Below are 113,801 nucleotides of genomic sequence, written 5' to 3'. Positions count from 1 at the left end.
GGTTAGGGGTAGGCTTTATTCAGAGTGGGAGAAATGAACACCAGAGAGAGCTGGACAGCCCCCAGGAAGGCAGGAATGGACTTGTCCTAAGTGACTGGAGTCACTAGGAGGTCAAAAAAGGATGCTTGAAGCAGCTTGGTAAATAGGCCACAGCACCACAGCGGAATGCAGTGAGTCCCAGACAGGGAGGGGTTGTGGATCTCTGGCAATTTTTTTTTTTTTAAATAATAAAAACTTGCTATGAGGAAAGAAAAGAGGAGTCTACGTTTTGGCTAGCAAGAACAAACCTTTTAAATGTTGTGGGGGCATGAAACAGAGGTGCAACTTTCACAGATCAAACCCAAGGTAGGAAAAAACCAAACAAAAGATGAGAAGGACAAGGGGCACCAGCACTGGCAGCAGCAAACTGCCCAGACCCAGAGTGCCTGAGAAGGGAAAAAAAAAAAAAAACCCAAAGGTGGGAAGGGAGGAGCAGAAGGATTCTGTACAAACCCCACTGCTTCTCAGTGTTTGCAGGAGGGGAAGGTTACAAATATCCCCAAGAAAAAGCTCCTGAGGTAGCTGTAGCATGTGTGCCCAGTTGCTGGAATTTTTCTATCTTGGCTAACTATGAAAACTAGAGAAGCAAAGCAGGTCCATGAAGTGGCAGCTGTGATGATGGGGAAGGGGAATACACACCTGACATGGAGGATGTGACATTCACTGGTGAGTGAGGACACAAACACTGTGAGTCACGTTCGGTTTTCCAACTTTATTTCAAATTACCCATGGTTTCCTTGGATATTATCAACGTGCTAGAAGTTCACACTACTGGCAGAATGCAGGCAATTTAAAATAAAGTCTACAATATTCAGACACATTAATATTATGTCACAGACTCAGCAATGCTGGAATGTATTTACAGGTACAGCACAGGATGAAGCTTTAAACCCCTTTCCTCTATTAATTACACGTTTACACTGTTTTCAGAAATAACAAAATTAGATTGCTTTGTAAAACATCACAATATCTACACAAAAGGTTTTTTTAGATGTCCAAATTCACCTTAGAAATCCTCTGTTTCTAAAACATTTCTTTCAAAGAACCATTTAATAGTCAATAAAAGAGCAAAAACACCACTTGCCATCGTGTCACTACCCAGAACAACAGAGGTGTTCTGGAAGCTGTAAAAAGCTGTCTCTGATTTATTTTCAGCAGGGCCTTTAGGAAAGCCTCCTCCTTCAGAAGGGGAAGGCTCAAACCCCAGCTGTTTTGCCCCAGCCACCACAATGCCACCAGAGACTGCTGAGTGCCTAAGCTGCTCAACCTGGAGTGTGTGACCTCACTGAGCCTCAAACTCTGCTCAGTGTGGTTTGAAGGCAATGGAGTTGGTGTAAACACCAGCAAGCACGAAACACTCAGATGGATTCCTCCCACATCCTCCAACACAAATGCCCCAGAAAGACAACTGTCTCTTCAACACATAAAATAGACTTTTATACATGTTTTTTTTAAAATATTCTTTTCATGGGATACCACAACAATTGCACATAAATAAACCCCAAAATCCCAACCCGGTTTGCAAACCAGAACTGAAGTTGTTCTTGCTATAATACATTAAATAAACCATATGATGAAACTTCAGGTTTGGAATTCTGTCCTAAACATCTGGTTAAGATTTAATGTTTGCCAGCATGAAAACACAGGATTATAAAAGTCAGACTAACACAACCACATACACTGAAACTGCCAGAGCGAGCTGCTGTTAGAACAAAGTGATACTGGGGACAGGCCATCTGCCCAGCCATGCACCCACTGCTCCTCACAGGAGCAGCTCTGGGGAGCAGGCATCATTTCTTGCAGTTTTGGCTCAACTCCCCACCCTGTTAATCCCTAAAAACCAGTATTAATGAAATGTCAACCTTCCACCAACCTGAATACTGTTAAGGTTTGCTTTCCCCAAGTGCTAGGAGCTGGACTGGAGGAACCCCCAGGTCCCTAACTCCATGAAGGGAATGGTATTCTTAAAATGGGAATATTAAAACAGTCCACCAAGGGTGTGCTATTAAAGTTACCATGCCCCTGTAACAATACAAGAGACATCATCTTGGAAATAACATGAAGTCAGGGCCCCTCTCTTTCAAATTACGTGTGGAGACAAACACACAACAAACCCTCGTGGTCTGCACTGTTAGCTGCGAGTGGCAGAATCTTCCACTCAAACTACAGCAGAGCCTTCAAACACATTTATTACCAGCACTCCTTGCAAGTGAAACAGAGTGGAACTCAAGACCCACTTCAGGAGGAAAGTACATCTATATGGAGCTGCTCTCTTCCTGTGTGTATTGCAGCTTATTGGTATTTTAATTCCTTGCAGGGCTCAGGGCAACGCAGTCACCCTGTGTAAAAAGGTTTGTTTCTCAGCTGTGAAGTTTTAAATGCCCTTCAGGTGTTTATCTCCACTTGCAATGGGACCAGCCAGTGCCAGTGAGGAGCAACTGGAATAATTATGTGAGATATGGGATTCAGCAGTCACCACAATGGACCTTGAAAGAAATACATGAAGCAAAACAAAACTGCAAATCAGAAAGGGAGAAGTCCAGCTACACCAGCCCCTGCCAGTGTTCCCATACCAGGTTTACTTCTGCAGCAAGGACTTTTAGCTAGCCTGTTCCCATACCTTCTTCCTTTGTCCCCCTTTTGCAGTATTCTGCTTCAAATATGGCCCCAGATGGAGTACCTCTGATGCCCACAGTTGGTCTCGGCCCAAGTGCACCATGTATTAGTAGCATTAACATTCTAGGATGCCTTCAATTGGCCAAAACCTAACAAAGGAACTGCATGGGTGGAAAACTGCATTTTGCAAGTTTGTTTTTTTTTTTTGGAGGAGGGCAAACAAAAGAAAAAAGAAAGTAAATACTGTAACTGATCTGGCAGTGACCTTGGCCTCATCACTACACCAGAGCACACAGAGCAAGTCTTTGATTTGCAGGTCAACTTTCCAGCAAAATGCAAAACTTGTTGGTTGCCTCTCCCATTCCTGTACATTGTACTCCCACTTTTAGGTTAAGGAAAGAGGAAGGAAGCACTGGTAGTTCTGTAACACCAGTGCATCACTACAGAAAACCCAACTTGTTAAACAACAAATGTAAGCTACATTTTTGCATCAGATGGCTGCTTTGGCAGTGTGCAGCCCACCTGTGGGAATTCAGTAACTGTGCTTTTGAAATTATGAATTTCCTAGTGACTGGGATGCTCAGTGCTGGCAGGGCCTGGGTGGGATGCTTCAGCCCCTAAGAAACATATTATTGGGAATGGGTTTCTAATGATTAGCATGGCAGGCTGCAATCCTTCACACTGCACTGAAAATACACACATGGTTCTTGACATCAGGTCACCATTTGATAAAAGCTACTGAGCAACCAAACACATCCCAACATGACCAGGTGGGGAGGTCACCAGAAGGATGCAGATTTCCCTCCACTTGTGTTGGAAAAATTTTCAGATCAAGAAAAGTTAAAACCCAAACAGAAAGTGAACCTAGCAAGAATGCTAATGTGATTGATATGATTTGAACAGTTCTGGTTTAGTATCTTCCATTAAGATTTTTTTTTTTTTGGTGGAAAAAACATGGAGTACTTTTTCCCCTTGGGAAAAAAAGGAAAAAAAAAAAAAGAAGTCAGGTTCTTTTCCTTCAAATTTTCAGTAATGAGGACATGCCAACACAAGTTACAGCTGCATAAAGTTCAACCCCGTTATCAAACCCTGCAGGTTAAGATTGTGTGCTGCTATTTTTTGAATAGATAACAAAGAGCTGTTCTTTGGAGGCAAAGAAATTCCCTTTCTTTGAGCCCTGCTGGGAAGGAGAGAAATTTCAATCCCCATGTGCCCACTACTGCAGCAACAGCCTTTTTTTTCCTTCTTCTTTAAAAAAAAAAAAAAAAAAAACAAACAGCAAATTAATTCCCCGAGGAATTGCTTTCCAAACTCTATACCCATGTCTTCAGTCTGCAAGGTCAGTTTCTACAGCTGGCTCCAACAGCCACTGGAATTCCCTGCCCTCTTCCCAATTAACTCTCTATTTTATTTTTTTTAAATAAGGGGCAAAAATATTGATAATAAAAATGTTATTGGATACTGTTGGAGTCTCCAAAAAAAATGGAGAAATGAAGTAAAACATTCCTGTCAGGAATCACGGGAACTCATTTCCTTAGAACAGAGCTCTGTGTGTTTGGATGCACTGCATGGGCAGTAAGTCTTCAGGTCCTTCTGCTTAGCCAAGGTAAACCAAAAGGTCTTGGAGGTCTTTACACAGCAGACAAGTGGTGAAGTTGCTGCTGCTTTGGGGGTGCCAGCTCCAGGAGCGCCTGGACAGTCACAGCTACCTGTGTCAAACCCTTCTCTTCTAAAATATGTAGAGGCAAACATAATTGCTCCTGAATGGGGAACAAAACAAAGACAAAAACAAAATGGATGAAAAACACTCAACTGAAAACAAAACAAAAAAAATTAAGCAAAAGGTGACTGAAATATGAAATGTTATGGACAGCCAGCACACACACAGGTATGAAATGAAACTCCTGCTTGTGACTAAAGAACCCTGAACATGACTACTCAAAGGAGGAGGCCTTGGGGTAATCCTCCTGCTGCTCTGTTAGAAAGTCATACAAGAATTTGAAAAAGGATTGTGGGAGAAGTGGGAAAAGAGCAAATTGTCCTCTGCCCACGCTGAAATGGCAGCAGTTTGTGAAAGCACAAGCAGACGAACTTAGGGAAGGGGAAAGCTTTGCTTCAAATTGATGAACCTGCTTGAATACTGAGAAGGAGAGGAACCAAGGCTTCCTTTCCCAAACACAGCTGTGTTTTTGAGGGAGTCCTCACACAGCAAGCTTGCTTTACTATCTAATGTGAGGCAAGACCTGCTTTAAAGCAAAGAATGTGATACTAGTGTGTAAGAAGCCTAAGAGAAAACAAAATGCTTCAAAGCAATTCTCATCTCAGGAGACTCACTGCCCACCTGAAGTCCTTCTGTCTGTGCATATGTGCTGATGTCTATTCATTACAAAAACTCCTTGGAAGGCACAATAAAGCAGAAAGCTCTTTTATGGAAGAAAAAGGACAAAAAAAATCCCCAAGTCTTGCTTCTATGTATGGCTGAAATAACCTGGATCAGACATGTAGGAAATGTTGTTTCTGCTGTCCGAGGCAATGAGAAATCGACAGCGTGTTTGCAGGCAAGTGTCCACCCTGTGTGATGTGTGAGTCCTTGCTGCCTCTTTTCCTTCCAGAAGCACACCTGCTTAGCAGGCTACCTCAAAACCAGTCTAAGGAGTAAGAGTAACACGCAAAATGCAAAAAGAGGTTTCAAAGTGTTTATTAATAATTGTGCTATTCTCAGACTAAGATGGATTTAAAGCCTCATCCTACGTAAGTCCTTGGCACATCCTGGCCATCCTCACTCCACATCAGCCAGGATACACGTCCAACAGTTCCCTGTGTCTGTACAAAATAACTCGTCTGTCCCTCCTACAGAGTTACATGTTTTTCACATATTATTTCCACAGCAACCTATATTTGTCCACTCTTTGAACCTTTACTGATTTCTGATGTTAAGGAACTCCTTCAGCATAAGCAGTGGCAGCCAACGCTCCTCCCACAAAGCTCAGAAGCAGGGAGAAAACAAACGAACCCAGAATGAAAATTCTCACAGCAAGCCATCTGGTCAGGCTGAGCTATACATTATTCTTCCAGCAAGTTTGTTCCTTTGAAAGAAGTGTGCTTTTGGATAAAATCCTTGTAAACTTGAGCAAATATGCCTTATCTTTTTTCTTGGGTATGCATACAGATAAGGGGCAAAGCTTTGGAATGACTCCATACCACAGTCATGACAAACAACATTGAAAAACTGGAAGGCACTGTTAGTGTAAAACCCCTTGCAGCTTTTATCACAGTGTTCATTAGAAGAGATTAAGAAACATAGGAACCGAGTTCATTTTAGTCCATATCAGTAAGCAGTGCAAAAAGAAGAGCTTATTTAAAAATAAAGCCATTTCCCCTTGGCAAAGGTCCCCTCTTTCCTCAATGATGTTTTGCCTGTGTGTGATTTGGAAAGAAAACATCAACTCCTCTACTTGCCCCTTTGTTAAATACTCACTTTCAGTTACAAGAGCTTGTGAGATCCATGTACATGTAACACATTTTTACTGGTAGTGACCACATTTGCAACTAAACTCCTGTGTGTCTTAAACTGTGCTTCAGAGTTGTGGCCAGGTTAAGGCTGGAATGCTAACACCACTCAAACCTGTCTCCCAAGCCACATACTGTATTTTCAGCTATAACAGAAAGATATTGAAAACACATTTGCAACAGATGTTTGACTTAACACTTACCTGCAACTGGTCTCTGAGCAGAGTTCCTGAACTGATCTACACTCTGAGGAGACATGGTCTTTTGCACATCTTATGGCAAGTGTCCTGAAGTTCAGAGGTGTCCCTGAGACATTAAAGCATTAAAGCACCAGGATGCTTTTCCTGGGGAGGGAAAAGCTTTGAAGTTTATGGAAGACTACCTGAGTTTTGTAAAACAGTGAGGAGTGATCATGCAGCCAGGACTTAGGCTCTGACATTCTTTAGCATCTGACAGAATCCTTAAGATTTTTTCTTCTGTGCAGAAAACTTCTTTCAAAGCTGTTGAAGTGCTCAATTTCTCAGAAAATTTCCTGCTTTACCTGTTACGAAGCTCAAGTATCTCAGGATTCACTGACAGTGATTTTACAAAGCCTGACTCAAAGTCAGACCAGACCAGAGTCTACAAACAGGAGAAATCAAATACTCTCAGAAGCAGGGCAAGGGACTGAGGGTAAGAAAGTAAGTACCAGTTATGAAGTCCTGGGGACAAAACTTACCAGACCATGTCTCCTAAGACTGTGAGATCTCATCAAGAACACTGACAATGAAAAAAAATACTCTGCATTCTTTAACATTTTTCATCCGAGAATCCTTAAGCGTTTTACCAATGTGGGTGCCATTCCCACTATACAGAAGAGGAAACTGAGGCACAAACTGACAAGGCAGTTTTCCCAGTACTGTATTCATGCACCCATGTGTCCTAATCCCAGTCCCTTGCTCTAGCCGACGGTCAGCACTTCCTCCCTTATAGAAGCAGGATAGTTGCTACATATGACACAGCAAATACAAATCATGCCACAGATGGTCGTGTGGCTGCACCAATGTGTTTACTCATTGTACTGTCACCTCTGTTCCATCAGTGGGAAAGAAATCACTTCATACAGTCTTGAAAGAAAACCCAAAATCCTTTCCCAAGCACCAGAGTGATGGAAGGAGGAAGTGGCACCACTATCCTTCTGCTAGAGGAAAAAGACCCAGCGATAGAACATACAGAGCGTTAGCATTAGAGTACAGTAAAACACCACAAAGCCCCAGAGCTGAATGGAAAGGGAGACAAGACTGGATTCTTCTGAATCTGTCCCCAGGGAAAGAAGAGTCTCAACTGTTCTTTTAACGCTGAGGTTTAGCTGAAGAATGTCAGAAGGGGAACAAAGATTGTCCTGTCCAGAATGTGTGAGCAGGAAGGGAAAACAGACAGAAAAAAAAAGGTCAGTCAGTTAGCCATAGCAACATCCATGAAGCAGTCAGTCATCAGACATCTCAGATAAAACCTACATGTTCCAGAAGTGTTATCTCACAAGCTGGTTAATTCTCACAGAGGAATCTGCAAGACTCCCATTGCACAGAACTCACTTACTGCAAATATTTAGTGTTCAGTGAGGTGCCTGTCACCTGTACAGCTTAAACATGTAACGATCTTTGTTGTGAAAAACACAGCAGTTTACACATGCCTTAGTGAAAACCATTTTTCTCCAGGGGAAACAAAGAGGCTAGAGGTTTCTGAGATGCTGCTGGCACTGAGTACTCACCAAAGCTAAGTCTCCACATGTATCTTAGTTAAGGAAAACAGTAGACAAAGGATTATTTACGTGTAACCGATGCTTAAATGCAGTATCCTGCAGAAATACCTGCTACTAATTATGAGTTTAAATGTTCTGTAACTATTCCCACTGTGCATATTTTCTCTCCCTTTCACACAGGTAACCATAAATCAGTGTAATCTAGATGCACATATCAGTCTGTCCAACTGTTGGGTTCTTTTGATCCAAGGGCTTTAACTAACCAAGCCCTACAGAAATAGCTGTTCCATTGTGGTGCCTATAACTGGCATTTTCTAAAAGTAGCCTTCCTCTTAAGCAGGTTCTTCTACATAGATCCATACTTTCAGAAAGCCTTCTATTTCTGTACTTAGAATTTAAAGGAAATATCTGCAGACATCTTTTCAAGAAAAATAAACTAGGCTGCCATTCCATTCTTGCCTGCAGGTATCTTACACTCACATCTCAATAGGTATGTAATGGAGACATGTGAGAGCAACTTCAGAGGTCAGGTGGGGTTATTCCACTAAGTTTTCCCAGAGCCACTCTCCTTGAACTCTTTCACATTAAAGTAAGAAAAGAAATATGAGAAAACCAGGAATGTCCTGGACAGTAGGTGTAGTAAATGCAGCAGAGTGGGGCTACATGGGACTTGATCTTGAGTAGCTTTTTTGTCTGAATGCTTTTAAACATGGATCCTTGCAGGTTTCTGGCTCTGTACTGCAGTCCCATAACAATCACATCTTCATATTTGAGGGAGCTACAAATAGGAAAGCTGGGATGGAATGAACAATTTTGCCCCAGACAAAATTATACTGTGCAGTTCTGCTGGGAGGTTAAAGTGTGAAAAAACAAAGCAATGCAGGATCTCAGAGCATTAATGACTTACAACTCCCTACCACCTCCTAACACAATTCACTGCTGAGTCACATGAAACTGGCAGGCAGCTCAACAACTCTGCTACCCTAAAATCCCAGTGGTTCAAATGCCTGCAAGTGAAATTACCTAAACCACCAGAAAATACTGCATGACTGACTCAGGAACACTGCTTTTAGACATAGCTGGGAAAGGAGTCAGCAGGTCTACCCTTCCCTTTCACAACAGAAAAGAAAGAAAACAGCACCTACAACAGAAACACTGATGCTTAGCAGTGTGAGAAACCAAATCAATTAATGCACTAGAAGAAAAATTAAGAAAAATGTGACATATATCAAAACTATTTGTACTGACACAGCTGCTGAATAAGACAAAGTAGAAAGGACAGGACAGCATAAAACAGTGGAACTGGACTCAGATGGACTATTTTTTATGTTCCCACTTCCTGGCTCTTCTGCAGGTTTCGTAAGAGGACAAGGAATGCCAGAAAAAGATAGACTCTACCACTGGTACATAACAAAGGAATTAGGATCTATGCAAAGATAGCTATCATCAGAGAAAGGCCAAAAGTACTGGGAATTGTTGGTACGACAGTAAAGACATTCATGTAAGAGAATTATTCTGGAAGGACATGAAAAGCTTTGGGATAAAAATAACACACGCAAAACACCATCCAAATCTTAACCACTTTTTAGCTGTCAAATATCCAATATTGAGAAAATTTAATTGTTTTGTAGAGAATACCTTGTAATTATAAAGGCAAGATCAAATTGCATGAGCTGTTATGGATTTGAGGCTCCACAGTAAGTGAATCAGACCTCTGATAAACTACCTCTGACTTCATTTTCCTCTGGAAGACAGTGCAAGGTTATCAGCAAGATACAGCTTATACCTGAACCTTCTAAACACTTAATCATCTGGTTTTCATCCAATCTTTCAAAGAGGGTTTTATTTTTTGAAGCATCATACAAAACTGCACCTGAAATGTGGTATCAGGGTAGCTGAAATACATACCTGAGGCACTCCAATCCTTCTGCAAGCTTCCAAGAAATTCTCCACGTTTCGTCTGCACTTTGCCATTGTAAGCTTAGGCTGCAAGGAAGCAAAGGAGGCAAGCAGAGTGTTCTTAACTGGCAGGATTTTAGAAGATCTTTATTTTTTTATTTAAACAAAACTTTTAATAAATCTCTTTGCCAAAAAACATATTACACTGACACAAGCTTGTCTAACTGAAAGCAGACTCTGGTAAAGTTTGCTCTTTCTAAATGCAAGCCCAAATTTCAAAGCTATGTTATGAAAAGCTGAATGTTTTCAAGGAAAGACAGTACTAAGCTGGGTGATATTTATCTACAAGCTATTATATAAAACTAGCTAGCACTTTAGTGACTACAGTATGACAACTAAAAAAAAAAAAACCCAAAACCCAAAAATACATATTTTGAACAAAACACACATGCATGGCTGCCATGCTGTGATTGCAGAGCAATTCTGTGATATGCTCTGTGCAGCCTGTTCTGGATTACTACAGTACAAAAATGTGTAAACATCAAACCATATTTCCATTAACAAAAGAAAGAAAGGTTAGATGAAACCAGAAAATAATGGAAGAAAACTGAAGCTTGCTGCTCTTAAGCCTCTTGTAGATGTGTTTGATGTAGCTGTTTGAATTGCACTCAGTGGCATTTTTTTCAAGCAAGCTTTTTTCCTACAGTTAGCTTTCACACCTCTACACAGACATACACCATGGCACAGCCTCTGTCTTGGTCCTGTCCTAAAGGCTGAGAGAACTGGGGCTGTTTAGTCCTCAGACGGTTGAGAGGGGATCTTATTAACGTCTATAAATATCTGAGGGGTGGGTGTCAAGTCTCCTTCTGGTGGTGCCCAGTAATAGGACAAGGAACAACAGGTACAGGCTGGAACACAGGAAGTTCCACCTCAACATGAGGAGAAACTTTACTGTAACAGGCTCTCCAGAGATTGTGGATGCACCCACCCGGATACATTCCTGTGTGGCCTGCCCTAAGTGATCCTGCTGTGGCAGCAGGCTGGACTAGATGATCTCTAGAGATTCCATTCAACCCCTAATACTCCATGAATCTTGAGGCTTATTCTTTTCTGGTTAGAGACACAAGTTTCGACTCCTCTGAACAAGCTATGCACAGCCTATATAGCAGTGGGTGGCAGTTTCTATGGGTTCAGTACTTTTCTGTAAGCTTTGAGGCTTCTTCTGCTCTGTCCCCACAATGTGCTGTATTTCCTCACCAAGAAAGCAGGCTGAAAAGACTAGTACTGACTTCTTTCTCCCAAAGGACAAAGAGTATGAAGATGATATTGTGACTGAGGGATGACATGATGACTCTTCTGCTCCTGGAGCTGTGCAGCTAAGGGCTGCCTCTTCCTTGGGATTTATGACAAAGTCATGATTTAATTCCTAACATGGAACATTCAACAACACATAGAACCAAGCCACTGAAAGGACATTCTCAATGATGTAAGTCTGCTGAATAGTGGCTGTGTGTCTTTTCCCTTCACTGTTCTACAGTCTGCCCGAAATGCTGGCACAGCCAGTTCAGCTCTTCTCAAAATCTGCCAGTTCACAGCAAGCCCAAGGGAGAGGAGCCCACAATGATGCAGTAGGCAGCCCTCTAAGTGCCAGCTGAAATTCCAACCAACACACAGACTGCTTTCAAAATAAGGCAAAGAAAACTCAACATCAACATTATACTATTTAAAACTGCATCAAAAGCAACCTGCCTGTTGATAAGACTTTAAGGAGATGATGCTAAATATTTTTGCTGAACTTTCTGACTTTCACAAATACAAATTAGATCTTTCAGATTTCACAGTTCTTGAGCTTTTTCTAATTCTGTGCTTTCCCTACACGATACACAGTAATGCACCCTGAACCAGACCACCTTCATTGCTTTCCAGAAACACTTCAGTTAGGCAGGGTCAGAGAAGCAACTTAAGACATTTTCAAAATTCTCTGGGGATTTCCTTCCTCGCTCTGAACAGTCCCCAGATACAACAGCCCTTGTTCCTGTTATCACAAAGGTGTGACTGGATATGTTTTGTTCCACCAGGTGCTGTTCTCCAAGTAGTTCAAGTGTGCTTTCCTACAATTGCTAAGCAGAAGAATTTGCAGTGCTGTGAAGCGGAAGCAGGAATTAACTTGGCTTCCCTGACTGCTTTCACTGTCTTGTGTAGTGGCATCCTAAATGTTGTAGAGAATGTTGTATTTCACTACTATCTGTTTTCCTGAACTTCTGAGCTATTTTGATCTTTTGAAGTGTGCTATTTAATCTTTCATGATGAACTGTCTTCTTTCCCTAGTTTTCAAGTTAACACAGCTAAGACTAGAAAACAATCTGTGTTATAAATAGCTTCATTTAAACAAAACAAACCCAAGCATCGCTTCTTTTCATGACATTATAGACCGTTTGCAGACAGAACAGACAGCTATCTTTTGTCATGTACCTCCACAGGAGAGAATACTGAACTGAGCATTTGTCTGGACTGCAGGACTTTGTTGGATGTAAATGTGGACACCTATAAAATGCTATCATTATTGCATACTTACAACAGCAGGTGAGGGGACATGGATGCTGGGAACAGACCGAGGACGTACATGATTAGCTAAATGGCACAGAACAACACCGTCGGTGAGAGCTGCTCCCAGATCACTGGGCAGGGACACTTTCAACCGTGACTCGATGTTCTGTAGGCAAAGGAACATGGACACACCAAACGTAAGAGCTGGTTTCCAACAGCTGTTCCATTCTGTAGAACATTTTGTAAGAGGCAGAGTGCTTGTATCACAACTCCCTGATCAACCTCATGGCATCGCCAAACAGCTTTTTGAGTTATGTCAAGGAAAGCTCTGTGCAGTACTGTGGGCCAAAGCTGACCACAATCCAGAAGCAGCTGAGTTCAGCAAGGAACAGTTTGCACCGTACAGCACAGGGGACTAGGAACAGTATTCCTAATCCTACATATTCTCAGAGAATGGCTCAGACAAGGCAAGTGAAAATAATTATCTTTGTGGGTTGGAGGACAACACAGTTAACAGAAAACAAGACAACATTTTTGCCTGCAAAGAAAAACCTGAACTACTTGGCATAGTTTTTAAAAAATGAGATAGTTGGCCTTCATGCAAGAGAATGAAATTTGAATTCAGGCTTTTAGTCTTATTTCAAACATCAAGTTCTTATGCTGAATCTAAATTGTTTCTCTTGGTAATTAAAAAAAAAAGATTTAAGCTTACCTGGGAAACAGAACAAGAGAGACTACATACAAAGCATTCTGAGATAACAGAAGAGAGGCTACTTAAAACAGCACTGAGTTTTGATTTGGTTTATGATAACTTTCTCCTTTTACAAGGAGGGTAACTTTCTCCTTTTACAAGATTTAAAAAGAGAAGGAATTCTCTCTATCAATCTGAGATAGTTATGGCTTTTAAAATCAGTTTTAACAAGTAGGAGTTCTTATTTCTTGGTAAAGTTCAAACAATTAATTAGAGCACCTCAAGGAAACCCTTCATACTCTCCAGAAACAAGTCTGGAGCAAAGTAGTGCAGTACCTTAATGTCATGTGGCATTTTCAATATTCATTACTGTCATTGTACCTGGGGCACAAACCAGGAGTGTGGTAGCCCTGACCAGACAAAAAGTACAAGCATAAGGAGCATTTGTGCCTTAGATGTTCTGCACTTAACTAAGTATAAGGCAAGAAACAATAGATGGATCCAGAGCACACAAGGAAACCATGCTGTCAGCATGACTGGCAGTAGTCTCTGTACTCCCTCTGCTTTTCTGTGGGCTTTACAGCAAAGAGAAGTTTTTAAACAGAGGTTAAAAGGAAGACAGGGAGGCAACTTGCCAGGGAGCCCCTTACAAGTGTGGAGGCTGATAAGAAAAAAGGAAGCACAAATTCATTTTAGAAGCAGGTATCACCAGTCACTCGGAAGCGAGAGCCAGCACATTTCATTTTACAGAACTAGAAGCTGATTTTATCCACTATAAAACCCAAAGTGAACACTACTGCAGCCACCTGAAAGAAAGAACCACTTAGACTCTGCAACGTTTGGTCAATGTTTCAGTGAAACTGACCCAAAACACAAGGAGAGACTTAGCAGGGTGCATACAATGCATTTACTAAGATGTCCAGGTGCTGGCTCTTGGCAGCACTTACCTTACGTAGCTGCTCTATTAGCTCCAGCTCCTCCTCTCGCTGTTTGGAGTTCTGTCTTACTCTAGGGTCTGCAGAATCATTAGCAGGAGACAAGGCACGGGTAGAAGATGAAGTAACAGCTGAAAAAGGAGCAGGAAGGAAGGAGAATCACTAAGCATGGTTTGGCTGATTGTCCTTCACTGCTAACTACACAAGCACACACAGGTACAGTGCATGCCTTTTCACTAATCTGGTTCATTCATTTGATTTTTAATCAAATCAATGATCTACTAATCTAAGTGAGGCATTCTGTAACACATTTTCCTTCCTGCTTGGATTCTCTTCTTTTGTGACTGATTAGTATCCAACAAAGAGGACTATCTTTTGACAGAAGAGTACCTTAGAGCAGTTCAGTCTTCTCACTGAAACTGCAATTTTATCTGCTCCTGTGCAAGGCAGAACGTATCAAGCTGCCCTCATTAGCTGTTGGAGACTTTTGTAGCATTTCCTTGCTATCTTTTTAGGTTTTCTTCAGAAAGAGCAAATTTCCACATTTCCACAAGTAAGACAAAAGAAGAGCTGACAGCTCTAAATAAAAAAATGTGTATTCTCAAATTACTTAATGCCACTTGCCTACAAATGGAACTCTGAAAGTAATCTGACGATAATGACCTGAAGTAACAGAACAGTGCAAAACCTAGGAATGCAGAGGTTAATATAACACAGAAAAACTAGCTGATGACTGAGCTATAAAACCTACCTTTCTTTGCTTCATCCCTGACAGCTGCTGCTCGGAAAAGGAAACTCTCAGGTCGCTGGGAAGGGTTTCTATAGGAAGGCGGGGCTGCATGGCCAGGATATGGAGGGGAAAGGTGGACTAAACAAATGTGGAAAAGCACAGGAAGGGAAAGGAGGAAGGAAATGGTTAGAGTTTAAATAGGAAATGGGTTCAGCAATGTGGTAATTAAAAGGAACAAACCAAAAATTTTAACATAATAATGACAAAATAAATTACAGCCATGCATGATAAAAGCGCAGAGCAGGAACAGGCACTTCCAAGGACACTTGCATGCAAAGCACATTCCACATACCAATTCCAGCAACTGTTCTGACTGTTGCTGAATGCATCTGTGTGCCTAAGTCTGTAGGGAAGGCCTAAGCCAGCTAAACCCTAGCTCTGCCTGAAGACATGCTTCACTCCTGTTGTCGCTTGCCTCATGTGTTTCTACGGGGCCCCAAACAACTGGGTAAATTCTCAAACACACGGAGATGGGAACATGTGCTCCCATCTCTTCATTGTACAAAATAAGCAAGCAGGCATTTTGATCTTAGTTTTTAGAAACTTCTTCCTTGCCCTGTTACCTGTCTGAGTGGTAGGTGAGCCGGGGGAGATGGCAGATCTGTCATCACTCTGTGGACAAAGAAAGCAGAAAAGTATAAATGGTCCCAATCTGGAAAAGCTGTGACTATGTTTTAATTTGCTGTGTTTTAGAGAAAGGCTTCATCCATCTAAATGTGTTTCAGAAAAAACCAGAAACGTGAAGAAAGACAGAATGTTGATCCCCAAGCCTCATCTCTGCAGAAAGTGTGTTTTTCTTCTGCAGAAATGACAAAATTGGTGGGATTTTTTTTTTTTTTGAAGAAAAAAAAATTATAAACCTGCACTGACTGTGCAGTGATAGATCTCTGCTTACTCTGCCTTCCAACCATAACTTTCAAAGTATTCTTTGCAAAGGAGACAGAAAAACAGACATTGAAATAACATGCAGGACTTGCATTACAGCAGCATTGGTAAGGATACACCTCTTTGATACCTGCACTAATGCAATGCTGCTGTTCACTGAATGTCACTGTCCCCAGTGAAACCCACTATGGATTTATGACAGTGCTTACACAGAGTAATAACTCCTTGTAATGAACACACTCAGTATAGCAGTTTCCACAGAGGAGGAAGAAATATAGGATATCTGTATTCAAAAGGAAGCTGGTAAAGAATACAACAAGAGCACTTTTGATGAACTTGGTGAAGAGTAAATGATCTTGTATGGAGAAAGCAACATCAAAGACAACCAAGAAACCCTCAGAGCAGAGCCTGGTTACCAATTTTTCATAGCTTAGGCCACCTGCAGACATGGCCTAAAGCTAAGATGAGGTAATATCTACTACAGTTTAATCAGGTAAATTGGATTCATACCCTACCTGAACTTTTGCTTAGAAGCTGACAGACTAACACCTGTTAAAACAGATGTGTGGATCCAAGAGTTTTTTGTTGCTTTACTGGTGAATGATAATAGCAAGAGATACCTTGACAGGACTGAAGGTAGAGGCATTAGGCAGGGTAGTAGCAGAGCTTTCTTGATTCAACCCTGAGAGTGACTAAATGCAGAAAGAAAAAAAGAAAGGGAAAAGAAGGCAGTAGCAGTATTAGCAAACAGCTGACAGGTCATGCACAAAGGTGGAACGCAATAGACAAAAAGGAAGAGGTGATCATGATCACATCCTCAGAAATAGTCAACAGCTGAATTACAGCTAAAGCCTTCCTGTCCTCCTGAACTTTCCAGCTAATGAGCTTGAGAGGTGCAATGTTTCCTTCTACACACAACACAGTGACACCAAAAGCAGAACTAAGAACAAAGTGAAGTAGAAGCTTCTTTAGTAACAACTAATGTAACACCCAATGTAACAACTACACCATCAAGACAAAAGGAAATTTTACCCAACAACAGTTCATTCCGAGCCACTATTCAGAAAAAAATAACTTTTGTCTTACTGTTTCACCTATCTTGTGCATTTTTTGTAAGTTATTTTCCTATCAACTTTGTGAAATCAGAGAAACCCACAGATAATGGACTTTGTATCTGCCACAAATACCTAATGCTGGTCCTTGTGCATTATGCACCAAGAACGGGTGGAATCCAGTTCTTGGGGTAGGTGTCAGTGTGAAGATTTACAGTGCTGTCACAAATAAAATGCAGCCAAATGTCAATTATAACCAATATCAAACCCACCCAAATAAATTTTCATGCCCACAGGAGCTTCAGCATGCCTGTTGCTGACAGGTGGATCTAGAAGGCCAAACCAAAACACTAACATCTGAGGACTGAGTGGCTCAAGAATGAAACTATTACTTTCTGAAACAACATTCAAACAGCCAAGTGACAGTTCAGCACAGGAAAAGAACACCAAATGACACCTAGAAAGGTAAGCCTTAAATACAAGTATCTTCAGGTGTTACACAGATGTACCAGCTGATTCTCAAGACACCCTATTTCTCCACAGCAAGGTAGAGCAAAAAGGGAGTTTCTTTTTTGTTTGTTTTAAAGAGTTTAAAAATATCACTTAATCAAAACATTAGCTAGTATATGAGCACAGTAAAATAAATCAGAAGTAGGTGGTCTGTAAAATTAGCATAACTGTTTATTCCTGTATCAAAGGAGCAAGACAGCCTTGACACAGACTAACAAGAAGTCGTCACAATGCACGTACCCAGCAGGGGGCGAAGGGAGGGGGAACACGGCACACCACAGGGTAGGACAATCACAACAGCAGCACACTGCATGCTCTTCACCTGTTTGCGAGTCCCTGGCCTTCTCTTAATGGTATTGGTGTTACTGTCAATCTCAAACACAAACAGAGGCTCAAAGCCATTCTGTCAGGGACAGCAAGGAGAGAGAGGGAAGAAAGGAAGAAGTAAGGCAAAGAACAGCTGTAAGAAAAGGTAGCCACGATAAAAAAAGGAGACAGGATTCTGCAATTCAGACTTACAAACACCCTACTGCACGTGCTGCCCTTGGCCTCTGGGTCTAGCACTAAAGTCCGAGATATATCCCTGTGCCAGAAGCAGGGACTGCCAAAACAGAGTCCAGCCAGAACTCTGCACAAACCAAATAAGGATATTTTAAGCAAATACGATTATTAAATGTTTGAACACACAGATGTATGCCAGCAGTCTGGGAGAAAACTTCTGGGTACAAGATAGCATAATTCAAGTCCTGCTTACTTTACCCATACCAGTATTATTTGCAACACACTGGAGCCTCAAAGCCTTAACTCTAAATATTTCAGAGATCCCTTGTGCTAAAACTAACAAGATGGCCTCAGGCCACGTTTGAGAACAGAACAAGAGAACACGAGGCAATGAAAGGAGCACAAGGCAACAATGACACAGAGGTTATGAGAGGAAGAGATCACACCAGCTGCCTGATGCTTATCAAATATGTCACAGGCTTTACAACAGGGAAAGTAAGCAGCAGCTTGGAGGAATTTTTTTTCCTTTTTTTTCCATTCCATAGTACTCACTTCATAAGGGACAGCATAGGAGAAAACAGTAATATATCTGGGGAAAAATGTGATTCATAAGCAATCACATCTGAAATCATTAGCCAAATATGAAGCCTTGACACTATCTCAACAAGTAATCTGAATTTTAATGAACAGCATTACCCTTCTGAGAATAGCAAGTAGGATATGACTAATATCCAACTTTGAGATATACAGCACATCTTCTCAGAAGGGCCACTGATTACATTTCTTCAGCAATGTTTTAGTCTGGATGTTACAAGTCAACACAAAACGCACCACAGCCAGCAATGAAATACTACAGGCAGACTCCACTTCGCTTCTAATCACGGAAATGTAGTAGAAACTAAATGGAACTATTAACATTCATGGAAAGAATAGGCAGTTATTTTGTTAGACTGTCCTGAAACTGAATGCAAACAAAAGGAAGCAGAGCACCCTGTGCAATGTGAATACATTTTAAACAGTGGGAAAAGACAACAAGGGGAAGACCAAAAGAAACATGGAGATTAACAATGCAGGTTTTTTTGTTAATGCAGTAACAATACTACAAGAAAGTAGTACAATAAAAGAAAGTTCACTTGCTGTCTAACTATGCATTACATTTACAACTTTTAAAAATATTTCGCTAGATCCAAGTGAGAAAACATTGTTTGGAGCAAAATAAAAGCAATTGCTCTGTTTACAGAGCTCTGATCTAATGAGGAAAATGCTGAACGAAAGAGTTTTTATACTCTACCTTTTTACCTCTATATGATATTCTCCTCTCTTGTCACAAGTGTTACTCTCAGGCCATAAAGCTAGAATTATCAGTGGAAAAACTAATAGAACTTTTCCCCCCCCCCCCCAAACTAACCTATTTGCAAGTTCCAGTGTACCAAAGCTTTGTAAGGTACAATGTACAGTACTGTATGTAGTCTTTAAGCAGAGATACAAAGAGAGGAAACTATGTAAATGGAAACTGTGTATTAAAAACTGCTATTAATGAAAAGGAAGACAGAGAGGAAACTATGTAAATGGAAGCTGTGTACTAAAAACTGCTATTAATGAAAAGAATTTTGACACGAAATGCCTCTGTACCTTGGTGGATGAAAAAAGTCACCTGCAGAAATTACAGATTTGACATTTAGCTAGGTCTAAGGAGAAGGAAAATGTCACATGAAATGCAACAGGATCTAAAAAGGTAGAAGTAATTTCAACTCATATGATAGACCTTTCTTTTCTTTCAAAGCAAACTAACAAACATCTCCTTATTGTTGAGCAAGTTTTTACTGTACAAAACATGTTTGTGGAAACAAAAGTGCTACAAATGCATGAGCCTAATGTTTCAGTTGGAATAATTGCCAGAAACAGCTGTTCTGGCATATGTCATCATTAGACACAGTGTGTATTTCTACTACAACGTAGTGCTGCAAATCATCCTTCAGCAGTTTGAAAAAAAAAAAACCCAACAACACAGTATTTCCTATACTATAGTTTAGTGTTGCTGAAAATAGCAAGGAATCCAAAGAAAAATGATGAGAAAAATGATTGCTTTCAAATCTAGTTCAGTCCTTCTCTACCAAACTGGTCACGTTTTTGTGAAGTGCAAAGATGCAACATGGTTAAGGACACAAAGGAAACCAACAGTGATGGAAGCCAGTTTCAAAATAGTTTCTGAACATTCTGTCATGTAAGGCAAAATTCTATGTATTGATTTACAACACAAGTCATGGGATCACAGAACCAAACAGAAGAGGAGGAGTGCTTAAAGGTATCTTCAAAATACATTCCAAAGATGAAATCACTGAGTATCAGAGCTTAACCCAAATCACTGCTATTCTCCTGTTTCTTATTATCTAAATATGAAAGCACATTTCAATATGCTAATTGATTGTGATTTCTCTAAACGAGCACATGCATGATCACTAAATCTGTCTCTAGTATTACAAGCTTTCCTTCTCTTCCACATAGTGCTACTCATGTGAAAGCAGGAAAACCAAGAGGTCTGCATAAAGAGACAGTTGATATCTTGACCAACATGTTCTGGAGAGAGACATTCTAACACAGAGCACTGCCTAAATAAATTTTAAGCAGCTGTGGAAGCACATACATTAAGAAAATACATCCCAGGCATGCAATCATGCAACAGCAGGCAAACCAAGTGTGTTTTTCTTTATAAACATAGATTATTGCATTAATTATATTACTTAATTATGCTACATGGCTAGGATGCCATAAGGGAAGAAATAGCATAAAACATGAATGAAGTAAGAATGTAACCAGTTTTATTTTTGCCAAGTGTTCAAAATAATTATTTTTAAGACATCTTCATCAATGAACACTAAAAAGGCATGAGGAGTATTTAATGAATTGCAATATTCATATGTAGAGTAATTTCTGCCTGAGCCATGATACAGTTATGAAGATACAAAGCATTTCTAACCGCCATGTGCAGGACACAGACAAGTTAATGCAGAAGGTTGTACTCAATATATGAAATTGCTTTACTTGACACTGAAGAGCACATCAATTAGGAAGCAAGCTGAAGAGAGAAGAAACCAAAGCAGAACAACTAGAGGTGAAAGTTTAATTTTAGAAGCTGTTCTTTACTGTCAGTAATTTTCTTCTGCTCTCAGCAAAAGCTAAGTTTTGATTGTTTTGTGGAAAGCCATCACTATAATATTAACAAATGGCTGACAGTGCAACTATGAACACACTCACATTGCTAAAGTTCACAGCTAAGGCTCTTTTCAAAGAAGGTGGTCATGTTTTATGCTATTTAGATTAGCTCTAGAAGAGTTGGACTAATCTGAGACAATCATAACACGTTGTTATTTCTGTGCTCTAGAGTCTGCCACACAAAAAGGCTGTTGCGTGCAGGGTCTTACCACTAACAAGGCACTATCATCAGTATGCTGAGACCTTCTGGATGGAAAGGGACACTGGGAGGTGGGAGAGATGGAGTAATGTCAGAAACACACAGAATGTCAGAAACACTCAGTATGTGAACAGACAGACATTTTGGAACATGTACTGCTTGTTTATAGCATTGTGAGGCTTTTGTGTTTTAAAACCCATAATGCAACTGTAGGAATATATAGTCATATGACCCAGGGATTATAGTGCATTTGTATCACTTAAGGAATCAATTACTCTGCTTTCTGCTCTGTCTCAAGCAAATAGAGACAACTATGTATTCACTTTTCTTACTGTGGTAGAACAAAGGATCCTTTAAAAGAATAAATTAAGAACAGAAGGACATTAAGAAAGAAAAGGAGCTAAAACTATTTAAATTACCCCATCTTTCAGTAATTTTCTAACAAAAAATAGCTAGCTGGAAAATGCTGCTAAAGAACTATTTATATTCATTATATTATTAAAAGTTTTGATCTGATTAACACTGCCAAGTAAATTATCTTTCCCTGGAGGAAAGTGGGGATGGGCATGCAGTGGAAGAGCTATTACTATGCAGAAATCTGATGCAGAGAGTGAACAGATGTCACTGGTTCAGCTCTGTATATTGTAGAAGACTAAGCCTTCTAATGATTTGTGCTCCCTACTGACTTACTGGTTTTGATTATAAAAACTACACTGCAATAAAACTGTTAAAAATTACTTTTCTGATGGCCCTCACAATTCTCATGCTTAACCTTTCTGGGATCTAACAGTAGGAAAGTTGGAGAAAACCGACCAGTGAAGGATGACTACAACACAGTACCTTGTCTGAATACTCCTGTTTGAAAGTAAACTGTATTGCTCACAAGGAGCATCTTAAAAACAGAATATGAAATGTATCCTCTGTATAGAACATAGAAAACATACAACAGACAATACAACACCAAACTCAGGCAGGCTACATGAACAGAAGGAAATATTAGACTGGTCCCAGAAGCATAAAAATCCCACACCAAGCCTTAATAATTCAGTGTAGAAAATCTATGTAATAACCCAGACCTGAAATATTCTCCACAGCCAGGAAAGTATCTCTGGTGGAGAGAGCTAAGTATTCAGATGCTGTCATCTCTAGACATACTCCTATTAGACTCATACCTCACTATCCAGAGGACTTTGCTTCTGAGGACTTAAGGATGCTTTTTGCTATGGGAAAGAAAGAAAAAGGAAAGATCAGTTTAAAAAAATGTGACAGAGAAACAAAAGCTCCAAACACAACTGGATTATTTAGAAGTGTTTTAAAACACAAGTAGTATTATTTTTTAAATAAAGAATGAACTGGGGAAATGGCAAATTTCCACTGAGGTGAAACTTCATTGATATGATTAGTAAAAAACCCCAGCCTTTATTCCATACAGAAAAAAAAAGACTAAAATTGGTTTTGCATATTAAAGACACACAATAAACCCAAAATATAACCCAAGGGAGGAATTTAACTGCTGAGAGTAAAGTGCTTATGAATAACAAAGGCAACAGAAGACAAAACAACACCACAGCCAAAAACAAACCCCGAAAGGTTCATTAGTGAACAAAATGCATCCTAAATATCTGAAATCTTTAACTAAAGTCTTGAGTTGAATCTTTAATACAAACATATTTTCTATAAAATGTAGTCAGGGGCCTGAGATCAGGCTTTTCATCAGCACCAACCAATTTCAGGCAGCTAAAAATCTTTTTCTAAGTTAACTATATACATTACAAAACTAAATTCAACAAAGCACTCTCTTCCTCTATGTAGACCATCCTAATCCTGAAATATTAACTGCAGCATTTCTTAAATTTGTGCAGGTCACTAGAGCAGTGAACAGTTAAATAAATTTAAGTCAACTGGCACATAAACAAGATTGCACACTGAGCAGACTACTTCACAGTTAGTATTTTGTTTATATGCAGTGAAAGAGAAAGCAGAGACACAGTGTCCACAGAGTATGTGATGTACTATAAATCTGCACTTGTGCTTCATCTGGAAGTAAATTTATGCACCATAAAAATACCAAAATAGATCAAGCAACAATATCTCATGTATCTCATGGTTACTCCAACCATCTCAATATCATGGTTGCTGTCTTCTCTGCTGAATCTATCTTCAAAGTTAAATTGCCTCTATGCCATCTCAAATAAAGACCCCTTCTTTTTTATACCAGTCCTGTCACGTTGGTGCAAATAAAAAGTTGAGACAACAAGGTGGACTATTTAAAAACAGAGTTCTTTGAAACAATCATATTTTGGGTAAATCTCTTCCATCTTTCTCCCCATTTCTAGTTTTGCCTGTTAAGCTACAGCACCAACTTAAATGTTATTTCTCTATTTCCTCTGTAAAGTGCCATGCATGCCCAAGACTGTAATGCACAAGTATTAGTGATCTTGGCAATTAATTTCTTCCAGGGATTCAGAAAATAAAAGGTACCAAGTAGGCACTAAAAGGAGGTACCTTCACAAAGTCAAGGACAGCTTCTCTCTGAATCTGTTTTGTCCTCATCCTCTCCTCCTCGTACTGAAGTGCTGCTAGCTGGGCTTCCCGACGGGTACGCTCGATGTGCCTGCGGTGCAGCTCGGGATCTGTATTAGGCACCTGGAACAAAGAGTGCACCAGGCTGTGAAGGCAGAGCTACACAGGGTAAGCCAGATGGATTCTGAGAAACAGTCCATGTCTTACAGCTAACATTAGTTTGGTTTTACATCAAACTCATCCAAAAGAATAAAATAGTAGAGTTCAATGTATTACCTGACTGGGGTGACTTGATAGAGAGAGAAAGTAAGGTGAATCGGCCAGGGGTCTGACAAATGCGAAAACAGAGATTTGGTTATATTTAAAATCCAAAGTATACTTAAAGGTTCATACATGACTTGTTAGCGACGTACAAATCTCATCAAATCAGAAGAGAAACTGTTTAGCAAGCAAAGCTGTTAAACCAACTGCTGTGATAACACTGTGACTCATTTTGCTTGATAGATTCCATGCATTTTTATCTCTTCTGAACTGTGATAACATTTTTCTACAGCTCAGGATGCACCAATTGGATTGTATGTTTGGCCTATTACACTGACATACTCAGTACTTCATACTTAGTCTCTAAGAGCTAGTTAAGTAATCAATACAAGAACTTTTCAGATGATCCCCATTTAGAGGAACAATTGGCTACTATGGTTATTTGGGGGAGGAATAAATAAAATGTATCAGTAGAAACTATAAATTTCTTTTCCCTACCTCTCTGTCCTGTCCACATAACTCCTTAGTACTTGGTGATGCTCTCTGTCCTGCACCAAATTTAGAGTTTCAGGTCTTCGTAATTCCTCAGTATCCCTGTGGGTAAACACCAGGTGGAAGGGGAATTGGCCACTGACACTACTGTCAGATGAATCAATCTCTAGATTACAACTGCTTCTTCTAAGAATAAATGCCTAGACAGTTAGCTTCTGTTAACCACAAAGGCAAAATTTAGGATGACTGAAGAAATCATGTTGTGATGATACCAAGTCAGATCATAACTACTGCAGTTCTTAATTAAATAAATATAACTTGCTTAATTAGCAGTGATTTCAAAATACACAAAGATGTAATCTCTCTTGGAAGACTGTATTCTGATCACTGTAGGGCTTAATTCTGCTCTGGAAAGAAAACAATTATTTCTAAACATTAGCACCCTCTGACATATTCAGAACAAATCTGCTCATTTCGCCCATCAAGTAATGGCCTCCTACGCATCAGTGACACAAGCCCGTTACACAAAGTCACAAGGTAAATGTCCATCATATCACCAACAGAAACTCTGCAGTCAGTTCTTTGCTAGAAGACAGCTGCTAGCAGTGAAACAATTCCCAAGGCCCACAGTTTACTGCACGTTCCCTGCCATGCTACTGCCTAGAAAGGAAGTTGATGGAAATCGAGTAGCTGATTCTTGACAGCCTAAACTTTGCAACCTTTGCTCTTGGGACACCTACTGAATAGAGACACATTATGGCCCAGTCTTGTTGCCTGTGGGTAGACTTATTACCTATTCTGCACACAGAAGCTTAAGAGATGTGGAGGACCTCCACACTTACACTACAGGTCTCTTTGGTTACTTAAAAGAGCACTGATGCACACGACAAAACCATTACTGTGCATTATGGACACAACTGGGCTCATCTGAGAGTGCCAAGAAGCATATTCAGACCAGAGGACACACAGCTTTGCAACATCAGGAATGCACCACGGTCTGCCCAGAGGCACAAACTGTATTCAGAGAATTGAATCAACTAATCTAAGTACTCTGGAGATGAAGTCTGCATTATGTCCAGCTCTAAGAGTTTTAATGGTTTCAGCATGCTGCAGAAAAAACAAAGAGGCTGCCTGCCAAGGCATTTGCACAGGATTATTGTGGAAGCAGTTTACGGCTTGTGGTTGCCACAAATGAAATATTTGACTAATACAAGCCTAAAATACAAAAAAACCTACTCATTGTCATATGGCTGTTTTTACAAAATTTTGAAGGCAGTAAGACTATGACCTGGTTTTAGTGCCTCGTTAAGAAGTGCATTCTGTAGCAGCGTAACATGAACAAGCTACAATTAATTTAGATTATTGATTAACTACCTCCACATGAAGATCCACTGCCATCCTTAAGTTCAATTTTGAAAGCACTGGATACCTTGCTGAAATACAATTTCCTTTATCACTAAAATCTGTCTATATAAATAGCAACTTTCTCCTGGCTAATGAGCATTCTCTTATTTCCTTCAGACATGTCATGGAATCTGGTGTTTGGAAAGTCTAATTATTTCCATGTTGCCCACAAATGTTCAAATAGAAAAACAAAACCAAATAATAGCTCTTTCAAACCAAGAGCACCCTCTTTATGTGGGGAAAATACGTCAGACTGCTGTATTATTTTATGCTTCACCTATAGATGCCACAGGATAAGGAATGCTGATATATGCTGAAGGAATTACCCTCCTGATATATATATATATATCAGTAGAGCTACTGTATCTGCATGTTCACTGCACATTTCAAAATACCTGTTAAAAGTGTGCTGTAACTCTTGAAAAATATTTGATATTTAATTTTCGTTTCAGAATGTCATCAGAAATGACTTTCTACTGACAGTACAAGTAATGACATACAACAGCTAGCAGCTGTGTTTTGTTTTTTTTAAACATTCCTAGTACAAGAGAGCTGGTTTTCTGCTGAGTCCCTGCACATTCCCTTTCACTCCACAGAACACTGAAATGCTTCAGTGGCATACTAAGGGTGAGTGTTGGGAGGACAGAGCCAGGCTCTTCTCAGTGATGCCCAGCGATAGGACAAGGGGCAACGGGTGCAAGCTGGAACATAGGAGGTTCCATGTGAACATAAGGAATTTTTTTTTTCACTGTGAGGGTGACAAAACACTGGAGCAGGCTGCCCAGAGAGGTTGTGGAGTCTCCTTCTCTGAAGACATCCAAAACCTGCCTGGATGTGTTTCTGTGTAACCTGCTCTAGGTGATCCTGCTCTGGCAGGCAGGGTTGGACTGGATGATCTTTTGAGGTCTCTTCCAAGCTCTAACATTCTGTGATTCTGTATTTTTGATTTTAATTCCATTAACAAGAAGTTATACATGTACTTATCTTCCAACCTTTTAACTTGACACCCAGAAGTCTTTTCTCAAACCTAACCACCTCATTTATATTCTGTCCAACTCCAACTCCTATTTTAGGGATAAACATTCCCTCCAATAAGCCACCACAGAGTACAGACACAACTCCAAAAGTCTACTTTGCTAAGCTAAGCAACCTGTTTTCATCATTGACTTCCATTATTTCCCTTCTCCCCCTGATGTAAACTTATGGTTATGGTAAAGAAAAGGACATATTAAATTAAACTAAACCCTCAGAGAAGTACAGCCACCAAGAATGTGACCACATAGCACATCAGACACTCCATAATAACTCTCTTCATACTTCTAAACCTGCACTACACTTACCCCTTCTGCCCATTGTGTAATACACCTTAAGTCAGCTATTTAATGAATACACAAATTAAACAGTGAAATGCAGATACTAAATCCATTTAAAAACCTTCACTTTGGCAGATTTCGTCAAACAACCAGTTGAAAGCTGAGCACTGGCCTAGAACAGCCATGTCTTTTTGTCACTGTCATTATTAGAACACAAATTGCTAATCTACAGCAGCAATTTATTTATAAAGTGCCATGCCCATTTCTGGTGAAGCTACAGAAAATGTCATTTTCTAAATACATCCAGTGAACATAAACTCTGCATTCATCATGAAACTGGATAAAATGACCATAACTGCAAATTCTTACCTGTTTTGATGCAAGTATCGTCTTGTATCCTCTGTTCTCTGAGATTCTCTATTGGACACAGGCTTTACTGGTGAGCTCTAAGCAAAATAACAGAGAAAATTAATTTATTAACTTATTCAGAAAACTGTACACTAATGTCAAAGAATCTCTCTGTAGAGCAACATTTGTAATGGCTGGTATTCAAAATACCTGACAGAGAACCAAAGAACACAACTCAAGGACGTCCATCTCCAACTAGGCAAGCACACTTTCATTTTTACCTCCAATTTAAACAAACTTTAGTTTCAAGATTAAATATGCCTACTCATATACTGTTAAGAAGTGTGCAGAGAAGTCCATGTAGGCAGAAAACAATTAATGTCACTTAGAAGACATGTAGAGTTAAGCTCCAAAGAATGTTTACACAAGTGTACAGCAACGTAGTCTGGATTCTCAGGAATACAAGATACAGTAGCTGATGGATTTTTGTGATGCCCTAAAGACAGGTGAGAAAGGACTAAGAAAGCAAGACATGGGATGAATGAGAACAGCTTAGACTTAATTTGAGCTAAGAAATCATTTATCCCATTGAGATATATTGCTCTTGGCATTATTTAAAATTTACTGACACCCATCAATGTAAGAAAATGGAAACCTTTTAAGATTAACTTGCCAATTTTCACTCGTGCCTGCATGCATGTTGCTATATTCCATACATTTAGTCTTCCTTAGTAGTACACACTGTGTCTGGGATTATCTTTTTAAAGAAACTGCTGCTCCAGTTAAAAGCAAACAGTTTAATTGCTATGACTAGATAGCTTTTTTGATGTTGATCCATGAGTCCTTGGGTTCCATTGCCAACAGCTGTCTTTTCTGAGCTTTGTTTTTGTATCTATGCTTCAGGCAGCATCAGCTTTTATAATGTGATATTGAATTTATGGGGTCTGCGAAATGAATGCACCTCTTGGGTATCTGTGGCACTGATTTTAAACACAGTAGAAAGTAATATAAAGTGGACAAAATAAGGACCAGGCTCCTACACAAATGGTAATGATCCACTTTCAAAATTAAAATTTCTTCAAGAAAAATTACAGTAACGTTACTGGAGTCATTGCCCTTCTGTGCCTGGGCATCATTTGGATATACTAAGCATTTAATAAAAGCCACTATTATTAACCTGTCTAGCAGTAATTTTACCTGTTGTTCATGCAATTGTATACTTTTCACGCCACGTATATCTGAAACTATAGATGGCAGGTTTTGCTCACAGCACTGACTATATACATATACAAGCCTGTACCTATATAGCTCAAAAGGAAGAAAGAAATCATTCTCTGCAAAGAGCAGGCTTCCTGAGAAGTCTGAATATTTAAGTTAACTCAAACTTGAAATGGATGCTTGAGACATTGAGTTTAATGGCAAATAACTTATGAACAACATGAATAACCAAATTAGTCGAGTTGCAAAACTTCTGTACTAAATCTTTATGCTGGTGGCAATTAACATTTTTCCCTTGAGAAAGGCAGTATTCATTCAGTACTATCAAATCAATGTTAACAAATTTCTAGACATCACCAATTACCAGCTGAAAGCACCAACTTTCATGTTTTTTTTTTTTGAAGACAGCATTCCTCTGGAAAAAAAAAAAGAAAAACTTGACATATGCCTAAAGCACAAGTGTGCAAGAACCCATGACAGGAAAAGAGTCACAGCCTTATTCCACATATCCTAAAGGGCAGTTGGGAGCAATTTAACCCTCCAGCTCTGACAAAGCAAAACACTGTGCTCTTCCTCTTCAGATCTGACCACCTTCTTCTTCTTTTTTTTAATAAATAAAAAAAATCCCAACAACAAAGAAGCATTAATATCATCACAAACACTTTCCTGGGATGCATGAATGTAACTAATTTAAGTAAAAGCACCACCTCATTAGAGATTCGCCGCTGGTCAATATATGCCATGAACTGTGAGCTGAGGCTGTCTGAGTCCATGCACTTGGGTTGCCTCACCTCTTCCTCCTCCTCTTCTGTGGCACAGCTATCAATATAGTCAATCTGATCGAGATCATGTTCCACTTGACATACATACACAAAGAGAAAACCCATAATTAGATAACCTACAGGAGCGGAAAAAACTCAACAAAAAAAAGTAATGTCAGGAACTAAGGCTCGATTGCTCTTCTTCCATCTGGGAAAGCTCAAGACTAAAAGCTCTTGAATTTTGCCAGGCCCACTGACATTGATCAAAAATTAGATTTCTAAATGATGATGCAAATTTATGCTTTTTTAAAAACAATGAGAAACATGTATCAAGCATGTAGTTTTATATTGCTGGCTGCAGATACTTCTTCAGTGTCTGAAAAAGTACAGTGAATATTTTACTTTTTTTTCCCCCCAACACCAAAAGCTATCAAAATCTGTCAGCTACAAAGACTGTACAATGATTTGTGTACTTTGAGCAATTTCTTTTGGTTCTAGAGTTCATCTGTCAGAAAAATTAGAATGGATATGACAAGATACTCCTACTATTTTTACTACTGCAACAAAACAGGGCAGGATGTCTAAATTATCTGGATTTAAATGCAATAAATATAAGAAGTGTATGTGAAAATCATGAAGGACAGAACAGAAAACAACTAAATCCCTCTAAGACAATATAAAAACATCTGCAATTTTCTTTTTAAAAGAGGAATGAGAAAAAGATATGAGAGCAAGAAATGGCACAGTTTGGATAGTATTGATTTTCCCTTGTGTGGGTGATATTATGTAGGGCAATTCTTCCACTTGTCACTGCTCTGCCCAGGGATTCCAAGTGTCATGACATTGAGCAAACTACCCTGGTGAAAAATGCTCTGCTGGGCATGCAAGGGAAAGCATAAGCTCCCTTTTTGAGCCCTAGAGCTTTCATTTTCTCTCCCCAAACTTGCTCCAGACTCTCTTGCAGACATTCTTTTTCTACTCCCCCACCCCTTTCCTGCTTGTCTAAAACAGAGCTCTCTTTGCTTCACCACACAATCTAGCAACTGTTACTGGCAAAGCCACCTCCTCTGCTACCACAACCATCCAAAACAGCATTCCTATATACTTTGGCTTCATTAAATCTTCATCTTAGTTTCCAATCTTAAAAAAACCCTCACAAACCAACCAAAACAAAATCCCCTCCTTCTTTCCAGTCTTGCTTATTAAACTTAAATAATACTAATAATACAGTATAGGGTGAAAGACATTAGTATCACTGTTAAGGCCACAAAATTGGAAAGGGTCTCCTGGATCACTGACAGCCACATACTATGGCTTTTGTCCCTCTCAGATACTCCCACTCATGAACTGACTGTGCTCCATCTTAAAATGGTGGGGCATTTTGAAATCTCTAGTGTACAAAACCCAAAGAACAATATAAAGTTAGTCTTGGAGGAGGAGCTGGCAGCACTACCTGTTATTAAGGCTTCCCAGAGCTTACCATGACACAGTGTCTTCAATTCTTCTAACTTTGCCTGAATGTAACTGTTTAAACTGACTTTTTTGTCCAGTAACGTGTAAAAGAGTGTGAGTCAATCAAAAAATTTCAGATACTTGTAGATGGTAGAATGAAGCAAAATATTGTGGCACAGAAGAATAAGACCAAGAAAAGAACATAGCAAAAGATGAAGAGAGGGAGAAGGAGGGAAAAGAGAAGAAAAAGTAAAAGTTGGGCATGGAAGATTAAAAGTAGCTGGAAAGAATACTGCTCAAATAGGTAATATGAACTGTAGACAACAGGGGAAACAGAAAACAGGGAGCAGCTGAGAAAAAAAGTAAAAATTAAAGTATATGGGGATGAGATCTAATAACAACTAGGGAATGACTGAAAAGAAAACAAACCTGGAACAATGCTAAAACTGGGACATAAAAACAAAAGAGACAGTAGCAGCAGCAAATTATTGTAAATTAAATAGACAAGGACTGTAGACAGATCATGGAAAGTGCTATCACCTCTTGACCAAATATGAGGGTGCTACCGGAAGACTGCAGGACACTCAATGGAGAAATTGCAAAAAAGCAATGTCACTGAAAAATACCAGTGCTTCCTAGATGGTTTGCACATTTAGATTAAAATCCAAGAGTGCTGAAAAAGGCACATTTGCTACTTGGAAACGTGATAGAATCGCTCGTCCTGTTCCAATGGCAGTCGGCACAGAGCACTGAGTTTATTACTGCTATAAATTTCCCCAGCAGCTCAAATACCAAAATTCCGTGCACCAATATTCAAGATTCCAAAATACCTTCTAAAGCAGTTGAACTTTAACAGAGCACATACACAGAGGCTGACATCCTAAATAATCCTATTTCAAATGCTATCTGATTTTGCCTTGTAACATCCTTAACACAACAGTGCTTTTACACTGTTTTCACAACGGTGGGTTTGTGCAGTTTGACTCAGATCTTTCTCTTTACACAATCTACTTCTTACAGCAAATATTCTGGAAATGTAATACTGATGACAACAAATGTTGTTAGCCAGAGATCACTACCTACCTCCCCCATTAGGTACAATTGTGCTCCCTCGGTTTTCCTGATACTGGCTTTCTCTTCGCAGTCTCTGTTCTTTAGTGATCTCTGCCACACGTAAAGGAAGATCTGAGAACTCATCTGTTGGCTTTCAAAAACAAACAGTAAAGTTGAGAAACACTTGTCTTCAAAACATCATCTTGTGAGCTACTACTTCTTGATTTGTATTTTTACTTCAGTTGTCCTGGTTTGCACCTACAGAACATGAACTTAAAGCAAAATACAGCTATAGTGTGTTGTTTTAAAAACACACATATTTAAGCTTTCTTACAAAAAACAACAGCTTGCCTACAGTTCTCTTTGCAGTATAGAATCATAGAATCAAGAAGGCTGGAAGAGACCTCAAAGATCATCGAGTCCAACCTGTCACCCTAAACCTCATGACTATCTAAACCATGGCACCAAGTGCCACGTCCAATCCCCTCTTGAACACCTCCAGGGATGGTGACTCCACCACCTCCCTGGGCAGCACATTCCAACGTCTAACAACTCTCTCCATGAAGACCTTTCTCCTCACCTCCAGCCTAAACCTCCCCTGGCACAGCTTGAGACTGTGTCCTCTTGTTCTGGTGCTGGTTGCCTGGGAGAAGAGACCAAACCCCTCCTGGCTACAACCTCCCTTCAGGTAGTTGTAGACAGCAATGAGGTCACCCCTGAGCCTCCTCTTCTCCAGGCTAAACAGTCCCAGCTCCCTCAGCCTCTCCTCATAGGGCTTGTGCTCAAGGCCTCTCACCAGCCTCGTTGCCCTTCTCTGGACATGCTCCAGCAATTCAACATCTTTCCTAAACTGAGGGGCCCAGAACTGGACACAGTACTCAAGGTGTGGCCTAACCAGTGCTGTGTACAGGGGTACAATGACCTCCCTGCTCCTGCTGGCCACACTATTCCTGATGGAGGCCAGGATGCCATTGGCTCTCTTGGCCACCTGGGCACACTGCTGGCTCATGTTCAGGCAGCTGTCAACCAGTACCCCCAGGTCCCTTTCTGCCTGGCTGCTCTCCAGCCACTGTGACCCCAGCCTGTAGCTCTGCATGGGGTTGTTGTGGCCAAAGTGCAGCACCCGGCACTTGGACTTGTTGAATGCCATCCTGTTGGACTCTGCCCATCTGTCCAGCCTGTCAAGGTCCCTCTGCAGAGCCCTTCTACCCTCTAACAGATCAACACCTGCTCCCAGCTTGGTGTCATCTGCAAATTTACTGATGATGGACTCAATCCCCTCATCCAGATCATCAATAAAGACATTGAACAGGATGGGGCCCAGCACTGATCCCTGGGGGACACCACTAGTGACAGGCTGCCAGCTGGCAGTGGCACCATTCACCACCACTCTCTGGGCTCGGCCCTCCAGCCAGTTCCTAACCCAGCACAGTGCTGCTGTCCAAGCCACAGGCTGCCAGCTTGGCCAGGAGTTTGCTGTGGGGGACAGTGTCAAAGGCCTTGCTGAAGTCCAGGTAGCCCTAGTATTTGCAAGGGCTTAAAACCATTCCAGAATGGAAGCTCCTAGGACTTTCACAAAACCAAGCTAGGAATGCAAATGGCCATACAGACCATAGTTCACTGAAACACTTCAGGTTTTGGCTACTGCCTTGTCCCAAGAGGGAAAAGGAGTTTCTTCCCAGGAAGAGCAAGTGACAGTCTCCTTGCTGAGAGAGCCCATTTTCCTGCTTCTAAATGGCAAACAGATTTTAACATTTGAAACAAGTCACAAGGAAAGATGACAAAAACTTCCATCTCGTTTTGTGAAGCTTAATTTTCATCTTCAGGTTTACTGTACTTAAACAAGTACTCATGAGTAATTGTAGTTGACTCAACACTCCAATAAGATACAGCTAGAAGCTTTTTAAAAAATGAGGAACCTCATCTTTCTCATCTTTGATGCTCTGGCAAATTAAAGTCATGCACTGTTTTATACTTCTCACTATTCCCAGCTTTCCATCCCATATAAAATTAAGCTTTTCTCCAATAAAACAGTAAATAGTTTTGGCACAAGGCAACCTGCACACTAGCTTATACATTGAATATGTCACCTACTGAGTATGCTTCCAGATATACACTTATTAGTTCTGTTTCCTGTGCAATACTGCACCCCACAAAAATAAAGCTGCAACACTTACTTCGTTCCCTGACCACCTTTTGTCTCCGCTGTCCACGCTATTGAAGCCAGAATCAAGTGCTCCATAGGGACGGCCAGAATAGAGTTCCTCATGGCTGTCAAGCACAAGAATTTTAGTTACTGTAACATAAACACCACCAAAAGCTTCCTAGAATAAAAGCTACCAAGCACAGTTGCAGCACGTTCACAAGGTCAGCATATCAGAAAGCATCATACTGCATTTGCCACATAGAACAAGAGGCAGGTGCTTACAACCACACTTGCCAGTCAGCTGCCCACCTGCCACCACCCAGTGTTGAGAGCTAACCTGCTCCAAAGTATATCTCCATGCTTCAAATATTTCCCAAGCAGATATGATGACAAAAAAAAAAAAACCTGCAAAGTGGTCTCTTTGCTCTTTAACAAGTCAAACTTTCATTTTATACTGCTCGTTTGTTTTGGTTCGAAGACCCTGCCCCACGAACTTTTTTTAAGTACAAACCTACACAAAATTACTACAAACATAGAAAACAGTTCCACACAAAAGTAAGCAGAATGCATTACACAACCATCTTCTGCATCACAACTACCTAAGAAACTGTGCAGTCAGGTGGACAGTATTTCAATTGCTTCATAATATCATAAATATAGAGGCAGAGTTTTCATCCTCAGAGCCTGATTTTGTTAATGACATGTCTAGACAAAGGCTTACAACACACACAACCAAACAGCCACACAGTTCTAACTTTCTGGGCTTAGAATGTACGTAATTCAGCAGTACAGCCATCACAGATGTCAAGCCTGGCAACTGTTGCAGATAGCTACAGTAAAAGAGACAATGGGACTTGTCTGATCCACTGCAGATGGCATTTCACAATGGCTCAACTGTCCTACTGGCACTCGATGCCCCAGGGAGAACTGCAGTAGTAATTACTACATAATACACAAGGAAGAATGAGTTTCAGGAAGCTAATTGCTTCACCCCATCACAACTGCATTGCAGGTCATTTTCTTGCTAGTACTGTGCTCTGAAGTTGTTGGTTTGTCTGAAATCCCTCTTTTAGGAAATATTTATTTCCAAATTACTCATTATTATAATCATTACTGATTCAGCACCATGTGTGTGCATGGGACTTTGTAGAAGAGTGACAGGTTATTATCCTGGGCTGTTTTGTTTTTCAGATATACATAAAACAGCAAAAAAAAAAAAAAAGAGGAAGGATGGAGGGCTACAATGAGAAACGTAAGGCTATACAGCTGCTTCTATGCAGATATACAATAGAAGATAAGCTCTTGTATTCATATGGAGTTTTGATTAACTCAGAAGAATTCCATCTTTATGACCCTGTATTTGAACAGCAGGATCATCTGCATAATAAACCCCCAGAAAGAAAAAAAGAGGAAAGAAAACCCAACTCTGTTCTTTTGGGTGGGGAAGAAAAGAGAATCACCATGAAATTGTCCAGTGTAGTTAGCTAGCTATTAACATCAATCAGTGACAACAAAACTATACTTACACTAACAGCTCACAGGACTTAAATACTGGATTTAAAACACAGGTCAGAGAAAAGAAGAATCTACAGTGTAATTCCACTGTAAATGTATCAATGGTTTTGGAATCTCCTGAGAAAGCTGGAGACATTCAGTGCTGATGAAAAATCACTTTGTCAGTCCCTCATGCAAATTCTTCATAACTCTGATTCATGGCTGTGAGGCCCTTTGATTTGTGTTTTATTGCTTCTAAGACAGCACTACATCCCTGAGCAATTTACTCCTCCACACCATATTACCACCTTCTAAGCTGACTGAAGTAATTTTTACATATATGTAGTTTCATACTTCTCTGACTCCCTTTTTTCTGTATCATATAACAGAAATAAATCTTAACTCCTGCTTTTCTCTAGAATCATAATTTAGCAGCTGATAGGGCTGCCTGTTCCAATATTTGTTACAAAACTAAGTGATAGTGCCAAGTGAAAGCTTGCCAAAAATAACAGTTTATTAATGGGGTGGAGAGAGCATTTACACCTGTGGTCTGAACACAGCAGTCATAAAATTATGTACAACAGGTTCAAAAAGACAGCAAGGATATACTTCAGTAAGTGTGTGGAAAATATTAAGAGATGTTATAAACTGAATATCTGTTAACAACATGAGAGTTTGCCCCTGTATTACAAAGATACCAACACTTTCTTCTTACTGCACATCAACTAACCCTGGCTGCCTTTAATATGATACTGCCCAAGTTTTCTTCTGAACTGCTCCTTGCTTCTTATGTAGTGGAACCTTGTTAGAATGCACCATGAGATAACACAAAGAATATTCTTCAAAGCCACCTCCATCAATGCACTGACCAAAGAACAATCTTAGGATCTACTTTTTTTAGAAGACTCAGACGACTAATGAAATTTTCATGAATGTCACCAAAACTGTGCCAAACTTACCAAGATCCAAATCCCATGGGTCTCCTATCATAGTCAGGTAAGTCTGGAGCTATCTTGCATGCTTCTATGTTCAGGTATTTAAATATATGAATTTTTCCTTTTATACATATCTTTAAAAAAAAAATAGCCAGTATAATTTGACAATACATTTTCAAAGTACTCTACAGATATTTACATTGAGAATAATAAATGAGCACATTTATGTTAACTAACATGTTTTTTCTTCTAATCTCATTGCATTTTATAGAAACAGCTACAGTGGAACATCACAGGATGCCTGTGACAGACAGATGGAAGCTGTCCTCCCAGTACATCTGGTCTGCATGCAACTTTGTCAGCTGGATGCTGAAATTTCCTCATGCAAACAAGACATAAGCATTTACAAGTGCTAGAATTTATACCCTTGGCATCAGAACTGATGCATCCCACCCATGCCCAGCTCTGAATGGCAGTGGCAGACTGCCAGAGCAAGCTCAAATTTGAAGTGAATGAAGCCAGTAACAGCTGCCTTTGCTTTCAAAAGGGAGGCAAAACTGTATTGAAACTCCAGGTCTTGACAAGTGCCACTCTTGAATGAGAAGCAGCTCACAGTACAACCTGTAAAACTCAAGGGCTTATACACCCAGGTTCAGAATCAAATTAGTCACTAACCATACTGCAGTTTCTAGCCCAAAGGCCAATCTGAGCACTCTGCTGCGAAGTAAACCAACCCACAGCACCAAAGAGACCTCAGTCAAAATTATGACATTGAAGAGGCACAGAATCAGTCTTGCCTAACAGCTTCTTCTCTCCAACACCGAGACAACTGTTCAGCTAACATTAGTACAATGCTAATGGTGGAATTTTTAGTAACACACCATAGGCAAGATCACTAATACAGTAAATTAAGAGAAAAACTTTTTTTTTTTCCCCTGGCTATGCTGTATATTTAACACTTTTAGACAATACAATTAAAGTTCTTTCATTCTTAAATAGAGTTTGCAATATAATCCTATAGCTTCTAACCTCATTCTGCTCTCTTTAGGTGAACTGGTCTCCCAAAATTCCTAGCTGCATTTACCTGTGCAGGGGGTGACTGGAGAGGGTTGTTCTCTAACATGATGGTCTGCAGATGTCTGAGGTTCCTATAACAAACTGGTATTGTTGTTATTTTATTGCAGGAGAAATCTAATCGAATCAAAGGCAACTCAGCAAGCTCTGCAAATAAACACAATTTAGAAGATTAAAAGAGCGTAAAACAAAGGGCAAGAGTATAAAAATACATACTTTACAAAATAATTAGGCACACTGCTTCTAGTTCTCAGGTGAGGAAAAAAGGCATTGGAAATAAAGAAGTGCTTGAAGGTTGTGCTGTTATAATTGACAGCCTTTATCTCACCTTCAGGTAAACGCACCAAATTATTTCTTCTGACATTAAGGTCTCGCAAGGATTCCAAATTGCCAATCTGTGGAGGTATTGTCTGTATTTCATTACAGCTCACATCCTATAAGGCAAGAGTTAAAGAATGAATTATCACTAACTGGTAAACCTCTGTTTAACTAAAATATATAGCACATCATTTAGGAACTAAAAGTAAAAGACAACTATTTACATAACACCTCAGATCCCTGCATTCATTAAATCTCATTGCTGATGTGAAGCATAATTCTCAGTTTAGATATATGAGCAAACAAAACCTTTAAAAGATTAAGTATTCAGATACAGAAGTTTATTTCATGTTATCTCCATCAAACTATTCCATGTTATTTAAGGCAGCACAACTTGTTACACAAAAGTTTTTTGAGAGAAACAAACACACCAATCCCACCCAGCCTTCTTTTCAAAAATAGGTAAGGCTCTTAGCTAAATTGACATGGATCATTTGCTCTCCCATGTAAGGCATCTTTCCCTCATACAAACTTTTAAAAAAATCTGGTATTTCAAACTCTTTTCTAGCATCTACACACAAAGTCAAAACCTAGTTTGGTGAGATATTATGGCAGATAGTCCTCCTTAAGCTAAGAGATTTAAAGAACATGCCATTGCATGCAAGTGACTGGTTTACAATCACAAAGTTCTTAGAAGCATGAAAAACAGGATGTTCATCTTGCACATGCCCAGATAGCATCCTAATTGCTGCATTATTTTGACCAAATAAAAAAATGAACTGTTGCTTCTTCAGAAGCACCTCCAAACCTATTAAACATATCAGTTAAACATTAAAGACTGAATAGTAATAGTTAAGAAGTAACTGTATACTCACAAGCTCTGTCAGCTGTCTGAGCTGTCCGATTTCTTCAGGTATTGAAACCAACTTGTTATTACTGGCTATCAACACTTTCAGTGGTAGACTACAGAGGTGTACTGGCAATGTTGAAAGCTGGTTTCGACTTTTTGGAAAGAAAAATACCCCAACATCATCAGAACTCTAGCGAGAAATCATCTCACATTTTAACACAACAAAAGATGTACAAAAAGCACTCTCCATTTAGATGATCAACTCAGTTTCACATAATTTCTGCAAAAGTACTTGCATGGAGTCACTCTTCATTACTTGCTTTACCTACTTGTGTGTGAACACACTCTGAATATCAAGTACCAAGCTTCATCAGATACTTTGGAAGTCAGTGCTGGGGAGTGTGGAATTTTCATGTTCTTTCAGGTGCTTCTGATAACTGGCCACTCTGTCACCATGACTATGCCTAACAGAGAGCAAAAGCCTTTCTGACAGCTAGTAGTGCAGGTCAGCACAGACAAAATCCCATAAGTTATTACTTACTGAAAATTTAAAGTATATTTATAAGTGAAGTCATGAGGATCAAGAATCTTGGCATGATGGATCTTATTATTCCAAAATTCAGTCTTGGACATTTCATAATTAACTACCACTAAAGCAAAAATGAGGTCCTATGACTGGACTGTAATCTCACATGAGAATCAGGCAGGATGAAGATGGATTGTAAATCAGTAAGATTCCCTTTAGGAATAAAACATAGGAAGGAGCAGTCAGTAGATAATTAGAAAGCTCTTAGGATCTTTAAAAAGCCTTAATCAAATGTTGACATTTAGCAAAATATGCTGCTGTAGTGTTTCATGACTGATATCCACATTTCCCTGCTATTAAAGCAAGAGGAAAAAAAAAAAAAAAGAGTTCTGAACCAACAGAGCAGGTTTTAAAGGATAATAATTGGACTGCACCCACTAGAGATCATAGCAATAGGAAACTCATACCTGATTCATATCCTATTCCTGCAATTCTCACCAGCAGTACAAAAAGAAAATAAAGAAACACAACCATACTAAATTGGCAAAAGTATAACAGCAGAAGGAAACAGCCTTAAGTTTCTCTTGATTAATATCTCTGCTAATCCACAGTGAGGAACTTTCCACACCTCTTCAAAGCCCTTCTACAAATGGAGGATGCTGTTCACAGTTAAATTTCAACAACAGGCTCAATTGCAGCCATTAGCTGGCAGAGCAATGTTAATGCCTGAGAAAGATATTTAAAAGCCACCAGTACACTGAAGGTACAGAGAAATTCTGTAAGCCTTATTCAGCTGCTGAGAGCTGAATTGAAAAGACTGTACAGAAACTCCATCATCTGTTTCAGTCTGTATGCCTGCATTTCACATGAGAACTACTGGAATTTATTTTAGGATTCCTTTAAGATGGTATTAGCTTTCTTCTCCATACTTTACTTCTGGAAGCTGCCTCTTAATCTTTCCTTGATCCACCTAAGTGAGTAAGACTGGTTCAGGTTGCTTTGATTCTATGTCATAGAACATAACAGCACGATAATGACACGCCATGTTAGAATTACTCATGTATCAAAATTTATAAACCTAGACTACTGATGCCAAAGCAAAAGTTCTGAGACAATCATTACCTGATATTTAGAAATGTTAAAGACTGCAAGTTCAAAATTGCCTCTGGGATATATCGAATGCAGTTCTGGTACAAATTAAGACTCTCAAGGGAGACGAAGTGACATGCTTCTGCTGGAAGCTCTGACAGTCTGTTCCGTGACAAATCTGAAGGGATGGAAAAAAGAAACACTCAGTAAAGCTATCTTAAAACTTCACAAGGACAAGTATTGTCTGTGTATTTGCTGTCACACAGTGGGAACAACTGGATAGGAATCAAGGTTCATGATTTTCAAAGTGACAAAAAATAAATCAACATTCTGAAATCTTACAGCCACGATGAGAAAAAGAGAGCTAGATGCTACACTCCTTTCAGAGTCACAGTTTCATATTCCCAACTGCTTTCTGCTTAGAGAAAACTAGTTTGTGATGCTGAAAGCCCAGCTTCAAATCTGTGTTCTAAGACCATCTTTAGATTATGGATTTGGTACTGGGTGGGCAGTGCTGTAATGAAAAGAAATGAGAAGCACTTTTCTCCCAGCCCCTAAGGAAATCCCAGCTCCTAATTTCTGTGTAAAACATACATACACATTTATAGCTAATGTTTCCAAGAGGGGAAACATGAGGCACACACCTTTGACAAGCCTTCCTATACTCTAGCCAAAGCATTCCTTCCTGCAGAGAGATTCCAGATCAAGCCTGTAACCTCAACCAGGCAATGGAAGGATTTTCAATAGTCTTCCCAGCTGCAGACAAATGCTCTGCCTGTTGCTAGCAGTACGTTTTACTGTTTCTTTGTGATCCTGCATTTCTTGCAAGAAAAAGTTTAACCAAAACTACTACCAAATGTTTATACTTGAAGAATCAATATTTTCCTTAGCCAGTTCCAACTATCAGTACAAAACATCCATCAGTATTATGCTCCTTCAAGAGTAAAAGTTGCCTTGTGATAGATAATGCAGTTGCAAAGGGTTCTTTTTTCTTTAAAGGTCAAGGAAAGCTCTTGCTTATAAATGCCAAGGGATGGTTCTCACAAACACACACTAACAGCTCCTTCTCCCTAACAGACTCAGCTCTCACTTCTGGCAGGAGTTATGCTCACATCAGGAGCACTTTGTGTCAGCAGGGAGTTCCTATAGAGACACTGCCTGTTTAATAAACTGAAGCTTTCACATGAAGAGAGGGCAGTCATTAACTGTAAAAACCCATCTGACCTGAATTGGTGTCAGGAATTACTAAAAAAAAAAAAAGAAAAAAGTTTAATTGCTATCTTGTTCTGAATTTCAATTTCTCCTCATCAGTTTAAGAGGATAAAAGCCCCCACTAAATAGCATATATAATAAATTGGCATAGTAATTTCTGTATCTTTATTTCATGAAGGAGCTATCCAATACAGATTACATTTTAAAGCTGCCAATGCAGTCAGGTTTTGTCTCTCGACTTTCTTGTTTTTTTCTTTTCTTTTCTTTCTCGTTGTTTTGTTTTTTTAAAAGGGAAGCTTTTCCAGAGCAGAGCTTTCCTTCACAGAGATACCCTGCTTACCACTGTTCCAATGCATGCTGGAGCTGACTCTGGGTCTACCTCAACACTTAGAACATGGCACAAGCTACTATAGAAACGGCACCAGTAATTAAAAATCTCAGTTCAAGGAATTCCTATGAAAAACTTTGCAGAGAAAAATCACAGAATCACAGAATGTTAAAGGCGGGAAGGGACCTTGAAAGATCATCCAGACCACCCCCTCTGCCAGAGAAGGATCACCTATACCAGATCACACAGGAATGCATCCAGGTGGGTTCTGAGTATCTCCAGAGAGGGAGACTCCGCAGCCCCTTAGGCAGCCTCCAGATGTATTTTAATGTACAAGTGGGAAGGAACTGCATTATGCAATTTACAGGCATGACTGAAGCTAACTATAGCAGAGGCTACACTGGGCATTATAATGTTCATCAGATACTCAAGGTGCACACAGCTAAAAAAAGCCCCATGAAAATCATGGGAACTTCTAATCCACTGATACAAAAAAGAAACAAGGAACGTAACAAAATTCCTTCTCTGTTCAGTAATAAGTATTTAAAAAAAATAATAATTAAGAATTAATAATAAACAAATGGCACACTAAGTGCTTTTTTTCCAGGTTGCATCAGGCTCAAACATGAGCTCAGCTTAAACTTGACCAAACTGGATTTTGAAAAACCAACACTCCAAATGTTTCTTATCAGCTCTAACAGTGAGAGCTAAACCTACAAAAGAATAAAAGTTGTCAGCATTGTCTGCATCGAGTATCTACAATTGTTTCATTGCCTTATGACAGAAAGCAGTTCCAGATCTCTGCCTCCTTTCCTATTTTTTGTGAGACCTTCCCCCACACATACTTTTTTTTCTTTTCTCCAAAGTAAAACCTGCACTTACAGATTGCTAAAGGCAATTTTCATAAATAATGTGATGTTACCACACACTAATCCATGTAAAACATAAGACAAATGTATGAAATGAGAAGAATCCATCCATTGTGATGGATCCCACTTTCTGTTACTGCCAATCCCGGAGTTTTCTTACCTCTGTTGCTTGTCCCAGGCCCTTTGTATTGTCAGTTTGTGGGAAATTAATCAGAATACATCTGTTCTGATCCCTTCACCACACAGTCCCACAAACCCTATGCCAGCAATAGGGAAAACTGAGGATGCAGGCAGCAGTCCCTTGTTCTGATGACAGGGATTAATTTTGCTGACTTAAAGCACTAAGCGGAAATACCTAATGATTGGGACTGATCAGAACCTGCTTAAGAAACTGTAGATAGTAAAGGAGTCAAAGTCTTTGTGTATGTCCTGCAGGGTCACAGAATGCACTTTCAAAGGAATTTATGCAATGGACACAGTTTGCAGAAGCCATAAAACACCATTTTCTCTACTGCAGTAGAATTAAAGCACAGTAATAGTGCTAGAACTATGCAACAATACCATGTCTAAAACTGCAACATGCCCAATGGGATGCTTTTTTTGCCAACATTGTTGTAAAATGTCACAGGAGAAGAGCTTTTTTCCAAACAAGCATATGCTGCCACAATACAAACAAAAACGAGGTATCCCACAAATCTCTAACAACCTCAGGCAATTAAAATATTTGTAATCACTGAAGTGATCTGTGATACAGTTTGCCATAAGGTTTCACACTACAGTAGCATGTTAACATGGGAAAGGGAGAAGAATGCAAATTATGACAAGAGACAAGCCAAGAGTAATTTAGATAAAATTAGCTTCCACACTGACTAGACTTTGAAGCATTTATTTATTTTAAGGCACTATTACAACATTGGTTCACGTATAAGGTGTGTTTTTCCTTGGGAACGCTGAAAGATGGAACTGAATTCCACCCCTTATCTCACCACATGCTAGCATCCTACAACATACAACTTTACTCCTCCTTCACACACCTGTGCTGGCAAAGCCTCTTTGAATGCTACCCATTTTAAGAAACAAATAGGCTTCCCAAGTAAAGATACATTTTACTGGCAGAAGAGTCACAAAGTTTCTTTCAAATCTGTTTTTGGAAAGGCTTTAAGCACCAACCTGAGAAATCTCAATTGCTTTTTGTTTCACTTTATCTTACCAAAGAACACTTAAAAACCTGGGATTTGCATACTGTGCAGACCATAAGGCATGAAATAGTCAAAAACTTCACATATTCTGAGCAATGATTTAGTGTTTCTAAAAACTAATTTCCTGCAAAATAACATTAAAATGCAAATACACTTTTTTAAACAACAAATGAGCTCACAGCATGATAGAAAAGAAACACTGAAGATGGTTAGCAGCAACTACTAATTTTTTTCAGACTTTCCTCAATCTACAGTGATTTTAGAAACTTGGCATTTCTGTTCAGCAGTAGAAATTCAGTGGAAAGCAGATTAAATCAGAGTTGTGATGCTGCAGTATAGTTTCTTGAATTATTCAAAGTGGATCTAACTAATTCAAAGTTTGGTTATTAAGTGTGCAGCATTTTTACTCACATGATGGCCATGAGAATGCCATCCTAGAGACAGCATCCATGAATCCATGTGTTTGAATGTAAAGCTAGGAGGGAGGGCCTGCCAGATCCATAACAAACCAAGTGCTACAAAAAAAGAAAAAAAAAGACTAAACTACACTGTAAAGCAAGAACACCTTAAGATGAAGACAGAAGCAATATATGATAAAACATAATGTAAATTCTGAACTTGCAAATGAGCTTCTTTGGGTTACTTGCAAGCCCTACATCACTCCTCTGCAAACCTCCAACAAGTGTTTCAATTTTCAGCATCCCCAAGAGTTGGTGACATTTTTGATTCTGCCCAAATTCTTGGGAACCCTCCCCTACTCCAGACAGTGGACCTTGAACGAGACCAGAACAGGGGCAGAGAGTACAGCAGTCATTGTGTGAAACAATACAACTCCATCCTCCCCCCCACATTCTTCCCAAAAACATCTGACTGAAAGGAACAGCTCTAAAAAAAAAACACAAGGAAAGAAAAGAGCACTACAGTGACTGATTCTGTATTCACACAGATGCCACTCCAGACTTTGGTGCTTTTCCAAAATCAGAGTGAGGTAAAGGAATGAAAATGAAAATATTTTATTGAAAATATCTTGTCAGTGAAGACTTTAGTGATATTCTGCTACCACGTGCACTTTACCAACCAGAAAAAGGTGTTGCAGTACAGATTATTGTGCAAACTAAAATTTGTGCAAACTGAAATTTGCACGAAGTCTTCTGTGTCTCAGAAAAAAATGATAAAATGTTGTAATGAGATATTAAACTTTCTTTTTTAAACAACTATTATAGCATTAACTAAGAAGCAATTGATAACTGTTAAGCCAAGCAAAAAGTAATCAACATGATGCAATTAGTGCTTTAATATGTATGTGCATACCCTTGCTGCTTGACATACCATTAACTGCAAAGAGGAAACAACTAATTCTCCCCCAAAACACAGTGAATTTTCTCTATGAATAAGAAGTGTGAAATACAGCTATAATAATCTGAACTAAGACTGACTTGTTTGTATTCATATTTCTGGGGTTAAAATGACTGTTAACAGAAACCTGCTTTAAAAAAAGGCTCTCTCAGCCTGCTAAAAATGGATGTGTTTCCTTGAAGGCAAGATCATGTGGAATTTTGGCAAAGGGGAAGAGTCTCTGGAATTAAGCTCTTTGTGAAAGATATAAAACAGTACAAATACAAAATGAAATCTTAGAGTGGAGTCAGCTCACTGACCTTTTCCAGCTTAATTGGGATTCTGCTCAGAGAGCCAGCAAACCCAACGTTAAATGCGACTCGAGAACACTCTGCATCCTTTGGCATTAAACGTAACCCCCTCCTGCTCAAAGAGGAATGTTCCTCTAACATCAAACATTAGCAGGGCTGCATTCACACATCTTTAAACTTCAGCTGGTACATAAATTTTGTCTCCAAAGGGAAATCCGTGATGCATGAAGATGCACCCATTTAAGGTATGGGGTACTTGAACCCACCACATACTCTATAAAGAGAGGGAGCTGCAGCTCAACTGTTGCTTGTACTCCGAGCAGCTGCACAGCAGTGAATTCCCATTCATCATGAGACCATAATGTGATCAGTCCCCTAATCCTGTTGCGATGGGGATATGGCTTCTGCTCTCATTCCAATCAACTATGACAATGAAAGGCCAGCTCTAAGCCTGGACTGTGCTACAAAATTTTGTTGATAAAAATCTGCTTTTTTTTCCCCCACCAGAGATCTGCATGTGTTCACCACACACTTTTAATTAATTTTTGTTTCTTTTTAAATCAAACCCAGCAAAGCCTAGATTTCTGGCTGCCTATTCAAAACCAAATGTCAGCAACCACCATAATACCCGCTGGCAAAACACTCATGCAAGAGAGACTGTGGCATTATGTCAGCAGCTGTGAACTGTGGGCTCCCACCCATGATGTCTGCTATAACAATCCAGTTGCAGCTGTGTGACATCAGCCACCAACGTACTGCAGTGATGCAACAGTACTGGTGTCTCTGAACTGATGTGAATTCTGATGGTGACAATGACTGCTGTATACTGTCCCCAACCAGTGCAATAGAACATTCTGTTTTCCCTAAAACTCTGAAGCAGGCAGTATCATATAAAAGCATATTCACTATTTTCTGCTTATATCTGACAAATCTAAGATACATTAGCTTGCAGCTTACAAGCAAAAGCATATTTTCATTTAAATAATTCAATAAGATACTCGGTGTCCAGGAGGCTGACAGCCAGTATAGTGACAGAAGGCAAAAGACAGCATGAACTGCTGCTGAAAGAGGACAAGTGCAGCTGGTCAAGGAGAAATACGTTAAATATCTGGAACTGTGTAAATATACTTTTATTTTTTTCATATACACATCTTAAAGATCAGAAGCAAGCTCCACAGTTTCACAGTGATAAGAACAAAACCTCAATTACACTGGAGGTTATCCTTGAAATAGCTGATGTAATCTGGCAGATATGGGAAGTGGCTTACCTGAGCAACTCATTTGTAACTCCTGCTCTGGGAGAGTAAGGCTGCTCTCTGGAAATTATTTGTTACAGGTACCCTGCAGATAACATCACTAAACAGATCTTTAGAGGAACTTGATGCCATTGGATTGCTCAGTTATGACATTTAGCACCAACTTTATTGGAACAATTACTCACATTTCCATGTGTATTTGAAGCACATTGTTATAAACCTTAACTGTGTTTTTTGTTAGCTGTTCATTCTATTAACCAAATAAATTCATACTCATTGATCCCACTTTTAAGAAGCAGTTTGTTTCACTTCCCAAAAACTTCAGAACTTGAAACAAAAATTTGAGAAGAGCAATGCTTGCGGTCCTGCTGATTTTTACGAAACATGCCCATAAAGCTACTAAAAAAAAAAAAATGAGTAAAATGAAAGCATGGCACTAAGCAGATGTGCTAATGGTATCGTTGTAATTACTTTTCTTGTACCAGAATATGTCATAAAAGATTGCCTCAGTGATTAATTCTGATGCTATTGGTCTCTGTACTCAGTACCTGGGAATGTTTCATTTCCAAGCACTGAAAACAATGGCATCCTCAGAGCTTCATTTCACACCTGGAGGACATCCTGACATAGAAGGGGTGATTGGGTGATTTTACCTCTTCCTGCTTGCTGTGATAGAACACCACCACTTTTGTCATACTCTAATTTAAAACAAACCTCAGAAACGTCATCTCCTGACTCATCTTCTACTTGCTAGTCCTGTCTAACCTCTACTTTTCCCAACTATTTCCCACATATCTTAGATAAGTTAATAGGTTCATAAGAAGTGTAAGGTGAAAGAGGTGGCATTTACTGACCTGAGATAAGGCTTCTCCTTTTCTTCACCTAGGTAATGCACTCTGCTGCCCAAGCCAGCACACTTGACTAATAGGCATAATGAAGGCTGTTTTTGCCTACATTACTTTTGTAGCCCTGTAATGAAATACATCCCCCAATTTCTAGTTCCAATTTCCAATATTTCGTGGAGGAAAATTAGAATCTGCCATGTGCTCTGACCTTGACACACTTATGGCATTTCAATTCTCAGCACATCCACTCTTGACATGTACAATCACATTCCTCCTTAGCAGCAGTACTAGCAGCATCAAATTGTCTTTTAACCATTTCCATGGACTAACATTCTGTAACCAAGAATCTCCAACCTGCTGGTTTTGCAACATGAACGGGCTGTGGTTTCTGCAGTTACAGAAGAAGAGGCAAAGATCAGTGGTTTCTTTCAAATGTCAGCTTGGTGGTGGTGTGCCTGGAACGCAGACCTGCTTACTGCCAACACCTGCCTCACAACCTGAGACTGTAGCTGCACAGCACGCAAAACAAAAAGATCACACTGCACTGAAATCAGCCCTCTAGACTTCCTGCCTTGTGTGCTGAAGACAAGGTTTGTAGTATGCTTTTCACCAAAACTACTGAAGGCTGTCCCTTGTAAAACCTGTTTCAAACCGTTCTCAAGTCATTGTCAGATTTCAGATGCGTGGATCACAGGTTCACACACACTATTTCTTCTGGCTACATTCAATACAAAGTTTCCTGCCAAAGATTTTTAAAATCAAGAAAATCCCCCACTTCTCTGAAGAAATCTCACAAACTCCTTGCCTGAAGCAATTTTAATGAGTGAGAACTATGTCCAAAGCATTTACCTTTTCCTTCAACATGCAGACTATCAAATGAAGCCTGGTGAGTCACAGATGGGAGTTTTGCAGAATCTGCCTTCCAAATTACTTGAATGACACTAAGTTTTTTCAGCAGGCAGTTGTCACTTCAGCTCTTCTCCATTAACACATCATGTAAACTCGAGAAATTAATCAACCCAAACACTCTTACTGAGTGTTTTACTTGGTCTCTGCAACATTTATTCTTCTCTGTTAAGACTAGAAAAATCTATGTATAAAGACCTGCAAGAACTTTAATTACACTATATAATAAAACTCAGTCAGACCTGAGATCAAAGAGGAAAACAGAAGATTCTAAGCACCAACTCCCATTCCCCTCCCTTTTCTTCTCTCCACATGATTTTAATGCATATTTGCTGTGGTTTAGCTTTCTCTTTTACACACGACTGAACACCTCACAGGTGCCACCATAAACTAAACACAGATGTATTTTACAGTCCTGCACTTAATGTCAGCTGCTGTACATTCCCTGGCAAAAAAGAACATTCCCAACAAAAGCACAATTTTCTCACAGGAGCAGATCATATGGGTACTACAAGGAGAGGATAAATATTCTAATCAGACTAATAATTTGGAATACAATGACACTTCCTCTGAAAAAATAATTTCATTTTTCTTTTGCAAGGAATAATATTGCTTGTCTAACAAAATTTAAAACCAACCCCAAAACAGTGGAAACTGTAAAAACACCACTATACAGTTTGTTCTGTGTAGTAAGTGGAGAATAGGCAAGAGTGACAAGCTCCAGTCGTTGCAAGGAACTGAGAACTCCTAATATTCTGTTTCCTCCCATTGCTTTTCCTCTAGTTGACTCTATAGTAGGAAAAGCCTAAATGAATCAAGCTTATGCTAAGTGTCATTTATTAATTTTTCAGTGTAGACCCTGACTTCACAGTCAGCCACCCTAAGGCAGTGAAGTGAACAACTCTTACTGGCCATGTGTTATCTCCTTCTCTTGCACCAGCACCCCTGACTGCGCAGCCACACACAGCCAGTAAGGCCTCATTACTAAGAACAAATCCTGCAAAAAAACCCCAACAAAGCCACAAATAGTTTTCAGCCCTTCTGAAGCATGATCTGGTTCATGCTGTAGTTGTGTAATCTCTAACATCAATATAAGGGAGAGGATGAGAATGTGTGACTGCTTGTGCAAAGAAGTGGACCATGACTTTTAGCAGCAGCTGGGGCTTGGACTATCTGGTTAATAGTAACCATGAAACTGCACTTTTTTTGGTTCCTTAACACACACACACACACTTGTAATAAAACACCAAGTTCTTTTCAGTGAAGCAAATACAGATTTGCCATCAGGGATCTATTCCCAAATTTTGCTCATTACAGGTATGTACCTGTGTATAAAGCATGAACACTGTAAGGATGGTACCCAGTGATGCAAAACAAATGCTTCAGGAATGAGATGATACCACCCTTCAGATGAGCAGAGAGCAACATTCAGCAGCTTGCAGCCAAAGGAAGTCAGATGACCTACCAGCTGGGCCTTATGACCTGTCAGTAAGCAACCAGACAGGCTACAGACAGAATACAAACTTCAACTCATGTACTGCTACAGCAGACATGATGCAGACTGGAACTGTTTATCTATGTTTGAAAATAAGGATTCATTCTAACCCCTTCCTTTTAACCTTTGGGGTTAAAGAAATTTTTAAGTATGCTCTGCTTCCAATTTCTGGTAGATGCCACCACACACCCTCCAGCCCCCTCCCCAATCTCATCTCATCCAGCAATTTCATTCCCTTTCCTCATTAAACTTGGGCATCCAGCCAAAAGCATAAACATGATTCTTTTTCAAACAGCTCTAAAACATAAAGCCAAACAAACTGAAGTAAGTGAAAGCTGGATAAGCAAAGCTGCAAGAGAATCTAACACTGAGGAAATGAACCAGAGTCTCCAGCTCACCATATCCGGTTAAATTGGGGAAGTTCAGTTCCTCACTGACAAGCTGCATTGCAGATTCTTCTGGGTTTTTTGCAAAACATACATATCTCCAGGGAAAGCAGCCTTTGGACTACACCTACAAAGCCAGTAAGGCAACATACACCCCTTCATTGATAAAACTGGTTAAAGAAGACTATTTTGATTTGAATTAAACCTACTTCTTGTTGACTTAAGGGAAAAAAAACAAAACAACAAAAAACCAAGGAGTCAAATCGTATCAGAGCATGAAACCTCTACTTGTAGTCTTTTATATTAGTTTAACCAAGACAGTTTAAAATTACATCTGAAAGCTTTGGAGATACATCCCCTGGGATCCAACTACACTGGTGTAAAGTTATCCCCTCTATTGGATACTCCTCAACTGTAAGCTACTGATTTTGCAACGCTTTTGTGAGCATTTCCCAACTCACATCAGGCAAAAAAAACAGTCAAGTTAGATCACATGATTTTTAAAGTTGTTTAAACTACTCTTGCAAGTTTTGCCTGAAGCTAACTTGAGGAGGATTTATATGAGCTGCATCTCTAGCAGATATAAGGGCAGGGACTTCCTTTGACAGCTCCGTCCTCCTGAAGTAGCTGCTATCTACACATTGACAAACAAGTTGCAGCCCTGGCTTTAAAAAAAGTTCAGAAAAAGACAGGGAGGAAGAAAGAAAACAACCTCTGAAAGGAAATAATCAGGATTTTCCAAGCAGACATTACTTCTAATTGAATCAGAGCAAAGTCCTCATGACTTGAGCATTCTCTTTTCTTCTTGCATTAAGCTACCACTTCAACTAAAGTAACAGAGATGAAGCTCATCCCAGCATACACAACATAAAATTTACTTTTTTAATCTATTTTTATTTCTAAAACCTCTGCTTTTCTCAGTTCTCATGCTCAGGATCATGGAGAATGAATACTGGTATATATGGAGATACTGCCACCAAAAGCATCCGTACTTTACGATATTTTTGCTTCCCACAGGCCTGAGCTTGTCTTGTTCTGTATTATTCAGGAAAGATCTGTCTCCCTTCCATGGACTCTTCCTCAATCAGGAAACAATTTCTCATTTTCTTTTATATCTCCTCAATTTCTCATGAATACTTCCAGACAACTGATAACTTAAGACTTGAGTGCAACTTCTCACTTGCACAGGGGCACAATTAACCTGGTTGTCACTTCATAACACACAGCAACTTGTTCTTAGTGACCTGGATCAGCGCAGAGAGATGAACTGCTGCACAGAAATAGGAATGAATGTGGTGAAGGGCTGCAACTTCTTCAACCTACTGTGACAAGTGTCTCCTGAAAATATACTCAAGCTTCATTAGACTTCAGTTGAAGACATTCCTTTGCAGGCTCAAGATGGAATACTGAATCCAAAAGTCAATTCACTTAATATTACATGCCTTTTCATCTTGATTTTGATTGAAAATCTTGCTATTGTCATTATAAAACTTGTCCTCACAAAATGGTCAGCTATATTAAAGAATATACTTCAGGCCACGACGCAAGCTGCCACCTCTAGAAGAGGGCTGAGCTAGTGTTGCACTGTGAAGACAAAGAAGGCTCCATGTGCTATGTGGCAACTTTTCCTTAATTCTACAAGTTTAAAGAAACATCCTTTTCTCATGGTCCAGAGACTGGCCAGTAAACACTAAGAGGGCTTTGAAGTCTTCAAACCCATTATCAACACCTTCAATTCAATTTCTCTCACCTTTTCATTTTTACATGGAAAACTTGTAGGACATACAACTTACCTCACAACAAAAGGTAAGAAAAGGAAACTATGATAAAAACCAGTTCCTTCATTTCATGATTTGGGTCTAAGATGCTGTGCTAGATACCACAATCTATAGTTTAACATCCATAGTCAACTTTGAGTTATTCAGAAAAGGAGGAGGAAAGTCAGATAACGTAGATAAAGCAATACCACAGGTTAATATAAAGCACAGTGCAGACAGTGTACAACAAAGAATGACACTGCTGACAGAGTTTCAAGACCTGCTAGGTAGTGCTGAGCCAGGTTAGAAAACCTCCATAAGGCAGCACAGTGACTCTTGAATAAACTTATGCTGTCCAAGCTGGTGCTCCCACAACCAGCTTAAGCACTCTACATACACCTACTACATTGTTAAACCACCCTCAACAATCTGTTCATAGCTATCAAGAGTTCTGCCTGAAGAAACTATCAGTGAGGAAGACTGCACGTTGTTGTCACTTTGCTAAATGCTCTCCTCTGGCTTTCATCTGCACCAGTGAAACATCTGATATATTGCTGATACATTCAGCAATTCCAATGGCTCTGTGACCAAACCATTACTTGGGGAAGGAGACCTGGCACAGAATAAAGGCAGGAATAGATCAAGTCAGGAGGGTTGGAAATGTAAAGTGGAACCAACAAAGACTTTGTGTTTTCATCATTCATCTACTTATTTTACTAAAAGCTAGCAATGACTCAATCCATCTTAATATTGTACATAAAATTCTCCAAGTCTTTTCACATATAAATATGTCAGCTTATGTAACAGCTGCCATTTACCTGGTATCACATTAGTCTTACATATTCCCCCTTGTTTATTTCACTGCTCAAAATATATTACCTCACTCCCTTTTTCTTCCACAGACCGTTTAAGTAGAATGATATATTAAAGGCAGCTATAGATGGACAGACCAGCTCAAACCAGAACTGAAAATTGAAAGCTCCCAAAAAGCAAAGTGCGTAATTTCTCATAAAAAGCTAATGCAAGCACCTCTAGAAAATTTTATGCCTGTTATTACTGCATTTCTCCGAAGCTCTTAACAGAGTGCCTCCATATTTACAGCACTTAGATACAGCTTCATCAGACTACACAGTAAGGTCACCAAGTATGTGTCATACCATTGCAGACAGTAATCTGTCTTCAGCAGAATGGTACTTTATTGAAAAGTCAATAAAGTCTGACACTCAAATGTCCTATGTTCTTTTAACAACTCCTTGAGGCCATCTCTCATGCTGACATCATCCCTAACAAAAAAACTCTGTTACCCTTTACACAAGCAGCACTGCAATTTTCAATAGGATGATTATTGCCAGAATTTAAGAAAAAGAGCTGGAGTCTTACCAAGTCATCTGAGCAGGACAAGCCATTTCAGTATAGAGTATGTATGGAAAATATCCTGTATCAAACACGGGCAACAGCCAAATGGGAAGATAAATGACAGCAATAGCCAAAACACATGTTCATAATATGTAATAAATTTTGAATCTGGAAACCATAAAACTTACCTTCAGTCAAAAATACACCATGCAGACATTAGCAGGGATCAAGGACTACAGAGCAGGAGGTCACAATACCATACATCTTCACGTTTTTAAAATCTAAGCTTGAAAAACCTAGTAGCAAAGCTATCAAAATGATTGTTACATTCTCAAATTAGTATTTGAGACTAATTGCTTACATCTTAAAACAAACCAAAACAACCCCAAAACATTATGAAACCCCAGCAGCAAATACACAAAAGAAAATCCAAACTGACTACAACTGAGAATAGATTTTTTCCAAAACCAAACCAAGCCCATCCCTGTTCAGAAAAATGCTTAAGTCAAGGTTTAACAGTACATACTGCTCTTAAGAGGCCATGATTGAAACCTAGCTCAATACACAGTAGTCACTTTGAAAGTCTTTGGCTGGTTGGCTCTATGCCTCCTGCTCCTTCTGAAAAACATTAGTTTTGTGCATGTAACAACTCTATCTATACCACATGAAACAGGAGAAAGGAGAATGAAAGCTTTTTTTGCCTTACTGGAATAATTGACAAACACTGAACTACAAAAGAAAAGCTGTGTGGCGACTGCCCACACTGCACAACGATGAGAAGTCTACTTCCAGAGATCTCCATTATTCCATCTCTTGATGACTATTTTAACTGCTAGTAGTTTTAGAGCTCTTCATATACATTAAACCATATTAAAAAAAAAAAAAAAAGTTCATTTGCAGATGTGCAAAATACCCAAATGGAATAATCTCAAAGTTGCAGAGAAACTGCTTCACACATGGACACAAACACGACACTTGAAACGTATGAAAGCCCACCAAGCTCCCCAGCAACATGACACCCGGCCTTCTGCCCACTCCTTATGAAATACTTGACTGTGATCCAGCAGAGCAGGGTTTCATTTTACAGGACTGCTTCACCAAGTCAGCAGAGAGGGGAAGTGTGCAGTAAATGAACTCATCCCCCCAAACCTTCCAGATGAAGTTTCTTCACATACAAAAGCAATTACCCAACTAAACAAGTTAACTTCATGTCTAAATCAAAGTCATGGCTTCATTTGAAAACAAAAGACATTAAAAAAGCTTTGAAAATGGAGCTAGAACTATTACCAGATTGTAAGTCCATGTGCAAACCTTCGGGTTGTTATTTTTTCCCATTAAAAATTATGAGCTTTGTTAAAAACAGACATTTAGTATTTGTTGAAACCATTTATCATTCCCAAAGCCTTACTAGGATAACAAGCTTGGTTACAAAAAAGGGACAACAGTCTTCAATTTCAGTGAAAGGGCACATTCCAACCTAAGCCACTCTATGATTCTATGATAAAGTAGTAGTTCCTAGAACTTCCAGAAGTCTGCACAGAGGAGGGAGGAGTTTATGAGAGAAGGGCCTTGATGCAGCAAGGGTACTGGATTGCTCAAGAGTCCAGAAATTACAAATTTGATATTCACTGAACAGCAAAGAATAAGCCAATGAATCACATACAGTAAAATGGAAGCTTTATACGTTGAACATAATTGGGCCTGATCTGCAAATTTTTAAAGATGTTATAAAAATGGTAGAACATTACAAGATTAATTTAGCTTCAGTATAAATACGCAGCTGGTAAAAAAGAAGCAGTAAGGATAGGAAAACGTGAGTCAAACAGGATATTTAAAGTTTATATAAAAAGAAAAGTAATGATAAAGCTCTATCATGATAGTACTCAACAGTTCTCTTGCCTTCAAATTAAGGTTGATCTCATTACTCTAAGTACAAAATAATGAAGAAAATCTTTCCTGAGATCACTAGAAGCACAGAAACGTGTCTCTACTTCTAACATAAGTAAAATACAACTATTCAGGCTACTATAAAGCAAGAAAGAGAAATTTGAGAAGTCTCACCATAAAATTTATTTGAAAATAAAACCCCTTTAGTTTATATTTCACCTGATAATATTTAACATTCTTTCCAAACAAGAATTTCCACATTTCTATTAAACTACAACTACAGCCAAATAAGGACCAGACAGTAGAACTGTGACGTAAAAGAAACGCAGAGTAAGACAGCAAGAGTAGCAGCAATTGTAAGACAGGATGCCATAAACTGATTACAAATTGGGTAAATGAGAATTTGTCACTGGAGTTTTGACATTCCCTGAAAAAGTCAACACCAACAATACAGCACCACCAACACTCCTCTTTCACAAGAGCTACATGAAAGACTGCCACTTGGAAAGTAACATGAAGAAAAACACTTGAATAGCTGGAGTGAAATAAAGTTTATTACAGTGAAATTATACAAATGCTATAAATGGGAAGCAAAATTCCAGTTATGTTTACAATTTAACACACACACACACGTTTGTATTAGACTTGTGTTCATTAATTTTCTTTCTATTCATGGAAGATGCTACCTCCCAGAGTCAAGCTGACTCTGGTTTATGAATCAAGCTCTCCAGTACACCAAACTAGTTTTGCTTATCAAAAAGGATGTCACCAGCTTTCTAATTGTTGACAACCCCAGTTCCCCCTAAGTAAGTCATCTGCAATTTTATGAGATTAAATAATGTAGTGACATAATTTCAAATCAACCGGCATGGAAATAAAATACAAAAGTATATGAGAAAAAACTCTTTCAACAAATTTTGCCTATAAAAAAACCCCTCCTTCCAACAACTCTCCTTGTTGTCCTTATGCAAGATAAAACTTGAAATGACATTAAACTCAAGTCTTCCAAGTAAGGTGGGTGGCTTCTGATTTCTTTTTTTGTTCCTCTCTTTGTAGAGAACGAACTGCCTTTTCTTGCTTCAAAATTATAGGAGTTTTCCTGAGAAGTAAAATAGTATATTCTATAAATGCCTCTGACACAAGCATGTATTACTGTGCAAATAGCAAGGAAGTAGGATGTACCACACAAATTAGAGAAAGTAAGATGTGAAGTGATGGGAAACTCAGTAGTAAAAGGATTTAAGGTCAAACCCAGAGAATCAAATGGAAATAGAATAGGCAAATCTAAAAAGCATGATTTAGGTATGAACATTTTTTCTTCTCATATGATCAAAAAACAGATACCAGTGTTCAGCAGACTGAAACATCCCTAGCTGCAAAAAAACAAAAGCATAAACTGCTTCTCCAGGAGCGAAGAGGCAGCTATGTCAGCACGCAGACAGATCCCCTCTGCTTCTGATACTGCATCACATCAGTGCCATGCAGGAGAAATCCTCATGATTCTAACTCAGGTCTTTTTGTTTGGCTGGTTTTGTAATCCCCAACAATTGTCAACTATCAGATAAGTTTCTCTTTACTATACTGAGAAAGCCTCAGAGACGTATTGTTGCCATTTTTGAGAGGAGAAAACCCCTTCCCCAAAACAGATGGGACAACACCTCATTCAAGTTATCCCAGAATCTGCTCTTACAGCTTGCAATGCTGCTTCTACAAACCCTCTGTATTTCCATTCATTACATATTCAACATGGTATAAGAGATGAAGATGCATCATATGGAAAGGACACAGTCAGGTTTAAAAAAAAAACAAAAACAAACCAAAACAAACAAACAAAAAAAACCCCTCTTATTTCTGTCTGTAAATCTAGTTAGATAGAAATAATAACAGCACATATTAAAACTGTCAAGCTATTGTTTTCCATTGAAAAACTGTGAACTTGGAAGGCACAGTGCATTACTGGTGGAGACAGGTATTTTTGCCCTTTTTTTTTTGTTTTTTTTTACATAACCAAAGAGGAAAAATCTAATTTAAGAAAAATGAAATATTTTAGTTTTATTTAAATGTGAAAAGTTATTTAAATAGTTGTTGTGGGTCGAGTTGAGAATCTGCTGCTCTTATTATTCAAAACCATCCTGCCTCAAGCCAGCTTCAAAACAAAAGTGCTGGCTGGGACAAAGCATTATGAGGCTTGAAGTTCAGATTGTAACACAGGAGGTTTGCTGTCCCAGTTGGTGCTTCTGGGTTCCAGATTTCGGGCGTTGGCGTCTTTTCCATTGGGATGGTGGCACAACAGGTGGGAGTTGGTTAGTTCACTGGTTGTCTGCCTTATGCTGCTGCTTTTCTGCATTTTGCTGGGCTTTTTCTGCAAATAGGCTAAGCCAATTGTGCATTACATCATCTCATTGATAGTAAACTTGTTTTGTCTCAACCCAGAGCAGTTCTTTTTGGTGTGTTACTTTACCGTCACTTCTGTGTAGAATGGAAACAGGAGGGTTAACCCATTACAATTGGCTAGTTTCAAAATAACATGTTATTGAAATGGAACTTCCAGAGACTTATTTCTTAAACACTTTTTGAAGCAGCACTACAGGGACTGTGAATAGAAGCTTTATTGCAGGAACATGGACACAAAGAACATTAAAAGACACAGTTCTCATTTTAGCATGTATTTGTGAAAGCAGAGATGGCAGATGTTTAAAAGATTACATCTGTATCACTCAGTTACATAATTCACACCAAACTCATGTGCACTAGAAATATGTGGAGGGGAAAAACCACCCCTTCTCTTGCACATTCCCTCTTCCAAGTGCTGTGTACTCTCTAACTACCCAACAGTGAACGCAACTCTCCTATTCCCTAATACTAACTTGAAGAGAATGTTATGGTGCAGAAAAAAGTTAAATTCAAGAAAAACATATGAAGCATGTAATTTCATAAGGCAGAGAGGTTTCTGGCAAGGAAATCTCAATTCAAAGATTTATTTTGTTAGTACTTGAATACTTTGGTCTAGAAGAAAGTCTATGAACTGGAAGAGATTCCTGCAGGCATTCCTGTGTTTTGAAAAAAGCAAGCCGAGCAATCAAGCAACCTGTAATACAGTACTGCCAAGGTTTGTCAATATCTGAAAGAATGGATTTTTAGAAAACATGGTATGCAGAGGTGTTTATAGCCACAAAAGTAACCTCAAAACAAAAATACATATTTCAGATCTAGAATACAAGCAGTTAGCATTGCATTCTTTATTCATATTTGTCACTTTTCATATTTAATCAACCATCTGAATGTTTGAACTTGTGATGAATGCAACGATACAGAAAGTATTTAAAGTTAAATCTGTAAAAGATATAGCATATCACAATCAATGAAGTTCTCTAAAGAATTACAGTGTAGGTGTTTTTGCTATCCCTCACATCCTTAAGTATAGCCCTGGGGGGAAAAAAAAGTTAATTCTTCAAATTATAATAAGCTAAGTCATACAGAAACTATGGCTTTATCTCAAAGTCTGGGGGGAGATGGTGGTGGTATGGGTTTTGGTAGGAGTTTGTTGTGGGGTTGTTTGTTTTGTTTTAATAAGCACATTACTACTTATAAAAGCATATCTTGGGTAGCATAAATAAACCTTCAGATAAACAGCATCAGACTGCAAAAAGAACGTTTTTGAATAGAAAATAATCCCCCTTCTTACTCTACATGGAGAGAGAATAAATCTCTTACTAAACAGCTTTTTTTTTAACATTCACCATATCAGTTAGCCAATAGAAAGAAGGATACAGTACTTCAGGAAGATTTTTAGTTCCTGTGCATTTGAGCAGTAACAAAATAAACAACCCAAAATCTTCTACCACTTATTTCAAATTCCAAGTTAATGTTCAGGGAAGATTAAAAACCAGCAGGAATAAAACTGTATCGTAAAACAAAACATAAATAAAATAAAAAAGAAAAAATACATTAAGTTGACCACAGCAATAAATTTACAGTTAAATATTGTCTCACGATAGCTGATACAAAAGCATCTTTTAAATGAAAAATTAAAAAGCTAGTTCTTACAAGAAAGTGTTTTCAAGGATAAAAGAAACTACAGAACAGACTGAACAGTATCAGGGGTGAGGGGTAGTCCCCATGAAAATTACTCTGACCATGCTCAAAATGAAAAGTTCATATTAAATCACCAGTGGAGGGTACTGACAATGAAGCTTCCAGGCTTTCCTTCTTATACTGTAACTTCTAATGGTAATTGTAACAAATTTCTGACACACAGGCAGCCCTGAATGATGGGAACATGATTTGCACAGAACTGAGCCATGGTGTGTATGATACCTGAATACTCTGACACATTTACAGCTCAAACCATCAGTCTGCTGTTTTAGCAGAACTGGGTGCCAAAGATAATTTTTTTTTTTCACCCTGCTAAGCACAAATCTACCCATCCCCTGGCAAGTCAGCAGAATGAAGGGAAGTGGCAGATATTTTATGGCTCATAACCACATTCAGCTGTGTCCCTCTATAAAAACATTCATTCCATAGCTGAACTTGGAGCCAATGTAATGGCAAGCACCTAATAGTCCTCCTATTATTGCGCTCAATGACCCTCTCACTCCTAGAGAACAGTGTGTAAGACACCAACTCAAAAACCAGCAAGAGTCTTGGTCTATGACTGATCCTAGAGGTTATACATAGGGCCATAAATAATAGTAATAATGAATTTTAAGGCAGTTTAAATTACTACCTGTCTTACTATCACCCTAAAATTAACGCTCTACTAGGATTTAAAAGGAATTTTCTACCAAACACTGATATCCATTATTCCTCCTTGTAATCATGCTACCAACTTGGATGAGGTGACTGGACATGGCACTGAAAGAGGCATTTGAGACAGAGGGCAAGATTAACAAGGAAAGAAGAAAAGGTCAAGACATGGAGCTGGGATGAAGGAGATAAAAAAAATACTTGGGGAGACAACATATTGCTGCAGAAAAGATATGTGATGTGAACACAGGAAGGAACCCCAACCTTGTAATCACAACCCCCTCAAGAATACCAAGCACAGAAACCAAGACCTGCATGTCTCATATTCCCTCTGCCCTCAAACATCTGTACAACTCAGAGGCAGAGCATCCCACTCTACAAACAGGTCCCAGGGAATGACAGCCTACTGCTATCTTAGTAGCTCAAGTGAGAGACCTGATGGACATAAAGACTCGAACTGTGCTAATGAGTCATATGGATATCAACATGATTCTACTTAACTGAACCTAGAAATTCACCCTGAATTTAGAATTCTGTGTTAGGAAAGTCATCTGAAAAAGGCACTGATCATCTGTGCAGAGAAAACTCAGTTAAAAGCTAACACTTAAATCAAGCACATGGACAGCAGTCTCTAATCAAAGATGCCCATGTAACTTTGTTTCTTGTAGATATCTACTGGCCACAGGTCTTTAATCAACAGCCACACACTACTTTTCATTCCTCTTCAAGATTTTTCTGTTTAGATTTTTCAGAAAAGATGAAATTACTTTAAGAATCAGAACTGATCACAGTTACAACCTTATGCAAGAAACTGTTGCTGAAAAAACATTAGGCAAACAACAGAGAATTACAGAAAGAAAAAGAGATGGGCAACCTGAAAGCTGGTGAACTATGCTTTGGAAAAAGACTTTGCTGCCTGTCAGTGATACATATTTCCTTTGTAATACTAAGCAAAACTTTCTAAAATAATTTTCCCAAAGGTAGTAATTAGTCACATACTAAATTTTTTCTAGATGTTGACCTTGATTTCCAGTACTCCTGAGGAGTCACCAAGGAAACTGAAATTATTAAGAACTGCATTTAAAATGATGAAATAAATTCAATGTGTAATGTCTTGGCTGCCTAGAATTTCAGACTCTAATTGTTTTGGTACCCCAAAGTAACAAATGCTTTCAAACTTCGTATGACTCTAAACTTCATATACATAAAATGCAGTAACATTACCTTGCTTCACTTCAGAGATTACATGAAAAATGGTGTTTGAAACCTTTCCAATAGTAAGGAGCAATATTCAAAAGCCCAAGGCAACAATAACCCATTTCTGTATTCAGAGCTAAGTTGCAACAATAAGCAGAATAAAGAGACTAAAATTCACATGGGTCATTGAACAACTTTTTTTTTTGGGGGGGGGGAGAGATAGTGAATAGATGCTTCCTAACCCCACTGCCCTCTGCACAGAGCAGACTATGGTTAAACCCCAGCAGTCAACACCTGGGGTGCACAGCAAGTTGGATTTTTCAGGCATATCCTCATTTTGGAGTGCTTGAACCACATTTAGAGAAGACTATGACTGTAAATAATTCAAACTTTCAAATCAGCAACATAAACAGATAGAAAACAACAAAGATTCTCCTTACTCTAAATATTTCTGAGCTCTGTCAGTGAAAGCAGCAGTTTACAGTGTAGAATTTTAAGTAAGGCTAAAGTATAAGACTACTGGGGCAGTTCTGGGGACTTCCAAGTGAAAACCAAAGCCCTCTTCCTGCATATATAGAAAAGTACTAACTTAAACAAAACAATTCTATAAAGAAAAGACCACAAGTTATTACCCTTTGTGTCTACTCTATTATAGAGAACCAAAGCAGCATTTTAGACTTTATCAGTGCATTGCAGTTAACTGCCAAGACACTTTTAACATGAATGGGTTTTCACCCCTCCAGTTTGCAGAGGGGGGCACAGCAGCTAAAGAAAAAAAGCATAGCACATAGCCCATTACTTCAGCTAAAGACACAACTACAATCCGTTCAACTAACATTGCTACCATCCAATGTTTGACTAACATCATGAAATCCAAGCCTCATTAGTTATTAAAGAGAAGAATCCTTGAATGGAGTTACACCCTTTTTGTTAGCTACTCTGTAATTTAATTTTTAACACATGCTATGTAATTTGTAGTGTTTGTTGTAACCAATTCTTTATTGCTGCTGCTTCTGCTGAAGAAACTAATCATGCCTGCTACATGCTAAAGCTAAACTGAAACCATCAGCTTAAAATCACTTGCATAAAATGATATATTTTGCCAAACTAAAGCACAAGATCCAAATGTGTTGGCAGTAAAGTTTCACTGAATGCAATTCAGCTCTACAAGACATACTTGGGAAAAAAACCCAACTCCTAGGCTCACTGACTCAAAGCCTACAACATAGTTTCACAGAAAACAATTAGGAAATTCACAGGTCAGTGGTACAAGGTTACAAAACAGAGTTAAGGTAGGATTTCACAATTGATGCAAGTCAATTTAAGCTTATATTATCTGCCAAAACAGACCCTCTCATTCTCATCACCCCAGTCTTTCTACCCTTTCTGTGTGCTGGCATTCACACACACATGAAAACATGGCAAGCTGTCCAAGGATTTGATCCAGCTAATTGCTGGCTGTTTTCAGACAGATAAGTACGAAACGGCTTGCTGGAAGGCAGTATGACTGTTGGTGTTTACTGCGCAGCAGGAGATGAAGACAGAACTTCCCCTTTTGTCATCAGCATACAACTCAGATTGCATTAGGCTATGTATTTAACAACTGGCTTCAGGGAGTGCTTAACCAGTAACAAATTGGCTACCTCCAAGCGCAGGTACAGCCACAGAAGAAGAGGCCTGGAAACAGCATGAGAGAAACAAAGACATTTCTTTTTTTTCCTACAACCTACTTTGTCCTTTATGTGACTGCATGACTCAATATATTCAGCTATCAATCCCTCTCCTCTTCACTTTTTATGTAGTTACAGTTATGTCCAAAAATATAACTAAGACTGTGCATGTAGTCAGGACAGTGTTGAAAAAACAGTCTGGTCATGTTGATGGAGGCAGGGAAGTGGAAGACTGCTAGGGAAATAACTAGAAACATGTGCAATCCTAAGCAACACACAGGAGAATTTACTGGTAGTAGAACTTTGATTGTGGAACCGTTTTTTAGTTGTTTTAAAAGATTAACTTGCTAAACAAAGGCATCTTAAATGTCACGTAATACTTTTACTGCAGCATGGATTAGAAACTACAAGCTCAGTCTCCACTTTCTCAGCTGTTATAAAACATTAGGCAAAAAGACTTTGTGCGAGGAGCTGATTAGCGTTACTACAGACCTCAGTCTCCATCAAAACCCAACCCAACACATTCAACAAAAACTATAAACTATGACAGTTTACAGTTCTCCACATTTTGAGGGTAACAAAAAAAAGCAAGACAACTGATCTCTATTCACCCACTTGCCAAAGCATCACTCTCAGATAATACCATTAGCCTCAATTAAGAATTGCCAGTATTTATGCTAGTAACCAAAACATAACAAGAAAGAACAAGAGGGAGCAACAGTCAAATTATAGAGGGACTGACACAAGTAGGAGGTCAGACCAAAAAAATGCCATTGAATGGAAAAAGCTACATTACCATCTAGAATTTGGGGAAAGATTGTCATCTTCCCTTCTCCTCATCCCTACAGCAACCAGAAACTCTGGACAGGGGCTTTCTGTTTGGGTTTTGATAAGTGTACTGGCAAGTATATAAATGTGAGCACAAGACTGAACTACCCTAAACAAAATGTTGGGGTTTAACACTGAAGCTTTAGATAATCTAAGCATCAACACCACAAACTCTTCTGACATACAGTCTGTGACTTGAACAAAGAACAATCCTATTTCCTTCCAAATTATCTTAAGGATCATAACAAAATTACTTTTAAGACAGGGTAGCACAAAGGGTTTTTTTCCAACAATTATTTAATTTTAGGTTGACTTGAATTCTGCTGTTGTGGTTTTCATTACAAATGTTTGGGATACATGGCCACTGCTGTATGAGCCATAGTGTACTTCTCAAGCTCTTTACATTTCATCAGGTAATATTAACTAAACTTCTGGCAGAAAAGAAAAATGCCAGTGAGAGCTCTTACTGCAGAACACTCATTGTCACTGTAGTCCTTCTAAATGCATGCAAGGCCTTAGCACATAGAAATTTTATTGACAGATTTTACCATTTCTGTGAAGAGCTGCTACAAACAAAACCACAGAAATACCTTACTGGCAAAGTCCTTCAGAAGAAGGTAATAGGCGTTTTTTCCCTTCATTTTCAGAGTGTTGTTATCCTTTCTCACTATTAATATATTCAAGAAACAAGACATAGTACAGAGCATGTAATTATCTTAACAGCTGATTTCCATACAACAACGATTTATTTTATTGCACAAATCCACACAGTCCCATTTTCTCCTTTAAAAAGAGTCAGTGAGTAGTTTCGGTAGTTATAGCTGTCACAGAGGGTTTGGCAAATAACTTTTCTGCTCAGTGAATGCTTAAGGCCACTGGGAAGGCTGTCGAATAATGACATCAGAGTCTACATTAAAGCTGGCAAAATGCAGCTATGATTCCTTTCATACTGAACTAATTTCTTAGACTTTCCTTTTCCTATTCCCTGGTCGAGAACAAGATTGGAATGAACAAACTGGTTGTAATTCAGCCATGAAAAAACAGGGATAGATAATGCAGGTTAAATGAATGAGTATGAAAACAAGAAAAGGTGAAGCACATCCTTTCTTTGCTAACGCAGAAACTTGCTCATTCATTATCAATGAACTTAGTAAGCTTGAGTCACTTCCTAAAATTCCATTAAGTTCTAAGGGATGAGCATAAAGAACAGCTGCTTTCCCCCCTTTCAGTATCTAAGTTGTTATGACACTCCATTTCTTGTATGTGAGCCATCCCACACACACAACATCGTTACATGGACTACTGCATCACGCACCGTGGGGAGCAGTTTTCCTGCTAATCCATTCCAAAGCTCTCAAGCATAGGCTGTTCACATCCTCAATTTGATTTTATATTACATGATCTTAACTCCATTCAAAGTACAAAATAACCAGAAACTTGTTTTTACTTCAATGCCTGCTGAAGTTAGTTGCTCAGTTCTAAGAATAACTTTGATCTTGGTTTAAAAAGCTACCTGTGGGTCGTCACCAGCCAGAAGGCAGCAGTGCTCAGAAGCCACTGACATTACCAAAGAATTCCCTTCACAGTGAAAAGTTTTAATTACTGAGGCATATGATCAATGAGGAACTTAATTTTTTCCAATAATGCCTAACAGAAAGGTATTAGCATCCAAAATAAAAATGCAGCAAATCTGACCTGAAGTCATGGTTTGGTTTTAGGTCATCCTGTGAAAAGCAGGGAGTTGACTCAGTGATCCTTATGGGTACTCTTCAAACTGAGATATTCTATGACCCGTTTATCAAATGTTTTTCCAAAAGATACACTTGACAGAAACTTGGCTCTGATGGTTATTTAGTGAGTCGTTAAGAATAGTACCTAGAAGCTGTAACAGCTTGAGCACAAGGGTTAGTATTACTGTCAACTGTGAACCCATAAAAGAACCAAAGAAATGTAATCTTCCCATTGATGTAATGCTTGAAAACGTACTTATGGCTGACATCTACTTAAAGGGATTCTCCACTCACCCATCATCAACCTCAAAATGGGCACAGAGCACCTGACTAAACTTGATTAAGGATCTAATCTCTGCCACCCTGATCCTACTGACCTGCTTAGCTGGCTCACCTGTGTTAACCACAGCTTCCAGGCAAGGCCAGTGACTCTGTTAAGGCTTAAGGCTACACTAAGTGCTGGGTGTCTAGCAATGTAGCTACATTAACAAAGAATGTGATTCATTCCCACCTCTTTAGTATTGATGCAGTTACAGTGACACACTATTTTTATTACTGTAAGAATAAGAATGAGCTATACCAGTATAACATGATTCACACTAGAAAAGTGTCTATTCTGGTACATGAAAAGGAGTAAGAGCTGCACATGCTTTTTTTTTTTTTTTTTTTTTTGTCTTCAGTCGCATAGTTTGGGAGTAATTCCAAAAGCTTTTTAATGAAACTCCACACATGCATGCCCCACCTGATGTGCTTTGAGTCTCTGCAGCACAGCATGCATGAAGGCACTTGAAGTTTACAGTCAAGCAGGTTTATTTAAGATGTTTATTTTAAATGTTCATAACACCTAACATATGTATATGTTATACCATATTACTTGTGGCTACCCCACACAAAAGAATTGGAAGCTTCACAAGAAAAGAAACTTATGTAGGGAAAGAAATGGTCTAAATTAGTAGTTGAGCACTTAGCTGAAAACTAGGGGTCAGAAATGTTCACATAGGTTTGGGTTTTTTTTTTTCCACTGCCCAGCCTTATTCAAAACAGAAAGTCATAGAAAAGATCACCCTAAAAGAAGGTAAAAGATGAAGTTATTCACAGCAGCCTTTGAAACAGAGGATTTAAACAGAATGTGTGGGTGTCCCAAATAAGCTTTGCTTCTTACAAATGAAGAACAGTTCTATCTTTTTTCTAAGGTTCATTGTGATGATAAATGCACAAAAGTGTATGGCATGCACTGCCGCTTACTAGCATTTAATGCTTCTTGAACAACTACAATGCAAATATTCATCACAATAGATGGGAACCTTGGTGGAAACAAGAATTCCCACAAATTGTTTAAGAGTACAGTATATGAATAGTATCATAAACAAAAAGCCCAAATCCCTCACAAACAAAAAAAAAATCATACCCTAATGAGAAGTGTTTTCTGTTCATGGATGTGTTTGAGACAAACCGCATTTGTCTCAAGCTTTGCTTAGTGTTTTTGTGTACTAGTGGCAGATTTCTGAGTAAGCAGGATGTTGCAGGACAGCATGAAGTTAGATAATTTTAAAGGAGGCTCTATTTGGAATTATTTAACTAACAGTGTATCAACACACCTACTAACAAACAGTAACTTTTTAAAAAGTGATTTTTGGAGTTTATTTCTAAGCTTCTAAGCTATAGTTGAACACAGAACAGTAGAAAAGTCTAAATGACTGCATAGAAAGTAATCAAAAGCAACAACAACAAAAAAAAAAAGGGCATGCTGGCACCTTTTAAAAACTACTTTTACTTAACCTACACAACTAGACAATCAAAACAAACAAACTAAATTTGCTCTATATAATACATTAAGAAAGCTTCCATATCCTGTATGGGCTCTCATCATTTCTCATGTCCCGTCTATTCAATACAGTAGTCTGTAAACATGCTTAACAGACATGTTTTTGCTTATGACTGGAGAGCTTACAGGGCAAGTACACATTTTCAGACTACTCCCATGAATATATTTGAGGAGCAGAGGGAAAAAACAGCCCTACTGCTTCCTATACATTGCAGAATACTTCTTAAAAATTGTTAAGATTTTTATCCATAGAATACCGGAGGCAAAAAAAAGGGAAAAGAGACATAATTCTGTTCACGGTACCTTTCGTATCTTGCTGACAGGCAGCCTTCTGACAGGCTGCCAGAAATTACAGTAATAAAAGCACAAGAGTGCAATCAGTAAGTTGGTTTTAGCGTGTGCACACCTGACAGCCCTTTGTGGAAAGCTGGTTTCCTCTGTCGACAGCACAAGATGAGAGACGGTGAGGGTGCATGTATACACACTCACATCAGAACAAGAATAAGCCTGGCTAAAAACCACATCATTGAGCAGCAGTACTGAAAAAGCCTCGTAACTCTTTTTAAAATAGCCTCCAACAAGGGACACATCTCTAAAGTGAAGATGACGAACAAACAAAACAAACCAACAAATCAAAAGATCTAATCGGCCAGACCCAGGACGGGCAGAGGAAGGAGGAGTACCCTGCAACAGCTCCTCCATCCTGCCTCGCAGCCACGGAGAGGAAGGGCGGAGAACGAAGGGAGGAGGCGAAAGCACGAAGTAGAAACGGCCCAAGAGAAGAAACATGCCAAGCATCTCCTCTGGTGAGGAGAAATCCCCCTCTACACCCACACATACACTCCTCGAGAGAAATAAAGGGGACCTCCCAAACATGCATTGAGGAATTTTCTCCACATCGCGCACCCAGCTTCAATTTACTGAAGAGACAGCAAATCGATCACCTCAGCCTCCGCCTAGCAGGGGTCTTGCTGTCCTCCCCTCCTGTCCTCGGTTCCAACACCCCCCGGGAGGGGGAGGACAGGCAGCCCCCCAAGCCGTCTCTGATGGGGAGCTGCCAGGCCCCGCCATACCGGCCAGCCCTAGCCTGGAGGCGGTTGTGAGGGCTGGGCAAGGCGTTTCTCTGAATCCCCTTGCCCGCTGTCTCGCCCACCCCCCGCTCAACGCCGCGTCCCTCACCGGCCTGGGTGGTGTCGCTGAGGTCGTGGTTGGCGGCGCTGGCCCGCGGGTAGTCGCGAAGCTTCCTGCCGCTCAAACTGAGGGTACCGCTGGCCGCCGCTTCTTCTAAGGCTCGGTCCAAGGAACGGCTCCATGAACCCGGACCTGATGGACCAGGTGGTGGAGGACAAGCCGCTGCGTTCCCCGCCGGTATCACAGCAGAGCCACCCTCCGGCGCCGCTAGCACCGCAGCCGCCATTTGCCCCCCTCCGCAGCAGCCCGCGGCTGCCGCTCCTCCGGCTTAGCACGACCGCGCAGGCGCAGGGAAGCCCGGGGCCGGCAGGGAGCGCGCCTGCGCCAGACGTGACAGGCCGCACACTGCGCATGCGCCTTCACCCTCCTGCGGGTACGCAGCATCCCCAAACATCCTCTTCTTGGGTCTCATTTCAACACCTGCCTGGGGTAATCCGGCGTGCAAGGGTGCCCGCTTCCTATTAACATGGCCATTAATGCCTGTACACCGTCTGAAACGCAGAGAAATCGTAGTTCACCCGCCAGAGTGGGATGCCGGAGTAGCTGCTCAGCGTTGCTATGTGCATGTCAGAACCGCTCCAACAACAAACCACGAAGACCGCGCACAGAACTGGGAAAGCAGCAGCTTCCTCCATCGGTCCTTAAAAGGTCTTTACAACGTCCGAATAAACGCCAGTCTTGCACCGATCCACTGCTGCCGCTAGAGCTACCGAGCACTGCCTGAAGCTGGCCACCCTGTAGCCAAGAGCTGGTAGCAACCAACTAAGGTTGCAGGTGCCATGATACTCCCAATACTCAACACCTTATCAAATAGATTTACGCTGGTTTGTTGTTTGTTTTTTTTTTTTTTTTTTTTTTCCTGCACCACCAATTAACAGGGCCTCCTGCCAGCACCGCACAGGAAAACACAACCACAATCATTTATCAAGGCTTTCAAGCTGATCCGGTAAGACAAGGTTTAGCTTGCAGCGTCTTCTCACTAGCAAGACATGTCACAGGCACAAGAAAACCAGTGCTTGGGCTGCAGCAAGGGATCTGGGTACTATAACCACACAAATCACTACATTAGGCAGTGCTACAGAAATTAATGGCTAACACATTTAAATGCAAGTGATCTTACACAGCGCCGCTCCAAGAGGTGCTTTAATTTTCAGGATAATAAGCTGAGCAAAGAATACAAACCCTCTTTAGTCTGCTGTTTGATATATTATTCAGAACATTTAATAATTTAATCATTAAGAACCTCTTAAAGGATATAAAGAAAAGAATCATATAACCAAAATCCTGCCCAGGTGGTTATCACATGAACAAGACACTATGAAACCTGTAATTTTTTATTAAAAAAAAAAAATTAACAGCTTCAGAATAGATCAAATGTAGTAACTTCTCCAAAAAATACCAAAAGGTACAGTGTAAAGCATCTTCTCATTAAATACAAACTAGCATTTTTTGATGCATTGCATCAATGTTTTGCATCTATGTTGATGCAAAAGAATTTTTTTTTTTGTTGCATCCTGGCACATGGAAAATGTATACATTGAAGCAGGATGACTGACAACACTATCTACTCAAATTCTAGCAGTGACACATTTTTTCCCCCAGAAAAAATTCCACTAGTAATTAAAAACACAAACCACCTTACCATCATTATTTTCAGATTGCTTCTGCTAAGGTATATTTTTCAACATCAAAAATAATGGTTTAAGTACTGTAGTTTAAAACTGCTATACAAACAAAAGCCCTTCTACTGTCCAATGCTCTTCAAAGTTCCCAGGTAAAATGCTACCTAACTTGGAATTCAAGATAAAAATGGAAGGAAACAAACTCTGTAAGAAGTCAAATGTAAATTCTTCAAGAACAATAAAAGGAAGTAAATCCACTTCAAATACCATAAACTTTTCTGGATGCAGCAAGCCAATCATTCTTTTACCTGACTGTACTTAAATCTCATTGCTAAAGAACAGTGCAAGTTTCAGTTCCTGGTCTGAAAGCAATTCTAAACAGGTGCCTCAGTTTTAGCAATCACATAAATTCAGATTAAGGATGCCCCAGTTGTTACCAACCTGCAGATTCTGATGCACAAAGCTAAAATCAAAATAAGTGTTTATATGCTCCTCCTTAATGCTTTATGGTGGCAAACTAAGGCCTTTCCTCTAGCAATGGTCCCCAGTTTCAGCCTATACCAAGATGTTTAACCACTGCTGATTAGCACCACATTTTACCTCTCTTTGGTATACACAAACAAATGTCCTTAGATTGCTTGTCTCTGGCTGTTTTTGAGATCCAGAGGAAACCCTCTGGGCCAAAGTATGCAAGATGAGGATCCTGTGTCTGGGAGGGTATGAACTCTACCATACCAATGAATTCCTCGTGAACTGCTGTATTTATCCCTATGAAACTATTCAAAAATGTTAAGTTATTGCATTAAGTTTGTGAAAATATTTACAGAAAGAAATAGAAGACAAAGGTCTATGAAAAATTAGGAGTGACATACTCCGTTTACCGAGGAGGACGATGAACTTAAGATATTTTGCAATATAAACTACTCTCATACTGCCTGTACGGTTGTCCTCCAATATGATCTGGACCACTTTTAAGGATAAGAGTAGAATAGTCTCTCATCCCAATTACAGATTTAGGGGTCTCAGCTAAAACCTTTATTTGAGAAAGCAAGGATGCAAAACACTTAGTTTTCAAGAAAGAAAAAAAAAAATTTGAACTTCAAAAGCACGAAGAAGTACAACCAATGCTCCCATGAAAAATGCTGCTACCACAGTACCAAAGTACTCATGGACTGAGGCTGTGTGCCAGCTGCAGGGAAGTTTGTAGGAGGTCCCTAGAAAAACCCTAGAATGGGGTTGTAATGAAACACACAATCCTTACCATAACAGAGAAGAAAAGAACAGATACTGAACGCTCCTAAACAAAGAACTCCCAACTTTTAAAATTCGTATTTGTGGTTCTGTTGCCAGATGACCCAAAAATCAGTATTTGTCATCAGCTGAGCCACAGATTCTTTTCCAACCAAGTGATGGTGCCAGTCCAGCAGATCAGTTTCCCCACTATTCCCCCTCTCTGGGCAACATCTTTTACCATTCAAAGTAATAAAAACAGATAGCTGTGCCACCATCTTAGCAAGAAGTCTGGAGAATTTCAGTGATGTATGTTGTATTCCTCTGCCCACTTGTATCTGTTCCTCAGGTAGGTGGGAATGGTGCTCAAGTCCATCCGTCAGGTTACCCCACTGTTACAAAACGGCTTCCTTTGTTCTGGGACAGCGCTGTTCTTTGCTCCTTCAGGATCCCAAACCGTTCGTTCAATGTCATCCCCGTCTGAAAAAGAAAGTAGTTTCACTACAGATATAAAAGATGTTAGGTTAATTTCATTAAAATAATGGAGAAAAGAATATTTTTTTCCTTATTCTGTATCACCACTTCCTAATTGCTTCCCTTGGAGTTGTTGGTTTGTTTTTTTTTTTTTTTTTTTTTTTTTTAAGAAGCAGGTTTAACTTCATTTCCTAATTTCCCACACCATTTGTAAATCAGATTGGACTATACATCAAGAGCCAGCATTTCTCAGAATTCAGTAAGAACACATGGTACACAATGTCAAGATTGGCAATCTGCACAAAATATTGCAAGTTAACTGAGAACAGACTGAAAAAGGGAACTTTCATTATACTCATTTCCCCATAAAACTTCATCAAATGCAGCACTTTAACTGTGTTAATGCAAATTGCTTTCTGCTCCATCCCACCAAGACAGCAGAGTGGAGCCCAAAAGCTTAGTTAATTTTACAATATAGTAGTAGACAGTTTTTGACATATTGCTAACTCATAGAAGGAACAAATCCAGATTAATGCAGTGAGCCCATGTAGTTTTCTACAGCTGGCACAGCAGCTAACTCTGTCACCCTGTAAGAAGTCCCTCGATGAGAGCACTACAATTCCTGCACCACATCGCCAGCCTTCATCAAACTTGTGAAGAATTGCTCATCTTTCAAGCCTTTACATTATCACGTTTGATTTCTTTCTCCTAGATGCATAACAAAAGTTGCCTTATTAATTCAGTTGCCAGGGTTCCATGTGGGTTACACCACTGAAAGAAGCTCATCCCTGAATTACGCACAGTTGCTGATTCAAGCACAGCAGGAAGACCAGAAGGCTTTTAGAAATATTAAACATTTTAAATCCCATTTAAAGGATGTGAGCACACAAGACATGAACTAGAGGAACAGGAACAGTGAGTCTGGTTACTTGCTTGAAGTTACACAGCAAGTTAGAGAAAGAACTGGAAATGGAAACAAGTAGTCGTCACTAGTTCCCTCTTCCTGTCTCTAGTGAGTACGGAAGGAAAGTGGCTGGTCACTGACTTTCACGTGGATTGAAATTACCTCCACCTTAAGGAAAAGAAAATGGATTTACCTGTTTTCCAACACTATTAATATCAAACTGCAATGGAACTCCTTTGGGAATCTTTTTCTCTTCAGGTTGGTCCCTCTTCATCAGAAATGGTGGCACAGGAGTACGAGTTAATCGTAATTTCTGCGAACTGTGAAAGAACAATGTTACAAAGGACACAGGGAATACATGTTTTATGCAATAAATCCTTAATGCTGATAGAGGTATGGAGTTTTTTTATCAAGCCATTTGATCACACTGGATGAATAGCTAGAGGGCACAAACTCAACAAGGTAAAAGTCAGGCAGAACTACAGAAGGGTAACATTTGTTACTGTTATCAGACAGCAAGTGTCCTAACAGAAAGCAATCTTATCTCTCAATCCTACTGACAAATGCATAATTTGCAGTTAATTATTCTTATACATACAAAAAATAAAAATTGGTACAGTTTTCCTTACAGATAAAATGCTACCAATGAAAAAAGCTACCCAAAAGATTTTTAAAATAAAACACCTCATGAAACAACAGTACCATCATTTTCCCAAAGACCAATACAGCAATGCTCTCTTTAAGCACAACTCTATCAGTATCTTTAGAAATCAGGGAGGAGGCATCACTGTATCAACACTCACTCACTTTCATTCAGATAGGTGAGGAAAACAGCTGCAATGTTGTCTGATTTAGAAGAGAGACAAAGGGAAAAACTTTCAGTCCACCACTCTTCAGCTCTATAAATGATATCAAGCTCATAACTGAGATATGCCTTGTGAAATCCAGCTGTAATATGATTGAAACATAATTCAGAAACACTCAGGGGACAGATTAAAAGGTTTTCAGGAGAAGCTGTGACCTTGAGGGCACCTGAAATACTACCTGCGAGAAACATGGCTAAACGCCTCGGAACAGCAATTTCAGCTACATCAAAAATATTTCAGGACTTTTTTTGAAAACTCACGTTGGGGTTATGATTGCTCCTGGGTTATCAATGGACACAGTCAGAATCCCTCCGCTTGTGGTGGAAGTTCGCCATCTAGTTTGAAAACACGGAAATCATAAAAACTTCGCAGACGTTTCAGTCAGGGTACTTTTAAAAGTCTGTCAAAAAACCACTGGCTAGTAAAGAATGGACAGCCTTTCATAATACTGGTCAGTACGAAGAACACATGTAGTTAATCTACAAGAAGCCTAGCTATTGATTCTGATGTCTTTTACATTATCTAAACTTCTTCAGGTGAGCACTACATCACATGTTGGTAACGTGCACCAGAACTAAAGCACTCAGTTAAATGTTCCCTTTTTAAAAAGACTGTTTCCTTGCCACAGATGGCACCAAAATGGGCCTCACAGCAAATCAAAGAGGTGACAGCATGCAGGTCTGTGACATACCCTGCTTACCCAGCCTGTTGTGTTACCCGCAAGCTACCTTGTGACCTGCCTTGCTTATTTCCAAACTCTCTCACAGGCTTCTATCTGTATTAAACAAAATGGAAATTACATCAAGAGGAGAACATTGACATATGAATTTTGATTTCAGTCTATGCAGTATTCCTGAGTGGTAGATATCAGTTTGATCCTCTCAAGTTACTACCTTCCTCTCATTCCTGCAAGCATCTTATGCAAATGGAACTACTTCTGGTTAAATCAAAAAATAATTTAGGACGTAATTGAGAATAGGGGGAAGATCACTGTCACTCAGTTAACATGCCTGCAGAGGAAAAAAACAACTCAATTCAACAGGCATAGCCAGGAAGCCATAACTAAAATGAGAATCATTGGAGTAAATAAATTATAGTATTCCAAACTAAATACTTACTGGCGAGTTCTCTTTACTGTCTGGTTATCAAGATCGTCTGTTGACTGCACTTGGGCCTGCACCTGAAAACACATTAATGCAGACAGTGGATTTGAATACAGTTTCAATTTCCGCTGCAGCAGCCAGAAATAGAGAAGTTCAAAACCAGAAGTTTAAAGCTGTTTGTACACTCTGCACAAATAGCATTGTACTTTCAGACTGACTTCAAAGATTATTACCCTATTACATCTGTAAGCCATAGGAAAGAAATTACTTCAAGAAAAAAAACCCTGTCCATTTCAGTAACTTAACCAATGAAGAGATGGAAACATTTTTGAGGATTATGTCAGCAAACATGTCTTTACTGAGATAGACCAAAATATTACCAGGCCAGCAAGAAAACACTGGCTAGCTCCTAGTCTGATCATTGCTAACATACATAATATCCAACATGTCACTAAGTCCTGCTGCTGTTTTAGAGGACTTTGTCTTTCTTTTTCTTTCTGTCTGTAACTCTGCAATCCAGGTGAATGAAAGACAGCAGCTACCTACAGTCACACTGATGGCAGATGTAGAATGAAGGCATAAATGAAAGCAGAGAACACCACCACCATTCATTGCACACTCTTTATAATATTGATCTTACTCAAAATAACTAATAAAAATCCTTAATTAACTAAAACAACCCCCAAAAACTAGGGGAAAAAAAACCCTGAAACAACAAAACCAAACCATAATCATATTCTGAACCCTGTTTCTGCTTTGTTTTTCACCCAAAGGCAACTTCTGATTGCTGCAGAGTGCTTTCCAATGTTTATTTTTCAATGGAAAAATGGCTATGTTGCAACTCCCCTCTAACACTCTGACAGGCTTCCTGCTCCTCAGAATAGCCCAGCCACACTGAAACAGAAAGCAAGACTCAATGTGCTACAGTAACTGAAGAGGAAAGTACATTTCCCTGCAAGAACTTGTGCCCATTTCCCAGCCCACCTTAAGTTTCTACTCACATCAGACATTTGAAATTGATTCATTAATATCAGTGTTACAGGTTAGCTTACAATGCCTGGCACAGCTTTGCTGTTTTCTTACCTTCAGGCCCCTTCTAAACAGGAAAGTTGCTTGGCGAGTGTCTTTCTGCTGATTTAGTTTGTTTCCAATTCTGGCAAAAGCAGATGGCACATTATTCCTGTAAGATTTATTAAAATACAGTTATCAAAGGCTCCACAGATAACATCTGGGAAAGAAAAGTCAGAAAGGTGCTCAAGACATCCCTAAGGACATCTGCAGTGCTGCCTCTGAGGCTGATCACTTCAGTGGCAACAAGTTTCTCATCTACTAGGAACAAAACACTACTCATAAATGGACATGGACGACTAGCACTCCTACAGCACAGGGCAGCAGGGTTATTAATTCTGTTTTTTACTTTTCTCAGTATCCTTCAGAACTTTAGATGTTGCTGATTAGATGAAAAGGAGCAGTCCTGATATGTATAAAGAATTTTTGTTTACAGTTTCCATAGCAGAAACACATAGTGAAAATTTTTATTGTGCGGATCAGCCAAGATGCAGCTCATAACAAAAAAGTTAATTTCAGCACAAATAAAACATGCAATAACTTCCACGAAACTGCAGATGGCACCAGCTCCCACAAGGCACTTTGTGTAGAAAGTTCACCAAACCAGAGCTGTCACTTCAAAGCTACGGAAATCCACGTTGGTCACTTTGGCATACGCTGCCTTTGTTTTAAATGAAGGCAGAATACCAGGTGTTCACAGACAGAGGTGCTTCTTGCGTGCTCTACGAGGTAGTAAACATCTGTCTTTGCATCAAGACCATGTTTGTCTCATGCTTGGCTTCCAAATTAAAGGAACTCCACACATGATGGTCTCAACCATTTTACTATGGCCAGTAGTTACTGTCTAATTCTGGCTCAGTCCTGTCAGACAATATTCACTATGGAAAGCTGTCAAGAAGAGTTCAAAAAGCAAATCTGGTATCTTACCTTCTGTTTAGTGGGGCAGGCCTCCTGAGGAGTGGAGCTTGTTTTCTTTGCATTTCTGATTGCCTCTGCAGGTTTGTTTTCTTTTTCAAAACTGGGTAATTCCTCTGTGCATTCTTAAAAAAGAATAAGTATTTACAGCATATACCTATACTGTACACACACAAACACTGCTCCTTCAATTTCCATTTACAAACTTCATATACAATATGTTTGGCTTTGTCTAACTTTCAAAGTCTAGCATAACTTGAAAATAACTTCTATACTTCCATTAATTCTATATCCCTTGCTACCAGGAAAAACAAACCAAAACAAAACCAGCAGAGCTTAGCAGTTAGTTTTTCATTACTGCACCTCCCTAAAAGTGACAAAATGCATACTCTGTCTTTAAAATTACTCTTCTTCACAAATCAAAAAGCAATCCCTGTTCTGCAATACTGAATGAGATGGAGCAGACAGCAATGCACTGGAGGAGATTGGAAGAGGAAGGCTGCTGATGGAGTTAGAAGTTTTGCAAAAACTTCCATTTCTGTAACAGGCACATGCCTAACACCTGCATGTCAGCTGAATCATTGGCTTGTAATAAAGAAATGGAAAGGCAGGAACTCTTGGTAACTGAGCTTTTTCTGTAAAAACACAGAAACCACCTCCATACTTGCACAGAATATACTTCTATACTTCAATTTTCATGACTGACAACCCAATTAAGCGTTAGAAAATCTTTCAAACCTAGTCCTTAGCCACCCCCTTCAAAACAAATGAGAACGCTGATAACACATCCCCAATTTAATAGAAGGCTGTACCAGATGTCTCCAGTTTCTATTCTGGTAGCATTGCTCTGAAACCATCATGTTTCATTTTTTTTAACCTGTTCTTACATGAACCACTAGAACTGCACCACTTACCTTCTCACTCAGTGGCTGTCTGTTCAGAGGGCTAATTCCCTTGTGTGAACCCACTGCTTTCTTGGCTGCCAAACCAGTTATAACTCCGTAAGGACGCTTCTTCCCTGCTATCTTCTTTCTGCGTCCCAAACGATTTTTACCATAACCTGCAATGAGCACAAAGAGTTGCAACAATTTTCATTGATTTGAGATGGTATGCAGGCAACACATCTTATTTGGCTGCACACTTCAAGCCTTAGAGTAGAAGCTATCATTACACTTGAAGACAATCTGGTCATTCAGCTATTCTAGCAGGTCTGGCCCAAGTCCTAGTACTAGAATAATCAGCTTCTCCCACAGATCGGTTTCACTCTAGTTCACTGCACTAATTTCTGTTGAAAATTTGTCATTTGACATGCTTACTAGGACAACTTCAGAGTCATTCTGGCATAGAAAATGACTACCAAAATAGTCCAAAAATGGAACTTTGTCAAGTGATGAATAATACAAAACTAAAACAAACCAAACAATACCTGCTCCCTACTCATTCAGAAAACTTTAAATTACCAGCCTAATTCACAGAAATGAAAAAAGCAACTTCAAAGCTTACTTATTCAGATCAGTGGTTCCAAAGATATGACTTAAGGAAAAGGAACCTAGCAACTGGCCCACAAAACTGTATTGAACAGCCTATGAATCACATTTAAAAGTGTTTTCAATTAGAAGTCTGCATGGCACAAAGAATTGGAAGCAGCCTTTGAATATAAAAGGCTTGTAAGTCTGAGGTCTGTAGTATAAACATCTCAAATCTCCAGTTACAAGGGTTTGGGTAACCCCATCTGGAGCCATTTAGCTTTGTGCTAGGAATATAGACCATGTTTCTGTTTCACCCCTAAGAATCATTCCCTCTAGAATCTCAGGCTGAAAGGTAAATTTAAGACTAAAGACTGAGCTCTACAGCAGCAGACACCTCTAATTTTGACATATCCAACTTCATAGCATTGATGATAAACCTCTGCTTCTTCATGAGGCAGGAGCCATCATATGAGGAAAGCCATCGATCAGAACCCAGCTTAGATAAATCTGCCATGGAGAAACACCTACATATCCATGTTTTGTGGATGGTTAGCAAATGCTCTTCTTTTCAAATAGAAAAGCTGAGAAAAGCAGTCACTTGGGCTGAAAGAGACCTCACAAGCTCTCTGGACCAACCTCTGCTCAAATAAAGGACACCCTCAAAGCTAGCTCAGGCTGCACAGGGTTTTGTGCAGTTACATTCTGTGTATCACCAAGGAAAACTTTTATTTAAATGAACAAAGTTCTTCCCTCTGTTTCTCCCTGCAAAAGCTACAAAAATCCCAGCTCAAGCTCCTCGCTTCTTTACAGAGAGTTTGGCAGCCACTTCTAAACCCACAAGGGACTGAATGCTTTTGATCATCTGTGGTTTCCATAGCTGTCCACATACAACAGAGGATTTGCTACTTACCAGAGTAACTTCAATGGCAGTAAAGCAACAATAAATATTATTGGCCACAAGCTACTAGTAACTAAAACTCTCAGAGCTATTTAATGATACCTTATGACCAAAAAATCAACATAAAGAAGTTTGCTTTCAACAGCAGAAAATGTGTGGAGTTGTATAGGAGGGAGCATGTAAAGCTATTCAGAATGTTTCAACATGTCATGAAATTGGCAGTTTGGCAAAAAACTGTTTGCTCTTCCTAGAACTGGAACCACGAGTAGGGAAAGTTCCAAGAGAGAAATGGAATTGCCAAGACAATTGTATGCAGAGTGTTATTACCTGCAGCTTAAGTTCTTCCTAAAATTTTAAATTCTAATACTTCTTTCTCATGTGCCCTTTATGTCAACCGCTGTCATAAACGGAAGCCTACGTGCTCGATAACCTAAAACTTAAACTGACAAATTCACCTACACAAATATTCTCACACTTGAGCTGACTGGTGTATTTCCCTGCACTCTCACCATTTTACTAAAGATGGACCAACAACACTGCCATCTTTACAAAAAGAGAAACTCTTCTGAGCCCTGAGCAACATGACAGTCCACTGATCCCCAAAGACATTTGTGTCTAAGATACTACAAAACATTTACCAAGACAAAACAGGGATCACTATGAACACAACACGTGTGTATTTATTTTAAATGAACGCCCTGTACAAACTTCAACACCTCTTCAACTTATATCGAGGTGGTAAGCTTTCTGATTAGAGAGTCTTTTTATGTATTTTGATCATCCAGTGCTAAAAATGTATTTTTCAAAACTAAACGCAAGCAAAACCAGTCTATACTTCCAGAAGTGCGGGTTATATACTGGACTAAACCTGGAAACCATTTCAGAATATAACTCCTATTTATCAAGAAAAACCTAAGAGTTACTCTGGGATTCTACAGTAAAGTTCCTGTTGTGCACTTCTCTCTTCACTCCCTGCCTGCATGATTTTTCCCCCTTCTGAGTTCCACTGGGAAAACATTGCCCGATGTGGTACTTCTTTTGCACCCCAAGTTCTTAACAAGAAAAGCCAACTCAAACACAGCCCTATCTATACATCCCAGAGCCAGCAGTACAATCTGTAAAGGCTATTTTGGGGAGGCCTATTAGGAGAATTCAGCCTAGAAAATATAAATATGCTGTCTCTTTGGCTCAGAGCACTGACCTCTGGCTTGGCCCCCACATCTCCTAATGCACAGGCTTTGCTATGAGGACTCTTTCCATCTACGTCTGAGAAGGGACAAAATATCCACACAATTTCCAAAACTAAAGAAAATCAGAAAGAAAACCAATCCTTACTTGAGTCAGAGTCCCTCCAGCACCTAAGCTCCCCGTTGGCCAAACATGTCAATTACTTCCTCACACTGCATCAGAAACAAAGCCAAACGTACATGGAGCATATAGAACTAAATTATGATCTAACTGCATATGAAACTGCATTTCAGCTAAAGAGAAAAAAAAAAAAAGGCACAACCCACATGATGTTTGCAATACAGACCTTTCTGCTGCTGGATCCCCCACTTGGCACCTGGTGTCCTGAACTGTCGAGTTCGATTCTGCTGAAGACCCCTTTTCATCTTGGGGGAATACTGTTTTCTCTCTTCTTTCTTGTTCAGTTTAATTATATCATCTGTAAGAAGAAAACAGAATTTGACATACTGCAGATACATTCTAGTTCTGAAGAAAAAACCTGGCAGCTTGGAGTGTTGGGAAACAGACCAGTTAATCTTGCAAAGCTACCAGAGACAAGCTAAGATTCCAGAAATATTACTATAAAACACCCAGTCCCTGTTAGTCTTACTGTACTTTATAATATAATGCCCTAGGAGAAGAGAAGCAGTAGCATAAATCCAGAAAATCCAAGAGGCTTGAAAGATGTCATTTAGCTCAGCAATAAATTTTAAATTGAATGATTCCATTAGTTTGTGTATACCGTTAAAGAAAAGGTAATTCCATCTCACTCCTAGACTTTGTGGATTCTAGACAAAACATAATTTCAAGCCTTAAATTACTTCCATCCTAAATTACTTAAGAAAAATCACAGAGAGAACTCAGCCTATAGGTTCACCAAGGTTGAGATAACAGGAAAAAAAAAAGGAATACTCTTCTCCCCAGCTACCTGCAATCCAAAGCAATCACTTTATTTATGACCCTGGGAAACAAGGTTGAACAAATTATTAAGAATATTTGTAAGGTAATAAACGGATGAAAGGTGAACAGCAGGTCTGTCAGGTGCAAAGCATCCCACACCAGTTTGATTTCCTTCACTGATGGGGCAGCTGGCTCAGGAGGTAAGAGTAAAGCAACAGATGTGGCATGCTTTCATTTGACTGTTAACTTGTTTACAAAAACACCATAAGGGAAAATGTCAGATTATGTTTATGGCATCTACATCTTGAAAGCACAACTGATAAAACCTTATATTTCAACATGGAGCTACCACAAATGTGGACATCCTTGTTTGACTCAGGGAGAGATGAAGTTACTGTATTTGACAGAATTCAAGTGGACTTGGATAGGGTAGAACACAGAAAACAAAAAAACATAATAAACTTAAAAAAAAAAAAAAGAACATTGTTATCCAGTGTTTTATATGCTGCTGAAGTAAAGCTAAATCAGCTTATTTTGCTGCAAAAATGATTGAATACTCAGAAAAAATATTACTAGTATAATAAATACTGATACAGATCACTCAGGGTTTGATTTCTATAGAATCTTCTTTAGTAAATGGATCATTCCTGGAGAAAGGGTTCCCAAATGATCCTTGTCACATGACACAAGAAACCAAGGCCACTTCAAAACGGTATACAGCCCTAAAATAGCAGAAATGATCACTACTGACAGCAGTAGTAAACCAGAAGCATTATCTGAATGCAAGTTAACAGCAAGTTAAAAAAAAAAAAGTATAAATCCTCTTATTTCAAGGTGATCTACAAATGCTGAGTCTATACTCAACATTCTAGTTCATATAGTGATTAAGCTTTTTGAAGCAAGTCTCCTGAAGTATCTACCTATCATGCACTAGTAGGGTCATGGAGAAGTCTTAGAATGTACAAACACTTTTTTTTTCTTTTTTTTTTTTAAACTAAATGGAAGATGCACTTAAGGAACATACCACATATGTCCTCAACTGTTAAGTGGGCTCTGTGCACAGGACCAGAAAGAGAACTGATCAGAGATACCCTTTTCAGATATATATATATATAGAACGGATGTCAAGTTGTCAAGCTACACTTGAGACACAGCTCTGCAGATCTGTAATGAGGCTGTGCAACTTCCTAACACACACAACCAATAGGAGGATAGGAAAGAGATAAGATTGTCACAGGAAACTACTTGGTGGAGACGGCATCACACTTGATCTGACTGTTAAAGTATTGCAGAGAAGTTACAAAGGCGACTTGCTATTACCAGTTTCCAAACCTAGGAAGAGAAAAAGGCAAGGCCGGCTGTGCAGCAACCAAACCACCCCTACTCCTGCAATTACAAGCCATTGGACGTTCCCCAAGGTGCGCCCAGCAAAGGACCCAGGCATTGCGGGTCTGATTGGTGCTAAACGTAGGCAGCGCTCCGGTCTTCGGCCTGCTCCGGACACCCCGCTGAACAAAGGGGACCCTCCTCGCTAAACCCGGGTCCTCCCTAGTCAAGGACAGCACATCCCTAGCCCACGCCCCTCGGAATCTAGCTGCTCCCAGGGACTCAGCCAGGCCTCGCCTCCCGTCGGTATCACAGAATCAATAAGGTTGGAAAAGACCTCAAGGATCATCAAAGTCCAACCTGTCACCCAAGACCTCATGACTACTAAACCATGTCACCAAGTGCCACGTCCAGCCCCCTCTTGAACACCTCCAGGGATGGTGACCCCACCACCTCCCTGGGCAGCACATACCAACGTCTAACAACTCTCTCCGGCCCCGGCGTGCTCCTGTCCCCCTACCCTGGATCGACCTGGAGCACACTGTCCCCCTACGCCTCCCGTTGGTTCCGCTCGGTTCGTTCCGCCCCTCCCCCGCTACCACTTGGTTCAGCCCGCGCCCCTCCACCCTTTCCCCCACAGCTCGAGGCGCTCCCCTCACCGAGGGACATGTCGATCTTCTCCAGGCTGTCGCTGCTGCCGTTGCGGGCCCCCGACGCGACCGAGGAGCCCGAAGGTGGGGCCGCAGCCCCGAAGGCGCTCATGGCTCCCCGCAGGACCACTACTGCCTCCCCTCAGCGATCCGGCCCGCGGCCTGCACGCATGCGTAATATGCGGCCGCGCACGCGTCGCAGCGCTTCACCGCCCCTGCGCTCGCACTAGGCGCATGCGCAGTAGGCACTCACCGGACGCCTGCGCTGAAGCGCTGCCGCCCCTCTCCTATCCTCCCGCTCGGGAGCCGCCGCGCCGCCCCCTGCTGGACGGGAGGAGCAGGTACAGCGGGGTGGGTAGGGGGCGTCCCGACGCTATCCCCTCTGCCCTGTTCCCCCTTGTCGCCTTTGGAACCGTCGCTGTCGCTGTCTGCACGGCCGCAGCGGCAGTCAGGGTGCCGCAGGGCCCACCCTTGAGTCACAGAATTCTAGAATGTTTTGGAGTGGAAGGGACCTTTAAAGGTTACGTAGGCCAGCCCTTCTGCAGTGAGAGGGGACATCTTCAACCAGGCCTCTGGTTGCTCAAAGCCCAAGCCCGAGTTTCCAAGGATGGAGCACCTACCACCTCTCTCGTCAACCTGTGCCAATGTTTCATCACCCCTGTGGTAAAAAGTTTCTTCCTTCTATCTAGTGTAAATCTTGCTATTTACTCTTGTCCTGTGGCAACAGACCCTGGTAAAACGCCTGTCCCCATCCTTTTTAGAGACCTCTTTACTGAAAGGCCATACTGAAAGGTCTCTCTGGAGCTTTTTCTACCCTGAACCCCAATTCTCTCGGCCTTTCCTCATACAAGAGGTGAAGGCCTCTCTGCCACCTTGGTCTGGGCAATGGGGATGAGCTGTGGAGTGCAGAGGGTGTTGCAAAGCTGGGTTGCTGGTGATGGTAGGTGGGGTGCAGCCAGCGGTTGGGGGGATTGTTGTGCCATGGTGTGAGGTCATGAGCTGGCTGGGGAGCTGGTGAAGAGCTGAGATGTTGCAGGGTAGCAGAAGGCTGTTCAACTTGTGAGGTGCGTTCGTCTGTGACTCCAGGGCAATTAAGAGAAATAGCCTGTTCTGGAAACAGCCAAACCAACACAAGCTGGTTTCTAGCAGAATTATGTTTCCAAATGTCACATGGCAGGGTTCAAACCAGGTTAGGCTTAAAATTAATACTTCAAGACATAACAGCACGACTACTGACATTCTGTTTTCTTTGGGTACTTTCCAGAATTATCTTCTCCAGCTTTTGGTCAGAATCACATGATTCAGAAATTCAGAAAGGAAAATAATTTGGTTTTTCAACAGGGAATCTGGTGAAGCCTTTTTTTGCCTCTGTGTATTTGCACTCCTTGGAGCTGTGTGTATTGTTGTTGGGTCAGCAGTAGACACATACTTAGTGGTTAGCTGTCTGATGCTAAGCGAGCCACAAAAGGGCTAGGATCTCCCTGCTTTTTCCACAGCAGCACCTCCTTTCTTTGCACTCTATTAAAGAGTGGTAATTATTCTTTGAAATCTCTATATCTTGCTCATAGTTGGTTCAAATTGGTCAGTGACTTTGTAAAGGAAGAAGCAGATTGGCAGACAATGTGATCACAGGCTGGGCTCCCTTCAGAACCCAGGCAGCAAACACTGAGAGGAAAATCCAGATTGATTTCTCCTGCTCACTGGGCATTACAGTCCACAACTCCTTGAGTGTTCTTCAGGAGCTGTGCTGAGGCTGCCATTTGAAAGCTGACTTACCTCACCCTTGGCCTTCAGCAGGTTTTACAATATGACCAAAGGACAGCTTGTTTGAGGGTTTGACTGACAGGGAGCTCCGAACCAAGACTCCAGGGACTATGTTACAAATGCCCTTGGGCAGGAATACATAGATACTTCCATACACACGACCTTACACACAACCTTCTCCTTGCAGTAGGAATGCTGCCACATTTCACTAACTGCTCACATACCCCATGTGCTTGTTTGCTAAAACAGATATTCAGGCACCTGTGATACCCTAAGCACCCAGCTAGCTCCTCACGTCTGCAGTCCCTGGCACGGTTCTGTCCTGTGCACCTTCACCTCAGTACTGTTCAGGCCTTTTCCCCATCACCACAGAGCTGCAGATCTTTCTAGAACAAAGCAGCAAGAATGGGAGGAGAGACTTGAGGCTTTCTGGCCTCTGCTCTGTCCGGTACTACAGACTGCTGACAAGGCTTTGTTCTCTCCATTTACACTTTTCACGCATCTCTTCCCTGTTAAAATAAGGTAAATAACATGTTTCTGGGTGTTCCTCTTGCTCCTCTCTACTGTTTAGAAGGGAATGGCTCAGTTATTGCCATAGGTCACCTTCAGCCAGGGAGAGACTTTCCCTTCAAGCAGGAGGAGCTCATGACTGCAGTGCTGGAGGCTGGATTCCACTCTGCTTTCTTCTCTGTGTTCTCCATGTGCAGTGTAAGTTCAGACATGGAGTACCGGAGACACAGATTTGATAATGTATGATTGTTCCTCCAAATGACAAGTAGGACTTGAGATTCTGAAAGTCAGGCTACATTTCTGAAGTGAAGATGCTATCACCAGATTACTAATACTGATCATGGAGGTGTCAAAAAATGTATTTTTTAAAAAGCATTACACCAAATTCCAGTGATGTCATAGGGTACAGCTCCATCTGGTGACTGTGCCACACTGATAAACAAATGTTCTGTTTCTCCAAAACAAATATGCTAACTGCAAAGGTGGCAGATGCTGCCTGACCTCATGACAGGTGGAAATCAGACAAAACCCAGACTGTACCACATCCATGGGTTGTGTTTATTAACCAAACACGACACCAGCTGTCTGCTGCTCAGCACAACCAGGCAAAGAGTATTTTTCTTCTGTGTTCAGAATGGCTGAAACGCTGCAGGGATCATGAAAGCAACCATGTAAACATCAGCTCTTGGTTTCCTATCTGGCTATTAGGATTGTTTCAGCATCTATCCAAGTGACAAAATTTCCAGGTGGCAGTGACAGTTACAAAGCACTAGTACTTTAACTGTAAAAAGTACTGCATCACTGTTTGGGTTATTGCTTTAAGAATAGCAGCACAGAACCCTGTTCCCCCAAATGCTGCTTTAATGCTGCACTCATACATGGAAAGTGTCAGGTCAAGGAGTGTGTCTTCATGTGTGCAGCTCCCGTGAGCAGCATATGTTTATCATTAACGGTCACAGGAAGTTTCCACTGCGCAAAAAACTACCTTTGATTTCTGAAGCAACAAACATCTCTGGAGAGATATCGGGGGCTTGTCTCCTGTAATAATTTGTCATTGACTGTTCTTAGTCTGATGACAGCAGCATCACTTTTTCCAATTTTTCATTTAACTGCTTTTAAGTGGAACATACATACAGTTCTGTAATATTTTTTTATATCTTCCTTACTGTGGGCAACAGAACAGAAACCCCTTTCCATTTCTCTGTCTCTGCTGGTATGTTCAGTGCATGAGCTGTTTCTCAGGGACATGCTGTTTGCTTGTTTTCTTTCCATCACAATTTGCTATTCACCTCCAATGCACATTTGGCAAGGGCTTATCTCAGCAATTACTGTGGTTCTGCACTGTGGTGCAGCTAAACCTCAGTGCAAACACTTTACTCAGAGGGCTGAGAGTAATCCAATTGGCAATTCAGCTGTTGCATACTAAGAACAGTGTATTGCTGAGGGGTCCTACAACAGCCAGAGACACACTCCTGTGTGTATGTACCTACAGGGGTGTTTCATGGGTTGAGGCTGGGCTAGCCACTAAATGCATGACAGAGGCTTTCAATTAACCTCTCTCCCTTCCCAGAAGGGTAAGGGAAAAGAAAAAAGGGAGAGAGACACTTGTGGGTTGGGAAAAAAAAGGCTGAAACAGCTGTAATGAAACATTAACAAAAATGTAAGAAAATTATGTAAAAGTTCATACAAAACCAATAGTGAAGTCCCCTGATGATGATGCCACCACCAATGCCATGGGCAGGCACTGGGGAAGTCACCGACTGTGTGGAAAACAAACTGGATTCAGGAACTAGGGTTTGGGTTTGAAAGCAGAGGAACAGAGTCCTCCTTGGACACTGCCCACTGAAGAGGGCTTGACCCTTGTAATCCTGCATCTTTATATTAAGTATGATGTACATGGAATTGAATGGAATAGAATGGAGTATCTTATTGGTCATGTTTAGGTCGGCTGTCCTGTCTGCTCGTCCCCACAGGTGTGATTTTTTGTACTTACGACCTTTCACTTCCAGCACTCCAACATGCTACACAAGATTTAGCAGTGACCTTGGGTTTATAGGAGCTTTTCTACAAATCAATCCTTGGTACTAACTACAAACATCAAGCGTTTATCACTTTTAGAAGCAGACACCGTCTGCAAATATATGCTGCTACAGTTACTTACAAGAGACCGAGCTGAGAAGCACAATCACTGAACAGAGAATTTGCTCCGTTGCAGCTCGAACAGGGTGACGGCAGGCTAGAGAATGTAACAGCGGGGCCCTCCTGCCTCACCCTGCCCCGCTGTCTGGCAGGAAACCTTACCTAGTCACGCAGCCAGGCATTCGGTCCCCAAGAGCGACAACTGCGCTGTGGCAAAGGCGGAAAGCGCCGAGAAGAGCACAAAGCCCCAGCACGACCGCCCGAGGCACACGCGCTCACCGTGACGCTTAGTGTTCGCGCGGTGCGTGCCGGGATCTGTTCTCCCGCGGCGGCCCGGCGTGTGCAGGCAGCCGCGCTGCACGCCGGGAGTTGTAGTTGGCGGCGGCGGGGCGGGCGCTGGGCCCCACGTGACAGTGGGGCGGTGGCAGCGGGCGGCGGCGGCGGCGGGGCCGCGCGCGCCCCGGGATGGAAGTCGGGCCCCGCGACGGGCGCGCGGAAAGCAGGTGGGGCCGCGATCGGGGGCCTGGCACGGCGCGGAGGGGGTGTGGGCGTACCGGGGCACAGGGCCCGCCTGGGCACGGCGGTGCGCAGTGGGCACGGCACGCAGCGCTGCGGGGGAGGATGTGTGCGCTGGCACCGGCGGCGAGACACGCGTGGGGCAGGGCGCTGTGTCTGCGCAGGGGGATGCACGCGCAGGGTAACGAGGTGGCTGGGGAGGGTGAGTTATCTGGGACACGGCAGGGTGCATGGAATGCGAGTGCAAGGACACGGGTAGCAGCAGTGCTAGGGTGCACTGGGGATGCCGGGATGCCCATGTGCTGCGTGGGTGGGTATGGGAGCGGGTGTGCCCACTCATCCAAGCACAGCTACAGGGTACCTGGGGTTGATCTGAGGAAGCAAACCCCACGTGCCAGTGGGGATCAACGCTTGCACAGCACACCACCAGCTGCCATCAGTTTGGTCTCTCGAGGGGTGGAAGGTCGTAGTGAGCATGGCAATGAGAGGGGCAAGTGGCCATCGCCCACCTGGGGCCAGTGCATCACTCAGCTCTCCCTACCCCTTGGGCAAGTCTTGGCCACTGGAGTGGGGGTGACAGGCACGGATGTGTGTCTGCAGTACCTCGTGCTCTGTCTTCTCTGTGGTGGACAGCAACTCTCTGCTGTGGCCAAGACAGCAGCTCCAAGCCCACACTTTGCATACCTTGTGCTTAAGGCTGAAGACATCCTGCCTGGATACTGCTGCCATGCTGGTGGCTTTGCTGCTTTTGGATGATGCCTCCTTACCATCCTTCTGGTGGTTAGCAGCATTGTCCCATCAAGGTGCTGAAGACAGAAATCTTCAGCTTCTCTTGGTTTCTGCAGGCAAGGCCCTGTGCCTGCAAATGGCTGGTGGTGAGAATGGCTGTGCTGTGGTGGCCTCGCCTGCGTGGTCTTCATTTGTGCTTTAGGCCTGTTTTTCCTTGTTAGCACTTATGAAAGCAGCAGAGGTTGTTCCCTGGAGGTGTTTTGATGATGAGTCCTGTTTACTTCAGGTTTTTGCATGTCCTCAGCCTCTGCTTTGTGCTTCAGTTTTACCCTGGCACACACAAGTGCAGGGTGGATGTTGAATGGCACCTAGAGTGTTGGCTGTGGAGGAGGGAGCAGCTGGAACTTGATATGGGAGAGAAGCATTCCTTATCTGAGAGGCTCAGCTAGCTGCTCTTATTCCTGCTGGACAATATCAGCTGAGCAAATGCTACCAGTGCTTTTAAAGCTATATCACAGGTTTGAGGTGTCTTTTGGTCTACATGCTGGGACCTATTCTCCCCTCTTTAGCTAATGCTTCAGACCCAGCAGGTTCAGAAAGGCTGAAGGAATTGGCTGCATTCACATCTTTTTCTATCCAGAATCATCTTTTTGCATTTTCTTGCCTTTGCAAGTGCAAGTCCTGCAGTACCAGACTCTACCATCCTATGACTAATAAGGCTGACATGGTCCCCCAGGAATGAGAAAGGCATCATCCCCCCAGGTGCTGGCACAGGAAGGGACCTGCTTCTTTTCCTGGCTGTCACTGATGTACTGGGGAGGATCCTGGCAGGGGGTGCTGCACAGCCTTGTTGTCCTTTGTGCAAATGGTTTAGCATTTTAATTCCCACTGAGGTGCCATTTTACTATAGCTTGTGCCCAAAACTGATAGTGGTAGGTAGAGGTCACTGGATCCATCTTCCCATGGTCACAGGAAACCTAGAAGCAAAGGTTATTTTGCTGAAGTCCATCCTTCTGCTGGCACAGGAGGGGAAAGTGAGGATCTAGTGCTGGGGTTTTTGCTGTCTCTCTTCCTAGGCAGCAGGTCTGAAATGCATCAAGGGGCAGTGGCTGTAACGCCAGTGTCGATTGAGCCCTGTCAGGAAGGTCAGTGCCCTTGTTCTGCTGGGCAGAGAGTGGGGCTTCTGGCTCCTCAGCACAGCAGGAGGGTGGTGTGGAGGGCACAGAAGTCCCAATGTGGGCAGAGGGGCTGTTGGCCAGTCAGAAGAGGTTAACAAAAAGGTCTTAGCTCTGACATCAGCAAGGTGTCCAGGGACAGCAGGGCAAGAGGAGAATCCCTAAGGGGAACCTGTGCTGAGAGAGATGGAGGAAGGTTAGCAGCTAGTCCCAGGGAGGTGAGCTGCTTTGAGGGTCTGCTCTGTCACTGCCTCTGGCTGCCTGTGTGTTTGTTGCAGGCAGGTCTTATGAAGACTGAAGCCCAGTGGACGCTGTCCCGGGTCTACAGGTCTTGTGAGAGGCTTTGCAAGGATGAGCAGGTAAAATTATCTGTCTTGCTGGGAAAAGGCTGAAAACCATTTTATTCCTTGTTTTCGTCCCTCATCCTTTGCCAGTGCAGAGCAAGAGCGCTCCAGCAAGCAGCAGCTGTGGGCTGCATTTACTGGGGGAGCCTTTTGTGATTGTGCCCATTGGTTAATACTGGTACAAGCCACTCCGTGTTTCAGTTTCCCAGCCAGCCTGCTCAGTTCTCCCTGCCCAGGCACGGCAGGGCTGACCTTGAAGGCTGGCAGAGCTCTTCTGACTTCCTCTGCCTCATCAGCCACTCCTCATGACTGCAGATGCATTATATGAAGCCTGTCTTTCTTTTAATCCCTTTTCCCAGCAGTGCTGAGCCTGCTGGAGGAGCCGGCAGAGGAGCCCAGAGAAGGGGCTGCTGGTTGTCTGGGAGACCCGGGAACAGTGAGGCGGGAGCAGGCTGTGTGCAGCAGCAGGTTATGCAGTGCCTTCAGAATCCGCAGGAGGAACTGACAGGCAACATGGGAATGTCCTTGGAGGTGTGATGAAGTCCTTCCATGACCTCAGGATCCTCAGCTTGGCCTCTTTAATGTGCTAAGAAGGATCGAGACTCCTGCAGGTAGAAGACAGGATTCAAGACGCCATTACTAGATGGATGCCTCCTGCAAAGCAGAGGGAGGCACACACCAGATGTTTGCAAGAAAGATGAGCTGCCTCTTTTTTTTTTTCTTTTGTCTTTCTCCATACTACCTAAGTGTGTGATTCTATTTTGGAAAGTAACTAGGCTTTGGGTTTATTTTAAATGAAGAAGTTCACCTGAGTCAGCAACATGGCTCCCTGCCTCTGCTGTGAGTCACCTTTGCTGACTTGGACCAAGAGAAGTTCCTGCCCTTGCTGGTATGGAGGGGCTGAGAAAGCCTTGGGAGAGCAAGTGATGTTTTCCTTTCGTTGTCAGCATGAGCAGCGTTAAGCCATTTCCTGCTCCAAGGATTCTGTCTTTTATCACTCCAGTGCAAGAGGTTCAGTTATCTTTGGGACAGTTGCTGACAGCACATTGATGTTGATGCACCTGAAGATAGATTTTGGGGTGCTAAAGCAAGGAGAACCCTGCACTGAGTTTATGTAGCTGGTGGTTAAAATTAGGGACTGCATCAGGGGTTGTCTTTAAGGAAGAAAAGGGATGTGGATGAGTTCTCTCATTTAGTCCACCAATGATGGCCTCTGCAAACACCCTCGGCCCTCCTGGCTGGGGGAACCAGATCTACTAGAGCACATGTGCTTCTTGCAAGGGAAGCTCTGCTCATGTACTGTGACCTCTCTGAGGCATGTTGCTCACTTTGCCCTTCCTGTAACTTGAGGTGTTTTTGTGATATATGGATCGGCCTTTCTCCGTGTCAGGCTTTCATTAGCATTAGCAAAGGAGAATTCTCTTTATCAGGGAAAAAACATTTCTCAACACTATGCTCTGAACACCTGCTGAAACAGGGAACTTGAGAGCAGCTGGGACTTACGCTTTCTCCATCCCTCCTGATAGTTCAGGGTTAACCCATCAACCTGCTCAAAGCTGAAATGTGGTTAGCTGTGCTCTCTTGATTTTCCTGCCACAGGCAGCCAACTGCATGGGTCTTAATTTCTTCAACTTTGTGTCACTGTATGCTTTTCAACGGGCACCATGTTCCAGCCCAGAAACAGCTGGGGTTTGGGGTTTGGGTGTCAGTGAGCTGCTTTGGACTAACAAGTCCCTTAGGATCATTACTGTTTTACAGGGATTTGATTTACTTTTGTTAGCTTCTGTATCACATCTGCAAAGGTGCTTTTATTGTGTTGCTCATTCCCTATGTATTTCTGAGTTCAAGATTTTAACATTTCAAGGTTATTTTCTTTGAGGATTGCTTAACCTTCATTTCCCTGTGCTAGGAGGGAGCCATAATGCCAATCTATTGGATCTCTGGGGAGATGCACAACTCCTTCAATGTGACAGTTCATTTGGAAGGGCACAGCTCTGGCTGTCCTACCCCACATCCTTGTGTGCATCACCTGCTTTCATAGCATAAAATAGCATGGGAGGGAGTTCCTCTGACTCAGTGACTTGGAAGATCAGCAGCGTGGCTGAACTTTCACTTGCATTTCCTAACTCTGAGTGTTAGAAATATCTTAGGGAGGAGCTGGTGGAGTTTTGAGCTCAGTAGTTGCAGATGCTCTTTGGTCAAGGAGTGGTGATGATGATCCCCAGATAACTTGGCTCTGGCTGCCTGCTGCCACAGTCGACATCCATGGATGCCCAGAGTGGTGTCACCAGCCCCTGATGTTAGGTCCCAGGGACAGGAAAAGCCTATAAATTCAGAAGAGCTGGATCAGTTTCTGTGTCTCCCCAAGTCAGATCTCCAGGAAGCTGCCTTTGATTTCTGTCTCTTCTTCCTTCAGTCTCTCCTGAGATAAAGCCCTGACTGTGTGTTAGTTTAAGCATGTCATAAACACATATGTACTTCCATATGCAGTTCTGGTATAGAGCTCCTGTGCTGTCAGGGTGACAGGCTTTGCTGGTGGGATGGGTCAGCTTCTGTGTGGTTTAAGCTTAGGTGGGCACTGAAAGTGGTGAGGTTTCCCTAGGGAGACCTCACAAAGGGAGTGGATGGGGAGCTTGAAGTAGAGCCAATATTTGATGATCTGCTTGTTCACTTTATTTTGGTGATAGCAAACAAATCTCAAAAAGAGTATTGGCAAGAAAAGCTTGGTTCTAAATGCCAAGATTATGTTAGTTTTTAGTGTCCTTCTCTGTGCTGCAGAAGTGTGCAGCCCATACTTTCATCCACAAGGGGTGAAGGTGAAGCAGTTTTAAAAAATATTAGTTGGGTTTCTTTTCTTTCCTTTTTTAAAAGGAGCGATTATCAGCTGAAACACAGTGGCTTGTTCTTGATAGCTGAAAGGCTGGACTTCCATTCTAAGGTGTTACCTCAGGTGCTTTTGTTACAAACCCTGCAGAGGTGGAGTTTTTTTGCATTTACACCCCCAAATAAACCTTGCAACATTCCTGTTGCACCTGAAGGAGTGGCTCCAATCTAAATACATGTTTCTGACAGCTGCTGTTCTGCTGGCAGCGCTGTCAAGCAGCTTAGATGGGGACCTCAGTCATCCAAAGCTTCCTTCCCAGAAGTTGCTTTTGCACGGGCAGACAACATTATCTCTGCACTGTCAGTCCCACCTGATGGCAGGTAATGGTGATTTCTTGCTGTATGCAGGGTAGCTGAGGGGGATGATATTGATGAGAAATGCTGTGCAAGCTCTAGAGTACACCTGCAGTTTGCATTTAGCTCATGTCTGCTTTTGCAAGAAAGACAACTTGTGCCTGCAGCAGCTCGGGCACCAGAGAGCAGCTGTACAGACAAGAGATGCAGATGAAGAGTCACCAGCCTTGGAGTGGAGCACCTCTGCAGCTTGACAGTGCTGAAGTGCTCGATGTGGTGGGCGTTCCTTGGGGAATGTGTCTCTCTGTAAATGCAGGTGCAGTGTGGTAGACATCGTGCCTTTCATGTGTGGTGGACACATTGCCTTGCAGCTGCTGTGCTCCTGATGGGCTGCTGCTCTGAACAGTCTCTGATGGAGCATGTGAGTGAAGCAAGCAGGAGGCTAGCTTGAAAGATATCCTCCGGCTTGCTGGTCCATGCTAAACAACTAGCATATTGCAGGAACCATCAATCTTTGTTCTGGCTGTCTCCTGAGGCCACTTTGGTGTTGCCTACCAGTCATCAGAAGAATCATTACTATATGGCCTCTTGTCCACAAACCATGCATGGTAGACCACAGGGAGGTGCAGTCCTTAGCTCACCATTGCTAGCTTCTGGACTACCAAAGGTTTCAGCCTGACCAGAGTTTCCTTGGAGAGTGCAACACCACAGTGGTGTTGTGCAGCTCCTCTTGCTACATATCTGATACAACTTGCTGTGTTCCTCTGCAGGAAGGAGCATTGGAAGCTGCTGGGCAACCTGAAGACCACAGTGGAAGGTTTGGTGTCCACCAGCAACCCAAATGTCTGGTCCAAGTATGGTGGCTTGGAACGGCTCTGCAGAGACATGCACAGCATCCTCTACCACGGGCTCATCCATGATAAGGTAGAGCTCTGTCCTGCCAGCACTGTTGTCTGTCTGGAGCAGCATGGGTGCCTGTCATGAGCAGGTAGCGTGGTCCTGCTGCATCTTGCTTCAGTGCTCATAGCATGGAGTGGGCACAGTGCTTGTAGCAGTGTGGGAAATGATCGAAGCAGGGACTGAGCTTGCCTGACAATTGCCATGGTTGTCAGAGGGACTTGAGTGTGTATTCTTTCTGTCTCATCCACCTTCAGGGTGGTTTCTCTAAGTACCTGTGCCCCTGTGCTGAGGCCAGCCTCTCTCTCCTTTCTTCCTGCTGCAGCCTTGTGATTGATTTGCATTTGCAATGAGTCAGCCCTGTATTGTTTGCCCTTGGACAAGTCCCCAGCGAGCCCTGGCAAGAGAAACCTTGCATCTTTGCAGTTTCTGGTTAGCGGTGTTAGTAACAGGAGCTGGCAGCCAAATCCACGCTCTGTGTGAATGGGCTATCTTTTTCCAGGCTCTCATTGTGCTTTGCAATTGCTCACCCAGTGATTCCCCCTTCCATGCCTGCCTGGAAGAATTTTTCTTTCCCACTTGTGTTTGGAGCCCTGAAGATCTCCGCTTCAGCTTGCAATTACCAGCACAATTAATTTACAGTGGAAAGTTGAAGTATGTCTGCAGGGTGTGCCTGGGGCCAGGCTTCCCATTGGTGGCTCTGCCACTCAGGGAGAGATGCAGAGGAGCCCCAGGCAGCTTGCTTGGGTCCAGGAACAGGCTTATAAGTGTCCAGGAAGCCCCAGGCTTGCAGCTCATCCCATCAGGGTGCTCTGCGCTTCGGATCTGTTGAGTTTGCAGTCAGCATTCATTATGGTGCTGCTCTGTTCCTGTTAGTCCTCAGTGGTATGAACCAGAGACCTTCTTTGGAAGATCCACAGAGGAAGAACCTACCTTTTATATGTGAGGAGTGCTGTGCTCCCTTCTGATAGTCATGCTATCAATAGGCTTCAGGAGGTGAGATTTAAATGATTTCTCTTTGTCTGTCTATTGATAACAGTTCATGCCAGACCTGCAAAGCAGGACCATGTATTGCTTTCCTCCATGCTTTCACTGTAGGCAAAGACAGTTCTTTCACTTAGAAATGTCTCTCCTACTTGGACACCAGTCAAGCTGTAAAAGCTGCAGAGAGGCCTGTGAAAATACAGCTTCCTAAGAGCAATTTTCTCATAGTTGCTCTAGTGAAACACTTTCTTTTACTTATTATTTTCTTACCATCTTTTTTTCCTGCAACTGGGAATAAATAAACAAAAAGTTAAAAAATAATCCATATGTACATGTTAAGAGAGCTAGGGTAACAAGTTTTTAAGCTTTTGAATTAATTTTATTTATTTGTCTAGAAAACTCCAATTCAATCTGGAGGACTGAAACTGCCATGGTGGTTCTATAGTTTTAAAAAAACCAAAACCACGCCCCCCCCCAAACAAGTAAACCACAAAACAGAACCTATTCCTCTGATGCTTGTGAAAGAGGAAACACAGATGGAAGAAAAAAAATAATCAGTCTTTTGGTCAAGAAAGACATTTTTGGGCTGTGCTTACACCCAGTAGTGTGGTGAAGGAAACAACAACTCTGTTGCAGTTCCTTTTTAACAGGAAGAATAACTAAGAACAAAATAAATCATTGTCTGAATAATACTGAGTCAAGAAGCTGACAGAAGTGCAATGCCAAATCTCTTACCTGGGGCATGCAGCTGTGCTGGGGCCCTTGGTGCTGACTTGCATCAATAGATAGCAGTGGTTGCTGGTTTTGGTGGGATGTGTTTGCATGTTGCCCTTTGTGTCCTGTCACTGAGGACTGACTCTGCAGTGCTTAAACATCAGGACTCTTCTTCAGATCCTGGCTCCAGAAGGAAAGGAAATGGTGACGTGGGAACTTGGTCAACCTTGAACTTGGCAGACCTGCAGTTGGTCTTTAGGTTCCTTATTGCACTGCAGCAAGTGAGACCTTCAGGCTTTGTGTCCTGTCCCAAGACCTCTGCTGTCTTTGCAGGGTGAGGGACTGGGATCCTACCTGGTGGAAGAAGAGAAGCTCAGGGGATGTGTTTCTGGTCACGTATAGGATGACCACAACTGAGAGGTCACCGTGGGAGAGGCAGGAAACAATTTATCTACATCATTCTGGTGTTTTTTGACTTGGTCCTGTGATCTACCAATCTGTGTCATACACTTGCTTTGTTTCTCTTCTGTAAAGCAGTGCTGCTCTTCCTCTGTCTGTTTTCTGGCCCATCTTGCCAGGTTTAGGGGTTGTCTTCTTGTAGGAGTGAGGGGCTAATGGGGGATGTTGTCACTGAACTGGGAGTGGAGTGGTGGTATCTGACCATGCGTGTCCTGTGCAGGTGTGCTGCAGACAGAAGGATTACTGGCACTTTGTGAAGGACATTTGTTGGCTGAGTCCTGGCTCTGCTCGTCACCTGGAGAAGGTGGGTTCCAGTGGGGTGGCCTTGTGTGCCCAGTGGGGAGAGGAGAAGGGAGCTGGGCTGCAAGCCTCGCCGGTGGGATGGTGTCACCTTGGCTGTTAGCCTGCCATAGATAAAGCAGCTCTATGGCTTGTGGAGGCTTAAGCAGTCTGTTTGTGTACAAGTCACATCCTGGGAGATCAGCATGGCCTGGGTTGAGACAATTGGCTGCTTATTTCTTACACTTTTCAGCTCAGCTCAGCTGGCTGCAGTGGCATCACCAAGGGAACCAGCACAAGCAGCCCTTGTGTATACACAGGGTGATTCATGTGTCTGTGCAAATCTCTAAAAGTCTGGGCTGTCCCATTTCTGGCTTGTGCCTTGACCATGCATTTGGTTCTTCCATTCCTGGCTCGTGCTAATTGCTAGCACACAGGATCACTCCTGGTCATCGACTGCCCTGTGTTGACATCCAGTGTCTCTGCCACGGCTGGGTGCAAGGGCCTGACCACTGGTGGTTCCTACATCCAGCCTGCTGATGCAGGGAGGTGAGCTGTGACTCCAGTTCTTCAAACAGCAGCAGCTCAGGCGTTGCTGTAACCTTCCCCAGTAAATGTGTCAGCAAGAACATGACCATCACTGTCAGGGTCAGGTTAGATTTGGGAGCGTGGGGTCCCTCCAGGTCAGGAGTGAGGCACAGGGGTGGGAGAGCGTGCAGGAGAAATTCAGATTGTTGGTGGCTGTCAGAGGACTTTGGTTGCTGGTTGACCTTTGGAGTGTTATTCCTGCCTGGTGCTTTTGCCTCCCTGGTGGCTGGGCAGCTGCTGGGACATATCCTCCTTCTGCTGGTGGTGACCAGCGCAAGCAAGCTGCCAGGGGGTAACCAAAGCTGTGCAGTGAAACAATTCCTGCTCTCCTGTTTGCCTCTGCGTCCCCTAACCTGTGCCTGGCATCCTTTTCCAGTTCATCAGCCTGCAGGAGAGCAGACAGCCTGACCCAGAGGGCCCAGGGGACCAGGCCATCGCACAGCTGTGGCTGCAGCACAGCCTGCAGTGCCACTGCCTGTCAGTGCAGCTGAGACCACTCCTGGGGAACCAGCAATACATCAGGAAATTCTACTCAGGTAAAGAGAAATGGGCCCTTTCCTTCTTGTAGGAAATACCTAGCTGGTGGCATTTCCAAGCCACATGGGAGTGAGGGGAGCCAGCAGTAAAGGCGGCTTGCATGTGAGCAGCCAGTGCTGTCAGACACTGCCGGTGAGAGGGACCCCCCTGAGCAGTGGTTTTCTCTCCCCAGACACTGCCTTCCTGCTCAGTGACGCCCACGTCACAGCCATGCTGCAGTGCCTGGAGGCTGTTGAGCAGAACAACCCCAGGCTTCTGGCTCAGATCGACACCTCCATGGTGAGTTAGGACCCCAGCTTTACAGCTGCCTCTCCCCAGACACTGACTGGCTGCGGCTGCTTGTGTGAAGTCTCATTCAAGCCACATGGAGCTCTTGGACAAGGTGGTGGGCATGAACTAGCCAAAGGACTTCCAAGAGGGGAGGAGAGTGGTGAACTGGTCCCTACACTGCCTCTCTGAGCCTGGCAGGGGTCAGGGTAGGAGAGGTGACTCTGTGGAGTCTGTAGTGAGATGGCTTCATTCTGGTGGGCATTAAGGATTTGAATATGAGGACCTGAGGACCGCTTTCATGTAAGAGGCACCTCTAAAACCCTCTCTAACAGTTCCAGGCTTCAGGGCCAGCAAGTAGAGCTGCCTGGTTTTGATGGACAGTTGTGCTCAGAGTGGACAAGTAGTACCCCCAGGACACCTGCCTGCCTACTTCTGCTGGTGATGCCACTAAACCCCCATGCAGCCCCACATCAGGTGCCTCCTCCCCAAGAGAAGGGAACAGCTGCACAGAGCTCTTAAGAGCAATTAATGAGGCTTTGCTAAATGGGGGCTGTGTTCTTTCAGCTGGCTGGCACGTCACTACCATCCCTGTGTGCCTCAGATCTTCCTGCTGGGACAAGAGAGATGTGTGACCACAACACTGAAGGATATGAGAGCCGTCTGCCTGGGGTTCTGGGCTGCCAGGATCGTTCCACTGAGAGCCTGGTAATTTCTCCATGAGCCTGCTGTGTAGCTGTGAACACAGAGCTGCATCCCTTCCGCAGGCACCTTTCCCTCCCCGTTCTCCTGCCCCCAGAGCTGCTGCATCTTTTGCTGGCTGGTAGCCAGGCACTTGCAGGTCGATTTCTTTCTGTTGCTGCTCCATTGACAGTAGCCCCATAAATGCTAATTTATTAACGATGCCACCTCTCTTCAGCTTACGAGGAAGAATGATGGTCCAGCTCCAGTGACCAAGAGCCAGAGCCTGACTGCCCTCCCTGCATCCCCATATGTCCCTGCTGCAAGCTGTACGCAGCAGCGCTGCTTTGGGTCCTTCTCCAGCCTCCACCATCTAGCCTCCTCTGGCCTCTCAGGTAATGAGGGTGGGCTGGGAAGCTCAGGATAGACACAGAAAAGACTGCCCTTTTTTCCTGCTTTTGGATTTGTTGTTAATGGGTGTGAAAAGATCTCTGCCAGTGATGGGAGGGAGATCTCTTGACCTTTGCCCGCAGTGGGAGGACATGCCAGTGTGAAGCCACAAGCTTGCTGCTCTAGTCTGGTCTGCTTCTACCAAGGTATGTGACAACCTGCTTCTGCCTCTGTCCAGACAGGAGACCAGCGAGTTCCTCTGTCAGTTCGAGTGCCAGCCAGCCCCAGGACCGCTGCCCATCCAGCCGGTCCTCCTCCTTCAGTGAGGGCAGGTCCCCTCTGGAACAGCCTGGCTCTGTCAGCCACTTCCACATTCCTTCACCCAAAGACCCCTTCTCTCCGGCCAGTGAGATGAGCTCCAGCACCACCAGCCAGAGCGAGGACACTTGGACAGGGAGTCAGGATGATGCGCAGAGCGATGCCAACGATGGCCCAGAGTACCTGGCCATTGGCAACTTGGGGCGCCGGGGCCGGGGCAGCAGTGCCAGTACCAACAGCACCAAGAGCAGCAGCTCCAAACTCTTCTCCTCCAGCAGCTCCCAGAAGCTGGACTCTGTCTCATCCCTAGGGGAGCAGGGGGCAAGTGGAGGTGAAAGCAGAGGCCTGAGCTTGTTGCGCCGGTCCAGCTTCTCGGAGGGCCAGGCGTCAGCTCCGCAGAGCCTTCTCAGGAAGAGCCACGTGCGCTCACACTCAGACACCAACGTGGCCTCGGGGAAGCTGCACGGTAATGGGGCAGCTCTTGTGCTATGGCTTCGGGGTGTGGGAGTTCTTGCCACCGGGAGGCTGATGCTGGCCACTGCTTTGACTCCATGGATCAGGCCAATGAGAGGAACAGTGGGCGAGCAGCTGGGAAATTCGGTGTAGCCTTTGCTTTCTCAGCTCTGCGGTGGAGGGATGGGCTGACATCTTGCTTCCCAGAATGCTCTGGGCTGCTCTAGTGTTGGTATTGACAGATTGCACCAAAAACGTAGAAAATGACAGCAATGCTGTGGGTTAGTCACCCTGCTTCTTCTCTAGCTTTGCCTGGCTGGGGCATGGAGCCATGACAGGGCACTGGGCTGGGGTTTGGGGTCACTGTACTGATAATCTGCTGAGTTCTTCTGTGCTCTTGAGTGGGTGAATGCATGTTTTGGGGGCAGTGGGATGTGAGGGGACAACCAGTTTGTGGGAGTTGGCCCCACCAGTGCTGCCTTCATGGGAGGAATGGAGGTCCCTGTGTAATAGTAACCAGTCTGTCTCTTTTCTCTCCCTTAACGCTGCCCTCCTCCTCCTCTGTCTGCTCAGGAGGCCTCAGGGATATCACCATTATAATAGAAGATCCAGTGGCAGGTTTGGGAGCCAGTGCAACAGCCCTTCATTAGTAATCATTGCATTAAATTCAGGATTTTCATCAACCCTTTAGTGTCCATTTAGAAAACAAAGAAAAAAATTCTTTCTTCTCTATGTCCCAGCTGGTGCTTTGAAGCATAGTCAGGTTTATGCATGCAACCTGCCTGAAGATCCCAGCTTGGGGTTTGGGAGCAGTGGATCAGACCCAGAAGGGTGGACGAGTTCCCCTGCATGGCATTAGGGAGTGCTCGCCACCAAGTCTCTGAGCTGTGTCCCCTGCCCTTCCCTCTACCCCTCAGCTTCAGGAGCCAGGAAGGCTTGAGGCAGGTTTCCTCGTGAGCAGAAGTGCTGGGGTGCTGTCATTCCTTTCCTTCACGTGCATAAAGAGTCAGCAGCTCAAAAAACTGGGCTGTTCTCTTTTACATCTGTTCAACAGTGGCACTGGGTTTGTTAAGCTCACATCTGGGTGATGGGAGCTCTAATGCTGGGAAGTCTCCTTCCTGGAGGCAGTGGACATTCAGACAGACGTGTCCAGCCCCCTGTCCTCCTCCAGCACAGGATACTGAGGGCTCGCTTTACCCTTCAGCTGTAGGCTAGGTTGCACATGGCATCCCCCAGGCTGGTGATCACAAGGTGGTTTCTGTACTGGTTCTCAGCGGGCTTGAGGTGTCTGCAGGATACCCTGCCAGGCTGCAGTGAGTAGCTGTGAGACCTTCTGACCCTGACAGATCTTTGTCCCTCAGCCTGTGGGGTGAGGTCTCCACTCCCCATCCTGTTGGCTGCTGCTTCATATTCTTGGCAGAGAGATGCTGGGTTTGGTAGGCTCAGGAGGCTCCAGCCACATCAGGGTTATGGCACAAAGCGGGGAGCAGAGAGGAATAGGAGACTGAGAGGATCGAGTTGCCCATCTGTTGTGCTTGTGCCCATCGGCTGATGCCTGCTCTGTGTCCACACCTGTATGCTCCTGTTCTGCTCCAGTCAAGGTGTTTTCAGTCTCCTTCATCAGTCCTCTGTCACCCAGCTGCTCTGTCCAGGTGCTCCCTGGGACTGTGGCTCTCTGTAGAGCACCAGCCCTTGTTGGTCTCCTGTCAGATCAGCTCCTGGCGGTCTCTGCCAGCTCAGCCTGGCAGGGAGTTGCACCTCAGCGTGTGTGTGGGGCAGAGCCCTGCCCACAGCTTGTGTAGGTCACCTTGAGCACTGTAGCCCAGACTCCAGGTAGTGTGCAGGGAACTTTGGCTTGTCATTCAGCAAGGCCATGTCCTTCAGTTGCCTGCTTCTGCTATTGTTCAGGCTGCATTGCACAGCTGGGATCCCCACAGATCCCTCAGAGGCTCAGGTTTCCTCTTGTTCCCTGACCCTGCCCTGGGGAATAACTCTTCACTTGGAGGTGCTCCAGCAAGAATAGGCTGGCAGAGGCACTTGTTGGAGCCTGTTGTATCCCCCAGATCTGTTAGGGAGTAAAGAGAGGAAGGCCAGAGACTCAACTGCTCTGTGAGTTTCATGAGCTTCTTTCCCCTTCTCCTGTCCTACCTGAAATACCCTTCAAGTTTTGTCCCCTTCTGGGCTTGTCCTCAGCCATGGCATGGAACAGGAAGATGTCCCTCCTTGCTTTTCATCCATTTGTGCCTGCCTATGTGATGCTGAGACCCTTTCATTTCATCCCATGTAATGGCTGGGCACTTCTGGGATACTGATGTGTGCCTGGTGTCATCTTCCCTTCCAGAGTCTCATGGTGATCCAGGTGGAGGGAGAGGGCCAGTGTCTGCTTCCACACAGAGCAGTGAACTGAGCACACCAAGCTCCCTCTACATGGAGTACGGTGAGTACAGCCAGCCTCAGCGGGGATGCTTGCTCAGGGCAGGCTTCTCATCAGATGCAGTGGCCTCAGCTTCTGCCATGGGCTTATGGGATGCTGGTTGGACACTGGCATGGCTTGTTAGCATGGGGATAGCAGCAGGTCCCTCCCTCATATGTTTGCCTCTTGCTTTTCTAGACTCTGGACAGCATCTCAGCTCAGGAGAAGGGATGTTCAGAAGACCCTTGGAAGGGCAGTCCCTCATCAGCTACCTCTCAGAGCAGGACTTTGGTAGCTGTGCAGACCTGGAGAAGGTGAGAAAGACAGCAGCAACCTGTAGGCATTGGAGAACATATTTTACTGCAGAGTCAGTGATGCTTTCTTCTGTAGTGAAGATAATCCCACAGTATTTGCTGCTATAGAGTGCACAGAACTTCAAGGTTGAGTTCTCAGTGGTGTCTGGCAGCCAGGATCTGCCCATCCAGCATATACACAGCAGCTTTGCAACATGTGAGGCTCCTCAGAGGCATGTGCTGACTCCCAAGGTCAATGTCTTACACATCCTCTTCATAGGATGCCTCTTGTGTCTTGTGAGTATTCTGGAGCTCCAGAAGGCTTTAGTTGCTAGAGCCTCATAGGTCAGGTTTCATGAGGTCAATAGGGATGAAGATCTTTTCTACCATCTTCCAAGAGTAATAAACTCTTCCCTGTAACAGGTAGGGAACAAGATTTTACCAAGCCTTCCTTGTTTCTTCATGGTATGGCCTTGAATACTTTTGCTCTTGCCTTGCAGGAGAATGCCCACTTCAGCATCTCGGAGTCCCTGATTGCTGCCATTGAGCTGATGAAGTGCAACATGATGAGCCGGCAGCTGGAGGAGGAGGAGGAAGATAGTGACAAGGAGATCCAGGAGCTTAAACAAAAGATCCGCATTCGACGCCAGCAGATCCGTACCAGGCACCTGTTCCCTGCCTACCAGGAGATGGGCTCAGACAGTGGGTGATGTGTTTTGGGCTCATCAGCTAGTGGGATGTGGGGTTTCTGTCTGTTGCCCATCCTTATTGCATCTTAAGGGGGCCTACAAGAAAGCTGGTGAGGGACTTTTTAGGGTGACAGGTAATGATAGGACTAGGGGGAATGAAACAAAACCAGAAATGAGTAGATTCAGATTGGATGTTAGGAAGAAGTTCTTCACCATGAGGGTGGGGAGACACTGGAACAGGTTGCCCAGGGAGGTGGTAGAAGCCTCATCCCTGGAGGTTTTTAAGGCCAGGCTGGATGGGGCTTTGAGCAACCTGATCTAGTGTGAGGTGTCCCTGCCCATGGCAGGGGGATTGGAACTAGATGATCTTTGAGGTCCCTTCCAACCCTGACAATTCTGTGACTCTATGATCCTACCTTCTTGCTTTGTGGGAAACAATCATATTGCTACCAAGGTCTTGCAGAGATTTGTGAAACTCTGCTGCTCTGGAAGACCCTAAGAAGTCTGATGCTGTACGTTGGTGACACTTGTGCACTGCTGGGGCTGCGTTAGAGAATGTGATTTCATTTTGAACCCATAGGTTTTCTATCTTTGACCTCCATCCCTCCCTGCCCTGGCCGTACCTGGCTATCAACTTCTTCCTTAGCTATCAGTGACCCTTCAGACCACTTGCATTGATGGCCTGGCTGTGCTGCATTTCTCTCAGGTCTTGTGGCAACAGACAGCGAGTCCCAGTTCAGCTCCCATGGCTCCATGTGGCTCTCTGACTCTGGCTCTGCAGAGGACGTGGAAGAATACGAGATCCGAGGTAGGGGGAAAGGCAAGAAGAGTCAGCTTCTTGCGTAGAGACAGACCTCTCCTTTGTGTGGTTGTGTGAGGTCAGTCCTGCTGAAGAAGAACATGTCCCTCTGGCCTTCAGAATGGCATTTCCCACACAAATGGCTGAATTATGAGTGGGAGCAGAGCAACGAGTTTCCCTCATATGGTGGCATGACTCTCTTTTGAAATCCTCTGTAACCCTCTCGCATTCATTGCCTCTGGCTGGTAGGTGGTTTCTGTTGCACTCTCTGGTCCACATAGCAGCTGCTGCTACTAGAAAGAGATGGGAGAACTGCCATCCTACTCTCCTTCTCTCCAGGCAGTGGGAACCATAGCTCTGATCGCTTGACTCTTGAGTGGCAGTGGTGGGCACTGTAACACCTGTACTCTTTGCTCCTGGCAGCTTGGGTGGCTGAGCTTATTGCCCACAGGAGACCTCTCTGGGTCCCTGGGTGTTTCTTCCCTTTAGAGCAATGTTTGTCCTCCAAGGTGGATGACTTAGTTCTCAGCGATATTTCCATTTCACTGACTTTAAAAAGAAGATGGAGCAGTCCAGTCTTCAGTTATAAACCCCCTGTCTCTTGACTGTTTACAGCAAAGCTCTCCTTTCAGCCCTTGAGGGCTAGATTTTGGTCTCAGCTTTGAAGCCCACAGAGTGGTGTGTGAATTCAGCTGCAGGCTTGTGTCATGCGAGTGCTGCTCTTGTATTATGCCCGTTCTGTTTGGCCTGGCTGAAGCACTGAAGCCAACTGTTTTGTCATCACCATGTTATGCAGATGGTAACGATGGATCTAACCTGATTCAAATGTCCAAGAACGGCATCTCAGTGTCAATGGCTTCCTTGTTCTCAGGTAGTACCCCACAAGTGTGTGTGCAAGGTGTGTGTGTGCATGTGCACACTCCTCTGAAATCTGCCTGACTGGGGAACTGTGAACAGATGTCAGCGAGGAAAGCGGTGGCAGGATGATACGGCAGGAAGGAGCAGGCAGGAGGCAGAGGAGCACTGCTGTGGGCTCCATCCCTCAGGGTGTTTTGTCGTGCAGTATTTTGGATGGAGCAAGTGTGCCTGCTGTGGTGAAGAGCTGTCTTACCTGAGGTAGGGTTTGGCAGGCTGATGGCACAGCTTTTTAGCTCTGTAGCTACTGAAGGCTGAGCCTGTGCTGTCCGAGGGGAGTCATCTACAGTGTGGGACCAAGCCTCCAGCCCAGGTGTCTTGAGGAGTATTTTCCTGCTTGGCTTGGCAGAGCTGGCTTGACATAGCTCTGATATGAACCATGGCCAACCCTTCTCTTCCTGCTCAGACTTGACTTGAATATTTTCCAGAAAGCAATCCTGGAGGGAGAAGTAGTGAGAGAGACAGGGCACAGACAGTTTATTCACCCTGGAGGCCTTGGGCACTGGGATCACATGCAGCCAGGTCTTGCTTGGTGTTTGTATTGTTTACAGTACTACTACATAATCCTTCTGGTCTGCTGGCCATGTTTAAATAACCTTCCTGTGCTCCCTGTTTGCTGTAGCAGGGGAACAGCCTGCATGGGCAGCTGCTGATCTGTCAGGTGTTCAGCATCAGCACATTGCTCCTGCTGGCCCTTGGAGCTTCCCAGTCAGTCTGTCATGTCCTGTCTTTACAGGCCAGAGGTTTGATCTGGGGGGTGGGGCGGTGTTCATTCTGGCCTGAAGCTGACATATGGGGGTTTGGGTGATGTCCTTGGGTTTGGGAGCTGCTCACAAGCCTCCTGAGGACTATTCCACCTGGTGATAGCTTGGCAGCTTTCTGGGAGTGTCTGCAGTGAAGGTTGGGGAGCAGGTGGTGGCGGGATCCCACTGCTAGTCTCCACAGGAACCTGGTGCCAGATTTGGCTCCCTCTGCCACCCCTGTGCCTGAACATGCTGGCTCTGCCTCCCTATAACACTTGGCCCACAGTGTGCTATGTGTGCCCTGATGGTTGCTGGTGTTCATTGTAGTGTAGGAGCATGCAGCACCTTCCTGTGCAGAGCTGAAAGTAGCAGAGCATGGCAGGTATTGTCTGGCTGGTGCCCTGCGTGGTCAGGAGGCTACATTTGCCTCAGTTCCCTGTTTTCTGCAGCTGGAAGTCCATCCACGTGATGTAGGTATGTGTCTTCCTTAGCATTAGGTGGCTTTCCTATGCCTGTTTCTAGCAATGGATGTCAAACAAGGAGGGTCAAGTATCCGTGCAGAACTCCACTGGCATGAGCCTCTAAATTTATGGGCAGGACAGGGACTTAATCCCCTTGCTGCCGGGGCAGCTCCACTCATCCTAGGAGAGTGACAGCTCAAGGGGTGGCCTTTGCTCAGCTGGCTGTGTTTCACTTGGCTTGGCACACGGTTGATGCCTGGCCAGGATCAGATGATTCTGTGCAAGTTTGTGTAGCTGGTCTGCTTGGGATGGAGGAGTCACAGCTGTGCCTCCCCTAGCCTAGCACTGGGTCTGGGGAGCTGCAAGCCTGTGCTTGAGCATGGTGTGGTCACTGCAGACTCCATTCCTAGAGCTCCCCAGAGGTGCAAACCAGGAGACCTGCTGGACTGAAGGTTGTGGCACTGGCCTCTGTCCTGTCCTGACCTGTAGTACTTTTGCCTTTTGTGTCCTCCTTCCCTTTTTGGGAGTCTGTCTGCAATGAAGCAGGGTTTCTGCCTGCTTCTGCCTGCCTTGTACTGCTGGAAGAGGCTCCTGTCCCAAGGTCCTTCCACTGTTGTGATTGATTCCCTATCAGGATTTAACCTACTGGATTGAAAGAAAAATTAAGGTACCGCTGGGTATCTGGTACCTGAGGCTAGCACCAAGGATGGATGAGAGGCACTTGGGCTGTTGGGAAGCTGATGGAGAGGTGGAGGGAGGCTGCTGGCCTGCTCTCTGCATGGATGCTGACATGTCTCTGGAGTGCTGGGCTTAGGCTGCCAGCCCTGGCTGTGTAGTCACTGACAGACTGGAACAGCCACCCACCTGATCTTACAGGCTGTGGTCAGGCAGAGAGAAGGGCTCTGCATCCCACTGCTAATCCCCTGCAGCACCTGTACTCTATGTAATAGAGACCTACCAAACCTTCTTGCTAACCTTGCTCTCCTACCCTCCCAGCTTCTGTGTCTTGTTTCAGGCCATGTCACTGCTAGGTCTTGGTGTGTGACCTCTACCAGCAGCCACTTGTTTCCCCAGGCTCACTGTTTTCACAGCATCCCACCATGTCCTTCCCTTGTAACTGACAGGTGGCTTGAGTAGACCTCACCTCTCCTTGGTGCTCCATGCCACTGGTAGAAGTTGCTGCTGTAGTTCACGTGCTTTTGAGCGGCTTCACGAGTTTTAAAGTGAAGCTTTGATCCCCTGCCCTGCCCCATCTGTTCTACCTTGTCTGTTTGTGATTCAGATGCAGACATCAAGAGGAACCCAGACTCCAGCAGGAAGTCCTTTCTCTCCTCGGAGTCCATGTACGTCTTCAACTCGTGGCAAGATATTTCGGTACCAAGTTCCCCTTCCTGCCCAACTCTGTTCTTCCACATGCACCAGCTGCTGGTTTGCACTGGAGTGGACCTCCCTCCCCTTACTTAGTGGGGCACTGAGTCCTAGTCTTAAAGGACAGCAGCACCTGGGATGATAAAACATTCATGTGAGGTACATATGATATGGTCTGGAGTCAGGAGAGATGCCCACACCTCCTAGTAGGTAAGAGGCTAGGGAGACAAGCCACCACAACCCAGAGGATCTGGACAGGCTGCTGGCTTGCAGCTGCCTCCTCCCCTCTCAGCAGAGATAGCCTGTTAGGCTATATGGTACTGCCACCTTTTCTCCAACCCTTGCTGCTGGCTGTCACCCACAGATGGAACTGCTGGCATACAGCACTGCCCACAGGCTCTGTGCAGTGCAGTTAGCAGCTTAACCCTGAAGTGCCCAGTCCTTTCTTGGCACTGCCCTGGGGCAGGAAGGTGGGGGCAGTGGGGAGGTGAATCACAAGCTACTCTGTTAATGCTGTAAAAGCAAATTCCTTTTGAGATGCAGGGACCCCTCTGCTCGTTGGGTGATACAAATCTGCGTCCATGCTTGGCAGCTTGGGTCTGTTTGTACTAGGAGAGAAGTTATTTCTGGCTCACACAGACACTGTCTCTTGCTTTGCAGCTTCCCCTGCAAACAGGCATATTTGTAAAATCTATTTTGCCTGCCTTTCTAAACAGTTGCTGTGCCATTAGCTAGCTTTGCCTGGGGGCAGCTGCAAAGACAGACATCCACCCATTTTAAGCCTGTGCAGCAGTGCAGAAATAAGGTAGTAGAGCTGAATGGAGCATCTTTGGTTTGAGCTGGGACCACCACTGGGTTGTGAGGGTGACACAGCTGTGAGACCCAGTACTAACCACTTTCTTTGCTATCTAGATCCCACTCCTTTCTCAATTCCAACTCAGCAGAGGCTGTGGCCATGGGCTTGCTGAAGCAGTTTGAGGGCATGCAGCTCCCAGCTGCCTCTGAATTGGAGTGGCTGGTCCCTGAGCACGATGCTCCACAAAAGGTAGGGGTGTGAGTCCCCAGTCACAGATTGCATTTGCTCTTACCCTAACCCCTGGCTTCTGCCAACTGTCAAGGGGCTTTGCTAGTCCTGGTAGTCCTTTTGTGGAGCTGGAGGAGGGATTTTGTCCAGGCTCTGGAACTGGATGCAGCAGAGCAGGGCTCTGCCACCTCAGCCTCATACAGCAGAGTGCCTGGATTCCTGAGGACATCCCTTCTCCAGCCCCTGTTCAGCTGGAGCAGCAGCTTGGTGCCTGGCAGTTTTCCAGAGGGCTGCAGCTGCACGTTTCTGGCAGGCCAGCGAGGTGCGTTTTCTTTGGGATAGCAGGCAGGGATCTGATGCTCTTGCCTGCCTCTCCCAGCTCCTGCCCATCCCTGACTCTCTGCCCATCTCTCCTGATGATGGAGAACATGCTGACATCTACAAGCTGAGGATTCGAGTGCGTGGAAATCTGGAGTGGGCCCCACCGCGACCGCAGATCATCTTCAACGTTCATCCAGCCCCAACGTAAGGGCCTGAGGGCTCCTGGGGACCTGCTCTTTCCATTTTTTTTCCATCAAAACTAAGGCTGATTATCCTGTCCTTCCCACTTGATGGCCAGGGATTCTTTGTTCTGAGCTTGGTAACTCTGCAGTGGTCACCATCAGCAGCTGGTGCTGTGAGATCAAGCCAGTGCCTGATGCCAGTGCCCTTGGTGTGTACCAAGGCACAAGGCTTTTCCGTTTGGATTTGTTGTCCACGCTCAAGTGGCAAAGCATGTGGCCATCTCTGCCATCCAGACCTGTGCCAGTGCCTGTATTCTAGTGCCAGGTGCCATCAGGGCTGGACTCATGCATGTATTTCTGTCTCTGAGCAGGAGGAAGGTGGCCGTGGCCAAGCAGAATTACCGATGTGCAGGCTGTGGCATCCGAACTGATCCTGGTAAGTGCTGGGACCCTGACCAATAGCTGCAGAGTGGGGAAGATCCTGCAGACAAGTGGGAAGAGATGCAGTAGGTGGGGAGTGGCAGAGCTCAGCTCAACCTTATAAGGAAATGGTGCACTACCTTTGCCAGCTCTGCCTGTGCAGTAGTGTGCACTACCCACAGAGGAGCCTTCTTTAGAAGGTCATGGGGCAGGTAGAGACAAGGAGCAGCCAGTTTGTCCTTTGGAGGACATTTCAGACATTGACTCTTCTAAGGCAAAGTCATCTGTTGGGGTCCTAAAGCTCCCAACGGGTTCTGCTGTAGGTACAGCTGCAGAAGTCTTTGGCCAGCCACCTTTCCTGAATGTGTAGGTAGATGTGGCTGCGTGAAACTGGACTGTGGTCCCAAACGCCTCTGCGGTTGGCAGGAGGCTTGCAGACCCCAGGGTTGAGCACTGTGGGGCTGGAGGAGGTACCAGCAAGGCAGGCTGGCTTGCGTGTTGGACATGCTGAGCAGCATTGGGAGGCCAATGTGTTTGGGCAGAGCTTGTGCCTCAAGTGACCTCCCTGTCTGCCTGGATCTGGCCAGATTACATCAAGCGGCTGCGATACTGTGAGTACCTGGGGAAGTATTTCTGCCAGTGCTGCCATGAGAACACCCAGATGGTCATTCCCAGCCGCATCCTGCGCAAGTGGGACTTCAGCAAGTACTGCGTGAGCAACTTCTCCAAAGACCTGCTGAGCAAGATCTGGAGTGACCCCCTCTTCAACGTGCAGGATATTAATCCTGCCCTCTACCGGAAAGTGAAGTCTCTCAACCAAGTGTGGGTAGGACCCTTTCCATGCCTTCCTGAGTGGGGTTTGGGTGAGGTGGGTAAGCTGTATTCCAGGGAAGCCAGGGAGAAGCAGGTATTTCCGGTTTTGAGGCATAAAACCTCAGCACCATGGGTTTCCATTTATGTCCTGTCCTTTGTCCAGCAACACAGGGATTTCAAAAGAAATTTCTGCCTGGTGTCCAGCTGGGCTTTGGTTTATCTCCTGGAGCATGTGACAATGGTTGTGCTTGCTTTGCCCTGTGTGCTGTAAACATTCCGGTGGCAAGGGAGCAGCAGCCGTTTCATCAGTGCAGGAAATGGGACAGACCTGCTTGGACAAGGACTGTGCTGTGTGTTCTGATTCTCCTGTCCCCCCTTCCTCTCCAGCTGCTGCGGATCCAGCTTTTCCACATGAAGAACATGTTTAAGACGTGCCGGCTAGCTAAAGAGTGAGTCCTGGGCTGTGGGATAAAGCTGTTTTCCTGTCCTGGATCTGTCCTGTGGCAATTTGCACTGGGGATCTGTGCAGTCTGGGCAACGAGCAACAGGGGCAGAGGGAAATGGAGGAGAAGAGAAAGCAGAAGCAGTGCAGAGATGGGACTTCAGGGGGTTGCTTTGCTCTGAGCTGTTTTCTCTGTCCTTGGCAGCCTCCTAGACTCCTTCGATGCAGTGCCTGGCCACTTGACAGAAGATTTGCACCTCTACTCACTGAGTGACCTCAGTGCCACAAAGAAGGGGGACCTGGTGCCTCGCCTGACAGAGCTCCTGAAGGCAGGCAGCCTGCATGTTGAGAAGTGCATGGTAAGACCTCCTCACCTGCCTCCTGCATGGCTCCACACCCTCAGGAGCAGGCTTTGCTGCACATATAACTGATGGGAAGTCCTTTGACATGCAGGGCAGCCACCAAATTAACTGATTCAGTAGTAACTGCTCCTGCCTGCTCCACAGAGTTCCTACCCAGCACATCTGGGATTTTTGTTACTCCATTTTGGCTCCTCTACACATGCCAATTATGAATTGCTGCGCTCCATGCTGGGAAGGGGCTGTAAGACATAGTTAGAGCAGGGCACCATGTCCTGCTGTCCCATTCTGCTCTGTCTCCTGCCCTACTTGCTAGGGAGGTGAGCATTTAGCTGCTTCCTCCTCACCTTTTCTCCTTCCAGCTGTGCCAAGCCAAAGGCTTCATCTGCGAGTTCTGCCAGAATGAGAGCGACATCATCTTCCCCTTTGAGCTCAACAAGTGCAAGACATGCGAAGGTGAGATGGAGAGAAACAGGGAGAGGACAGACCCTGGGGCTACCAAGGTCTGCCTGCATTTTGGCATTTGTGCTAGAGAGGTACAGAGCCAAAACCAGAGAGACCAGTGTGCCTCTCTGCAATGCCTGTGTCTGCCACACATTGTCTCAGCAGCAGATCAGCATTCTAACGGTGTTTGGTGAGAGCTGCTGCTGTGGAGGAGCAGTTAGGTCTCTTCCTGGCCACACTGTGTGCTGCTTGTCCTGGCGGCAGCAGGCAGTTGGGTTGTGACTGCAGTGATTTGGTGTCTGGGGAGCCCTGGCTTCCCTTCTACTGTGGATACAGGAAAGCCTGCAGCCTGCATGCAGCTCTCTTGCTCCTTCTTGGATAGCTGGAGCTGACCTTGTAGAGCAGGGAGAGCCTGAAGATGTCTGTGCCCAATTTGGCCTGCCAAGAAATCCCCAGGTTCCTTCAGGAGTCATCCTTGATAATGGACAGCACTAATGGCCAAGCAGCACTTGTCCCTGCAGCTTGGGACCAACCTAAAAACTGGCTTGAAATGGTTCTTGACAGCATGCAAGCCTTGGTTTGGCAGGAGCAGTGCTAGAAAAAACTTGGGGCAGAGTCACTGTTTTCTTGGGGAATGAGGAAAGTTCGGGGAGGGACCTCATGCAGAGCAGGAAACCTCCCACCTGTACTCCCAAAGGCTTTGCAAGCCACTGCAGGAACTCTGCAGCATGACCTCCTCCTGCTTCCAGAGCGGTCCTGGACACCCACTTCTGGGGCTTATTCTGCCATGGCCTTGGATTGAAATATCCTTGTGGGCAAGCCCGTGGCGTACAGAGAGTCAGGCATCCTGGGTCAGCCTCTACCACCTCTCATACATGCTCTCCCCCCTAGAGTGCAAAGCCTGCTACCACAAATCCTGCTTCAGATCCAGCCACTGTCCCCGCTGTGAGCGGCTGCAGGCCCGGAGGGAGCTGCTGGCCAAGCAGAGCATGGAGTCCTATGTCTCAGACTATGAAGATGAGCTGGAGCAGCCAGAGGTGGTGGCAGCCACATGAGCATGTTGCAGCAGAGGAGCAGATTGTGGCTTTATTTATGTGTGGCCTTTGTCACCAGAGTCTGAGCCACGCAGACTGGAGATGAGGACTGTCAAGAGGCCTGGAGCGCTGTCTCAAAGGGATCTGTTTTCTCCTGTGCAGTAGTGCTGGGCTGGGGAAGGGGCAGCTTCCATCATCCAGGTCTGCTCCAGGTACTGCTCACGCTCCCCAATGCCTTTGGGGAAAGCTGGCTGCTTCTGTCTCTCCTGCAGGCAAAACAGGGGCCTTTTCCAAGCAGTTGTTCAAGCTGGACCAGGCAGGGCTTTGCTGCCTGTTCCCATTCCCTGCTCCTTGGGGAGTGGTTGGCACTTCCTGTTCATCAGCTGGATACTGAGAAGCTCTGGCCACATCTGCTTCTTGGAGGTGGAGTTGGCCCTCAAGTCTCCGATACTCTTCCCTGCTGCTGGGGCTTGTGTAGGAGGGTGGGGGTTGGTTGTACATTTAACAGCTTCCTTTCCCAAATCTGACTTGCAACACTGCCAGAGAGCAGTTGCTCTCACCCTGGCATCAGAGCAGAGGAGGTGGCAGTGGTAGAAGTGCCAGATTTCTGCCTTGCCTTCCCACGCTGCCTGTGCTGAGCTGCTTTCCTTGCCCTCTGCCTGCAGCCCAGTGCTGATGGGCTTTTGGCAGAAGGAGATCCCCATGGCCAGAGGATGCAGTAAGTGAGGCTTCCAACCCCTCTTCCACCTCGTGCTGCTGGTCATTCCTCTCATGGGGGAAATGTCCTCCTCTAA

The 113,801-nt window shown here is 42.8% G+C and overlaps 3 protein-coding genes across 3 annotated transcripts; 1 reads left to right on the top strand and 2 right to left on the bottom strand.

The window, feature by feature from the left end:
• Positions 1–7,345: 7,345 nt before the first annotated feature.
• LRCH3 (leucine rich repeats and calponin homology domain containing 3) lies at positions 7,346–68,940 on the bottom strand. The gene is made up of 23 exons (XM_054385912.1): positions 68,703–68,940; positions 40,419–40,563; positions 38,796–38,922; positions 37,931–38,036; positions 37,613–37,749; positions 36,553–36,662; positions 34,131–34,224; positions 31,984–32,104; positions 29,395–29,543; positions 27,491–27,567; positions 24,411–24,506; positions 23,928–23,979; positions 23,634–23,774; positions 22,301–22,348; positions 21,139–21,192; positions 17,538–17,618; positions 16,274–16,345; positions 15,332–15,380; positions 14,730–14,846; positions 13,991–14,109; positions 12,381–12,518; positions 9,815–9,892; positions 7,346–7,546 (listed from the first exon to the last, which is right to left on the bottom strand). Exons 1-23 carry the CDS (start codon positions 68,938–68,940, stop codon positions 7,346–7,348), a joined length of 2,550 nt encoding a protein of 849 aa, XP_054241887.1.
• A 1,138-nt stretch (positions 68,941–70,078) lies between these two features.
• On the bottom strand, positions 70,079–83,478 carry FYTTD1 (forty-two-three domain containing 1). The gene is made up of 9 exons (XM_054385933.1): positions 83,376–83,478; positions 80,798–80,929; positions 77,811–77,956; positions 76,909–77,021; positions 75,997–76,093; positions 74,929–74,990; positions 74,071–74,145; positions 73,138–73,264; positions 70,079–72,046 (listed from the first exon to the last, which is right to left on the bottom strand). Exons 1-9 carry the CDS (start codon positions 83,476–83,478, stop codon positions 71,951–71,953), a joined length of 951 nt encoding a protein of 316 aa, XP_054241908.1. The 3' UTR covers positions 70,079–71,950.
• Positions 83,479–94,599: 11,121 nt separating this feature from the next.
• Positions 94,600–113,046, top strand: RUBCN (rubicon autophagy regulator). Its single transcript, XM_054385940.1, has 20 exons — positions 94,600–94,644; positions 96,995–97,078; positions 98,018–98,177; positions 98,351–98,457; positions 99,365–99,521; positions 99,755–100,300; positions 100,861–100,905; positions 102,629–102,724; positions 102,899–103,014; positions 103,494–103,695; positions 104,389–104,490; positions 107,883–107,943; positions 108,881–109,013; positions 109,372–109,517; positions 109,867–109,931; positions 110,503–110,741; positions 111,116–111,177; positions 111,376–111,529; positions 111,892–111,985; positions 112,865–113,046. The coding sequence occupies exons 1-20, from the start codon at positions 94,606–94,608 to the stop codon at positions 113,026–113,028; spliced, it is 2,772 nt and encodes a 923-aa protein (XP_054241915.1). The 5' UTR covers positions 94,600–94,605; the 3' UTR covers positions 113,029–113,046.
• Positions 113,047–113,801: the final 755 nt, after the last annotated feature.

Source organism: Indicator indicator, chromosome 13 (genome assembly GCF_027791375.1).
Source record: "Indicator indicator isolate 239-I01 chromosome 13, UM_Iind_1.1, whole genome shotgun sequence".
Taxonomy (NCBI): domain Eukaryota; kingdom Metazoa; phylum Chordata; class Aves; order Piciformes; family Indicatoridae; genus Indicator; species Indicator indicator.
Note: the sequence above shows the minus strand (reverse complement) of the source record. Positions and strands in the feature narration are given on the sequence as shown.

Excerpts from the sequence above, each read along its gene's own strand:
- FYTTD1 (XM_054385933.1), bottom strand. The coding sequence starts at position 83,478 with ATGAGCGCCTTCGGGGCTGCGGCCCCACCTTCGGGCTCCTCGGTCGCG. Across the intron at positions 74,991-75,996 it reads TGTTTAGAAGGGGCCTGAAG|GTGCAGGCCCAAGTGCAGTC; the intron begins GTAAGAAAACAG and ends ATGTGTTTTCAG. Across the intron at positions 74,146-74,928 it reads ACAGTAAAGAGAACTCGCCA|ATGGCGAACTTCCACCACAA; the intron begins GTAAGTATTTAG and ends TTTTCAAACTAG.
- RUBCN (XM_054385940.1), top strand. The coding sequence starts at position 94,606 with ATGCACAGCATCCTCTACCACGGGCTCATCCATGATAAG. Across the intron at positions 100,301-100,860 it reads GGCCTCGGGGAAGCTGCACG|GAGGCCTCAGGGATATCACC; the intron begins GTAATGGGGCAG and ends CTGTCTGCTCAG. Across the intron at positions 109,932-110,502 it reads TGGCATCCGAACTGATCCTG|ATTACATCAAGCGGCTGCGA; the intron begins GTAAGTGCTGGG and ends GGATCTGGCCAG.
- LRCH3 (XM_054385912.1), bottom strand. The coding sequence starts at position 68,940 with ATGGCGGCTGCGGTGCTAGCGGCGCCGGAGGGTGGCTCTGCTGTGATA. Across the intron at positions 27,568-29,394 it reads AGCGGCGAATCTCTAATGAG|AGCTCACCAGTAAAGCCTGT; the intron begins GTGGTGCTTTTA and ends TATTTTGCTTAG. Across the intron at positions 15,381-16,273 it reads CTACCTTCAGTCCTGTCAAG|AGTGATGACAGATCTGCCAT; the intron begins GTATCTCTTGCT and ends CTTTGTCCACAG.